The sequence below is a fragment of the Myotis yumanensis genome, unplaced genomic scaffold (genome assembly GCF_028538775.1).
Source record: "Myotis yumanensis isolate MYYU_CA2020_CCGP unplaced genomic scaffold, mMyoYum1.0.hap1 SCAF_1, whole genome shotgun sequence".
Taxonomy (NCBI): Eukaryota; Metazoa; Chordata; class Mammalia; order Chiroptera; family Vespertilionidae; genus Myotis; species Myotis yumanensis.
The window spans coordinates 163,601,109-163,711,900 of record NW_027223752.1 but is presented as its reverse complement, the minus strand read 5'-3'; the positions used below and the strand labels follow the sequence as shown (position 1 = coordinate 163,711,900).

Here is a 110,792-nt window from a genome sequence, read left to right as displayed (position 1 = left end):
AATCTGATGAACAGAATAACCTGGTGATTATAATAGAATCAGGGGCATAGAATGGGAGTGGACTGACTATTCTTGTGGGGGAAAGGGGTGTGGGGAATGCGGGAAGAGACTGGACAAAAATCGTGCACCTATGGATGAGGACAGTGGGGGGGGGTGGTAAGGGCAGAGTGGGGGTGGGAACCGGGTGGAGGGGAGCTATGGGGGGAAAAAGAGGAACAAATGTAATAATCTGAACAATAAAGATTTAATTAAAAAAATAAAAATAAAATCAAGGGCCTAATTCCATATCCTCATTTTATAGATGAGAAAATTGAAAATTGAGCTGAGAGAAGTTGACTTACCCAAGGCCACATGGCTCAATTAATACCAGAGAGTTTGAACAGAATTTGGGATGGGGGGCAGGGAGTAGTAGTCCTCACTATAAACCAGCTGTCAGTTGCCCAATCACACAGCCAGGGGTAGCCAGGTAGCCATCACAAGTTCTTGAGAGGTGGGGCATAGCAACCAATTCATGCTCTTTCAGAAGCTCTCAAAGTGCCCTTTCTTCTTCTTCTTTGTGTCACCAATTTAGATGGTTTCAAAAGTGAAGGAAGAGTAGGAACTTAAATGGCTGGTGCTGGGAATTTTAGAGCCATACCATTTCTACTATATGCAAATATCTTTTTCAATCAATAGAAAAAACTGGCTGCTAACATGTGAGCTGAGCCATTTTATTCACTCTTGGCCTTAATTACTTCATTATCCTGAACCTGCCTGATTTAAACTCTTCAGCTACTTGCCCCTAAGTTTCTAGGGCTGGCTCCAGTTTGTACTTTTTAAGAAGTGTTAAGAATTTGACCCTTGATATTTTAAAACTAATTTGACAGAAGACACAACTTACATAAAAAATTGGGCAGATGTTCACTAGAACCAAATTTTCTAAGTTTTCTATTGAGTGTAAAAAGGCTATGTCACAGGACTAATTGATAGATTCGTGGTTTGGATTCACCATTGTCTTTGGAAAAGACATGATATAACGACTTCTGGGCCCATTTTGAAGCTTTGAAATCACTGGTTCAGGTCCATCACAGAAAAAGCCCATGATCCATCAGTCACCAACCAAGTTCGAGCTGGGTCGATTACATGACAAAAATTAGATCTAAATAATTAGATCTAGAAATGGAAGCAAGCAGGGTGGGGTGGAGTTGAGGTCTGAAAGAACCAGAGAGTGTGGAGTGGCGTGGATAAATAAATAAATAAACAAATCTAGGATTTTTTTTGAAGACCTAAATGGGGTAAAATGAATTATTTTACAGGTGGCAGTTCTAGGGAAATGTTTACAAAACCTCTTCAACACCCAAACATACTATGGCCCCAGAATTTATCCATCAAGCAGTGATGAAGATCTCAAAAGTAAGAACTGTCTTCATCTTTGTGCAGTGCCCTGCAGGGGATTAATAGATGCTAGGTCAATAAAGTAAAAGTTTCCTAACTGAAGTATGACTAAATGTTCTGAGACAGAATAACCCATTGTCAGGCAAAGCTACAAAGGAGGTGATGTTTGGGAACACTCAGCTACTTGTCTTTGTGCATCCCATCTCCCCATTCTTTGTTGACAGTTCCAAGCATTGCCTCAAGTTCTACATACATCTGTCCCCCATTTTTACACACAAACAGTAATTGGCCAGAGGGTTTGGTTTGGGAAGGCACAATGTGACCTGGCAGTGAGGAGGACTATATGGAAAGCAATAAAAACCTATGCTGGAAGAGCAGATAAATAGTATGTACGGATCTGAGGCGCACTTCCTCTGTTGCATCAGGGCCCCTTTCCTGACCCATCTCCCTCACCCTACCCAGTAAGCTTCCTGCCAGAGATCTCCAAGATCACCACTTTCCATCCCGCCCGAATGACTCACTTCAGCCTACCAGGGAAGAGTCCTGCCAACTAACCTTGCTCTAGTTGCTCTAGTTATCTGTTGCTACATAACAAACCACCACTGTTCATTATCTCTGGGCCGACTGGGCTCAGCCAGGCAATTCTGTTTTATGTGCCATCAACTAGGGTCACTCACTTGGCTGCATTCAGTTAGTGGCTGGACGGAGCTGGAAAGTTTAAGAAGGCTCCACTCACTGGTCTGGTGCCTCAGCACTCCTCTATATGACCTCTCCACAGGGCTAGTTTGGACTTCCTCATAGTATGGTGGCCTTGGGGTAGTCAGACTGCTCACATGGTGACAGAAAAGAGAAACTGCCAGGCCCCTTACAGGTTAGTGTAGGAACTGGCATATATTGCTTCTGCTAAATTTTATTGAACCTGGAGGATTGAGGAATATTTTAGACATAATAGGACTTGAGTTGAAAAATGGGTGTGATTTAATAGAAATAGACATGGAGGGTTCTAAACAGGGGGATTGACACAGGCAAAGACAGGGATGTAAGTGACAATTTCAGAAAAAAAAGAGCAAGACAGTTGGAATGACAAACTATTTGTAGAGCAACATGAGAGATAAGGCAGAAGTCAGATTGTAAAGTATCATGCTTCTCTTATAACCCCCCGGGATTATTTATAATACTAGAGGCCCAGTGCATAAAAATTCGTGCACTGGGTAGGGGTGGGGGTGGGAGTTCCCTCAGCCCGGCCTGCCCCCTCTCAAGTCCAGGAGCCCTCAGGGGATGTCCTACTGATGGTGGGCCCCCATCACCCCACTCCACAGGGAGCAGGCCTTTGCTGCAGTCTGGCCTCCCTCTGCAGGAGGCAACCAGGCTGATCATGGGAAGGTGCTGCCCCCATCACCCCATTGCTGCTGCTGCTGCCAGCCTCTGCAGCTGCGAGGCCTGAGCTGCGAGCCTCGCAGCCACTGGGGCTCACAGCTGCCTGAGCCTACTGCTGCCTGAGCTCCGGACCTTGCAGCTGCCAGAACTCACAGCCGCTGGGGCCTTGCAGCTGCCTGAGCCCATGGCTGTCTGAGCCCCGAGCCTCACAGCCGTGGTGGCTTTGTCCGGATGGACAGCCAGAAGTCGTCCACTGTAATTAGCATATTACCCTTTTATTAGTATAGATTAGCTGTGGTTCCAGGAGGATTGCTCAGTATATGTTAAGCAAAAAATTTTTTTTTTCAAAAGGAGCCTTAAAGAGCAAAGGTTTTACAGGGACTGAATGGAATCAGCAGAACCAGAGGGTCTCTCTCTTCAAGTCCCTCCCTGGCTCTACCCAATACCCGCTTCTAGTAGATGTCAACACCATAAACTTAAATGACTCTAAGTTTCAGGGCGGTTTCATCACTTCTCTGGGCAAAGCTAAAGCACTAATTATAAAACAAGCGTGTCATCTTCAAAATCCCCTTTGAGATCAACACAATCCAAACGGCTCGAGTTGCTCCCGGGCGCAGTGGTCCAGGGTCACCTGGGTTGCAGTGGCTGACGGTGTCTGCAGCATGTTCCAGGAAGCTTCAGAAGCACCTCGGTGGCTACACGGCGGGGGAAGGGGGGGGGGGGGGCCTAAAACAAATTCCAGTCCTGTCTAATTAGAGCAGCTACACTCTTGAAGTGGGGGGTGAGATTTGGGTTGAAGAGTATCTTGGCTGCCCTAGCCAGTTTGATTCCAGTCAAGGGCATGTGTTTAGGTTGCAGGTTCAATCCCAAGCCCTAATCAGGGCATGTGCGGGAGACAACCAATCAGTGTCTCACTCAATCGATGTTTCTCTCTCTGTCTCTGTCTCTCCCCTTCCTTTCCACTCTCTCTGAAAAACAATGGAAAAAAATCCTTGGGTGAGGATTAACAAAACAAGAGTGTCCTAGCTACGAACATCTGAAAGTCTGCTATGCTTTCTGTTTTTAACAAATGTGGTTTTGGCTTTGTTTTTTTAAGAGTTCTAGCTCTACCTGTTTACCTGATGATAATGGAAATACCATGGGTTTTGGGGATGGCACCAAGCTCTGTTCTATGTGCTAGCAGTGGTTCTCAACCTGTGGGTCGCGACCCCTTTGGGGGTCGAATAACACTTTCACAGGGGTGGCCAGAAATCATCGGAAAACACATATATAATTACATATTATTTTTGTGATTAATCACTATGCTTTAATTATGTTCCATTTGTAACAATGAAATTGGGGGTCACCACAACATGAGGATCTGTATTAAAGGGTTGCAGCATTAGGAAGGTTGAGAACCACTGTGCTAGAGCATAGCTGTCTGGGCCCAATCGCTACAGAGCCTATTCCATCATCTGCTCCTCCAGGTTTGCTATGATGACTAAATGAAATAATGTCCACAAGTCCTAAGTGTGTCTACTATGTAGGAGGTACTTAATAAAAGCTATATTCATTTCCCAAGTGAGAACTATTTATATATTAGATGACCTAATACTGATGGCTGCCTATTCCTCTTCTTCCTTCTCCAGTGAGTCCCAACATTTTGTGTACTTATCTGCTTCCACACAGCCATGTGCATCAAAGGACACTGACCTCATCTCAAGCTTCAGGAAAGGAAACTCTGATTAGTTTACTAGTAAACCATCCTCTTTGCTAGTGATTGGTTTAGGAATGGGCAAGTGACCAACTTCTGATCACTGAGATGTGAGATCAGCTAGGGAGGCTTCTGGGAAAGGTTTCCTTACTCCTAAGACAGAGAAGACAGGCTTCCTTCTCTCTGAGATTGCTGCATCTGGAACTGCCCGGAACTGCTGCAGAAGGCTTGTTGCAGAGAAGCCAGCCTGGGGCAAAGCTGACAGGAAAGATGGCAGAGAGAGGCAAAGGACTTGGCTTCCTCCCAACAGCGCTGAGGTCACCGCCCTATAGCATGCCCTCCTTGTAGTCCAAGGTGAAATCAGAACATTTTCTGTTCAATGCCTGTTACGATTGTTGTTTGGGGTTACTCAGCCCCAAATGTCCTGATACTAAATTTAGTAACTAAGTGGAAATATTATAATAGACTCTATAATGAGGAACTGCTGAGCAGAGGAAGTAGGCCAGAGGGCAATAAGGCCCCTGCTGCTTTAGGTTAGGAAGCCAGTGCCACTTTGTTACGTAGTTATGAAATAACTGATTAAAAGGTTACCTGTTTTACCCTGGGAAGAGATTAGGAAAATGTAATATTAGTAAAATGATTACTTAAAAAAATCCAGAACCATTGAATTGGACATTTAAAAAGAGGGGGGAGGGGGGAATCCCAGGATGTTCATGTTCTGTTGGCCTTCAGTAAGGTCCTTTAAAAGATGAGCTTGTCAGTTCAGTTGGTTGAGCATTCTCCCGAGCACAGAAAGGTTGCTGATTCAATTCCCTGTCAGAGCATATACATGGGTTGAGGGTTTGATTCCCGGTCCAGGACATGTATGGAAGGCAATCAATTGATGTTTCCCAATCACTCTCTCTTTCTTTCTCTCTCTCTCTCTCTCTCTCTCTCTCTTTCTCTCTCTCTCCCTTCCTTTCTCTAAGCATGTCCCCAGGTAAGAAATAAAAACAAAAGATGAGCTTGGGGTGAAGGTAGAGAAGAAAATAAGGCTTTGCTGAGAGATCTTGTCTGCCTGCAGCCCAAGTCAGACTGGCATTGTAATTACAGCGAGAAACCCCTAACGGGTTTTAAGCAGTCTTCATTTCAAGACTGTGTGTCCTTTCACATAGAGAATGGAAAAGATAGACCAGACAAAAAGGGCAGAGCAACTGAAGAATGTTGCCATAGGCCAGGTGAAATGAGACCTGGTCTAAGAGGTAGGACAGATGAAAAAAAGTGGGTAGATTCAAGATATTTTATTTTTAAATGTATTTTATTGATTTTTCACAGAGAGGAAAGGAGAGGGATAGAGAGTTAGAAACATCGATGAGAGAAACATCGATTCAGCTGCCTCCTGCACACCCCCAACTGGGGATGTACCCACAACCAAAGTACATGCCCTTGGCCAGAATCAAACCTGGGACCCTTTAGTCCGCAGGCTGATGCTCTATCCACTGAGCCAAACCAGTTAGGGCAAGATATTTTAGAGATAAAGTCAAAAGAACTTGCTCAGTAGTAATGTTTTCTGAGATGGGGAAAGGAAAGGGGAGGAATTAGGGGTAAGAGAAGAAATCGAGAGCTGCATTTTGTATGTGTTAAGTTAGACACATCATAAGACAGCAAGTGGAGTAAGCAAGAAAAAAGTTAGATAGCTCCATATCTCTCCATCTATTCTACCTCATAGTCCAGGCCACTAAAAATATGAAATATATAAAACTATTGGTGGTGATGAATATGAGGGACAGCTACCACAGGCACTCTTGGAGAATCTATAAGCAGCAGCCCAGGGAGGAAGTGAGAATCCCCTCCAAATGCTCCAAAAGCCCTTGAAACCCAAGGTGACGGTGTTTGAAGAGCCCTCAGAAAGGGGTACCTGAGGTCTTACTCTGTCTGGGGCAGTGTCGGGGGCAACTCCTGGCCTACCTCAGCAATCAGCTTTCAGTCTGTGGGTACACACCACATTTCTAAAAGCCCAGAGGTCCGGGACTATGAGGAAGAACTGAAACCAAAAACAAGGCTTGAAGAAAAGCATTGAGCCACAAGTATACTTCTGTCCACATTAGTGTTTAGTAAACTGTGTTTGAATCTAACCATTTGCCTTCTCTGCTCCCACATCTAGGCAGCTATAGCAAAAAGTACATATCAACTAAAAGCATGGTTTTAATTTTAACTGGGTTGATACTGTCCAGCGACCCTATGTTGTCAGCTTCCTCTCATCTCTTCTACATATGTTCCAAACTTTCCATATTTTCTCTGTATGGTCTTATTTGTGACCTCACTATAAATAATTGGGTGGGAGCTATCTAAACTTCATCCTTACCCATTTATATGTGCATCTAACCGAGTTTCCTTTATATCTCATGTCACAAACCATCCCACCCCATCAACCAGCCAGCCTCTCACCTATTTCTTCCATCGTTCTTTACTTTGTTATTTTCCATTCAACATGTATGCCTACTCAAATTTCTTGCATTTTAAAAACAAATTCCCTTCCTCAACACCACATCATCCCCCATCAACTGTCTCACCTCTTCCCAGCCTTGCTTCATAAGAGGCACTTATGTGGCCAGTGTAGTTTCTTCACCTCCCAATCAAATTCTAAAGGTTTATCACATGGGCAAGTCAATAGTTGTAAAGGCACCACACCAAAAAGCAACCCACCTCTCCATCTCCCCTTCCCAAAAGGAAATCATTTAAAAAATCTTTTACCTGATTATTTTGGTACTTATTCTGTAGCTCTAAATAATAAGTTCCTTATGACTTACTTCCTGCTGTGGAAGCTGGAGACTGAACACTCCTCTTTTTATCACATGTTCCCACATTTCCTACCTCCAATACACATGCTGACATTATTAAGACTATGAGAACACCATTATATGCAACTAAGCTAGATAGTAAACTATGGTTACTTTCTCTCCCTTGCACAACCTGTTGCTTTAATTATTAAAGAATTAATTACTGCCTTGTTTCCCTGCCCCATTTGCTTAGTTTTCTATGTATTTCTTGATAACTCCAGCCTCAACACTGCCCATTATGTAAGAATCCTAACAATGTGCTCAGGAACACTTGGTATGCCCCTCCACATTCCCAGAGAATCCTCCTGGTCATTCCAGGTATGTGTATCCCTTTATTGTCATTCAATCCTCCAGCAGCTTCTTGGTAGATTAAATTTTTACATGTGAAAATGCCCTTATTCTATTGATTCTTTGGTTAGGTTTGGAATTCTAAGTTGGGAATCATTTCCCCGTGGTTTTGAAGCTACAGCTCCACAATGCTGCTACTGCACAACCCGAAGACAGTCTGAGTCTTGGACCTTTGTAGATGGCTTCCTTTCTTTCTGGGAGCTTGTAAGATCTTTGCCTCTAGTGTTGCTAAAATTTCACCACAACATACTCATTGTATCTCTATTTTTATCCACGATGCAGAGCATTTGAATCTGGAAACTCATACACTCAGTTCTGGATAATTTTCATGATTTAAAAAACAATTTTCCAGCTTCTGTTTTCTCTTCCTGAAACTCCTTTATTATTCAGATGTCAAATGTCTTTAATTGATTCTACCAGTTTTCTTTTTTCCAATCTTTGTTTTTTCTCTATTTTTTGGATATTTTCTCAACTTATCCTTCTATTGGATTTTTATTGCTTTCAATTTTGTCTCTAGATATGATTGATTTTCATGGGTGCACTATCTTCTCTTATTACCTAATTATATTTAACTTATTTAGATGATTCCTTCTCCTTGCATAGACTGGTTTTTTCCAAGTTGATTCTTCTATTTCTATTCTTCACCTTGGAGGTTCTATTAAGATGTTTGGCAATCCTTGGTTTACTGCTCTGATTTAAGAGTGAAGCACTAAAATCATGTTTGAAACTGAGCACTTGGATGGAGTTTGAAAATTGTAGGCTCTTTCCCTGGGTAATCTGGTTGGCCAATTTCCTTAGGAACCTTTAATGTTACTGTTAGTGTTTCTGCTAAAGCTGGCTATATTCCCTAGAGAAGGAACTGTCAATCTTCTATCAAGAGCTTACATGCATGTATGCACACACGGGTATATATATGTTCGTGTATGTATGTGTGTGTGTGTGTGTGTGTGTGTGTGCGCATACATATTCTTGTATATATAAAATTTATGTTAAACCTAATCCCCAAGGGGATGATATTAGAAGGTGAGTCTTCTGGGAAGTGATTAGATTATGGGATTGGTGCCCTTATAAAAAAGACCCTCAGAGCTTCCCAACGAGAAGTTGGCTGTCTGTGAAGCAGGAAGCAAACCGTTTACCAGACACCAAATCTACTGGCACCTTGAACTTGGACTTCCAGCCTCGAGAACTGTGAGAAACACATGTCTGTTGTTTATAAGCTGCCAAGTCTGTGGTATTCTGTTTTGGCAGCCTAAGCTGACTAAGACAGTAATCTTATTAGTATGGCCACTGTCCTCAGCTATGTCGAGCCTCTTAAATGAGATATTCCTCTATTTAATCCTCTTCAGAGATTAAACCTCCAATCTTCTGCTAGGGTTGAGGATGAGAAGTTGCCTACTGTGAAGTTGCATACACAGAATGAGGGAGGGGAGAACTGGAGGATTAAACACACTTTCTACCAATCTTCCTGGTTTTTTGCTTCACCTTTACACCCCACTTCCAGAAGAGGAATCTGGTGCCATAAATTTCCACATCTTTTCAGAATTCTTGGGCTTAAGATTCCATTTTCTCAAATGAGCTAATTCAGTTATTATTCATTTATCTACTTTCCAACCTCCAAAAAATTTGTGACTATCATCTCTTTTCTGCTTTCTTTGCCCTTATAGGTTTAGACCTTTCAAAACTCCTTTTGTTGTCATTTTAGTATGGTTTCAGGAAGCAACCAAAGTAAATACATATGTTTAGTTCATCAGACAACCTGAAGTCCTCCATTCACATTTTAGCCCACTACAGTCTGGCTTCTAGCCTCACTGAAACAGACTGGGCTAATGTTGCCACTGACCTTTAGAGTGTCAGTTAAAAGAACACCTATCTTACTTGGTCTCTCTATAGAACTGGATGCTGAAGACCACTTTTGCTTGAACTCTTTCCTCTCTTGAATTAGGTACCCTGCTACTATACACTTACTCTTGCCACATACACATCTTATTTTTTTAAATATTTGTATTGATTTCAGAGAGAAAGGGGGGGGGAGAGAGAGAGAGAGAATCAATGATGAGAGAGAATCGTTGATCAGCTGCCTCCCACACACCCACACCGGGGATCGAGCCCACAACCTGGGCATGTGCCCTGACCAGGAATAGAACCATGACCTCCTGGTACATAGGTTGACACCCAACCACTAAGCCATGCCAGCCAGGCCACATCTTATTTACCCGAGCTTTTCCTACAATTTCATACCTTTAGTGACTGAAATTTCATTTGCTAGTATTCTGTGATATTTTTAAAAACTGATATGCCAATATTTTAGATTGGTCTAATACCATCACGTCATTATTTTTTTAGAAATCTGTGAAAGGACAAACTAATAGATAGTCTACAATACACTATGGTATTTTAACACTTCTTTGCAAAAATATTTTTTATTTTATCACAAGTACCTTCTAAACAATGGAATATGACATAACAATATTTATTTTTATATGGGTAATTGCATCAGAATTTCTACATACATGACAAAAACCAAAGAAGATAAAGACAAACCAACAATGCTTTCTCTGAAACAAAAAACTAGAACTTACTATCAATGTATTACAGATTCTTACATTTGAAAAGATCTCCTCTAAGTTATCAAATAAGAGGAATCATTTTTTAAAAAATTATTGAACCAAAGCAAAATATCTGGAACTAGCTTCTAATGATTTTCTTTATTTTCTCCCAATTACTATGGCTACAAAACAACAACAAAAAACGTCTACAGAAAATCTTGTGCAAAAATACAGGGGTAGGCAAAAGTTGCTTTACAGTAGTGAGTACACGAAGCAGTGGTAATAAAGTTCTTATAATAAGCATAACCCATGTCTTTTTCCATATGAACAATTATAAACATACTTCTGCCCACCCCTGTATATTCACAACTAAATGAAATCATAGGAGCCTCTTAAAGACTATACTTAAAAATAATCTAATAGCCCTAACCGATTTGGCTCAATGGATAGAGCGTCGGTCTGCAGACTCAAGGGTCCCAGGTTCGATTCCGGTCAAGGGCATGTACCTTGGTTGCGGGCACATCCCCAGTAGGGGGTGTGTAGGAGGCAGCTGGTCAATGTTTCTCACTCTCTTTCCCTCTCCCTTCCTCTCTGTAAAAAATCAATAAAATATATTTTAAAAAATAAAAAATAATAATAATCTAATAGATTTTCATATTCATGTAGTCAATAACTTATATTTTTAGTAATGCTTTTATTCTTCTCATCTAATCATTTATATTAAAATGATAATGGACATTTAACACTTATTTTTAAAATATATATATTTTTTACTGGGTACTTAAAAATTGCTTTTTCTATTTGAAACACACCAAATATTTAGTTTTACTGATTTTTTAAAAATTCTTTAAAAAATGGGGCTACAAATGAAATACCAGTACTAATTCTTAAAAAATGAAATACCAGTACTAATTCCTAGATTCTACTGTTTTTCAAAGTAAGTACCAAAATACTAGCACTGGCTGACATTTTGTTCTTGTAGTGACATTATCGCACACATCCTTTGTGCCCTTCAGGTTGTTCCTTCTTCCCAGAATATTCTTTCCCTCTTTAATAGCTGGCTCACTAATTGTCCTATTATTAAACACAGTGAGAGTACCCCCCTTTGGGGCAGCCCTTGGCCCTAGACTTAGATAAAGACACCCCTTACATCCCCAGAGCACTTATGCAGCCCCCTCTCCAACACTTTTCACCTCAAACTACAATTACACCAACAGCAATCTCTGTGAGTCAGGGACTGCATTTTGATTCCATATACCCACTAACATGGCAACTGCCACACAACAGGTGCTAAGTGAAGTTCACTGAGTTAATGACTTGTCCTCCAATAAATAAGTTGCTTCCTCTCTGGTTGGCAAAACTAGATTTCCAGGAAACATGTTAATGAGCTCTCTCTTGCCACTCTTCCCCCAAACCACTCTTTTTTTGGTTAATCCTCATCCAATGATATTTTTCCTATTGATTTTTAGAGACAGTGGAAGGAAGGGGGAGGGGGAACAGAGAGAGAGAAACATTGATGTGAGAGACACATTAACTGGTTGCTCCTGTATGTGCCCCTACCATGCCGGGGAATAAACCCAAAACCCAGCCAGGTATGAGCCCTTGACCGGGAATCAAACCTATGACCCTTTGTTGCACAGGTTGATGCTCTAACCACTGAGAACACCGGTCAGGGCCCAAACCATTCTTCTGAACGACAATGAATACTGTAACCAATGTAAATTCACATAATTCCCTTTCCTTTGTTCTTCAAGTTATCCATAAGAATCAAATAAGGCTAAGCCTGAAATACCAGCCAAGTGGATGAGAGAGTCCTGTCCCTTTCTCATTAAATTTGTCTTTAGGTCCAATTCTGTGAATTTTCCTCCATATGCAAACAGTGACTTGTATTCACCCTTTCCAAGCACCCCTGGCCCAATCCAACAGCACCCTTGCTGTACTCACCAGCCTGCAACTAAGCTCCACTAGAGGCCTGGCGGAGGAGAAGTTAAAGGGAGACTGCAACAACTGAAGCTATGAGGTCTGCTCTTGGACTCCACTCGACTGGCTCAGACACTAGATGTGGTGAACTCTTTGGACAATGCTGTGCCAACGCCCTCACCTGCCATCTGCATCCCTGAAGTGCTGTATGGCAAAAATGTAGAAATAGCAGATCCATGTACATCTAAGCGATGTAAAATTTTCATTTGTTTTTTTCTCTAACAATAGCTTTATTAAAACCACCCAGACTCCCCAGGCTACGAACCAGGTACCAACTTTCCACCTCTACCTACTCCCATTCCCCTCCTGTGACCCCTCTGCTTCCCTCTCAAGCATTTTTTTTTTCCTTTTGGTTACAAATTACTAGATAATAGTAAGGTATTTTCTGGTGTTACTCAGTAATGCCTGTTTTTATTTTTACCTCTGACCCCCTTTACCCATTCCCTCTCAAATATTTCTCATCTTTTGTTCTACCTGTGAGAAACACAGGAAGTCTAGCTATTGTACCTTTGTGCTTGCCTTTTTCTGTATGATGTTGCTTCCCTGTTTAAATTGTGAACCCCGTGATGACAAAGACACACACTATGTCTTATACAAGTGTGAATCTCCCCAGCATGAAAATCTCATTTTTGAAGCAGCAATTATACCCTGGATATTAAGTTTCATACTCTACTTGGTGATTGTGTGAACAGTGACTGAGCTGTTAGAAAAAGTGGAAAAAAGAGAAAGTTCAAACAACAGGGCTGAAGGCAGGTGTCACCCATTGGTATGTCAGTTCTACAATGGCTGTTTAATTGAAACCTTGTAATAAAAGCTTAAATACATAAAATGTTGTGGTGGTTTTTTTTTTTTTTTTAATCAAAAGAACATCTCTCACATCCCCTGGGTGCATGGAGGAGGGGCAGTGGAAACTGATCACCTATAGGGAATGGAGAAATGGCAGGTCCAACTCTGGTTGGCTTCATCTTCCTCAAAAATACTCTGTGAGTGAATTCAGAGTCTCAGGTGAATGAGAACCCCACCCCACACTGGCTTTCTTCAAGTAATAGGAATCCACAGAAGGCAATCTGTACCATGAAGAATGCTCCTCTTGGCTTTCAGAAGACAAGGAAAAGCAGAGCTTCGTGTCTGGGCAGCACTATGTTCTCGACCGTGAGTGGCATGGAGTGCACCTGCTCGGGGGTGGCAGTCAAGAAGGCCAAAGGCCCAATGCGCTGTTCTGCACAGGAGTGGCAGAGGTAGCCACCCTTGTTTTCCTTTCTGTTGCTCTGCAATGAGAGATAAGAAACAGAGGGATGGGGAACAATCAAAGAAGAAGGATTATACCAAGAAGTGCTGAATTGCTCTCATGCTGCCTAAGGACTATGTATTATGATTCTGATATTTTCAGACTTGTGCAAACCTCTCAGGTAATACTTCCCACTGCACTGTCATCTAGGGTGGACTAGACTATATCAAATTCTCTTACAACAGAAACCCAAATTTATTAAGGCAAGAGATGAAGAGCCAAGAACAAGTTAACCAGATCCTCCAGGGAAGCAGTTCTCCTTGGCATGTCAGTCACTACCCAACCTCCCAGCCTATGCCACGCACACTGATTATGTCATTATCATCATTTTGACACAGGTAGATCTGGCATCTCTTGTGACTTATATATGAAAAGCCCCTGAGAAAGATTATACAAACTCCTCTTTTATCTCCCTCACCCACAGCCCTGAAAGCACACAGCTAACATGCAATAAAACACAAATGACTGAATTAAATTCTATAGAAAGCCAGAGCTGCAGCCAAGACCACATACATAAGTGATGGGGAGCTTCTTCATGGTAAGCACAGTGTCCATTGGGATGGTGTTGTTGCACTGCCCCACACAGCAGTGAACCACTCCTGTTTTTAAAACATTACTTGTCAGCTCTGTTTGCAAGAAATACTCCTAGAAAGAAAAGAATGGGAAAGAGAATTACAGCAATGCCTCTGCCACATTCTACTTGGAAACTCTAATAGCTAAGGCATTGGAAACATTCCAACTCCTAAAATCCTGCTGCTAGGCCTAAAACTGCCTAATGCTTCCCTCCTAGGCTGTAAGTTCTATGAGATCACCAGGCACCTTACATTGGTTACCCAAACTTCCTAGCACTAACTGCAATGCTTGGCATATAACGCGGGCACTATCCACACTAATAAGAGAAACATGCAAATTGGTGTCACTCTGCTACACCCACCAGCCAATCAGGATGAGTATGCAAATCAACCCAACAAAGATGGCGGTTAATTTGCACATGCAGGTGCAGAGTGAAGACTGAAGGCTCCAGTCCGAGTGAAGACTGAAAACTGAAGACTGAAGAGGCTTGGCTTCTCTGCTGCAGTCAGAGCAGAGAAGCCTCGAGGCTTGGCTTCTCCGCTGCGGCCGTGGCAAAGGCCTGGGTCCCAGGAGCCGGAGGAAAATCGGTGCCGGCAGCCAGGGAAAGGAAGGCCTATTGCATGAATCTCTTCATTCAACGGGCCTCTAGTAAATTAATATTTGTCAACTGAATGAAGAGGTAAATCAACTAATTAAGCCACCCACATTCTTTTCTTTTCGTTTCTTTTCTTTATTGATTAAGGTGTTACATATGTGTCTTTATCCCCCCATTGCCCCCTCACCCCTTAATCATGTTCTCACCCCCCTGTTGTCTGTGTCCCTTGGTTAGGCTTATATGCATGCATACAAGTCCTTTGGTTGATCTCTCCTCCTTACCCCCATCCTCCCCTATCTTCCCTCTGAGGGTCGACGGTCTGATCAATGCTTCTCTATCTCTGGATCTGTTTTTGTTCATCACTTTGTTGTCCATTATATTTCACAAACGAGTGAGATCATGTGATATTTATCTTTTACTGACTGGCTTATTTCACTTAGCATAATGCTCTCCAGTTCCATCCATGTTGTTGCAAATGGCAAGAATTCCTCTTTTTTACCACAGCATAGTATTCCATTGTGTAGATGTACCACTGTTTTTTTTTGTTTTTTTGTTTTTTTGAAATATATTTTATTGATTTTTTACAGAGAGGAAGGGAGAGGGATAGAGAGTTAGAAACATCGATGAGAGAGAAACATCGATCAGCCGCCTCCTGCACATCTCCCACTGGAGATGTGCCCACAACCCAGGTACATGCCCTTGACCGGAATCGAACCCGGGACCCTTCAGTCCGCAGGCCGACGCTCTATCCACTGAGCCAAACCGGTTTCGGCATGCTTTTTAATCCACTCATCTGCTGATGGGCACTTAGGCTGTTTCCAAATCTTAGCTATGGTGAATTGTGCTGCTATGAACATAGGGGTGCATGTATCCTTTCTGATTGGTGTTTCTAGTTTCATGGGATATATTCCTAGGAGTGGGACCACTGGGTCAAATGGGAGTTCCATTTTTAGTTTTCTGAGGAAATTCCATACTGTTCTCCACAGTGGCTGCACCAGTCTGCATTCCCACCAGCAGGGCCCGAGGGTTCCTTTTTCTCCACATCCTCACTAGCACTTGCCGTTTGTTGATGATAGCCATTTTGACAGGTGTGAGATGGTACTGCATTGTCGTTTGATTTGCATCTCTCGGATGATTAGTGACTTTGAGCGTGTTTTCATATGTCTCTTGGCCTTCCTCTGTCTTCTTTCGAAAAGTATCTATTTAGGTCCGTTGCCCATTTTTTTATTGTGTTATTTATCTTTCTTTTGTTAAGTTGTATGAGTTCCCTGTAAATGTTGGAGATTAAACCCTCATTGGTGATAACATTGGCAAATATGTTCTCCCATGCAGTGGGCTTTCTTGTTGTTTTGTTGATGATTTCTTTCGCTGTGCAGAAGCTTTTTATTTTGATGTAGTCCCATTTGTTTATTTTCTCTTTAGTTTCCATTGCCCTAGGAGTGGTATCGGTGAAGAAATTGCTTTGGCATATGTCTGAGATTTTGCTGCCTATGGATTCTCTATTATTTTTTTATGGTTTTCCGTCTTATGTTTAAGTCCTTTATCCATTTTGAGTTTATTTTTGTGTATGGTGTAAGTTGGTGGTCTAGTTTCATTTTTTTTTGCATGTATCTGTCCAATTTTCCCAACACCATTTATTTCAGAGACTGTCTTGACTCCATTGTATGTTCTTGCCTCCTTTGTCAAATATTAATTGAACATAGTGGTTTAGGACGATTTCTGGGTTTTCTATTCTATTCCATTAATCCATATGTCTGTTCTTGTGCCAGTACCAGGCAGTTTTAAGAACAGTGGCTTTGTAATACAGCTTGATTTCTGGTATTGAGATCCCACCTACTTTGCTCTTCTTTCTCAGGATTGCTGCAGCTATTCGGGGTCTTTTTTCATTCCAGATGAATTTTTTGGAGAATTCGTTCTAGGTCTGTGAAATATGCTATTGATATTTTAATGGGGATTGCATTGAATCTATAGATTGCTTTGGGTAATATGGACGTTTTAATGATGTTGATTCTACCAATCCATGAACACGGTATGTTCTTCCATCTGTTTATGTCTTCCTCTATCTCTTTTTTCAGTGTCCTGTAGTTTTCCGCGTACAGGTCTTTTACATCCTTAGTTAAGTTTAATTTTTTTGGTGCAGTGGTATATGGGATTGCTTTTTTAGTCTCTCTTTCTGAAAGTTCATTATTGGTGTATAGAAATGCCATAGATTTCTTGGCATTAATTTTGTATCCTGCTACATTGCCGAATTAATTTATTAAGTCTAATAATTTTTTGATGGAGTCTTTAGGGTTTTCTATGTATAGTATCATGTCATCTGCAAATAAGGACAGTTTTACTTCTTCTTTTCCAATTTTAATGCCTTTTATTTTTTCTTCTTATCTGATCGCAATGGCTAGTACTTCCAGTACTATGTCGAACAGGAGTGGTGAAAGTGGGCATCCCTATCTTGTTCCTGTTCTTAGGGGAAATGGTTTTAGTTTTTGCCCATTGAGTATGATGTTGGCTGTGGGTTTGTCATATATGGCTTTTATTATGTTGAGGTATGATCTTTCTACTCCCACCTTGCTGAGAGTTTTTATCAAGAAAAGGTGCTGGATTTTGTCAAATGCTTTTTCTGCATCAATTGATATGACTATGTGATTTTTATCTCTCAATTTGTTTATGTGATATATCATGTTTATAGATTTGTGGATATTGTACCATCCTTGCATCCCGGGATAAATCCTACTTGGTCATGGTGTAAAAATATGGAACGCTCCACGGAATTTGCGTGTCACCCTTGCACAGGGACCATGCTTATCTTCTCTGTATCGTTCCAATTTTAGTATACCTGCCGAAGCGAGTGCCACCCACATTCTTTAGTGACATCTTGGGTATCCAATACTTTCACAGATACAAAGACCATTAGCTGTGGAGAAACTCCATCACTCCAAAAAACTGTGAAGGGCTTACATCAAACTGTGTAATATACTGGCAGATGGACCACTGTAGCTGTTACAAAAACTATCACAGAGGAGAAAGCTTCGCTGGAACCCCTGGCCTTCAGAAATCTAAAGGCACATGATGCCACCACCTACACCTCTCCTCCTGAAATCATCCCAGGCTGCTTGTTTTTAAATGCCTTGCTTCCTTACTAGCAGTCAGATCCTTTGCTTTCCTGGGGTGACATTGTCATTATCCCCATTGCATAGATGAGGGTATGACAGATAAGAAATTAGGTCACTTGTGCAAAAGATCACAGAGCTAGATTGCAGCAGATGTGGGGCTTAAACTCGGTGTGCCCAAGTCCAGAGCCTGTGCTCTTAATCAGCAAGTAACAGAGTATTTGTCTCGCCGTCTCTGTGATAATGTCCAGATACAAAGCTAAATGACATGGAAGCACATGACTCAACAGCACTTCTGTCATGTAGAAAGTGCTCAACAATCACTGCTGAATGAATGAGCACACACATGCCATGACAACACAGCTCCGAAGCAAATGCCAGTTCTCCCCGTGCTACCTCCCTCCCAGGATTCAGTGTTTCAAAGACAACTAACTGCCCTTGAATGTCCGTCTGCTTTCCCCAATCGATTGTAAAGCACTTATTTCACCAGTTCATCATGGACCTTCTCTATCCCCTCCTCAGAGGTGCAGTCAGTGCCATTATGCCAGTTTCACAGATTAGGAAAGAGAAGTACAGAGTGTTCAGTAGCTTGCCCAAAGTCACAAAGTATCCAGGTGGAAAAACCGGGATGTTAACCAAGGTAGTCTCATCGGAGGCCTGTGGGATCAGGCCGTGCACAGCCTAAGAACGAGAGGGGCTGTTTCATCCATTCGACAAACAATGACCACCAACCATGTGCTAAGCACTGCACTAAGGATGTGCCTGTGAGATTTGGATTAAGATTCTAGGAGGCTAAGAAGCTGTCTTTGAGCAACTAGCATAACTCCATGTCACTTCATAATTTGGCAACACAGTGAGTCCCTTCACTTCTTCAAAACGTGAAATAAGCAAAGAAACAAAAAAGCTCCTAGTGATTAGCTAGATTTTCTAAGGGGGTCAGAGAAAAAGAGGCTGCCTGCCCTATTCATGATTACAGGGGAAACCAAATAGTTATCACTCTATGTGGTGGGAAACAATGGCTCACTTTTGCCCTAAAAATTTCACCATGCATGACCGTACTGTTCACAACATACTTTCACATGCTCAGTTATTACCGTCCATCCCTCCCCCATATATATATATATATATATATATATATATATATATATATGAATTTCCTATCTCTGTCTACTAAAATGTTGAACAATCTTAACCCCACTAAAAGGGAGATAATCTGATATCACTGCCTTCTGATATAAGGCAATACAAAGCAAAGTCTCTCCCTGACCCCCATACAGGATCCCTGCCAGAAAAGTGAAGCCTGAGCCTAATTAAGTCTCTATGGCCAAATTCCAGTTATAGAAAGTCCAGGGCAGGCAACAGTAGAATAGGCTATCCAACTACACAAAGCAATAAATCTAGAATGTGAAATATTATGTAGAAAAACTGACTCCATTTCTGCAAAAAACCCAGGAGCACTGAAAAGGAGGGAGAGGGTCTTGACTGCTCTAAATTAAGAAACGTCAAAGACCTAACAGCCAAATGTCTGGATCCTGATTTGAACAAACCAACTATAAAAGTAAAAAAACAAAACGGGAACAAATATAATATTTGTATTTGCATGTGGCCCGCCGGCCGTAGTTTGAGGACCCCTGCTCCAGTCCACGAAAGGTGGAAACAAGAGAGTGTGGGAGAAGACTGATTTGCAGGAGTAAAGAGTGAGTGCTGATACTTTTCTGCATCTTAGCCAGTGACAAGAGGCCAGGTACCTGAATGCACATTCTCCCCTGGCAGCAACAGTTGCCAGTTCAAAAGGAACCAGGGAGTGAGGGGGAGAAAGTTCAAACACAGAAAACATTCTTGCCATGTTTTTCCCTAAGAGTGTTACGCACTAATCGAATAAGGGAGAAATTAAGAAATGCATGAACACAGCTGATATTTTTAAAAGAATTTAGAAAAGAACCCACATGTTTGTTTCTTTGGTTAGGACACTTCCTGCACTAGCAATAGGCTTCTGTGCACTAGAAAAAGAGAAGCCCTTCTCTTCCAACCCAGGAAAGGTTGATCCCTATTCAAACCCAATATAATCCAATGTTGTTAAACTAACTTGTGCTACCAGTTCCGCTTACCCCAGCCAAAGTCAAAATGTTCTCCAATGATTTGGTCATGATGAGACACTTCTTGGCACGAGTGACTGCAACATACAGTAAATTCCATTCATCCTCAGAGAAAGACTCTAAAGAAAAGTAAAGGGAAATAATATATCAACTCAAATGCCTGCTTACAAGAATTTATATTTTCATCTAAATGTTAACTATCCTCATCCACCACCCCTAAAAAAGAAACACTCAAGATTTGCTGGCTATCTATACAAATAATAGCCTAGGGCCGTCACGACCTAAATGGCCAGACTGATGACCAGTCATCAGGAAGTGCATGGAGCACCTCTTCGTCCCTCCCCAGTGGCCCACAGGCTCCTATCACAGCAATGCTGGTGGCAGGTGGGCCGGACAGTGGAAGAGGGTGGGTGGGGCAAGGTAGGTGGGGCGGCTGCGGATCAGGCCCAGAGAAAGAGAGAAGAGGGGCCTGATCAGCAGCCATCACAGCTGCTGGCAAGGCCTGGAGAGATAGAGAAGCAGGGCCTGATGCGCAGCTGCTGTGGATCAGGCCCAAAGATAGGCCTGGCAAGAGAGATAGCTGTCAGTGGGGCTGTTCTGGATTTCCCAGAAGAACCAATGGCTGCCTAGGAGGTGGAGCTTTTGACACTGACTGGCATAGAAACTGACCAATCAGAGCCTACTCTGGGTGAACTGTAAAGGCAGAACCTAAGGTGGGGGCTGAGGAGGGGTTTTAAGGGCAATAGCTGTTTGGTAAGGCAGCAGTTCTCAACCTGTGGGTCGCGACCCCTTTGGCGGTCAAACAACCCTTTCACAGGGGTCGCCTAAGACCATCCTGCATATCAGATATTTATATTACGATTCATAACAGTAACAACATTACAGCTATGAAGTAGCAACGAAAATAATTTTATGGTTGGGTCACAACATGAGGAACTGTATCTGAAGGACCCGAAGGTTGAGAACTGGTGTAAGGTGTAAGAAAGCGGTTCCATTTTTTAATGACCGCTTTGGCAGTATAGTGCATATGCCTGGCTATCAGTCCAGATATAGGGATTATGTACTTTTGTCTGCCAAGAGCATCTCCTCCTGCTGAAAAAGGCTCCCCCCGCCCCATTTAAGCAATCCTATCCTATATAATCTATACTAATAAAAGGGCAATATGCTAATTAGACTGGTTCAACCGGCCATCTTCTGGACGTCCAACCTCCCTCCAGACAAAGCCAAGGTGGTGGGGACTGAGGCAGAGGCAGTTAGGGGCGATTAGGACAGCAGGGGAGGGCAGTTGAGGGTGAGATCAGGCCAGCAGGGGGTTAGGGGCAATCAGGCCAGCGGGAGAGGGCAGTTGGGGACAACCAGGATGGCAGGGAGGGCAGTTGGGGATGACCAGGCCAGCAGAGGAGGGCAGTTGGAGGAGAGATCAGGCCTGCAGGGGAGGGCCAATGGGGGCGAGATCAGGCCAGCAGAGGAGGGCCGTTGGGGATGACCAGTCTGGTAGAAGGCCGCTGGGGGCGACCAGGCTGGCGGGGGGGGGGGGGGGGGGTTAGGAGGGGGCAGTTGGGAGCAACTAGGCTGGCGGGGGGGGGGGGGGGGGGTGGCAGTTAGGGGCAACCAGGCTGGCAGGGGAGAGCAGTGAGGAGTGATCAGGCCAGCAGGGGAGCAGTTAGGGGCGATCCAGCAGTCAGGCAGAGGCAGTTAGGGGCAACCAGGCAGGCAGGCAGAGAGGTTAGGGGCGATCAGGTAGGCAGGCAGTTGAGTGGCTAGGAGCCAACGGTCCCAGATTGCGAGGGGGATGTCTGACTTCCAGTTTAGGCCCAATCCCACAGGGGTCCCCAATTGGAGAGGGTGCATGTTGGGCTGAGGGAACCCCCCCCCTTTGCATGAATTTCATGCACAGGGCCTCTAGTGTATATATATAATTTTCCTATAAACACCAACTCCAAAAATAAACAAAAACCTAACAGTCTAGTGGCACAAAATACTGAATTTTAGTTAGTGCTACTGCTGGTAAACTCTGGGAACCAGTTCACTGGTTATCAACACCTGTGATGTGGCCCAGTTCATATTTTCTGTTTGTTCTCTCAGTTTTTCTCACGATGACCCCATGGGACTGATAGGAAAGCTGAGACTTATGGAAGGTAAGGCATCTGGACAAATGGACCATGGCTAATCCAGTGTCCAGGAGTTTAACCCAAGTCTCTGAAACCCAAGTTCTTTCCTTTTCCTAACACTCTCTCTCTTACTTGGGCCAATGTGAAACTCTCTTATGTTGTTAAAGGACAACCAGAGAAGAAAAACATTACAAGTGTTTACTGTCTACCTTACTCCTCAGTTCTCTCATTTACAATACCTAGCACAATGGCAAAAACTAATAAAGAGCAGTTGACCTGTGAATATACTAAAACTCATTATTGTCTACTTTAAATGGATGGATGGTAGGGTTGTGAATCACATCTCAAAAAGCTATAGTATATGAATAAAAACTTTAAGACTAGGCGGTGCCTTTTTCTTCTTCTAGAAGAATCCTTCCAAGAAGCCACACCATCCAACAAGAAGCAAGGCATCCCAAGGAAGAATCCCAAGTCAACTATTAAAGAGGATCCTCAGTGTGACCAGCCTTACCAACTCTGAAGTGGGGCAGCTGTGCAAGGTTGTGCCTGGCGCAAGGCACTTTCACAAAATCATCCAAAACATGAACGGTATCAAATTCCAAGCCTTTGGCTTTGTGTACAGTACCCAAAATGTACTCTGGAATAAAAATAAACCATAGCATTAGAAGGGGGCTAGATATGAAGAGAAACAAGAAGGGAAGGGGGAAATATACTCTTCCTACTATACCCTTAAAACTCTAACTTTGGTCCACCAAGTGTGGCTCAATGGTTGAGTGTTGACCTATGAACCAGGAGGTCACAATTCAATTCCCGGGCAGGGCACATGCCTGTGTTTCAGGCTCAATCCCCATTGTGCGGTGTGCAGGAGGCAGCCAATCAATCATTCTCTCTCATTGTTTCTATCTCTCTCTCCCTCTCCCTTCCTGTCTGAAATCAATAAAAATATATTTTTTTTAAAAAAAAAGAAAAAAAGCAACCTCTAATTTTGCCTTCCTCTCTCTAAAATCAATAAAAACATTTTTTAAAACTCTAACTTTATTTTCCTGCCTGTGTGAAGTTTGTGAGAAAAGAGGGAAAGAGGAAAATACAGCAGAAAAAAAAAAAGAGAGCAAAAAAGAATAAAAAGATAAGGGGAAAAGCAGAAAATTCGTTGCAGGTAAGTCAGTGCATTTTAGAATCACATTGCAAAGTTCACAGTGACTCGCCCACCACCTATGTTTCACACACACAGGAACAGAGGCCCAGAGGAAGGATGAATGGCTTACCCAAGGTCATACAGCAGCAGCATTAGGACTAGAAAGTCCCATTCTACTGGCTTAGAGGCAGAACAGAAGCCAAAGGAACTCTAAGGAAGAATGGAAGGGAAAAAAACCAAGACGGTGGCATAGGTAAACACCGGAGATTGCTGCTTAGCACAACCACTTCAAGAATACAACTAAAAGACGGAATGGACATCATCCAGAACCACAGGAAGACTGGCTGAGTGGAAATTCTACAACTAGAAGGAAAGAGAAAAGCATACCGAGACTCAGAGGAGATGCGGCACGGAAGTAAAGTACAGAGGTATGGAGGCGCACGTGGAGAGGGCTGGTGGCTGAGGACACGGTTGTCTTTTTCAATCGGTAGGGAGTCTCAAGCTCTTAGCTCCAGTTCCGGGCGAGTCTTTGGGGACCCAGACTCATACGGGAGAAACTGGACTGTCTGGCATCGGTGGGAACTCGAGGGCAGCTTTCTCTCAGAGGTGCTTGCAGCATTTGCCGGACACTGAGAAGTGGGGCCTCTGAGGGCAGCCATAGCTGCTTGCTCCACCCTGTTGATCCCCTGGGATCCCGCCCTGCCCAAGCTGTGTGCCGGCTTTTGCATATGAAAGGCCTGGCCCTTTGCAATCTGAAAATTACCTAACAAATTGCAACTGGCCCAAGGCCCCAGGCAACCTGCACTGCTTCACACCTGGCTACTGCTGGATAGCCTCAGGCAAAGGCTAGATTAGCACCTCCTTAGAGATCCAGGAGCCAGTGTGCCCAGTGGTCAGAGTGGGACCATCCAGATTGCAGCTCCTCGGATCCATAAAGGACACATTCAGGGGGCAGGCTCAGTGAACACCAAAGCCCCACTGAAGCAAGTCTTGCCCCGGAGGGGTGTCTGCAGCACAGAAGTTCTCCCACTGCAGACACAGCTGATTCTCACAGCCAATTGGCCTGGAGGTCAATTCCTCCCAGTGATACCTACAACAATCAAGGCATAACTACAACAAGACTGTGCACAAAGCCCACAAGAGGGTGCACCAAGAGTGTCCACCTCAGATAATTGGGGAGGCTGAGCCACTGGGCCCTATAGGACATCTAGCACAGAAAGCCACTCTATCAACACAGGGAAGCAGCCAAAATGCGGACACAAAGAAACAGGACACAAATGACAGAAATGGAGGAAAGCAAACTACTGGATATAGAGTTCAAAACCACACTTTTAAGGTTTTTCAAGAACTTTCTAGAAACCGCCGACAAATTTAGTAAGACCCTCAAAAAGATGGGTGAGATCACCGATAAATGTAGTGAGATCCTCAAGAAATCTAGTGAGACCATCGAGGGTATGAAAAAGGACCAACTAGAAATTAAGCATACACTGACTGAAATAAAGGATATTATCCAGGGTTCCAACAGCAGACTAGAGGATCGCAAGAATCAAGTCAAAGATTTGAAATACGAAGAAGCAAAAAACACCCAACCAGAAAAGAAAAATGAAAAAAGAATCCAAAAATACGAAGATAGTGTAAGGAGCCTCTGGGACAGCTTTAAGCGTACCAACATCCGAATTATAGGGCTGCCAGAAGAAGAGAGAGAGCAAGATATTGAAAACCTATTTGAAGAAATAATGACAGAAAACTTCCCCTACCTGGTGAAAGAAATAGACTTACAAGTCCAGGAAGCCCAGAGAACCCCAAACAAAAGGAATCCAAAGAGGACCACACCAAGACACATCATAATTAAAATGCCAAGAGCAAAAGACAAAGAGAGAATCTTAAAAGTAGCAAGAGAAAGACAGTCAATTACCTACAAGGGAGTATCCATACGACTGTCAGCTGATTTCTCAACAGAAACCATGCAGGCCAGAAGGGAATGGCAAGAAATATTCAAAGTGATGAATACCAAGAACCTACAACCAAGACTACTTTATCCAGCAAAGCTATCATTCAGAAGTGAAGGTCAGATAAAGAGCTTCACAGATAAGGAAAAGCTAAAGGAGTTCATCACCACCAAACCAGTATTATATGAAATGCTGAAAGGTATCCTTTAAGAAGAGGAAGAAGAAGAAAAAGGTAAAGATACAAATTATGAACAACAAATACACCTCTATCAACAAGTGAATCTAAAAATCAAGTGAATAAATAATCTGGTGAACAGAATAAACTGGTGATTATAATAGAATCAGGGACATAGAAAGGGAGTGGACTAACTATTCTTGGGGGGGAAAGGGGTAGGGGGATGTGGGAAGAGACTAGACAAAAATCGTGCACCTATGGATGAGGACAATGGGAGGGTGGTGAGGGCAGAGGGCGGGGTGGGAACCAGGTGGAGGGGAGCTATGGAGGGAACAAAGAGAAACAACTATAATAATCTGAACAATAAAGATTTAATTATTTAAAAAAAAAAAAGGAAAAAAGAATGGAAGCTCTGTTTCCTTCTCTCAGGCAATGCCAGGAACACATCAAAGCAGCCCTTGGTCACACATGATACTCACACAGGCAAGAAGCATCGGAAGACCTGAGACACCTGAGAGTAGCATCTGTTCCTCCTACTGGTGGGAAGTGAAGAACTAAGTCTTTTCCTTACCTGCAAAGTCCAAGTCTTCTATGTGGCATTTTCCTATCCTTTCCACCAGTTCTGGAATCCTGATGTTATACTTTTCAACAACAGCAATCTTTGCTTCAAGCTCCTTATCCTCAGCTGCGGTCACATACCTCTTGAAGCCACTAAAGCCTTCTTTGTGCACCCATCTTCTAATAAACCTGTCTTTAATAAAGAGGTTTCCTAAGGAGAATACAGACACAGGTTAATGTGATACAGGCTGCACTGACATATAATGGCAGCAGCTACACATTCCTAACCAATAGCATAAGTGAATGGTCTTAAGGCTGGGAGATCCAGGTTCTAGTCCTGACTACATCACTAACCTAATGTGTATTCCTGGGCAAGTCAGTGAAATGACCTGTGCTTTAGCCTCTCCATCTCTAAACTGAGGGCCAAAAGCCCTACCCTTGAGATCCTTACCTACTTCACAGGGATATGAAATAGCACAGTAATGAAAAGAAAAGTGCCATAGAAATGTTAGCAATGATCATTTGGGGCACATGCAGAAGTTTCAATGGTAAAGTTGCCCAGGCAGACAGAAAAGTTGATGTGGGAAGACAGCCTAAGGGACCAACAATAGAAATAAATTTAGGACTCCTGAAAGAAGGATATGGAAAAAGTTATCAGTACCTCTGAAAACAGGAGGCCTAAGGGATCCCAGTCTTGATGGGAAAAGAGCAACACTAGTTCCACCCTTCTCCAGAATTTAAAAACTCTGACTCAGAATATGTCCATCCTTCTCCCATCCCTTGTCACTGCAGTGCTTCTGTCCACTGCACCATGGCCAGGAGGGTACTCACGTTTCTTCCGTTCTTCCTCTGGCTGAAGAAGGATCCAAATATCAATGATTCTGTCCAATCCAAATGATTTAATCCCCTAAAAAAGTTTTTTTTGGTGGGATTTTTGGGGTTTTTTGTTTTGTTTTTGTCTTAACAAAACAAAAGTAAACCAACTGTAGAGATGTGAGTATGAAATTAGATGGTTTCTCAGAAACAGATCTCAAATTGTACCCAAAGTATAAGAATAGTAAGCAGGAAACTTTATCAAGTGTAAAAGCCCGGGACTATAATGCAGCCTGAAAATTCAGGATTATCAAATGCTAAGTTTTAGATGCTACCTCAAATTCTTCCTGTTTTAAAAAAGGCAAGAACTAGCTGCACCTTTTCTTATAAAAAAAAAAAAAAAGAAAAATTTAAATTATCTACCTTTCAGGAATATAAAAAAAGGTTGCAAAGAATACTTGAATACAAAGTATGGGCTATGAATACTTACCATTATTTCTTTTGAGGAAAGAACTAGAGAATATCTATAGGTCCAGATTATTATGTTTTAAAAGGCTATCAGCTCCTGGAGGAGAGGGTCTGACTGTGTCACAGTTCAGACCAATTCTACTTAGAAGCATGTACTGAGCACTGGCTGGGGGGCCCAGCATTTGCACAGCATCAGGCCCCAGTACAGAAGAAATACGTGTCAAAGGCTCCACACTCCAAGGATTTATCATCATTTTGGGAAGGGACACATACACATTAACATAGAACAGAGACCAAAATAAGGCAGTATGAATCATAATTGGAAACCAGATGTGATCATGTGTAATGACACATGCCACAGGTGATGAGCAGATACAGAGAGGGGAAGAGAGCAACTTACTTTCTATCATGCCCAGCATAGATGGTACTCCCCAAGAACTACTGGTATTTTCTTATAATAAGAAAAATAGCTAAATTATGCTATATCCACTATATGAAATGTTGTAATGACATTATAGTAGCAACATGAAAGAAATGCTTATGTGTTGAGCTAAAACAGCATACTTTTGCATGTACACTATAATGACAATTATGTAAAAATACACATCTAGAAAGACAAAGACAAATAATTAGCAAAAATGAGAATTATATGGAATACTGAGATTAAGGTTGAATTTTTTCCTATAACTTAGTTATAAAATCTTTATAAATAAGAAAGAGAAGTGAGAACATCTTGGTGATTATGATTCACTCAATATTTACTGAGTGGCTACACATAGTAGGCCCTTGAAAATATTTTTTCATAAATAAATGAGCAAATTTATTTTAGTCACATAACTTTAGTCAAAGAGTTAAAAATGCCATATAAATGTCACTGAACCCTAACTTCCCCATGAAACAGGTAAAGAAAAGGCATTATTTTTATCTTAGAGAAGGAGAGAATGAGGCACACAGAAGTTGTGACTTGCCACAAGCCACACAAAGTTAGTGACAGAGCCAGAGCTAGAACTAGGTATTCACTTTCTATCCACTGGAGCCCACTAGCCTGTCCCAGCCGTGTTGTCACCTTACCGGTTCTTACACTAATGAACAACACACACGAAACATTCGCAGGTAGCCAGCAGCCTCATTTGCACAACCAAAGGTGAGAAGGGCATTTGTTTTTTTAAATAGTAGGAGATCCTCAGTTCTTTTTAGGATCTGACTGTACAGGAATACTTGGCTAGCCTAATCAGAATAGTCAGGGAGAAAGACTTCAGTCACAGTGCAGATGGTGAAAACTGTCAAAAACCCAAATGCTTGCTTGCATAATAATCCTAACTAAATTGAACATTTCCATTGGCTATGTTTGTCTGCAATGTTTCTGTGCATGAAGCAGTCAATAGAAATTTACTCTTACCCCAATCAAATGTATCCTTGCAGGTACTTCTCCATCAGTCACCCGTACAGCCTCATCAAACACATTGGCATTAGTCCGGGACAGCAGGGCCACCTGCCCCTTTGTATCACCTCTAATGCTACCTTTTGGGAGACGGCATAAACTTTACAGCAAATCCAAATAAAGAGGAAAACTGATTTTTGTAGCAAATAAAATAAAAATAACTGAAAACCTTACTCTGATGTCTTCCTCCAACCAAAGTCTTTTTCCTTACTCTCTTGCAGACATCCAAGATAGTAGCTCCTACATAAGCTATTTCCACACCAAATCGAAAACTCTGTTGGAAAACAGGAAAAAAAAAAAAGAGAGAGAGAGAGAGAGAGAGTTAGCAACTTCTCCCTGAAGTATGTTAGCACATTTCTATCATTATCAAGTCTTGGCCTTGCCAAAGTGATCATTCTGGCTCACCTTAACTGGAGAGCATATTTGGAAATTCCGTACTGTTAACCCACTTGTTAGTTAACAAACTGAATAGGAGCTTGACAAAGAAGCACTGACTTTATTTCAAGTTTTCAGAATAGCATTTTCTATCTTGAAACTTTAGTTGCCTTATTTTTTTCCTCTTGTCTCCAAATCCAAATCCTGATAATTCGTCCACCATATTTTCTATAATATATTTCTTACCACTGCTGCCAGATCAGCTTCAAAACTCAAACTTCATGCCTTACTTACTTGGTCTCTTTCCCTCCAGTTTCCACCCACTGCTGATGCCTCTCTATACCTCTGTCAGATCAATCTTCCCCAGAACAGTCCTCAAGCCATGCACTTGCTAAAAAAAAAAAAAAGGAAGAGCAGCCTGGCTGGTATGGCTCAGTAGTTGAGCGTCAACCCATGAATCAGGAGGTCACGGTTTGGTTTGATTCCAGGTCAGGGCACATGCCCGGGGTTGGGGGTTCAATCCCCAGTAGTGGTGTACAGGAAGCAGTTGATCAATGATTTTCTCTCATCATTGATGTTTCTATCTCTCTCTTCCTTTATCTCTCTGATATTAATAAAAATATATTTTAAGCAATTTTTTAGAAAAGGAAGAATAATACAGGAAGAACAGGTGATGCAGACATTTTAAAGATTCATCGCAGCCTAAACAGCCTATTTCCTTCTATTCCCAAAACCAATGGCAAATTTTTCTTTTAAGCAACCTTTACCCTTCTTTCAAAATCAAATCTAACAAGTATAAATTATACAAAAGATTAAGGGGGGGGGGGAAGGGAGAGTTTCTCTCCTTGCCTTAGAAACTTTCTCGAAAAAAAACCAAGATGGTGGCATAGGTAAACACCAGAGTTTGCTGCCTCGAACAACCACTTCAAAAATACAACTAAAAGATGGTACGGACATCATCCAGAACCACAGGAAGGCTGGCTGAGTGGAAGTTCTACAACTAGGAGGAAAGAGAAAAACATACTGAGACTCAGAGGAGGCGCAGTGCTGAAGTAAAATACTAAGGTGCGGAGTGCATGCGGAGTGGACTGGCAGCTGAGGGCGCGGTTGTCGTTTGCAATCGGGAGGGAGTCTCAGACTCTGAGCTCCAGTTCCAGGCAAGTCTCTAGGGACCCAGACTCATACGGGAGAAGCGGGACTGTCTGGCATCGCTCAGAACCCGAGGGCAGCTTTCTCTCCCTGGGGCTTGCAGCGATTACCTGGACACTGAGAAGCAGAGCCTCTGAGGGCAAGACTGAGAGCAGCCATAATTGCTAACCCCGCCCTGTTGATCCCGTGGGACCTGCCCCGCCCAAGCCCTGCAGGGAGACTTTTTCTGGATAGCCTCAGGCAAAGGCTAGATTAGCACCTCCCTAGGGATCCAGGAGCCAGGAAGCCCAGAGGTCAGAGTGGCACCATACAGTTTGCAGCTCCATGGAACCATAAAAGACACACTCAGGGGGCAGACTCAGTGAGCACCAAAGCCCCATAGAAGCAAGTCTAGCCCCAGAGGGGTGTCTCCAGCACAGAAGTTCTCCCACTGCAGACACAGCTGATTCTCACAGCTAATTGGCCTGGAGGTCAATTCCTCCCAGTGATAACTACAACAATCAAGGCTTAATTACAACAAGACTGTGCACAAAGCCCACAAGGGGGTGCACCCACAGTGTCTACCTCAGGGAATTGGGACACTTAGCACAGAAAGGCACTCTATCGACACAGCGAAGCATAAAAAATGCCAAGACAAAGAAACAGGACACAAACAACAAAATTGTAGGAAAGCAAACTGCAGGATATAGAGTTCAAAACCACACCCTTAAGGTCTTTAAAGAACTGTCTAGAAGCCGCCGATAAATGTAGTGAGATCTTCAAGAAGACTGGTGAAACCCTCGATGTTGTGATAAAGAACCAACTAGAAATTAAGCATACACTGACTGAAATAGAGAATATTATACAGACTCCCAACAGCAGACCAGAGGATTGCAAGAATCAAGTCAAAGATTTGAAATACGAAGAAGCAAAAAACACCCAACCGGAAAAGCAAAATGAAAAAAGAATCCAAAAATACGAAGATAGTGTAAGGAGCCTCTGGGACAGCTTCAAGCGTTCCAACATCAGAATTATAGGGGTGCCAGAAGAAGAGAGAGAGCAAGATATTGAAAACCTATTTGAAGAAATAATGACAGAAAACTTCCCCTACCTAGTGAAAGAAATAGACTTACAAGTCCAGGAAGCGCAGAGAACCCCAAACAAAAGGAATCCAAAGAGGACCACACCAAGACACATCATAATTAAAATGCCAAGAGCAAAAGACAAAGAGAGAATCCTAAAAGCAGCAAGAGAAAGAAAATCAGTTACCTACAAGGGAGTACCCATACGACTGTCAGCTGATTTCTCAACAGAAACTTTGCAGGCCAGAAGGGAGTGGCAAGAAATATTCAAAGTGATGAATACCAAGAACCTACAACCAAGACTACTTTATCCAGCAAAGCTATCATTCAGAAGTGAAGGTCAGATAAAGAGCTTCACAGATAAGGAAAAGCTAAAGGAGTTCATCACCACCAAACCAGTATTATATGAAATGCTGAAAGGTATCCTTTAAGAAGAGGAAGAAGAAGAAAAAGGTAAAGATACAAATTATGAACAACAAATACACCTCTATCAACAAGTGAATCTAAAAATCAAGTGAATAAATAATCTGATGAACAGTATGAACTGGTGATTGTAATAGAATCAGGGACATATAATGGGAATGGACTGACTATTCTTGGGGGGGAAAGGGATTTGGAGGGTGAGGGAAGAGATTGGACAATAATCGTGCACCTATGGATGAGGACAGTGGGTGGGGAGTGAGGGCAGTGGGTGGGGTGGGAACTGGGTGGAGGGGAGTTATGGTGGGAAAAAAGAGTAACTAATGTAATAATCTGAACAATAAAGATTTAATTTAAAAAAAAATAACTAGAGGACAGGTGCACAAATTCGTGCACGGGTGGGGTCCCTTGGACTGGCCAGCAATCCAGGCCAATCAGGGTCATCTCACCCAATCTCAATAAGGGCCAATCAGGGCTGGCCGGGGAGGGACCGCAGGAGGGCTCCAGGGAGTGTCCAGCCCTCTCGCTCAGTCCCCATTGGCCAGACCCCAGCAGCAAGCTAACCTACCAGTTGGAGCATCAGCCCTCTGGTGGTGAGTGCACGTCATAGTGACCAGTTGGACACTTAGGATATTATGCTTTTATTATATAAGATAGGGTCAACTGAATGCATGGCCTATGGGAAATTTCTGTACTACTATCTCAATTCTTCTGTAAATCTGAAAATGTCTATTAAAAAAAGTTACTCTGAGTTGACATTATCCTAAATCACCCTCGAATACAACAGGAACTCAAAAGAATAAAGTCACAGAGAAGGTTGCAGGATTCTATAACAGAACAAAACAGTTTGGATTATTCTTGAATAGTTGGCACATCTCATAGCCTCTAACTGGAAGTATTTCTTAAAAACAGTGGTTCTTGCACCTCTTTACCCGTTTAAAAATTGCTGAGGCTCTGAAGGAGTTTTTATTTATGAGTTGTATCTAACTATGTTACCACATTAGAAACTTTAATTCATTCAAAATAATAATAATAAACCCAATTGCATAATGACATAAAGAACATACTTTTAAAATATATTTTCTAAAACAAAAAACATTTAGCAGGAAGAAAAAGTGTCTATGTTTTACATTTTTGCAAATCTCTTTAATGCCAAGCTGAATAGAAGACAGCTGAATTCTCAGTTCTATCTACATTCTATCTGTGGTGACATGTTGTTTTGGTTGAAAAATAAAGAAAATTCAGCCTTACACACATGCATATTGAAAAGGGGAGGGGAATTTAGTAACCTTTTTGGACAATCAAGGACACCATGGGTTGTCATGCTCATAGTGGCAGACATCAAAATTTAGATTTCACTTGAAAACAAAGATTTTCCCCCGCTTTTATCACTTGCTCCTGGTCCCCCACTTGGCAACAAGTCATAGCTCATTTCATTCATTTTAGAGAAAATGCTAAAAACCCAAATCTGAATAATCAGAGTTGGTCGGTCAGGTGTTCTTTCAATAACAAATGGTACTATAAGAAAACAGCTGCCAGTGTAGCTCACAACTCAATCACAAAAGTGCTCTTCATTAGACAACCAACATACTTCAGTGGGCAGAAGTACTTCATTCATACCTCTCACTTCATCACATTAAAAAGATGTATGTCCTCAAGGGACAGCAGTTAATAAAATTAATCATTTTTTCTGTATCAAGTACATTTTTAAGAGAACTATTTTGTTTTGGGTTTTTAGGGGGGCGGGGAGGAGTTCTTGTTGCTTTTTGTTTTTAAACTCTGTAAGTGTACTGAAATATAGAATACAATGCCTGGTAGTACTGTTCAATGCCAACACCTCAGTCCATGAGAAGGCGCTAGCAGTTTCACCCACCATTGCTCTGCATCATCAGTTCAAATGTTAACATAATGAAAAAAGCAAATTACTATTATAAAAACCATTGGGTTTTGCAGATACCGGGAGAACCACAGCGAACCACTGCTTAGAAGCAAGGAGTGGCTACATACTGTGAGACTGACACAAAACCTGGCACAGGTCCTAGCACATAGTAACCACTGAAAAACAAGGATAGTGAACCACAACGCTTGTTTATGTGCTTCCGGAGCAAAGAGAGCTCTTACCTGTGTGAGATAGAAGACATGGGTGTGAGGGACTGTAAACAGAGCGTTGACTGCACCACGGAAGGTATAGATCTGCTGGTGAGGGTCCCCTACAAAGATCTTCCCACATGGCTGAGACAGAACTATATTCATGATAGCTGCAAACAATAAGAGGGAACGAAAGAATCTCAAAGAAAGCCAACCCACATCACAAAAAGAAACCACACTTCAGATAAAAAGGGATGAATGCTTTCATAAAACTGAGCCAGGGCGCACTGCACAACAGAGTTGTCTTGTCCTGTAGTACAGGCACACTCAGTCCAAAAAAACGATTTAATAACAGACAAAAGAGTTTCCAATCCTAGGAATGTAGATTACTTTCAGTCCTGAACACATTTTTGTATATAAAAAATCACACAGGCAAATATAAAATGAGGTAAATTATATTGTCTCACTAATATTATAACTTAAGGACTCAAAATAACCTACAAAGTCACACTACCTATTTTCTACTAGAGGCCCGGTACACGAATTCGTGCACAGGTGGGGTCCCTCAGGGTGGCCTGCGGATATCAGGCCCTAGCTCACGCCCCCAGCCTCGAAGCCCTGCCTGGAACCCTGCCTTGGCATGGCACCGCCCCCTCACCTGCTCCACCATCCCCACTGTGGGGTGATCGATGGGGGCCGGGTCCCCTGCTTGGCTCCCTCAGCGCCTGGGAGCTGAGCAGCTGCCCCGTCCCCCACCGCTGTCGCTGGTCACCATGTGCAGGGCAATTGGTCAGGGCTGGGGCCCCCCCACCTGGCTCCCTCAGTGCCTGGGAGCTGGGTGGCATCTCCGCCCCCCACCACCATGGCTGGTCACCATCTGCAGGGCAATTGGGCCCCTGCTCACACCCACCTTGGCCTGGCACCACCTGCTCACCTGTTCTATCATCCCGCCACAGTCCTGCTCTTATCGGGGCCCATCTGGGCTGGCAGCACCTTCACGGCCACCCACTGCCAGGACTGCATCACTGACACCCGCCACCTGGTGGTCAGCACACATCATAGCAAGCAGTCGAACTCTTGGTCTCCCAGTCAAACTCCGGGTCGAAGGACCGCCCAAGGGGACAATTTGCATATTAGGCTTTTATTATATAGGACTAGAGACCTGGTGCACGAAATTCGTGCACAGGGGGGGAGGGGGATGTCCCTCAGCCCAGCCTGCACTGTCTCCAATCTGGAATCCCTGTGGGGATCGGGCCTAAACGGGCAGTTGGACATCCCTCTCACAATCCAGGACTGCTGGCTCCCAACCGCCTGCCTGCCTGCCTGATTGCCCCTAACTGCTTCTGCCTGCCAGCCTGATCACCCCCTAACCACTCTCCTGCCAGCCTGATTGACGCCTAACTGCTCCCCTGCTGGCCCCGTCACCCCTAACTGCCCTCCTTTGCCAGCCTGATCGCCCCGAACTGCCCTCCCCTGCAGGCCCAGTCACCCCCAACTGTCCTCCCCTGCCAGCCCAGTCACCCCCAACTGCCCTCCCCTGCTGGCCTGGTCGCCCCTAACTGCCCTCCCCTGCTGGCCTAATCACCCACAACTGCTCTCCCCTGACAGCCATCTTTGACCACATGGGGCGGCCATCTTGTGTGTTGGAGTGATGGTCAATTTGCATACTACTCTTTTATTAGATAGGCCTAGTAGCCTGATGCACGAAATTCATGCACTGGGGTGGGGGATGGGGGAGGGACCCGTCAGTCTGGCCTTTACCCTCTCCAATCTGAGGCCCCTCAGGGTATGTCCAACTCCCTGTTTGTGCCCACACTTTTAAGAGATAACAGCTCCATTGTTGTTCCTTTCTTATGCTTAAAACCATTGGAATTAGTAGGTATTCAAAGTGTGTATACATTTTCGGGGGACACCCTGTATATCTCTAGTCAGCAGTGAAAGAAGCCAACAGCAGATTTGGAACCCCCAGACAGGGAACCTTGCTCATTCCCCACATGTCTCCCCACTTCACTTTCCACCTTCGTGGGCAGCAGGAGAATCAACATTTTCTCTCATTAATTCGGAAAAGCACGTCCTGTCACCCGTTGCCCGGCAGGAGTGCTTTAGGCCCCAAGCAAGCAAGGCTCAGTCAGGGCAGCCTTCACTCATGGGTGCTGGCACCCAAAGTGCACATTCCTCCTCTACAGTCGCCCCGACTATCCCACTGTTTCACTGAGAGGACGGAATTCCTCTCTGCCTCTGGGCTCTTGATCTTGAACGCTGACCGAAGGTACCTCAGAGAGGGCTTCGCACGCCCACCAGGTGTGTCTGTCTGCACCTGCTCCCGCCACAGCACTTGCATTAACCCCCCAGAGATGATCTCGTAGCTGCACTGGCCTCCGTGGGAACAGGGCATCACCACTCCGCCCTCTCACTGTCAGCTCACAGGCGCCCACTCTCAGCACCCAGAACACCCAGACACCTTCCAAAGGACGTGAGCGCATCAGAGGGGATGTGTGCACATCCTGTGGGGGTGTTAGACATGCTGGGTTGATGGAAGTGCGGTGGAGAGGCAGGGGGGAACTTGTGCACGCCTTGGTTTGCAACTGTTGCAGGCGCGGGAGGGTGACAGTGTGCTGGGGGATGTTCGCATGCCAGGGGGGATGTGCACACCGGAGGCCTCTGGCTTTGCAGATCCGCAAACCCCCATGGTGCGGCCAGGAGGACGTCAGTCTGGCCCACCACGGTGGCTGTCCCTGCGATCCTGCACCTTCTGGGCCAGGAGGCGGATCTTGCGCAGTCACTCCTGGGCGCTGATGGCTGCCTCCCCGCCGTGAAGGGTCACGGATCCGAATCCCAGGACCGTGCACAGCCTCAAGCGCTGCCCCCCACCTGGCAGGGTCACAGATCCGTGTCTTGGTCCCGTGGACAGCCTGAAGCACTGACCCCCACCCAGCAGGGTCACTGATTCGGGTCCGGACTGCAGACAGTCTCACGCACTGCCGCCCCACTCGCCAGGACATGGATCCAGGTCCCAGACCGTGGACAGCCTCAAGCACTGCCCCCCGCCTTGCAGGGTCACAGATCCTGGTCCCGGGACAACGGACAGCCTCAAGCACTGCCCTCCACCTGGCAGGGTCACAGATCCGTGTCTTGGTCCCGTGGACAGCCTCAAGCACTGACCCCCACCCGGCAGGGTCACAGATCCGGGTCCCGGACTGCGGACAGCCTCCCGCGGTGCCCCCCATCCGGCAGGGTCACAGATCTGGGTCCCGGACTGCAGACAGCCTCCCGCGGTGCCCCCCGTCTGGCAGGGTCACAGATCTGGGTCCCGGACTGCAGACAGCCTCCCGTGGTGCCCCCCGTCTGGCAGGGTCACAGATCCGGGTCCCAGACCACAGACAGCCTTGCCTGCTGCCGCCTGCCTTCAGTATGCAAATTAGCCGCCATCTTGTTGCTTCAGGGTGGGGGTCCCCACTGGGGTGCCTGGCCAGTCTGGGTGAGGGGCTGAGGGCTGTTTTCAGGCTGGCGGGCGACTGAAGCTCCAAACCTCTCCTTTTTTTCTTTTTTTTTTTATTCTGGCATTTATTTACCTTCTACATCTGTCACTGGAGCTGAGAGCGGCTTTCTCTCTGAGGCTCGGCTGCTGAAAGCAGGTTTCTGGCCTTTGTTTACCTTCTGTATTTGAAACAATGTTGCGGTCTTGCTGGCTGAAGCCTGGCTGACTAAAGCCGGTTTCTGGGGTTTTGTTTAGCTTCTATATTTGTTACAATGTTTCAAACTGCAAGCTCAGAGGCTGGCAGCGCAGGCGGGGAAGCTTGGATTCCCCCGTCACTGAAGCAAGGAAGCCTCCCTGTTCGCTTCAAGCTGCCTGGCTGCTGGCCGCCATCTTGGCTGGCAGTTAATTTGCATATCTCACTGATTAGCCAATGGGAAGGGTAGCAGCCGTACGGCTAATTACCATGTTTCTCTTTTATTAGATAGGATTAGCCACTTGAAAAGTATACAACACAAATTGTTTACTCTAAATTAACCATCTTTTCCCACTCAGCATGAGTCTAGGTCTCTATCATCTGATGACCTGTGCCTTTAGCAAAACATTTAGAGGAAAATTAATCTGCCTTGGGTAGGGGAAAGGACAACTGCTGAAATCCAAAATCAAATAATAAAGGCTTTCTGAATAACTAAATATCACTTGCTCCTCTTCTTTAGGACAAATGAGAATAATCAATTTATTTCACATACATGTCCTCTTATATAATCGTGACATTGTTTCTAAGTATTTGAGACTACTGATGTACAGAATAGTTTATTACCTGGGGTACAGTCCTGGGCCTCATCCACAAAGATGGCATCAAAAGAGGCAAGCAAAGGCTTGCTCAACTGCCAGAGTTTCAAGTAGCCTAAAAGAAGGGAGTAGCAACAGTCAGAATTCATAACTAAAGCAGTTACATTGAACAGCAAGATTTGGAAACTTGCATACCATCATGAGTCATTTGGTAAGCCTCTTCTTTGCATTCCCCCAGGTTCCGCATGTTGTCCCAAAGGCGGCTTGCTTCAAGAACACTGTTCTAGAAAACAAGTAATTGGTAACTCCTAAGACCCTGGAAAAGACAGCACCCTGAAATCACACTTTCATTTCCACATAAGGAGCAGAGATCAGAATAAAGGCACCATCCCAGCTCAGTGAGTGGCAGTCACTTCCCTAACCTCCTTCCAGCTCCACGACAGCCCAGTGACAGAACATTGCTGACAACACAAAATCTGGTGGACTAGAAAAGGCTAGATCATGTCTCTAGATTTATGACTAACAATCTTATATAATAAAAGCCTAGGTGGCATCACGCCCTCGCGTGACGTCATCACAAGATAGCCACCACAAGATGGCTGCATGCACAGTGGAGGCAGGGCCCGGTGGTCACTCTGCATGGTGAGGCCTGGGGGTCCCATGGCTCTACATGGCGCGGAGGAGGTCGGTCCCGGTGTCTCAGCCGCCTGGAGGCGGGTCCCAGCAAAGGAGGCAGGTCACGGCAGGGGAGGGCAGTTGTGGGTGATCAAGGCAGCTGGGGAGGGCAGTTGGGGGCCATAGGCCAGCAGGGGAGCAGTTAGGGGGTGATCAGGCTGGCAGGCAGAAGCAGTTAGGGGCAATCAGGCAGGCAGGCAGGTGAGCAGTTAGGAGCCAGCAGTCCTGGATTGTGAGAGGGATGTCTGACTGCCAATCGGGCCTAAACCAGCAGTCGGAGATCCCCCGAGGGGTCCCAGATTAGAGAGGGTGCGGGGGGGGGGGGGGGGGGTTGAGGGACACCCCCCCCACCCTGTGCACAAATTTTGTGCACCAGGCCTCTAGTTAATTCATAAAAAGAATGGCAAATGATTAAAAAAAAACATGTTAAAAATTAGAAAAGAGATTCCCAATCTTTAGATTCATCCAGCAGCCCCAGTGACAAACTCCTATAAATCCTGGGTCGGTGCCTTATTTTCTAAATTGGAAAACGAGTGCGAGAACTAAGTGAGATGTCCATGAGTATTCTTCACAAACAAAACTTTATAACTCCCAGCTATCACGATTAGCCTATAGTCTCACCCTCCACCATTACTTCCTGCCAGCAATTATGAAAAAATGAAAGACAAATATAACACTGTATCATGTCAACTCTTCTCATTTACCACCAGATCCCTAATACTAACAATATTTCAATACTCACCAGTTTTTCACTCTGTTCAACCATGACTCTCTGTCCGTGGCTGTCCTTACACCAAATAGGTACATGGTCAATAGTCAGCTCATCATCAGCTGAGGCAAAGAAGTTTTCTAAAGTCTTACACACTAGCTTGGCCCTTATGAATCCACCTTTCCCTTCAGGAAGGACAGAATTGACCATGAAGGGTGTTAACTTGAAGATATTCAATTTCTTCTTTAACTGGTACCTGTAATACATATCCCAAATGAACAATATTTGGCTTTACTGGCAATGCCAACAAAATGTGTCCCCCCACTCCCAATCCCCTTCTCCGAAATGACACCACAAGGTTACTCTCAGTATCACATATACATGAGGGGGAAAGCCAGAGAAGTTAAACCAGGTCCATGTATGATTTGAAATGGCTTCATTAGGCGTCCAGGAATTCACATATATTAACCTAGAAGATGAAGTAGCTCATGGCAGATACTACTACAGATGCAGACCAAACTCCAAGAGGCCCCTAAGCAGGGAAATTCAAAGTTCCTTGAAGCCTTCATATCCAAGGGAATGCTGATTCAGAAGCCTCAAGAGACCTGGGCCAACTGCATCTCAGCTTAGTCTTCTCCCTCTTGCCCAGTTCCAAGGAAACCCTAAAACTGACCAATCCTACTGCTAATATTCTGAACTCTAGACAAGTCATCCTGACTTTCTGTGCTTCAGTTCCAGAGAAATGAGAGCAATCCTTAGACATTACTTGTAAACAGTGGGGCAATCCTTAGACATTACTTGTAAACAGTGTATTTTTATCAGGTAAAAGTATAAATCACTACATCTATCTTTCTATTTCCTGTCTATAAATGGAGATAAAAGCATTCAATTTTCTTAGTGCCATTATGGTGTAAGTCCATATGTGATCATGATAATTGCAACATGAAAACAGTAATTAGACATAATAATAATGGTGACAACACAATACTCACTGCCGCCCAACCTGTCTATACGCCATGGAGTGAAAGGTTTTGCAGGTGACATTGCTGGGGAAGACTCTCTCGGCCTGCTTTGCGATGCTCTTGTTAAATGTTACATAAAGAAACTTGCTCCCAGACCACTTTTCAGCATACTTGACCAAGGTAGATGTCTTCCCAGTGCCTGGGGAAGCCAAAAGGAAAGGAAATGACCCTCTGTCCAGAAAAAAATGTTCCAAAGAATGCCTTAATCAAGTTTTATCCACATTTATCTCGCCTCTTGCTTAAGACTAAACAGTGACAAGTTTTCCAATACTGATAAAAATAAACAACGGGCCAAAACCGGTTTGGCTCAGTGGATAGAGCGTCAGCCTGCGGACTGAAAGGTCCCAGGTTCGATTCCGGTTAAGGGCATGTACCTCACTTGCGGGCACATCCCCAGTAGGAGATGTGCAGGAGGCAGCTGGTCGATGTTTCTCTCTCATCGATGTTTCTAACTCTCTATCTCTCTCCCTTCCTCTCTGTAAAAAATCAATAAAAAATATAAAAAAATAAAAAAATAAAAATAAAAATAAACAACGGTATAGTGAAAAGAACAGCAGATTCTAAGCCAGATTAACCTGTGTTGGAATCATGGCTCTGTTAGTTGAGTAGCGAAGTGCAAGCCACTTGGTCTCAATGAACTTCAGTGTGCTTCTCAGCCATGAATGAGTAACAGTAGAGTCAGGCAGGATAAAGATAATCAAAATAACAGCAGAATGCAATAAATGGTAACTATGGCTGGCCTAGGACTCATTAATGCTTCAATGGCAAGAGCATATAAATGAGATTCATTCTGAACTCTCTTGTCTGCCCTACCTCTCTACCAGTCATTCAATCATTCAGTTAGTCAACTGTCATTCATTTAAAAAGTATTTATTTGAGTAGAGTACCTACTATATGTTCATTTACAGTTATATGCTAAGTACTAGGAGTACATTAAAAAACATGAAGCAAGGTTCCTACAATATAATTTAGTTGGAAATAAAATACCAATAAAGTTGAAACAATTAGAACAAAACAAGAGTATAATGATAACACAGTAAAGTGAGAAAGAATATGGATTTGGAAACAAAATAAATCTCACCTGTCAAAAAAGAAAAGAAAAATAGTACCCCATTTCCAACCTTATAGGGCTATTTTGAAGATGAATGACACAGTGTAGTATTTATAAAGTGTGCATGTTGGCTATTCCTACTATATAATCAGGTACCAAACAGTTAATAAGTATAATTAGCTATAGGTAAGAGCTCAGAGATCATATGGGACTCAAATGACTAAAGAAGCCTCCATCAAGAAGAATCAGAAATGATGGGAGTCAATACAGCAAAGAATAAGGGGAGGGAGGGGGTGAAGGCAAGGAATAGGAAAAAGGCTGGTTTTTAGAAAGAGATCCAGCTTTTACTAGGTGTACCGGTTAGTAATGCGGATTTTTTTCAATAGACGAAGTTACACATATGTTGATATATATGCGATTTGATATGTATGCTATTTTGTTGTATTGACAACAAGCTTCAAAACTTCATATGTCAAATTTTCTAAAGGTGTTAACATCATAGATATTTTTACGCTAAAATGTCAAATTTTGTGCCAAAAAAGAGCATTTGCAGGAAGTTTTAATTCATTACTTTATTTTGAAGAAAAGTACTGCTGAAAGTTATCGTATACTTTGGGAAGCTTATGGTGAACACTAGTGGCCCGGTGCACAAAATTTGTGCATGGGGATGGGTTGTCCCTCAGCCCGGCCTGCACCCTCTCCAATCTGGGACATCCCTCTCACAATCCGGGACCACTGGCTCCTAACTGCTCACCTGCCTGCCTGCCTGATTGCCCCTAACCACTCTGCCTGCTGGCCTGCTAGCCCCCAACTGCCCCCCCCCTTGCTGGCCTGCTTGCCCCCAACTCTCTCCCCCCACCGGCCTGACCACCCCCAACTGCCCCCCACTGCAGGCCTGCTCACCCCCAACTGTCCCCCCCGAGAGCCTGCTCACCCCCAACTGCCCTCCCCTCATGGCCTGATTGCCCCTAACCGCCTCTGCCTCGGCCCCGCCACCATGGCTTTGTCCGGAAGGACGTCTGGAAGGTCTCCCAGTCTAATTAGCATACTACCCTCTTATTAGTATAGAACAGTGATGGCGAACCTATGACACGCGTGTCAGAGGTGACACGCGAACTCATTTTTTTGGTTGATTTTTCTTTGTTAAATGGCATTTAAATATATAAAATAAATATCAAAAATTTAAGTCTTTTTTTACTATGGTTGCAAATATCAAAAAATTTCTATATGTGACACGGCACCAGAGTTAAGTTAGGGTTTTTCAAAATGCTGACGTGCCAAGCTCAAAAGGTTCGCCATCACTGGTATAGAAGATAGAGGCCTGTTGCACGGGTGGGAGCAGGCTGGCCAAGCCCCCATTGGGGTGGGGGTCCCTGCTGCGGGGCATGGCCAGCATGGGTGAGGGGCTGAAGGCCATTTGCAGGCTGACCACACCCCCATCAAGGTGAGGGTCCCCACTGAGGGGCGTGGCTGGCCTGGGCGAGGGGCTGATGGATGTTTGCAAGCTGGCCACGCCCCCATCAGGGTGAGGGTCCCCACTGGGGAGCATGGCCAGTGTGAATGAGGGGCTGAGGGCCGTTTGCAGGCTGGCCACACCCCCATATCAGGGTGGGGGTTCCCTACTGGGGGGCGTGGCAAGCCTGGTGAGTGGCTGAGGGCCGTTTTCAGGCTGGCCACACCCCCTTCAGGGTGGGGGTCCCGGCTGGGGGGCATGGACAGTCTGAGCTAGGGGCTGAGGGTTGTTTGCAGGCTGGCGATGCCCCCATTGGGGTGAGGGCCCCAGCTGGGGGGCATGGCCGGCCTGGGCGAGGGGCTGAGGGCCATTTGGGGGTGGTTTGCAGGCTGCCCAACCCCCCAGCTTTGTCTGGAAGGTCTCCGGGTCTAATTAGCATATTACTCTTTTATTAGTATAGACTAGGGGCCCGGTGCACAAAAATTTGTGCACTGGGGAGGGGGTTCCCTCAGCCCAGCTTGCCCCCTATCACATACTGGGAGCTCTAGGGGATGTCCTACTACCTGCTCCCTGCTCCCCTTGGGGAGTGGGCCTAAGCCACAGTCTGGCCTCCCTTTGTGGGAGTCGACCGAGCTGATCAGGGGAAGGCACCAGCCCCATCACCCTGCTGCTGCAGCCACTGCCAGTCACCCCAGCCACCAAGGTGTTTTCATCAACATGGACTCCAGTCCCTTTACCATGAAAAAAATGACAACTTTCTTTAGGCATTTTCAAGAAGTGTCTTTCATAGGATATGACATTTCTTTCTTTCTCTATCCTCACCTGGGGATATGTTTCCATTGGTTTTTAGAGAATGTGGAAGAGAAAGGGAAAGACAGAGAGAAACATCAAAGTGAGAGGAACACTTTGATTGGTTGCCTCCTGCATGAGCCCTGACCTGGGCCGGAGCCAGGGAGGAACCTGCAACCTAGGTACATGCCCTTGGTCAGAATTGAACCCAGAATCTGCGTTGGGCAGGCTGAGGCATTATCCACTGAGCCAAACTGGCTAGGACAGGATATGATATTTCTTAACCCTCCAGCAGCAGACTTTCATTTTTTTCTCCAGGAGTGTGGTAAAAAAAAACCCTAGATCACTTTTTGGACTCTTATTACCCAAGTTACTAAGAATATTACCAGTGGCATACAGGGAGCTTAACCAATCAGCAGTCAGAAAAGGTGTTTCCTCTGTAGTTCACACCAATTGCTGGTTTGGCCCCTGCCCAGGCCTAACGCCTCTGGCCGAGGCATTAGGCCTGGGCCGGGGCACCCCCAGGTCCCCGCCACTGCAGCCATCAACGATTGCTGGCTGGCTCCACCCTGGTTTCCTGCCTCCGCCGCCACAACAATCGCTGGCTGGCTCCTCCCCGGCCCAAGCCTAAAGCCTCAGGCCGAGGTTTTAGGCCTGGGTCGGGGCACCCCCAGCTCGCCGCCGCCGCGGAAGATCGCTGACTGGCTCCTCCCCAGCTCCCGCCGCAGCCGATTGCTGGCTGGCTCCTCCCTGACCCAGGCCTAAAGCCTCAGGCCGAGGTTTTAGGCCTGGGCCGGGTCACCCCCAGCTCCCCGCTGCCGCTGCTGCCGCCATCTACGATCGCTGGCTGGCTCCTCCCCGGCCCAAGCCTAAAGCCTCTGGCCAAGGCATTAGGCCTGGACTAGGGACCCCCAGCTCCCTCCTCAGCTGATCGCTGGCTGGCTCCGCCCTGGTTCCCCACCTCTGCCGCCATCAACAATCGCTGGCTGGCTCCTCCCCGACCTAAGCCTAAAGCCTCTGGCCAAGGTTTTAGGCCTGGGCCAGGGCACTGCCAACTCCTCTCCGCCGCCGCCATCTATGATTGCTGGCTGGCTCCACCCTGGTTCCCCCCGGCATCGCCGCCATCAACCATCGCTGGCTGGCTCCTCCATTACCCAGGCCTAAAACCTCAGTCTGTGGCTTGGAGCCGAAATATGCAAATTAGCTGCCATCTTGGCTGACAGTTAATTTGCATATACTCACTGATTAGCCAATGAAAAGGGTAGCGGTCGTACGCTAATTACCATGTTTCTCTTTTATTAGTGTAGATTAGTGTAGATGCTCCATCTCAAGATATTTGTGAATGCTGGTTTAAACCCTTTAAAAGTGATGATTTTGATGTAAAAGACAAAGAACAGCCCTAATCGGTTTGGCTCAGTGGATAGAGCATCAGCCTGCGGACTCAAGGGTCCCAGGTTCGATTCTGGTCAAGGGCATGTACCTTGGTTGCGGGCACATCCCAGTAGGGGGTGTGCAAGAGGCAGCTGATCGATGTTTCTCTCTCATCGATGTTTCTAACTCTCTATCCCTCCCCCTTCCTCTCTGTAAGAAATCAATAAAATATATTTTAAAAAAATAAAAGACAAAGAACATCCAGGTCAACCAAAAAAGTTTGAAGACCAACAATTACAAATATTATTGGATGAAGATGTGTGTCAAACTCAAAAACAACTTGCAGAAAGATTAAACATTGCTCAGCAAAACAATTTCCGATCATTTACAAGCAATGGGAAAGATTTTAGAACAGTGTTTCTCAACCTTGGCTGCACACTAGAATCACCTGGGAATCTTTTTAAAATCCTGATTTCTGGGCCTCATCCTCTGGAAATTCTGTTTCTTTGTTATGGGGTGGGGCCACAACATTAGTAACAAAGAAACAGAATTTCCAGAGGATGAGGCCCAGAAATCAGGATTTTAAAAAGATTCCCAGGTGATTCTAATGTGCAGCCAAGGTTGAGAACCACTGTTTTAAAGGAAGGAAAATGGGTGCCACATCAACTGAACAAAAGACAAATGGAAAATCAAAAAGTCATCAGTAAAATGTTGCTTCAATGGTACAAAAGTCTTTTTTGCATCAAATTGTGAATGGCAATGAAAAGTGGATTTATTTTGAGAATCCCAAACGCACAAAGTCATGGGTTGATCCAGGTCAATCATCAACATTGACTGCAAGGTCAAATTGCTTTGGAAAGAAGACAATGCTCTGCGCTTGATGGGATCAGGAAGGTGTGGTGTATTATGAGCTTCTAAAACCGGGTGAAACCGTTAATACTGGTCACTACTGACAACAAATAATCACAATCTGAACCACTTTGATCGTAAAACGACCAGAATGGGCCAGAAGACACGGCAAATAATTTTGCTTCACGATGACGCACCATCACACACTTCAAAATCTGTTAAAGACACGTTAAAAGATCTTGCCTGGGAAATATTAACCCACCCACTGTATCCACCAGACCTTGCTCCTTCAGATTACCACTTGTTCCAATCGATGGCACATGCACTTTCTGAGCAGCACTTCAAAACGTACGAAGAAATGGAAAATTGGGTCTCTGAATGGTTTGCCTCAAAACAAGAAAATCCGTATTATTAACTGGTTAGTAGTACAGATTAATTATTAACTGGTTAATGATGCAGGTTAATTATTAACCAGCTAATAACACGGATTAACTAACTGTTAACCAATTAATAATATGGATTAATTATTAACCAGTTAATGATGAGGATTAACTATTAACCAGTTAAAATGCAGATTAATTATTAACTGGTTAATAATACAGAGTAACTATTAACCGGCTAATAATGCGGATTTTGTAGTCCAAACAAAACACGATAATTTTAAGAGAAACATCAAAAGTGCATTATTCAAAGTAATGTCCACCGCTAGCTACACATTTCCCCATCTTTCAGGTAATTTGTGGATACTGTCCCAATAGAAATTTTCTTGTTTTGAGGCAGACCATTCAGAGACCCAATTTTCCACTTCTTTGTATGTTTTGAAGTACTGCTCAGAAAGTGTGTGTGCCATCGATTGGAACAAGTGGTAATCTGAAGGAGCAATACAACAAAACAGCATACATATCAAATCGCATATATAGCAACATATGTGTAACTCCATCTATTGAAAAAAATCCGCATTATTAACCTTTACACCTAGTAATTCTATTTCTATCACTTATTTGTTTATTTAACCTAGGGCTAGTAATTTTAATTTCTCTGAGCTTCAAATCCTCATCTATAAAACAGAGATAACTAACTAACCTTACAGAATGCTGTTAGGATTATCACAGTGCCAGGCACATGACAGGCATTTAAGAAATGGCTATTGTTGTTTTTAGTAAGATATGTAGGCAGAAAAAAACCGGAAAGAAATTCCAGGTAGGAAAATAGCATGACCAAAGGTTCAGACAAAAGAATCACTAAGTACTTTAAGAAACTGTAAGGACAATGAGCTGACTGAGGCATGAGAAGAGTCGACAATATATTTAGGAATGTAGGTTAGAACCAAATGGTGGAAGGGCCTTCTAGACTTCACCCAACAGAAATCAGGAGCTACTGAAACTCTGAAAGGAGATTAATGTGACCTGCCAGTCCATAAGCAATCAGTGATTGAGCATATATGATGATAAATGACAGGTTGGATCAATCCCTTTGGTAATTACTCTGCAAACTAATTCCTATGAACTATTTGTCTCACCAGGAATGTAGATGCTCCCCGGTGTGGTAAGAGAAACCAAGATTTACTTGGCAACTGCTTTTTAGATTATTTCATTGAAGTAGTTCAATAACAAATCCAGGTAAAGATACTCTGGCAGGTAATAGGGATGGGGGATGCAGTGATAAGTCAAGAACCTGACTCTCTATTCCAGTATTGGTCAGCTCCCTTACCTGCAAATGCCATAATTTTTACCACCTGGAGAGGTTCCATCTTATGGTTCAGAATCAGCTGTTGTTCATGTGTAAGTTGGATGGTTGTTTTCCTGTTATAATCATTACAGAAGAGAAATTAGAAAAACACAATGGAATTGAAAAGACCAGGTGACAGACTATCAAAAACCAAACAGGCAAATCAGATGAACAAAATTTAACCAAAGAAAAGATCTCCCTTTTGGGGTGATAAAAATGTTCTAAAACTAGATTATGATATTGATTGCACACTCAGTAAAATTACTAAAAATCATTGAATTGTAAAATTAAAATGGGTGAATTTTATGTAAATTACACCTCAATAAAGTTGTTAAAACAAAACACCTCTCCTCCTTAAGTATGAGAAAGAGTCAAGAATGGAAAACCTCTCTCCCTCTCTCTCTCTTACTTATCTATATACATACCCTGGCCAAACCGATGTTTCCCCTTTAACTTCTGTGGCCTGAGTACAGGAATTCTCCTGAAGATACAGGCAATAGAAGATGTTGTAATGAATCCTAACAGGGAAAAAGCAGATTTAGAGAGTATCAAATTAAGTCATAATCTGTATCTTATTTTTCCTGGGTTGTATTTAGATTCTTTACCATTTCCAAAAAAAAAAAAAAAACTACCACCATTTTATGATAAGAAGGAAATAAAATAATTTAAATATACCTAGAGCTGACCAAAGCCCTCTTAGAGAGCACAGTTCTGGAAAAGACCCTGGCTCCAGAGTGCAATGGCAAAAGGACAGAGACCAGGGCATGCTGTTTGGGAAAAAGGCATTAGCTGTGACCATAGAGACAAATAATCACAAAAAACAGTATGAATCAGTTGAAAACAAATGTAAATTCCGCTCCTAGTGAGATTCTTGTTCAACATCAATGTAACGTAATCTTATCTTTGTGAGCCTCCGTTGCTCCCTGTGAGGTGATACTGGTTTAGAAGCATGAAGCACTTTCTATCTTTTAAGGTTCCAAAGGGAGGGTGCTACACGGGTAACAAGATATGATTACCAAGAACTAGAAAACAAAACATCCTCCAAGTCACCAATAAGAACCAAAGACAACACAGTGCACTCAACAGAGGCACTGGACATGGTTAAACATGTCCCATCACAAGTCACTCCAAATCTCTCTTATGTTCACATGAGCCAAACTCATCTCCTTCTATCACCAATTGCCCACCATTTAGTGCACTGCTCCCCATTCCTGGAGTGAGAACAGGTGATCTCCACGCATCAATCTTTTTGATGAAACAAATAACTTTTAATAATACCACATTTCAGTCTCTGGTCACATTAAGATTTCTTTTGTCCTGGATTCTTTAAGTATTTTTTAAGTATGGTATATATTTTTAAAAATAGTTTATTGAGTTTTAGAGAGAGACTAAATAACATTTAGACTAAATAACATTTCAGTCTCTGGTCACATTAAGATTATCGCCCAGGCCCTAGCTGGTTTGGCTCAGTGGATAGAGTGTCGGCCTGCGGACTGAAGGGTCCTGGGTTCCATTTCGGTCAAGAGCACATGCCTGGGTTGTGGGCTCGATCTCCAGTGGAGGGTGTGTAGGAGGCAGCCAACCAATGATTCTCTCTCATCATTGATGTTTCTAGCTCTCTCTCTCTCCCTCTCCCTTCCTCTCTAAAATCAATAAAAATAAAAATAAAAAAATATTATCTCCCATGACTGTATACTGTTAGAGCTTGGAGTTGAGAATAATGAACTCACAAGTGTATGTGAGGGGCAAGTTTTTCGCTTACACCACAAGGGTCTCTAGCCCAATGAATGGAATTTGATAGCAATCCTTGCTACAAGTGGAAAAATAAAAGATTACCTCCCAGGTAAAGCAGGAAAAAAATGATATAAACACAACATACATGTTTCCCATTCCTCATCTAGGTTCCCTTCTCCCTCATCTAGGTGCAGATAATTTGTAGGTTCATATTTGCATTTATGGTCATTATTCATCATTTGTGTATTTGTCTTGTCTGAATTATGTCATGAAGCTCCTTCTTCCACATCTCAATGCCATGGAGTGGGAACAACATAAGCGATATTTAATGAATGAATTGAAATGTATCTCAGAAACACAGCAAATACTCTGGCATTCCTGGAGACTAAATGTTCCATCCTTGAACTTTACCATGACTGACTGGGCCACAGTTCATCTAGTGTCGTCCCATGCTCCTCCTAAATCTCACTAATTCCAGAAAGAAATCCGAATATCCTCTCTAGAACGTCTGGTTCTCCTGGATCTTCTGCACTGTCACACTGCCTATCTCCATGCCAGGGCCTTCCAGGAGCTGCGCTTCATACCTTAAATTTCACTCTAACTCCTTACATGGTCTACACAACATTTTCCTTCATCTGGTCACTGCAGACTTCTCATAATCATATACCAGTTTCCCTCTTATTCACCACATACTTGTCACTAAACTTCTCTGTTCTTTGTATATACTAAATCCATTCCCATCTTTGGGCCCTTAAGTTATCTATTCCTTCTGCTAAAATGCTCTCCCCCCAAAAATGGCCAGCTCTTCCTGACACTCAGGTTTCAATTCAGATGTTACTTCCTCAGAGAAACTTTTTCTCACCCAATCTAAGGTAGTACTCCTCATTTCCCTTGCTAATCACTCTGTTTTTATTTCTTTGCACTACTAATCACTCAGTAAAATGTTCTTGTTTAACATATTTACTTATGCAGTATCTGTCTCTCCTCATTAGATAACAAAACTGAGCTGTGTGAGTTTTATGGCTTGCCTAGTGTGCAAGTGGCAGAGTTGTGACTTGTTGCACGTCTAGGACCTTTCACTCTATCGGAGTTTTCATTCTCCCTCCCACCACTTTACCGATTGCTGATGTTGATTCCCTTCTCCCTCATGGCATAGAGAAGCACAGCGATGCAGTATAAGGTCTCAGTGATGTCTGGCATTGTCACAGTGGAGCTTGGTCTTCTGAAGCAGAAGAGTAACTGCTGGATGTCATTCACACTACTGGAGAGGAGAACAATGGCTGCTACCAAAGCCCACACGTTGACACCCTAGAGGGAAATGGACCAGGAAGGGAAAAAAGACCCCAAAACACAGGTCACAATTAATAAAGATCACATCAGACAACCAGTGAAAAAACCCAAGGCTGGGGTTCAGGTGCCATCCACAGATTGTCTGAAATGAATGCAAACTTCCCAAATGATATCTGGAAAATAATGGCAACCTTTTTTTTTGCCCTGGATTCTTTCTTCTTCTTTTTTTTTAAAAAGTATGGTATATATTTTTTAAAATAGTTTATTGAGTTTTAGAGAGAGAGAGGAAGGGAAAGGAAGAGAGAGAACCAATGATGTGAGAGTGCAACACTGGCTGGCTGCCTCCTATACAATCCCTACCAGGAATGGAGCCAGCAACAGGGCATGTGCCCTTGACTAGCAATCAAACCAGCAACCTCTTCGTGCATAGGACAATGCCCAACCAATTGAGCCACACCAACCAAGGCTATATTCCTTTCTCCTAATCAAGTCTGGATTTGAGTGCTTAGTGCAACTAAATAACATGTATTAAGTATTTTACATAGACTCTAGCATTGAAATGATGCTCTCACCTCCTCACCCTTCTTCTCCGCATCAGTATGAGCTCTCAGATTCACAGATACTCAACAGAGTCACAACAGTATCACTATTGAATGGGTACCTACTTGGGAGGCACAAAAGATGGGAGATACAAAAGAAGACAGCATTCTTTAGGGGGGGAAGTCAAGACTGACAATTCTCTGGCATTAAGATATTAATTTACTACTCACTGTATGTTATCCTATCTAATAATAGAGAAACATGGTAATTAACCATAACTTCACTACCCTTCCCATTGGCTAATCAGCAAGATATGCAAATTAACTGCCAACCAAGATTGCGGCCGGCAGCCAGGCCCTTGAAGCGAACAGGAGGCTTGCTTGCTCCACTGACGGAGGAAGCCAGTGTTCCCCACCTGCCGCTGCTGGGCTCTGAGCTGCTCTCTAAGAAACATTGTTGCAAATATAGAAGCTAAACAATCCCCAGAAACCTGCTTTCAGTCAGCCGGGATCTCAGAGCTGGAGTAGCAACAAAGTTTCAAATACAGAAGGTAAACAAAGCCCAGAAACCTGCTTTCAGCAGCCGAGGTCTCAGAGCTGGAGCCGAGCCTCAGAGTTAAAGCCAGCTCTCAGCTCCAGTGATAGGCATAGAAGGTAAATAAATCCCAGAATAAAAAAAAAAAGTAAAAAAGGAGAGGTTGGGAGCTTCAGTCACCCGCCAGCCTGAAAATGGCCCTCAGCCCCTCACCCAGACTGGCCAGGCACCCCAGTGGGGACCCCCACCCTGAAGGGGGTGTGACCAGCTACAAACAGCCATCACCCCCTCACCGGGGCTAGCCAGGCACCCAAGCGGGACCCCTACCCTGATCCAGGACACCCTTCAGGGCAAACCAGCTGGCCCCCACCTGTGCACCAGGCCTCTATACTATATAGTAAAAGGGTAATATGCCTCCCAGCACTGGGATCAGCGGAGCTGCAAGGCCTCCCGAACCCGGGATCAGCGGAGCCGCGAGGCCTCCCAGCACCGGGATCAGCGGAGCCGTGAGGCCTCCCAGCACCAGGATCAGCGAAGCAGCGAGGCCTCCTAGCACTGGGATCAGCTAAGCAGCAAGGCCTCACTGCCCAGGTGTCAAGCAGAGCCACGAGGCCTCCCAGCACTGGGATCAGCGGAGCCCCGAGGCCTCCTGGCCCCTGGAGCAGCGTGACAGGGGGCAGCGCCCAAACCCCCTGACCGCCCTGCGGCTCTGTGTATGACAGGGGGCAGGGCCACAACCTCCCTATCCGCCCTGCTCTGTTCATGACAGGGGAAGGCGCCCCAACCCCCTGATCGGCCCTGCTCTGTGCCTGATAGGGGGGAGCTCCCCAACCCCCTGATCGGCCAGCTCTGTGTGTGACAGGGTGCGGCGCCCTAACCCCCCTATAGACCCTGCTCTGTGTGTGACGGGGTGGAGCCGCAACCTCCCCATCGGCCCTGCCCTGAGTGTGACAGGGTACGGAGCCCCAACCCCCCTGATGGGCCTTGCTCTGTGCGTGACAGGGGGCAGCGCCCCAACCCCCTGATCGGCCCTGCTCTGTGTGTGACAGGGGGTGGCGTTGCAACCTCCCCATCAACCCTGCCTTGAGTGTGACAGGGGGCAGCGCCCCAACCCCCCAATCAGCCCTACCCTGAGCATGACTGAGGGTTGCATGGCAACCTCCTGATCCGCCCTGCTTTGTGCATGACAGGGGGCAGCGCCCCAACCCCCTGATCGGCCCTGCTCTGTGCGTGACAGGGGGTGGCATCGCAACCTCCCCATTGACCCTGCCTTGAGTGTGACAGGGGGTGGCGCCCCAACCCCCCAATCAGCCCTACCCTGAGCGTGACTGAGGGTGGCATCGCAACCTCCTGATCTGCCCTGCTCTGTGCATGACAGTGGCCGGCGCCCCAACTCCCCAATTGGCCCTGCTCTGAGCCCGACCGGGAGCTGTGGGGCAGGCACCTAGGGATTGGGCCTGCCCTCTGCCACCCGGGAGCGGGCCTAAGCCAGCAGGTTGTTATCTCCCAAGGGGTCCCAGACTGTGAGAGGGCACAAGTGGGGCTGAGGGATAACCCCCCGCCAGTGCACAAAAATTTGTGCACCGGGCCTCTAGTTATTTAATAATGATTAAATATTAAGCTAAATAAATATGAAATAAATCATTGAAAATCTATTATTACAACACAGTATGCTCCACTTAGTAACATCTAAGAAAATGTTCACTAACATGGAAATAGTCAATAATGGGACATATATCTTTATCATTCTTAACTTTACTACAAGTCTCTCTGTTTAAAAAATGCATTCCAATAAAGGTACATTCCCTACACCTCTCACTATAACCATCCTGTGAAAGAAAACTCACTCCACCATCATCAACAATCACTTCACTGAAAACAGAAAGAGAAATGCACATGGATGGGTTTTCAGTCCTCTACTGGCTGCAGAATACAGGTTGAGGTTGCACCGAGCTTCCAAAATAAAATTTGAAAATCCATGATCTAAAAGCCACAAGTCAGAAAACTCAGGACTATTTCCAGCTTCTCATTAACTCATTATACATCTGTAACAAGAACCTGAATTTCTCTGGTCCTCATATAACCCACTTTGTTGATGGAATGGGCTGCCCTGTAAAGAAATCCTTATTAATCAAAGTGTTCAGAGGTTAGATGACCATCCTCTGTTAAGGATTCCTCAACGGAATGAAACATTAAACTGAATGTGTTTTTTAAATTTATTTATTTATTTATTTATTTATTTATTTAGAGAGAGGAAGGGAGAAGGGTAGAAAGAGAGAGAAGTATTGATGTGAGAGAAAAACATCAATCTGCTGCCTCCTGTACACCTTCTACTGGGAATCAAGCCCGCAATCTGGGCATGTGCCCTGACCAGGAATCGAACTGGCGACATATTGGTGCACAGAAAGACACTCAAGCAACTGAGCCACACCGGCCAGGGCTGAACTGAATGTTTTGGGTTTTTTTGTGTTTTTTTTAAATCTTGACAGGGTCTCTGATATCTTCTGAGAACAAATCTTGTAAATAAATTATTAAGCAATTCTGACTTATGCAATCACATACTTCATTATTCATCTCAGCAGCAGAATGGCAATGCTGGGACCAAGGCCATTCTCTAAATATGCACTAGAGGGGGGTTTTTGTGTGTGTGCATGTGTATGTGTGTTTTTTTGTTAATTCTCATCCAAGGATATTTTTCCCATTGATTTTTAGAGAGTGGAAGGAAGGCAGGTGAGAGAGAAAGAGAGAGACAGACAGACAGACAGACACATTGGTTGCCGCCCATATGCGCCCAGACCAGTGCAGGGAATGGGACCTGCAGCCCAGGTATGTGCCCTTGACGGGATTCAAACCCGAGACCCTTTGGTACAAGGGCCGATGCTCTAATCACTGATCCATGCTGGCCAGGGCTGAACTGAATACTTTTTAAAATTACTTCCAGATTTAAGAATCTACAACAATGTGGACTTTTACTTCTCTAATGGGACCAATGACAGGATTAAGGCTTCAAAATAGAGATTAAAGAAAGATTTTTAAAATAAATCTAAAATAACCTTCGACCAAACTTAATCACCAAGACACTTTTCTTCCAATAAGAAAAATGTGTCACTTTCCCCAAAAATTCCCCACAGCCTCTTCACTTACTGCAGCAGTGATGTAAAGGTCAGGGAGGTGTTGACGCACACAGGCCTCTGCCTCAGGAAGGAGGTGGTGATCCCTCAGACTCCACAGTGCCCTTTCAGGATCCATACTTGGGGAGCATTTAGTGGTGGCTGTATAGCTGTAAGACATTCACAGAGGAGTCCATGAGAAAGATGATCCTAAGTGATTATATATGCAAAAGGACTTCAGAAACTGTCTTCTTCAAAGGAGAAAAGCAACTCACCGGATGAGGTTCAGCACACAAAGATCCGACTCTTTCTCAATACCCTGGTTCAATAGGATGCCATCCACTTTGCTGACAGCTTGCTCTTCATTCATCAGGTATCGATGATACAGCTTTTTCCAAGGAATGAACTATATAGTTGAAAAAAATCCAAAATAACATGTAGGCAATGGCTATTAGAGAGATTAGGCCACAAACATATGGATTGCCTTCTACCAATTAAAAAGCAATTATCCCTGGTTGGTGTGGTTCAGTGATTGGGTGTTGATCCATGAAACAGGAAGTCATCAGTTCAATTGCAGGTCAGGGCACATACCTGGCTTGTGCCTCAATCCCCAGCAGGTGGCATATAGGAGGCAGCCAATCGATGTTGATGTTTCTCTCTCTCTTTCTCTCTCTTTCTCAAATCAATAAAAACATATTGTTTAAAAAGGTAATTATATTCCAAGGAGATGCAAGGCCATTGTTCACATTAGTGTTTGTCAGTCATTGTCATGATTTAATTTTATGGATATTGTAAGGTAAATTGCAAGGAATTTAATTTTATCAATAAATAATATTGTTATTGAAAAAAAAGGTAATTATAACTCACAACTCAAAAGCTGAGCAAATAGGGTACAAACATTACACACATTTTGGTTGGAAACTAGGAGAACTAGGTCTTGGTTTTGGTTGGAACACTAACTTAACATAGAATCTGGGAAAAGCTAGTACTTCAATTTCACTATCGAAATATCAGCACACAATGGCTCAGAGTTCCAATGATGATTAAAAAAAATGAAAGCTGTGTCTATACTAGTATCAGACAAGAGAGACACTAAGTCAGAAATTACATTATAAGAAGACTATATAATGACAAAAGGGTCAATTAACCAAGAAGATGTAACAATTATAAGTATATATGTATTAACAACAGAGCTCCTAAATCTAGGAAACAAACACCAACAGAATAGAAGGAAAAAATAAACAGCAATGTAATAGCAATAGAGGCTTCAATACTCCACCTTCAAGAATGGATAGCACGACCAGTCAGAAGAGCAATTAGGAAACAATCATTTCATTGAACCTAACAGACCTATACAGAACACTCCACCCAACAACAGTAGAATACAGTCTTCTCAAGTGAACATGGAACATTTTCCAAAAGTGATCACATGCTAGGGCACAAAACAGATCTTAACAAATTTTAAAGGATTGAAATTATAGAAAATATCTTTTTCAATTCCTGTGGAATGAAACGAGAAATCAGTAGCAGAAAAAGAAAAGAAAAGCCCCACATGAAAATTAAACAACACACTCTTAAAACAAGCAATGGGTCAAAAAAGAAATCATGAAGAAATTAAAAAATACCTTGAGACAAATGAAAACAAAACACAGCATACCAAAACAGATATGAAGAATCTTTACATACGGGTGTGAGTCGGGGTGTTAGAACAACACGTGTAAAGAAATATGCAGTATTTGGTTGGAATGCAACAAATCACGCGTTGTGGATAGAACACAAGGGTGTGTTGAGAAGTGAGCAATGAGGCTGGGATAATAAAGTGGGACAAACATGGAAAGCCTTACCTGCCTCCAGGGAATTTGGATATTATTCTGGAGGCAAATGGAAACTAAACACTATAATCAGAAGTATTATTGGAGAATCAAGATGGTGGCGTAGGTAAATGCTGGTATTCACTGCCCCCCAAAACCACATCAAAATTACAACTAAAATACAGAACAACCATCATTCAGAACCACCTGAAATCTAGTTGAATGGAAGTTTTACAACTAGAGAAATAAAGAAGAAATCACATTGAGACTAATAGTAGGGGCAGAGGTGCAGAATGAGCTGGTCTGACACCCACATGTGGCAATTTTTATTTGGGAGGGATATCTCAGCTGTGGAGGCCTCCTGGGAGGAGCAAGGGGTCCCAGCCCCACACCAGACCCCCAACCCAGGGTTCCAGTATTGGGAAGAGACATTCCATAACTTCAGACTATGAAAACCAGCAGGGATTATGGCTGAATGATATGGAGGCTGCCAGAGTCCCAGGCAGTTCCTCTTAAAAGGCCCAGGCACAGACTTATTCAGACTCACTCCCTCTGAGCTCTAGCACTGGGGCAGTGGCTTGGGGGGGACCCAGAGACATATGGAGAATTGGACTGTCTGGAATAGGGGCAAGAACTTGGGGGTTCCCACACAGGGGTGCTCACAGGGTTCATTGTTCAGAGTCCATTATTCCTATGCTAAGACCTCTGCCATTGCAGAGTTGACTGGCAACCATATTTGAGTCTCCATCAACCTGGCTCAAACTGTTTGCTCCACCCTGGTGATTTCCTGAGACCCTGCCCCACCCAATTTGTAGCCCCATCCAAGCTATTTGAAGTAGCTTTTCTATATGAATGGCTTGTCCTGTCTCAGGGTTCAGACTCTCCTAAAATTTCTCAAACAAGCAGCAGCTGGTGTCAGAGTGCCCCATACCTGTCAATAAGAGGTCCAAGACCCAGCACTACCAGCCTGCCTTGTTTCACTGCTTGGCCTCACCTGGGCGCTTCTAAGCCCGATACAAGTAGCAGCCATCTGCAGATTGCTCTGTAGCTCCTGACAGGTGGCCCCAGGCAGTGGTTGACTTTGCACCTCCCAGAAGGCCCCAGAGCCAGTGTTCCCAGTGGATAGCTTCAGACAACACCAGATTACAACTTTACACATCCACAAGCAACACACTCAAGGGGCAGATTCAGTAAGCACCAAAGCCCCACTAAAGCAAGTCCTACACCATAGGGGTGTCCCCTGCACAACAGTAGCTGCAGCTGGTCCTCACAGCCAGCCAATTGGCCTGGAGGTAAATTCCTCCCAGTGACACCAATAGCAATCAAAGCTCAACTACAATAAGACAGTGCACACAGCCCATACAGGGGTTCAATCTAAAGTGCCCAGCTCAGGTGACTAGGGAGGCTGAGCCACTGGGCCATACAGAACACCTACTACACAAACCACTCTACCAACTCCAGGAGGCACAGAAGCTCTACCTAATACATCAGCGGTTCTCAACCCGTGGGTTGGGACCCCTTTGGGTGTCGAATGACACTTTCACAGGGGTCGTCTAAGACCATCGGAAAACACATATATAATTACATATTATTTTTGTGATTAATCACTATGCTTTAATTATGTTCAATTTGTAACAATGAAAATACATCCTGTATATCAGATATTTACATTATGATTCATAACAGTAGCAAAATTACAGTTATGAAGTAGCAACGAAAATAATTTTATAGTTGAGGGTCACAGCAACATGAGGAACTGTAATAAAGGGTCGCGGCATTAGGAAGGTTGAGAACCACTGTAATACATAGAAACAAAAACATCAAAGTAGCCAAATGCAGAGACAAAGAAACATGTCACAAATGAAAGAACAAAAAATATCTAAAGAAAAAGAACTAAACTAAATGGAAGCAAACAAACTACTAGATACAGAGTTCAAAACAATCATTATAAGGATCCTCAAGGATCTTAATAAAAGTTCAAGGGACTTAGTGAAAATTTCAAGAACATTAGTGAGAACATCAAAGACATGAAAAAGGACCAATCCAAAATTAAGCATGCTCTAACTGAAATAAAGAAATATTTACAGGGATTCAACAGTAGAGCAGAGGATGCCAAGAATCAAATCAGTGATCTGATGAGGAAGCAAAAAACTCCCAATCAGAAGAGCAAAAGAAAAAAGAATAAAAAAATATGAAGATAATGTAAGGAGTCTCTGGGACAACTTCAAGCATACCAACATTTGCATTATGGGGGTGCCAGAGAAGAGAAAGATATTGAAAACTTATTTGAAGAAATAATAACAGAAAACTTCCCTTACCTGATGAAAGAAATAGACCTAGTGAAATAAATAGACTCTGAGGAAACAGAGTCCCAAACAAGAGTAACCCAAAGAATCCCATACGAAAACACATCATAATTAAAATGGCAAAGGTTAAAGACAAAGAGAGGATCTTAAACTCAGCAACTGAAAAGCAGTTACTTACCTACAGGGGAGCACCCATATGTCTGTCAGCTGATTTCTCAACAGAAACTTTGCAGGCCAGAAGAGAGTGGCAAGAAATATTCAAAGTAATGAATAACAAGGACCTACAACCAAGATTAATCTACCCAGTAAAGCTATCATTCAGAATTGAAGGACAGATAAAGAGCTTCACAGATAAGAAAAAGCTAAAGGAGTTCATCACCACTAAACCAGTATTACATGAAATGTTCAAGGGTCTTCTTTAAGAAGAAGGAAAAATATGTATATATGAACAATAAAATGGAAATAAATATATATCTATCAACAATGGAATCTAAAAATCAAAATAAATGAACAAGAAATCTAATAAACAAAATCAACTGATGAATAAAATAGAACCAGAGACATGGCAACATGGTACAGACTGATAAATCTCAGAAGGAAGAGGGGAGAAAGGATGGGAAGAGCTTAATCAAAGAACTTATATGCATATATGCATTACCTATGGACACAGACAATAGGGTGGTGAAGGCCTGGGGCAGGGTGGGAACAATGTGGAAGTGGGGCAATGGGAGGAAAAAGGAGAGACATCTGTAATACTCTCAACAATAAAGATTGAAAAAAAAAAAGTATGTATTAGGGAAGCTAATCTTTTTATTTTTAGAGAAAACATCAGAGAACTCCAAGTGTTTTACATACCAGTGGATCACTAATTATCTCCCTCCAATGATGGCACACCAAGCACAGATTCCAATAGAGATCTTCCACAGGGAGGAAAGCAAAAATGTGCCTTAGGACTTCGCTGGGAAGGCTGCAGATATGGCTCTGGGGTTCCTGGCAGGGCAAGGTTCCAAGAAGTCCATAGTAAGAGTCAGGAATGGGATCATGATCCATGTTCTCCACTTCTTGGCTGGGTTCTTCAGTCTCTGCAGAGAGCCATGACAAAAAGCCCTCTGCTTCCAGTCTAGCTTCCCTGGCCTTTGTGCAGGACAGGGGCAAATAACGCTGTGGGGGTTTTTTAGAAACCCCATGCCAGTGACTGGTCCCCGTAGCTTGATTCCTCTCATCCTCAAAGGACCGAGAGCGCTTCCTTACCAGTAGAGCAGAGCCTGACGAGCCCAGTCTTGCTTCTCCATCATCTTCCTGAGAGAGGGCACAATTGCTTTCTGTAACAAACATCATTTCACCCTCTGAGTCCTTAGAGCTGTCCTGGCCCACAGAATTGCTTTTAGCCATGTCATTGGTACACCGCCTCTGGCCAGCTGGGAAGAAGTCAGTGATGTACCTTTGACATCCTTGACCTGCACAGAGAACCCAAAAAGAGTAACAAGAAATTAATAATGACTGCTGATCCGTTGTTAACCCAAATGATACAAACTAATTTCAATTAAGAGACAAGAATATAGTTATTGGCTAAATGATTATATAAAGAGCTTAAACAGCCCCCCCGCCCCTCAAAAAACAACAACACATTTACATTTGGCTCCATCATATAGTTAGATACACATATGGAATGACAGAAACCAGTCTTCAGATAGTGTGAGGACCACATTATACTTTGTAATATATACAAACTGAACATATGAATGGATAAAGCAAACAACTGTCCACATTCACTCACACATCCACCTATAAAAATTCATACCTCCTAGCTTGCTCTTACAATAAAAAAAAAAAGCTAAGTTTGCTTAAGTAGAAAGAAAAATGCTTCAGGTTATCAGGATTCAGTAAAACCCACTCTCCCATGTGACAGAGTTAAAACCGTTTTATTTTCATTTCTTCCTGTGCAGCTGACACGTTAATTTATTTTAAAATAAAAAGAAAGGACTTGGAATTCTCTTCAGATTATTAGAGTGGTATCTAATCTAATTTATACATTTATTCATAAACACCTATGATTCTAAGACAAAAATAAAATGAAAAATGATATAGTGTAGGGAGTGGCTATAGAGTTAAGCCCCGGACTGACCTGTGGCAGGGCCACAAACAAGTCCCAGTTTGGAGGGCAGAGCCCTCCTAGCATGGTTAAGCTTGACCTTATAGACTTCCCTTGCTCCTTCCTAAGTAGCTAATGGGCTGTGGGATGTGCAGCAAGTGCTACCAAAACAAGGTGAAACTCACAAAAACATTGTAAACATGTTGACCACTTCTCGTTTTGCTTTGTGTGCTCTGACTGTAAAATAAAGCTTTGGCTTGCAGGCTGGATCACTGTTTCCTTATCCAGGCACAGTGATTCCCCCTAGCCCCAGCTGTATTCTCTTGTCTGTCTTCTTTAATCCTTCACCGCCCCTCCTCAGGTTCACCCTTGGCTGTGCTGGCGTGGCACAATATAGTCCCTGACCTCACAGACTTTTCAGGCACTAAGGGGAATCAAAAGGTGATTTCATACATCATTACTGCACTTTAAACTCTTATAAATTATTGTAAAATGCCAATGAACAACTTATCAATATACAACAAAATACATGGTTCTTTTCAGAAATGACTATAGCCAGAATTTTTACTTTGGAAATAAGAGAGTGGAACAAAACTAAGTTTAGCCTTGCCTGGCCTGCATGGCTCAGTGGTTGAGCGTTGACCTATTAACCAGGAGGTCACAGTTCAATTCCCAATCAGGGCACATACCTGGGTTGTGTGTTCGATCCCCAGTGTGGGGCATGCAGAAGGCAGCTGATCAATGATTCTCTCTCATCATTTATGTTTTTATGTCTCTCTCCCTTCCTCTCTAATATCAATAAAAATGTGTTTAAAATATATTTTTAAAAATCATTTTAGAATGTTTTTATAACATTCTGAAAAAAATGGAAAAAAAATCCTAGGTTTGGCCTTTAAAAGAATTTAATTTTTTTTTTCTATGTTAGGAAAATAAACCTATAACTGTTTCTGGGGTAATGTGATAAAAACCCAAATTTGAAGTTAACAGGCCTGGGTTAAATCTTGATATCTTCTAATTGTGAGAATTCAATCACAGCAATATCTATTAAGAGTCTACTACATGCTCAGTGCTAGGACTCCCCACTGAAACATACACATGCTGACAGTCTTAATCAAAAAGAATTCACAATAGAGAAGTTGACTTATCTACACAAAACAGACAAAATATAACCAGTTAGTTTAAAACTGCCTCATAAATTGGTTATGGCAGCTCCAGAAGTGAGAAAAACACAATATTTAAAGACAACTGGGTAAGATTTAAGTTGGATGATGAAATTATATATCAAAGGGAAATAAGGCAATCTAGATCATACATCTATTATTAAAAGATGGTTGGTAATATTTTATTTAAAATCTTTTTTCCTCAAAATATTAATGTTTATTGAATGTAATATTATATATAAAATCATTTTTCTTGAAATATTAAGTTTATTGCAGGTAACATATTTAAAATCATTTTTCTTGAAATATTAATGTTTATTTCACATAACATATTTAAAATCATTTTTCTTGAAATATTAATGTTTATTGCATATAACATATTTAAAAGTTTTTCTTGAAAAAATTTTTAAAAGTTGGAATTCATTTGGCATATAGGGAAATGATACAGAACTTGCATGTAATAAATAATAAATATCAGGTGATGGCAAGTTTGAGCTTGGGTCCATAATAGTAACAGGGGGACATTTTGCTGTCTGTTCTTGAGTGGCAGTGACATGACAGGAAATGGTACTCAAGAATATTATCTTGATGTATGTTCTACCTGGTTTGAAAGAAATAAAATCTAAAGGCAAGGAAGTGTTACTGCAGCAGTCCAGGTCTGAGGTAACCAAGGACACAGTCTACCACGAAATCACTGAATGAGGGAACATTTTGGAGAAAAATAATGATACAATGGACCTACTGGCAATTGAACAAAGGAGATTACTGCAGAGTCTAGAAATCAAAATGGTTCTAGATTAGAATAGTGGTGATATTGGTATGTGTTTTCTACCATGTTATAATTAAGCAAGCTAATGGAATTCATTCAGTCATGTTTTCCTGGGGCCTTTGCCGACCACTTACAATAGGAAGAAATTTTCATAGAAAATGCACAAATAATGAAAAAAGTGTCAAAATGTTGCAACAGGACTACAAAATCACTACAATAATACTTACAAATACTGGGAGACATTCAAAAGCCACACACACTACAGATTCTAAATGCAAGATACATTTTTGGAAGACATACCCCTAGTCCCTCTTTTTGTTCTGGATCTAGGATAGAGACCATGGTTCGGGTCTCTGTTTGTCCATCTTTGACTGAAGGCCTGGGTCACAGCCAAGTGACTTCGAGACAAATGTTGGCAGTCGATGGCTGTAAGATGCTTCCGCTTAAACCGTCTCACTGTATTACACCAATTGGCAAAAGAAATGGGACACTTGTTAGTTACTATCAATTCTACAAGCTAGCCAGAAAATTATTCTTAATTTTCAGGAATACAGTGACTGTGGACCACTTAGCCAACCCTCTTCTTCTTCTCTACCTTCACATCAACTTTTAGTCATTTCATAGTTTCTTAGCATTTCTTCCTCAAAATTTAAGAAAAAAATTCAAAAATAAGATCCTAAAAATTTTTTTTTTAACTTATACTTTCTAGAAGCCCTGATCATAAAATACTCTTTCAAAAGGAAGTTGCCAGTAGTGAATAAATTGAGATCTGGCATCTTTTACTTGACTTTAGAGCCAGGCACTTATGCTCCCATAAAAATCATGAGTTGGCTATAACTTTTCAAAAATAAACTCATCCATCATCCCCTGTACAATATATACCAGCTTCTCCAAGTCTCAGAAGCAGAAGACAATGACAAACAAAACAGTCACTGCAAATTCCTAGAGAAGACTATACTGTCAGCCTCTTAGCCCCCAGATCTCAGCATTGGGCACAGGATAGGAGCGAGGTTCCCAAATATAAGAGAACCAAGTCCGCTTTTAGAAAGATCTCAAAGGAGGAAATCTCATATTCTCCGTTAGCAACACATTATAGCAATTGTACCTAGAATTTTGTCTCAAGTCTTTAGTTGTGCACCCAAATCTACAATACACCGCTAAATTCAGCTTTTGGAAAGGTACAAAATAGAGGCTGTCAGCAGATTTGAATAGAACAGCTCATACACATACAGTGCACCTTGGATTTTTTTCTGTAAAAAGTACGGAATGGCTTTATCCTATCCTTCCCCAGTGCATTAAAAATACAGAAGCATTGAAAATAACCAACTAGGTAGTTATGTCTTAATCATATGGCTAAGAGTCAAAGAAGGTAAGAAAATATTACATCTTTTCCTCTGCTGTACCCTCTGCATGTAGCATGGTGCCACACACACAGTACATGGTCAATAAATACTGAAAGAACAAAGGAGGATGAGAACACAGCAAAGTCAGAGTGGTAAGGCTGGGTGGGCAGTAGAGGAACCTAAGCCCTAGATCACTAGGAATTTGCTTTCATGTGGAACTTGGCAAGAAAAGACCACATGCCCTAGTTAGTTTGGTTCAGTGGATAGAGTGTCCACCTATGGACTGAAGGGTCCTCAGGTTCGGTTCCGGGCCAAGGGCACATGCCCGGGTTGCAGGCTTGATTCCCAGTAGGGAGTGTACAGGAGGTATCCAATCAATGATTCTATCTCATCATTGATGTTTCTATCTCTCTCTCCCTCTCACTTCCTCTCTGAAATCAATAAAAAAAAATAAGACCACATGGAAGAACTCTTAGGTGTAGCATACCAGACAAGAAAACACCAAAAATACCCAAAAGAAACTGTTTTATAAAAGTAGATAATATGGACAAAGGTAGAGTTTTATTTATGGATTTATTTTGTAAAATTCAACTGAATCTTAAATGCTTGTTGAGAGATTAAATGAAATCTAACAAAGGCACTGGAGCAAAAGAAAGAGGTAAGGGGAGGGAATGGAAGAACACCGTATTCTGCTTCCAGAGTTCTGGTATATTCCAATATTCCAGTATTCTGGCAAGAAGCCATCATAGAAGGGGCTAAGTTAACTTCTGTGGGGAAGGGCACCTAAACTGAGCAACCTGGCTTCTGGGTACTAATACAGCTGCCTATATTGTTCATTTGGAATGGTGTCACCTGAGCCATGACTGCAAACCTGGGATGCAGAGCTAACACTTTTATTGTATTTATATGTCAAAAATTACTTTTCTGATTTTAGCTAAAGGTTAAAAAAATTAGATTGTAGTTAACCTGCCTCTCAGGTCTGAGAGAGGAGGTGCTGTGATTCACTGAACTGGAAGCCAGAAGCCCTTCATTGAACATTTCACTACAGGGCTGCATGGTATATTCAGATTTGGAGTCAGAAGACCTCTTCCACTTGGTAAGTGTATTAATCACTAAAAGCCTTGATTCCTTCATCATTAAAAATGGGGATTATAATAACCTGCCACACTGAATTTGCAGAATAGTTAAATGTGGTTCAAATGAAACAAAATAGATGAAAGTACTTGTGACACCCACATTGAAGCTGATAAGACCTACCAACTGAAATGTCAAAAGAATTACATATCAACCACACCATTCTGAGTATCTCTTAAAAGGTGCATAAGGTATATTTTAATAGCATTAACACTCTTGCAAAATTATATTTTTAAAACTATAGCAAAATTCTAACCACCCCTTTATTTTTATTAATAACTAGAGGCCCAGTGCACAAATTCAAGGATGGGTGGGGTCCGGCTGGCCCGGCCCAATTCAGGGAGGATTGGGGCTGGGCCTGTGGGGAGGAGAAGATGCAGGGAGGTTGGCTGGCCGGGCCGCCTCGATCGGGGCCGATCAGAGCTGGGTCAGCTGGAGGGAGGGACCACAGGTGATTGGCCAGGGGACCCCAACCCCAATGGGGGGGCTGATTGGGGGCAGGGCTGGCTGTGGGGAGGGGCTATGGGCAGTGGGCTGGCTGGCCCCGCCCCTCAATGGGGTTGGGGGAGCTGATCAGGGGTCAGCGGCTGGGGTTGGGGTTGTGGGAGGTTGGCCAGCCAGCCCCACCCTCTGGGGGGACAATCAGGGGTAGGGCAGGTTGGGGGAAGGGGTTGTGGGCCAATCGGGGTGGTGGGAGCCCATTGGGGGCAGTGCCAGCCAGAGGTAGGGACTGAAGGAGGTTGGCCAGCTGGCCCTGCCCCCTATTGGGGTGGGGAGGGCAATCAGGGGTGGGGCCGGTTGGGGAGGGGCTGTGGGAGGTTGGCCAGTTCAGTGGCCACAGTGGGCATCATAGTGACCAGCTGTTCTGGTCATTACAGAGTTCTGGTCACTGGCTTTTTATATATATAGACTAGTGGCCCGATGCACGAAATTTGTGCACATCAAAAGGGACTTAATTAGAGGAAATATTTTAATATTGCTATTTGCCCTTTCTCTATAATAGAAGTGTCAGAGATGAAAGAAAATTAGTAAAATGTATATGAAAATCTTCCTCCTGTCAGAGTCTAGGGCGCGCCACGGGAACCAGAGTCAAGTCCCCACCCACTCACATGCACCTCGAAATCATGTGAGACCCAGACCTGGCTGGCCCCATCCCCATTGGGCTAGATCCAGACCCAGCTGGCCCCACCCCCGTCAAGCCCCGCAGGCAGAGGGCGCGGCCTGAGGTGCCCTGTCAAGCCCCGCTGGGCAGGGGCGTGGCTTCAGGTCCCATGGCCCAGCGCCAGGGCGGGAGTGCAGCCTGAGGTCCCCTGTCAAGCCCTGTTGGGCGGGGGGGCACAGCTTGAGGTCCCCAAGTCTGGCCCCTGTCTGAAGTCCCCTGTCAAGCCCCACCAGGCTGGGGGCGCTACCTCAGGTCCCCTGCCCTGGCCCAGCACCATGCAGCCTCAGGTCCCTGCTGATTGCTTAAGTCTCATAATGGGAACCTGGCCTCCGCTGTGGGCACAGCCATCTTGTGTTACAGAATCCCTGCCTCTGCTGTGGGCACAGCCATTTGACCATTATGGAGTGTTGGTCAATTTGCATATCCCTCTTTATTAGATAAGCTAGATGCTTTTAAATCAACAGTGCAAATATAACTTTATCAAAATAAAGATGCTCAAGTGCTACCTCTCTTTCCCCCCCGAGTCCCTCAAAGCCGATGGTATTTCTCCCTCCTTTACACAGCAAGTGCACTTTGCACTTCTCTTACAGGGCACTTATTGTTAGAAGCTGCTCGAGATTCTTCAAGGAGCACAGTCAAAGAGTGCTCCATGATAAACGTGCACTGGTAAGAAAGGCATGGAGATCAGAATCACTCGTGGACTTTCAAACTCTGGAAGGCCCCAAAGACACTTAACTGAGTCTCCTCCAAACCTAAGTATTTGAACCCCTCCTGAAGACACTACCACAGTGACTACAAAAATGTGTCATATCCCGGCGGGGCTGGCTCCCGGCTCCTGAGGGCTTGCACCTGGAAGGCTCCTGGCGCCTGGGCCCCGAGGCCGTGCCAAGCAGCTAGAACAAGAGGCCCTGTGGTGTGCAGGGAGCTCTGCTGATGGGATGACTGCACAGCTCTGCTGGTTGCCCTACAGCCCTGCCAAGCTCTGTTCCCTTAAACTCTCTGCAGACGTCCTGTGCTGGAACCAAAGAGTTCCCACCTGAAGAAGATGAGCACAGCTATGAGCGATCCCCTTCTCCCACAAGGCCACCATTGCTCCCCAAACCAAGGGGCCAGCCAAAATCATGCTTTCATGGAAGGCCCAAGGACTACCTGCTAAATCTTCGAAAACTAAAAACAATTCAAGCAACAGCGGCCTCCTGATCACCACACGCTCTGCCTGGGGAACAGTTGCTGCGTCTGAAGCCTCCCTCCACCAGCCAGAAGAGCCACCACAACTGTGAACAGCACCCATCAGAGGCCCTGCTATCAACAGAGGAGCCGCTGCTACCACAACCGCCCAAGGAGCAACCACAGACCGAGGAGCCACTGCCACCCAGGGAGCAGCCACTGCCACCCAGGGTCCAGCCACTGAACGATTCAACAACTAGTAATGTCAGTGAGATCAAACATGGGTAGACAAAGAAACCCCCAAAGGAAAGAAAAGGAGGACTCGCCAGAAAAGCAGCTAAGTGAGACAGAGATATGCAACATGACGGAAAAAGAATTCAGAATAAGGTTCCTAGAGTACATGCACCGGATGTTCAAGAAGCAAGAAGAAACAGATGAAAAACTCAACTACGTATGCAAGAAGCTAGAAGAAACAGATGAAAAAATCAACAACTTAAGTAAGTCCCAAGAAGAAATGAAGAGCAACTTAGCTGCAATAAAAAACACCATTGAAAGTATCAATAGTAGACTGGGAGAAGCGGAGGACCGAATCAGTGAATTAGAAGACAAGGAAGCAAAACACACTCAAACTGTACTGCAAATGGAGAAAAAAATTAAAAGACAGGAGGAGAGCCTAAGGGAACTTTGGGACAACATGAAACGAAGCAACATACGAATAATAGGGGTGCCAGAACAACAGAAAGATGAACATGGATTAGAAAACCTATTCGAAGAAATAATATCAGAAAACTTCCCTGAGGTGGGGAAGAAAAAAGTCACACAAGCCCAGAGAGTCCCAAACAAGGTGAACCCGAAAAGACCCACACCAAGACACATCATAATTACCATGGCAAATGCTCAGGATAAAGAGAGAATCTTACAGGCTGCAAGAGAGAGACGGAAAGTAACATACAAGGGATCTCCCATTAGATTATCAAATGATTTCTCAACAGAAACACATCAGGCCAGAAAAGAATGGACGGAAATCTACAAAGTGATGCAAAGCAAAGGACTGAATCCAAGAATACTCTATCCAGCAAGGCTATCATTCAAAATTGAAGGGGAAATAAGAAGCTTCACAGACAAAAAAGGGCTAAGGGAGTTTATCACCACCAAGCCAGCCATGCAAGAAATGCTAAAGGGACTGGTGTAAAAGAAGAAATATCAAGCTCAGAAAGAAAACAGCCACACACACACACAAAAAAGAAATGGCTACAAACAAGTACCTTTCAATAATAACTTTAAATGTAAATGGACTAAATGCTCCAAATAAAAGACATCGAGTGGCTGAATGGATAAAAAAACATGACCCATACATCTGCTGTCTACAAGAGACCCACCTCATTGGAAAGGACTCACACAGACTGAAAGTGAAGGGATGGAAAAATATCTTTCACGCAAATGGAAAGGAAAAGAAAGCTGGGGTAGCAATACTTATATCTGACAAAATACATCTCAAAGTGAAGGCCATAACCAGAGATAAGGAAGGCCACTTCATAATACTAAAGGGATCAATACAACAAGAAGATATAACCCTGGTAAACATATATGCACCCAATGCAGGAGCACCCACATACATAAGAAAACTTCTGGAAGATATCAGGGGAGATATCGACAATAACACAATCATAGTAGGGGACTTTAATACACCATTGACATCACTGGATAAATCCGCTAGACAAACAATCAGCAAAGAAACAGCAATCCTAAATGACTCACTAGATCAGATGGACTTAATTGACATCTTCAGAACACTACACCCCACAGCTGCGGAATATACATTCCTCTCAGGTGCTCATGGGACATATTCAAAAATAGACCACATATTGGGCCACAAGCAAAGTCTCCACAAATTCAAGAAGATTGAGATCATAAAAAGCATCTTCTCAGACCACGATGGCATAATGTTAGAAATAAACTACAATAAAAACAACCCAAAATACTCAAACACTTGGAAGCTGAATAGCATGTTATTAAATATTGATTGGGTTACCGATGACATCAAAGAAGAAATTAAAAACATCCTGGACACTAATGACAATGAAAACACAACAATCCAAAACCTCTGGGACACAATGAAAGCAGTCTTGAGAGGGAAGTTTATAGCTCTACAGGCCTATCTCAAAAAACAAGAAAAAATGGTAGTTAATCATCTAACTCTACAACTCAAAGAATTAGAAAGAGAGCAACAAGAAAACCCCAGAGTGAGCAGAAGGAAGGAGATAATAAAGATTAGAGCAGAAATCAATGACATAGAGACCAAAAAAACAATACAGAAAATCAATGAAACCAAGAGCTGGTTCTTTGAAAGGATAAACAAGATTGACAAACCCCTCGCCAGGCTCACCAAGAAGCAAAGAGAAAGGTCCCAAATAAACCAAATCAGAAATGAGAGAGGCGAAATAACAACAGACCCCACAGAAATACAAATGATTGTTAAACAATACTACGGGCAACTCTACTCCAACAAACTAGACAACCTGGAGGAAATGGACAAATTCCTAGAAAAATACAACATTCCAAAACTCAATCAGGAAGAATCTAAAAACCTCAATAGGCCAATAACTATGGAAGAAATTGAAGCAGTCATCAGAAAGCTTCCAGCAAACAAAAGCCCAGGGCCAGACGGCTTCACAGGGGAGTTCTACCAAACATTCAAGGAAGAACTAAAACCTACCCTCCTCAGACTACTACAAAAAATTCAAGAGGAAGGAACACTTCCAAGCTCATTCTATGAAGCCAGCATCACACTAATACCAAAACCAGGTAAAGACATCACAATGAAAGAGAATTACAGGCCAATATCCCTCATGAACATAGATGCCAAAATCCTCAACAAAATCTTAGCAAATCGGATCCAGCAGTACATCAGAAGGATCATACACCATGACCAAGTAGGATTTATCCCAGAGATGCAAGGATGGTACAACATCCGTAAATCAATAAATGTGATACATCACATAAACAAATTGAAAGAAAAAAACCACATGGTCATATCAATTGATGCAGAAAAAGCATTCGACAAAATCCAACACCCATTTTTGATAAAAACTCTCAGAAAGGTGGGAATAGAAGGATCATACCTCAACATAATAAAAGCCATATATGACAGGCCCACAGCCAACATCATACTCAATGGACAAAAACTAACACCATTTCCCCTAAGAACAGGAACAAGACAGGGATGCCCACTCTCACCACTCCTGTTCAACATAGTACTGGAAGTATTAGCCTTTGCAATTAGGCAAGAAGAAGAAATAAAAGGCATCCAAATTGGAAAAGAGGAAGTAAAACTGTCCTTATTTGCAGATGACATGATATTATACATACAAAACCCTAGAGACTCCATCAAAAAGCTACTAGACTTAATACATGAATTTGGCAATGTAGCAGGATACAAAATTAACCCCAAGAAATCTGAGGCATTTCTATACACCAAGAGTGAACTTTCAGAAAGAGAGATTAGAAAAACAATCCCATTTACCATCGCACCAAAAAAATTAAGATACCTAGGAATAAACTTAACTAAAGAGGTTAAAGACCTCTACTCAGAAAACTACAGGACGTTGAAAAAAGAGATAGAGGAAGACATAATCAGATGGAAGAACATACCATGTTCTTGGATTGGTAGAATCAACATCATTAAAATGTCCATACTACCCAAAGCAATCTATACATTCAACGCACTTCCCATTAAAATACCAATGCCCTTCTTCAAAGATCTAGAACGAACTCTCCAAAAATTCATCTGGAATAAAAAAAGACCCCGAATAGCTGCAGCGATCCTGAGAAAGAACAAAGTAGGTGGGATCTCAATGCCAGATATCAAACTGTATTACAAAGCCACTGTTCTCAAAACTGCCTGGTACTGGCACAAGAACAGACATATAGACCAGTGGAATAGAATAGAGAGTCCAGAAATTAGCCCGAACCAATATGCTCAATTAATTTTTGACAAAGGAGGCAAGAACATACAATGGAGCCAAGATAGTCTCTTCAATAAATGGTGTTGGGAAAATTGGACAGACATATGCAAGAAAATGAAACTAGACCACCAACTTACACCATACACAAGAATAAACTCAAAATGGATAAAGGACTTAAATGTACGACAGGAAACCATAAAAATTCTAGAAGAATACAAAGGCAACAAAATCTCAGACTTATGCCAAAACAATTTCTTCACTGATACAGCTCCTAGGGCAGTTGAAACTAAAGAGAAACTGAACAAATGGGACTACATCAAAATAAAAAGCTTCTGCACAGCAAAAGAAACCATCAACAAAACAACAAGAAAACCCACCTCGTGGGAAAACATATTTGCCAACGTCATATCTGATAAGGGCCTAATCTCCAAAATTTATAGGGAACTCATACAACTTAACAAAAAGAAGATAAACAATCCAATCAAAAAATGGGCAAAGGATCTAAATAGACACCTTTCAAAAGAGGACATTCAGAAAGCCAAGAGACATATGAAAACATGCTCAAAGTCACTAATCATCCGAGAGATGCAAATCAAAACAACAATGAGGTACCATCTCACACCTGTCAGAATGGCCACCATCAACAAATCAACAAACGAGAAGTGCTGGAGAGGATGTGGAGAAAAAGGAACACTTGTGCACTGCTGGTGGGAATGCAGACTGGTGCAGCCACTATGGAAGGCAGTATGGAGGTTCCTCAAAAAATTGGAAATGGAACTCCCATTTGACCCTGTGATCCCACTACTAGGAATATATCCCAAGAAACCAGAAACACCAATCAGAAAGGATATATGTAACCAGATGTTCATAGCAGCACAATTCACCATAGCTAAGATCTGGAAACAGCCTAAGTGCCCATCAGTAGATGAATGGATTAGAAAACTGTGGTACATCTACACGATGGAATACTATGCTGCTGTTAAAAAGAAGGAACTCCTACCATTTGCAACATCATGGATGGAACTGGAGAGCATTATGCTAAGTGAAACAACCCAGTCAATGAAGGAAAAATACCACATGATCTCACTCATTCATGGATAATAAAGACCATTACAAACTTTTGAACAATAATAGATACAGAGGCAGAGCTGCCTCAAACTGATTGTCAAACTGCAGTGGGAAGGCCAGAGAGAGTTGGGGGGCAGGAGGGAGGGGAGTAAGAGTTCAACCGAAGGACTTGTATGCATGCATATAAGCATAACTAATGGACATAAGACACTGGGGGGTAAGGGAGGGTAGGGGTTTGTCAAGGGCGGGGGGGAAAAAAGGACACTTATGTAATACCCTTTGTAATACAGTAAGCGAAAAAAAAATAAAATAAAATAAAATAAAATGCATAAAGACGTGTAGGTGGATGGAAGGCCTACAATGTAGATTCCCAAAGTGGGCGCTACCGCCCCCTGGTGGGCGCTGCAGCGATCCAGGGGGCGCGGTGATGGCCACAGGTGCATTTGTTTTAACTTTTTTTGTATTACCTTTCTATTCTGAGTTCAATAAATAGTTTCATAATTTCAAAAAAAAAAAAAAAAAATGTGTCATATCCCTCAGGGGTTAGAACAAAATAAAAACAACTGAGAATGTATGAAAATCATTTTGCCAAACATAATTTTACCCATTCCCACACTTTTTCTGCAATGGCTTTCTTACGTGTGTCATCTCTCTGATCACTCACTCCCATAGTCCCTTTTCTAGAGGCCCCAGCTCAGATAGTTGGTTCTGGGTCTTTGCTATATGATTTCAAAGTGATGATTACCTGGAGATTGGCCCAGGTAATGGGTAAGCATCATCGATCTCTTCTTCACCAAGATGGTGATCTGTCCCATCCTCTACCAGTCAGGCCTACTGATGCGATTAGACTTTGATCAGTCTCCCTTGAACTAGTTTCTACTAAACCTTTACTAGACTACAAGCCCTTAAAAGACAAGGAACATGTCTCACAGCACTTAGCACACTTCTTGGCAAATAACAGATATTCAAATACTTGTTGAATGACAAGTGGCTGATTCCTCAATTCCGTTTTAATCTGCCTGGCTTCATTTTTTAATCTTCTTTATTGCCAAACAATTTATAAAACAAGTCACAAAAAGTAAAATAGAGTGCTTTGACTTTTGTGGCAAAGACTGAAGTTCCTTTTCTTCCTCAGCACACAGCTAGTCTACACTTCCCTGTCCTGCTTGCAGGTGGATGCTGCCTTATCTGAGCTCTACCCCAGTGAATGTGAGTAAAAGGGATGTGTGCCTCTTCCAGGCCTGGCCCACAGAAAACTCTCATGCTTGTTCCTCCATTCTTTGCTCTCCTTCCAGTGAACAGAGGAAGTAGATTCCCCAGGGCATCCTTTGAAGACACACTTTGAAAAAGGAAGAGCCTCCAGCAGCCGGGGTCCTTGGATTATAGCTTTAGAGTGCCATTCCTTCCCCACAACTCACTCACTCTCTCTTTTTCTCGTTCACCAGCTATCTTGATATACCTTAGATCAGTGGTTCTCAACCTTGGCTGCTCTTTAGAATCACCTGGGAATCTTTTTAAAATCCTGATTTCTGGGCCTCATCCTCCAGAAATTCTGTTTCTTTGTTACTAATGTTGTGGCCCCACCCCATAACAAAGAAACAGAATTTCCAGAGGATGAGGCCCAGAAATCAGGATTTTAAAAAGATTCCCAGGTGATTCTAATGTGCAGCCAAGTTTGAGAACCACTGCCTTAGATGGTTATGTGATTGAGAAATGAACTTATTGTTAGGCCATTACATGTTTGCACCTGTTACTATAGTCAAGCTTACCCTAATCATTCCAAGATCATTTGTAATTGATACCAAATAACTTCCTTTCTTCCCCTACTCCCTATCATTACTAATCACAAATATACCAAAAAGTCCTCTTAACATTTACAGGTTGTAAATCCTAAGTGAACAAAATGAAGATAGTAAGTACCTACAATTCCTAAAGGAAAAAAAAAATTTTTTTTTTTAAATCAAGGTAACTCTAGTACAAGGACCTGACTGGAGAGACTACCCATAACAAGAACCACAAAGAGCAGTTTTGCTAATCTAGGTAATTTGCTGAGTTCCTAGCCTCATCTTATTAGTTCCCTACAAGCCTCCCAGTTTTTCCTGAAGGACTCTGTGAAGATCAACAAGTAGACCAGTGGTTCTCAACCTTTGTTTGGCTATGTCCCACCTAAGCATCTCTAAAATCCTGATGACCACCCCGCCCCCTGTGACATATAACTCTTATTACTCAAAAAGTGAACTCCTATTCATGTGGAGGAAGCCTAAAAGGTCATTAACTTGGTCTAAACAAGCTTCCAAAGAACATGGCATCTATGAAAGAGAAAAATAAAAGAACGAAAGGGCAGTTGAAGTACTGTGGAAGAAATCACTACGAAATTGTTTAAAAAATAATATGAAATGATATGAAAAAATAGCAAATAAAGTTTCAAAACATATAAGAGAACTGAAATGCATAAATACGTCACAATATATATTTATATATTGTATATGAGGCCCCTAGAACCATAAAAAATGAAAAAATTTCACTGTTAATAACTCATTCTCGATTGCCCCCCTTAAAAATCAAATTGTCCCCCTGTGGGACGTGTGCCTCACATTGGGAACCACTGAAGTAGACACTTTCCCTCTTATGTTTCCTGTGGAGACATCAGAGGTTCACTGCAATGTAGCTCATTATTACAAGGATTCAGGGACTTCACAGGTCAGGATGCCACCTGTGAGATCTAAGAGCCCAATTTAAACACAGTTAACAGTGTTGTTCCTCAACTCCAGGATAGTAGAAAATATTCATTCCAGCCAGGAAGCACTCTGCCATAATAAAACCATCCCATATGTCTCTGAGAAACTTGTCGTAATTATTCACATAACTATGTGTCTAATATATGTCATATATAAATTATTATTACTAGAGTAGACTTTATTCTTGCAGTATTAACAACTGATTGTGTAAATGTGTCTTGATATGTCTTCTAGCCCTGGACTGAAAGCTCCATAGTCAGGTGGGAGGGAAGAAGGAACTCACTCAGCCCCTTTTGCACAGTGCTCCATAAATAACTGTCGTATAAATGAAGAACTGCACAGCTACAGCACTTTCCTCTGAAGGAGTGGAGGTTATCTTTGAAACCCTATACTACTTTATAGCTCCTAAATGCTTCTTAGCTTTTAAAGTTCTTTCGCATACTCTCATTTGATCTTCACACAATCTTATGATTGTGCCATGATTAAACTGGGGTTCAGAGAAGACTTGCTTAAAGTCACAAAACAGCTTCTAGGTGATGGAATGTAGGTCTTCTGACTCCCCAAGTCGAGTGTTCTTTATGCTATAACATTCTCCCTTCCATTTCCATGTTCAGAAATATTTGAAGCAGTTTCTAAAAACATCAGGTTTAATTTCTATATCACTATTGTTTAATCATTGTGCAATGTCATAACAAAAGATTTAGTAACAAGCAAGTATACGGATAACGGATAACGTAACTACGGGGAAAAAATCATTAAATACTGTAGACTCAAAATGGAAACACTTTAAAATATTTTGTTCCATTAGTTCTAAAAGAAACAAATGCAGAAAGAAAACATGATAGAGCTAGCTTTTCCCAAGTACTTGCTCTTGATCCAATGCCAGGTCCTTCCCAGCATCACAGCCTACTTCTCTACAAACCCAAAAGGTCTAGGCTCCAGGCTCCATCATCCTTAGGTCCTCTCACAACCTGAAAACAACTGCTCCTCTCTTGGAGACATGTTCACCTAATATTGCAAACTAGGATGGAAGGAGCTTTTTTTCTATGTATGTTTCTCACAAGAAAATGAAGGAATAATTTTAAAAAGAAGCCCAGCCAGTGTGGCTCAATGGTTGAGTGTCGACCCAAGAACCAGGAGGTCACAGTTCAATTCCCAGTGAGGGAACATCAATGATTCTCTCTTATCATTGATGTATCTATCTCTCTCTCCCTCTCCCTTCCTCTCTCTGAAATCAATAAAAAAATTTTTTTAAAAGGAAAAACAAGAAATGATCATTTTTTTTACAGAGTAGAACATATTTTTATGTATTTGAATAGCTTTTTCTACTCCCAATTCATTTCACAACCACTTTTAAGTATCCACTATGTCTAAAATTCATTATAAACACGAGTGCTTCCTCTCTTGGCATATCTGGTGTCAAATGTTATTTTAGACACTGAAAATACAAAATGAGTAAGACAGCCTGCCCATAAGGCAGCTACAAAACAAACATAAATTACTATACATACGGCAATGGAAATTCCACACCAATGCACACAGGAAGTGCTATGACAGAAAGAAAAGCTAACAGGAAAGTTGAAAAGCCTTTATGAAGAGCTCAGCCTCAAAAGATGAACAGGACTCAGTATGGCAAAACAAACAAAATGTGCAAAAACACAGAGACATGGCACAGCACTGGTGTGAAGGGAAGTCAGGTTTCGTCATAACAAGAGGTTCACAAATGGGAAACAGAGCTGAAAAAGAAATTTGGAGGCACAGATTATAAATGTCCTTAAATACATATAACACTAAGGAAATTGAATGTTAACAGATAGGCAATTCAGAGAATCATCTAGCTCTTAAGCAGGGTCAATGCACAATCAAATTTGCATGTTTAGAACAGTAACCTGGAGGCAGGGTAGTCATGAAGATTGTCTAGAAAACAAGGCAGAACCTGAAGCAAGAGTTGGTAAAGTCTTGAGAGCAGTGGCAGAAATAGGAAGCAGGAGGCCCTGGTTGGTCAAGGACACATACCTGGGTTTGGGCAGCAACCAATTGATGTTTCTCTCTCCCCCTCCCTCCCTTCTACTCCCTCTAAAAATCAATGGGAAAAATATCCTCAGGTGATAATTAACCAGAAGGAAAGAAGGGAGGGAGGGAGGGAAAGTGAAGATCAACAAGTCTTTTCTAACAAGACTGGATGAAAAAGATAAAAAAAGAACAAAGAGCCGAAACCGGTTTGGCTCAGTGGATAGAGCCTCGGCCTGGGGACTGAAAGGTCCCAGGTTCGATTCCGGTCAAGGGCATGTACCTGGGTTGCGGGCACATCCCCAGTAGGAGATGTGCAGGAGGCAGCTGATCGATGTTTCTCTCTCATTGATGTTTCTAACTCTCTATCTCTCTCCCTTCCTCTCTGTAAAAAATCAATAAAATGTATTAAAAAAAAACAAAACAAAAAACAAAGAAAACTGAAATTTCCAGTACAAATATCATTAACTACATTAAGGAGTCAAGGAGAAATAGTGCTTTTCTTTTCATCACTTTTTCCTGGAGTGAGGGGGAGGATGAAAGGTTTCAGTTTTGAAAATAGTTTTGTTTTGTTTTAAAGTTATCTGTGGAATGCCAGGTAAAGCTCCAGGAGGCACTTTGAAATATGAGACTGGTCCTCAAAAGACATGTGACTGACAGTTGAGATAAGATTTGAGGTGCTTTAGTGAGATGCTTTTAGAAGTAGATGACTCCATAGCCAGAAGGTCAAGGACAGAACCAAATTCAATCTTCAAATAAAATCAGCCCAGGAAGGATAGAGGAATCTAATAACCAGAGAAAAGATAATGGCAACAAATGGGAAATTAGAGCTCTAAGTCCAATACCAACGTTTGGTGTTCACACACTCACAAATGACAAAACATGTCAAATGTTCACGACATCAATGACCACTGGTGAATGCTACATAACCATGAAATACAACACAGGAGAAAGGAAAGCAGACATCGAGGAGCAAATCATAATGCCAACATGACCACATGCGAAATGAGACAGTAAAAGCCAGACCACAAACTCCAAAAGATGCACCAAAAAAAAATGGGCAACCTAACTGGAAAATCAGCAAGATCCCAGTTAGCTTCCTGTACACCAAGCTTTTAACCCAGAAAATCACAGGAGCTGTGGACAGATTCACATACATTATCATCTAGTTATCTAAAGGCGGAATACAGATCAGAATAAGTTTATAAAAAGGACAAAAGAGACAGAGTTGCAGTGGACACCAGTTAAGTAACCAATCGTCTGGATTTAGAAGAGTTTGTCCCATTGTGCAACGAATGAGTTCTAATTTTGTTTTTTTTTAAAAATCAGGGAAACTGGAAGCATAAGGCAAGAGAAGGTAAGGTGACTTGTAATAAGGATGGGAGGGAGCATTAGTAGCAAAAAGTGCAAAACTTCCATTTGTGTTGACTCCAACAGCAGCATGTTGTTGCTTGGCATGTTCTAAAACTTCATGCATTGCAAACCACTTTCATGCCTTCCTGTTTTTTGAAGTGGCAAGACACAATGGAACAAAAACTTCGGCAAAGTTGATATTGGACCTAGTTCTGTCTCCAGTGACTGTTCATAATTGCTCAGGAAATTAACAAATTCAGTGTGTTCACTGGTAAAATTGGTTTGTTTTCATAGGCCCATACCAAAGGTCTTTTTTTTTTTTTCATTTTATCTCCCTAATTTATTTTAGCACAGGGCTAGGCACTAGCAGACACACACCAGGTGCTACCATCCTTCCTTCCATGGGACTTCATTATCTATAGGAAGTGGCAAAATCACTAACTTTAGGCCTCAGTTTCTCCACCTCTAATGAATGATGCCTTACAGGGTTGTTTGCGGATTCCATAATTAAAGTGCTTTGTATAAAGCGCAATATATATGTAAAGCATAATTGTTTCTAGGTCTGGCAAACAGTAGCAACTCCCATTTTATATCTAGAGGAACTGAGAACCAAGAGGTTTAAATGACTAGGACCTAGTAAGATCGGGGAAAGAACTCAACACCTACTCAAATCCCTTCCATCACCCCATGTACCTTGCTCAGATATCAAGGTATCTTCTACAAGCTCAAGGTCTTCCCACATCACCTATGTTTTTCTTAATATTCAAATAGGGGGGAAGGAAGCTACAAATGAAAGAGGCAAAAGAACACAATAAAATGACTCGCCCAAGGTCAAAAAACCAGAGTAGAAAAGGAACGCTTGCTGGCCGGCAGCCGAGGCCACGTCCCCCATGACTCCCACAACACGGAGAAACGACGAGCTCCCCACTTCCCGGGCTCACGGACACTGTGTAGGGGCGCCCTCCGCTTCCAGCGTGCCAGCCCGCCGCGCCCCTGCAGCTCACCCACCGTGGACAGCCCGGGCCCGAGGTCCCCACGCTCCCCGCACACCCCCACCCCCCCGGCCCGAGATCCCGGACCCTCGCTCAGGACCCCGAAAGGCTAAGTGTTCACAGCGAGGGGCCCCGCCTAAGCTCCCAGCCACGTCCGCGGCCTCACGCACTATGGCGCTCCGGACCGGGGCTCCAGCCACCGCCGTCGCCTCCGGGCCCGGGCCGCCCGGCCTCCCAGTCCCGACGTCCACAGGGTAGCGCTGGCCGGAGCAGGCCTTGGACTTCCTCTGACAGCTCCGCGCCGCCGCAGCCCGGGTAGAGCCCGCCTCCGGGGCTGACGGACTTCCCCCACGGCCAATCGGAACGCGCGCGCGGAGGGGGCGCGGCCACGGCTGGAGGCCCCGCCCCTCCCGCACTTCCGCTAGGGTGAAAAGACCAGTGGAAACTTTCCCAGAGTTCCTCCGAGCTCTCGGGGCGGGAGGGACGGCAGCGGCGGGGCGGAGGTTGGCCACAGTCTGCTCGAGTGGCGGGGGGGTCGCGATGAGGGAGGCCCCACTCCGGCTCCTTTACCGGTGTCTCGTGGGCGCTGAGCTGCCACTGGGGCCCGTCACCAGTGCAGGCACCGCGCTGACTCCTCCCCTGGCAGCGGTTCGGAGCTGGGCGCCCCGGCGTGGAGTGAACACAGACTCCAGCGGGTTCGACGGCAACTACTAATGTTTTGCCCAAATTGAAACCAGTGCGGTCGGCAGCAGCACGTCTTCGAACACGGCTATGCCCGCACCCAGAGCGCGCGTTCGGGAGGCGAGTTGTTTGCAGGGACACTAACCACCCGGCGTAGGGAAGCGCGGCTCTGCCCCTGGCGCGCGGTCCGGAGAGGGTAGCGCAGCGCAGGGCAGGGCTGGGGACTCGGGCCCCTCGCGTGTCCCCGGTGGCCATGACGGCGTCCCGGGACACCAGGCGGCTCTACAGGCTGGTGCAAGAAGGTCGACTGTGCGCCCTGCGGGAGGAACTGCAGGGAGCGGGGGCCGCCAGCTGCCCCGGGCCGGCGGGGGACACCCTGCTGCACTGCGCCGCCCGCCACGGGCATCGGGACATCCTGACCTATCTGGCCGAGGCCTGGGACATGGACATCGAGGCTGCCAACCGAGACTACAAGCGGCCCCTACACGAAGCTGCCTCCATGGGTCACCGGGACTGTGTGCGGTACCTGCTGGGCCGAGGAGCTGTGGTCGACTGCCTGAAGAAGGCTGACTGGTAGGTGGCAGGAGTTCCAGAAAGACACCCCTTAACCTCTTTTCCCCAGAATCATATATTCCCATGTACTTTTTCTGACTCTGCACTGTAGAGTCTACAGCATAGCTTCTCAACCTTCCCCGTTAGAGCACATTGTTCCAAACCTTGGGTGTCAACTGTTTGGTCCAGACAGTTGCTTCCCTTTATAAAGCAGAGAACAGTACAGAATATGATCAAACAGAATAATATCAATGAATTCCCCATATAACATGAGCCCCAGGATACGAAGTTCTTCTGGGGATATCTGGTAAATGATTACTTCACCAATGGCATTGGTTTAACTTTTTAAATTTTGAAATAGCTATAGCTTCACAGAAGGTTACAAAGAAATGTTCAGGGAAGTCCCATGTGCCTAGGCTCCCCCAGCGTTAACAGGTTACACAACAGTAACAGAACTAAGAAATTGACATTGCTACAGTCAATAAACTTATTCACATTGTACCTACACTTCTATGTATGTGATGCTCTCTGTATGTGATTTTATCATGTGTAGTTTTGCATAACCACCTCCACAGTCAACATACTCACCTTTACCATCACACAAACCACTTGCATTTTGTTAGACCAACACTGTTTTCAGTACTCGCTTAGAGGTTATGAATGTAGCAAAATTCATAACATAATGAAGTTCTTGCCTACAAGTAATTCCTGATATGATATATAAACACAGAAGACAGCCATGTATAGTCAAGTACATTTTGCCCACCAGGAGGGGAGTAGGCCTGGTTGTGTTTTGAGGGTTGCACCTTGGCTGTGACTAAGCACAAGACTGCTTTTCTCGTGCTGCTGGAAAGTTGACCTAAAGACAGTTCCAAGAGGCATAGACCTCATATTCTCCTCAAAGCAATACTTCAGATAAGGAAACAGCCAAAAACAAAACAAAACACTAAAAAGATGAGGTTCATTTGATTATGTATTTGGTAAGTGTATAATCACAGTGAGACATTTTTGCCCATTCTCTCTCTCTCTCTCTCTTTTCTTTCTGAAATACCTTACCTGCTTTTCCAATAATCCTGCCTTGCTCAAGATTCATTCCTTTCATGAGGTTCTTGAAAATTCCAGCCTTCATTTATCTGGTTGTTTTCCTGTTAATTTCTCATTCACTGTTGTTACTACACTAGAGGCCCAGTACATGAAAATTCGTCCCTCAGCCGGCCTGCCCCCTCTCACAGTCCGGGAGCCCTCAGGGGTTGTCCTACTGACGCAGCCGTGGGCAAACTACGGCCCGTTTGAAATGAATAAAACTAAAAAAAAAAGAGCGTACCCTTTTATGTAATGACTAGAGGCCCGGTGCACAAAAATTTGTGCACTGGGGGGGGGGGGTGTCCCCTAGCCCGGCCTGTGCCCTCTCACAGTCTGGGACCCCTCGGGAGGAAACGACCTGCTGGCTTAGGCCTGCTCCTGGGTGGCAGAGGGCAGGCCCAATCCCTAAGTGCAGCCCCTGGTCAGGCTCAGAGCAGGGCCGATTGAGAAGTTGGGGCACCACCCCGTCATGCACAGAGCAGGGCGGATCGGGAGGTTGCAATGCCACCCTCAGTCACTTTCAGGGTAGACTGATTGGGGGGTTGGGGCACCGCCCCCTGTTACACTCAAGGCAGGGTCGATGGGGAGGTTGCGGCGCCACCCCCTGTCACGCACAGAGCAGGGCCGATCATGGGGTTGGGGCGCTGCCCCCTGTCACTCACAGAGCAGGGCCAATCAGGGGGTTGGGGCGCTGCTCCCTGTCACTCACAGAGCAGGGCCGATCAGGGGGTTGGGGCGCTTCCCCCTGTCACTCACAGAGCAGGGCCCATCAGGGGGGTTGGGGCGCTGCCCCCTGTCACTCACAGAGTAGGGCCGATAGGGGAGCTGGGGCACCGCCCCCTGTCACACACAGAGCAGGGCGGATCAGGGGGTTGGGGCGCTGCACCCTGTCACACTCAGGGCAGGGCCAATGGGGAGGTTATGGCTCTACCCTGTCACACAGAGAGCAAGGCCCGTGGAGGGGGGTTGGGGCGCCACCCTCTATCACCCACAGAGCAGGGCCGATCAGGGGGTTGGGGCACCGCACCCTGTCACACACAGAGCAGGGCCGATCAGGGGGTTGGTGCGCCGCACCCTGTCAAACACAGAGCCGCAGGGCAATCGGGGGATTGGGGAGCTCCCCCTATCAGGCACAGAGCAGGGCACGTGGGGCGGGGGCGGTGTTGGGGCGCTGCACCCTGTCACACACAGAGCAGGGCCGATCAGGGGGTTGGTGCGCTGCACCCTGTCAAACACAGAGCCGTAGGGCAATCAGGGGACTGGGGAGCTCCCCCCTGTCAGGCACAGAGCAAGGCTGATCAGGGGGTTTGGGCGCTGCCCCCTGTCACGCTGATCCCGGTGCTGGGAGGCATATTACCCTTTAACTATATAGGATAGAGGCCTGGGGGCCAGCTGGTTTGCCCTGAAGGGTGTCCTGGATCAGGGTGAGGGTCCCCACTGGGGTTCCTGGCCAGTCTGGGTGAGGGGCTGAGGGCTGTTTTCCCACTGGCAGTTGACTAAAAGCTCCCAACCGCTCCTTGTTTTCTTTTTTTTTATTTTTTATTCTGGGCCAGCTTTAGCTCTGAGGCCTCGCTGCTGAAAACATGGATACAATGTTGCAGTCCAGGGCTGACTGAAAGCCTGTTTTGTTTAGCTTCTTATTTGCAACATAGTAATAGTTGCTTAGAGTTGCAGTTGAGAGGCCGGCAAGTCAGGCGGGGAACATTGGAGTCTGCAGTCACTGGAGCAAGCAAGCCTCATGTTCGCTTCAGTGCATGGCTGCCGGCCGCCATCTTGGCTGACAGTTAATTTGCATAAGGATACGCTGATTAGCCAATGGGAAGGGTAGCGGTCGTACGCCAATTACCATGTTTCTCTTTTATTAGTGTAGATGTTTACTTTGAATTTATATTAGTTCACACAAACACTCCATCCGTGCTTTTGTTCCGGCCCTCCGGTCCAGTTTAAGAACCCATTGTGGTCCTCAAGTCAAAAAGTTTGCCCACCCCTGTACTGATGGCTTAGGTCCGCTCCCCATGGGGAGCCGCAGTCTGGCCTCCCTCTGTGGGAGGCGACCAGGCTGATCAGGGAAAAGTGCCACCCACATCACCCCACTGCTGCTGCCACTGCCAGCCATGATGGCTGCGAGGCCTGAGCCCACAGCTGCCGTGAGCCCACGGCTGCCATGAGCCCTGGGCCTCACAGCCACCAGGGCTCACAGTTGCTGTGATATAGGGAGTGGCTCTAGAGTTAAACCTCGGATTGACCTGTGGCAGAGCCACAAACAAGTTCCAGCTCAGAGGGCAGAGCCCTCTTAGCATAATTAAGCATAACCTTATAGTGCTCCCTAGATCCTTCCTAGGTAGCTAATAGGCTGTGGGAAGTGCCGCAAGTGCTGCCAAAATAAGTGAAACTCACAAGAACATTGTAACTATGGTGACCATTACCTTGTTTTTCTCTGACTATAAAATAAAACCTCAGCTTGCTGGCTGGATCCTTCTCTGTGGCCTCATCCAGGCACAGGAGATCCACCGAACCCCAGCTATATTCTCTTTGTCTTTTCTTTAATCCTTCACCACCCCCCTCAGGCTCACCGAACCCTTGGTTGTGCTGGCACGGCACACCTTGAGCCCTGGCCTCGCAGCTGCCTGAGCCCCGGCCGGGTCTTGCAGCCACTGTGGCTTTGTCCAGATGGACGTCTGGAAGCCGTCCACCCTAATTAGCATATTACCCTTTTATTAGTATAGCTTACCCCTCCCCCCCCAAAAAAATGTAGTGTTGGTAATTAACTAATATAGCAATCTTTTAAGATAGATGAGATTTAGAGATCACTCAAGTATAGTGAGCTCCCACAATGTGTCAGACACAGGTTCTAACCCTGGCAATGAGGAGGTAAACAAGACCTGCTGTTGCTTTTCAGAAATCAGAGCTTCTTCGTTTTGCAGACACACACACACAAAAAAAAAACTCATGGAAGTGAAATGGCTTACCCCAAATTATTCATATGACAGGAGAGGAAGACCAGAGCCATCTCTCTTGATATAGATATAATGTAGTTCACTCTCCTATAGTTGTGGACACAAGTTAGTACAGAGACTTATTATAATCATACTGTTTCATTTGCTTCGCCAATGTATGTTTGTTATAGCTAGGTACAGTGTCAAATGCTCTTTTAAAATTCTTTCAGCATAATATAATTAACTAGAGGCTCGGTGCACAAATTCGTGCGTGGGTGGGGTCCAGTGGGCCCACCCCAATCGGGGCAATCGGCCGCGGGGGAGGGACCCCTGGTCAAACTCCCAGTTGAGGGAACAGTTTACATGTTACCCTTTTATTATATAAGATAGGATAAGTGGTTTCTGACTAAAGTAAGTGGGGTAAGTTCAGCAGAGTACCTTTTATGCAATATTCTTCAGGACAAACTTTATGATTTGGACTAATTCTGTCCCAATTCAGTGCCATACTAGAAACTATCTCAGAAGCAGCTTTGCCTTCTTAGTATCCCCCTTTTGTAGGCATGCCTACATCACAATCATTTTCCTCTTATTTCACCCAGAGTCCTCAGGGAAGGCAAAGTAGTGGGAAGTTTTCCTGCTTCCCAAATCCCTGAGTCCTCTAGGTTTTCCATCTCTACCAAGGATGTGTGTTTTTTAAAGTCCTGGTTGTACCCTTATAATGTCTCAACTACCCTTCCATCTGACAGCTTGTCCTCTTTGGCCTTAGGACTCCTCTGATGATGGCTTGCACAAGGAAGAATCTCGAGGTGATCCAGGACCTTGTAGAACATGGTGCAGATCCGCTTCTGAAGAACAAAGATGGCTGGAACAGTTTCCATATTGCCAGCCGAGAAGGGGACCCTCCAATCCTCCAGTACTTGCTCACCGTTTGCCCAGATGCCTGGAAGACAGAGAGCAAAATTAGCAGAACTCCTCTGCACACGGCAGGTATGGCCCGGAGCTCTGCCTCCCCCGGCACTGAGGAGTGGCCAAGTTGGAGGGTTTTGGAAAATAGAGGTTGGTGAATAAGAGCAGCTTTTGGATATTTTGGCATACACTTAGTTTCTAAAACTAATGTCACTTGGTACTTAACATGCACTTCTTTCTTCTATTAGTTCACTTTTCATAAATATCAGTCTTAGTCTTCCCAGCTAGTTAGATGGTATGCTGGTTTTTTCCTCACTAAATCTTTGACCTTGGGCAAGGAGCTTAGTCTCTTGAGCTAGTTTCAACAGCAAGATAATGATGACAATGATGCCCATATCACAAGGTTATTCCAGGGTTTAAGGAGCCGAATGTAGGTAAACCCCTTAGCACAGTGTGAGGCTGTTGCTATTTTTATGATCATTTTCACATTTTTTTATTATTAAAGACAGGAGGAAAAGAGACAGGGTTTTTGATTATTTGTTTTTAATATATATATTTTATTGATTTCTGAGAAGGGAGAGAGAGAGAGAGAAACATCAGTGATGAGAGAGAATCATTGATCAGCTGCCTCCTGCATGCCCCCTATTGGGGGGATTGAGCCCTCAGCCTGGGCATGTGCCATGACCAAGAATCAAACTGTGACCTCCTGATTTGTCGATGCTCAACCACTAAGCCACACCAGCTGGGCAAGATACAGTTTTTAAATGTCCTCAGCAATATCTACCACAGCACTATCTATTTAAGTAAACATAGGTACTTATAATTAAACTAGAGGCCCGGTGCACAAAAATTTGTGCACTCGAGGGGCGGGGGGAGGGGGGCCCCCCAGCCCGGCCTGTGCCCTCTCGCAGTCTGGGACCCCTCGGGAGATAACGACCTGCTGGCTTAGGCCTGCTCCCGGGTGGCAGAGGGCAGGCCCAATCCCTAAGTGCAGCCCCTGGTCAGGCTCAGAGCAGGGCCGATTGGGGAGTTGGGGCGCCGCCCCGTCATGCACAGAGCAGGGCGGATCGGGAGGTTGCGATGCCACCCTCAGTCACACTCAGGGTAGGGCCGATTGGGGATTGGGGCACCGCCCCCTGTCACACTCAAGGCAGGGTCGATGGGGAGGTTGCGGCGCCACCCCCTGTCACGCACAGAGCAGGGCCGATCAGGCGGTTGGGGTGCTGCCCCCTGTCACACACAGAGCAGGGCCAATCAGGGGGTTGGGGCGCTGCCCCCTGTCACGCACAGAGCAGGGCCGATCAGGGAGTTGAGGAGCTCCCCCCTGTCACTCACAGAGTAGGGCCGATAGGGGAGTTGGGGCACCGCCCCCTGTCACACACAGAGCAGGGTGGATCAGGGGGTTGGGGCGCTGCACCCTGTCACACTCAGGGCAGGGCCAATGGGGAGGTTATGGCTCTACCCTGTCACACAGAGCAAGGCCCGTGGAGGGGGTTGGGGTGCCACCCTCTATCAGCCACAGAGCAGGGCCGATCAGGGGGTTGGGGCGCTACCACTGTCACACTCGGGGCAGGGCCAATGGAGATGTTATGGCTCTACCCTGTCACACACAGAGTAGGGCCCGTGGCGGGGGGAGGGGAGGTTGGGGCGCCGCACCCTGTCACACACAGAGCAGGGCCGATCAGGGGGTTGGTGTGCTGCACCCTGTCAAACACAGAGCCGCAGGGCAATCAGGGGATTGGGGCACTCCCCCCTCTCAGGCACAGAACAGGGCTGATCAGGGGGTTGGGGTGCCTTCCCCTGTCATGAACAGAGCAGGGCGGATAGGGAGGTTGTGGCCCCGCCCCCGTCACACACAGAGCCGCAGGGCGATCAGGGGGTTTGGGCGCTGCCCCCTGTCATGCTGATCCCGGTGCCGGGAGCCTCACTGCTCCGCTGATCTGGGTGCTGGGAAGCATATTACCCTTTTACTATATAGAATAGAAGCCTGGTGCACGGATGGGGGCCGGCTGGTTTGCCCTAAAGGGTGTTCTGGATCAGGGTGGGGGGTCCCCACTGAGGTGCCTGGCCAGTCTGGGTGAGGGTCTGAGGGCTATTTTCCAGAAGCGAGTGACTGAAGCTTCCATCTGCTCCTTGTTTTCTTTTTTTTTTTTTTATTCTGGGCCAGCTTTAGCTCTGAGGCCTCGCTGCTGAAAACATCGATACAAAGTTTCGGTCCGCTGGCTTTCAGTCCAGCTGGTTTCTGGTGTTTTGTTTACCTTCTTATTTGCAACATAGTACATAGTTGCTTAGAGTTGCAACTGAGAGGCCGGCAAGTGAGGCAGGAACGTTGGAGTCCGCAGCAAGCAAGCCTCATGCTCGCTTCAGTGCCTGGCTGCCTGCCGCCATCTTGGCTGACAGTTAATTTGCATATACTCACTGATTAGCCAATGAAAAGGGTAGCGGTCGTACGCTAATTACCATGTTTCTCTTTTATTATTGTAGATACCTGAGTGTATTTGACTTATGTAGTGATAATGTCAAATATAAATTTAGGGCATTTTTAATGTTTTGAGTAATTAGTCTTAATTCTGAATTATCTATTTATAGATTATTTTAAATTTGTAAAAAGCAAAGCTGCTGTGGTGTAAGATGAAATGGATATTAATGAACGAGTCCAGATCAAGAAATCTAGAAAATAATCTTTACCTTCTAGAGAATTCATAGAATTAGAATACAGGGTTTTTAATTTCTCTAAAAATCAATACCTGTGACATGACATAGTTTAGGAAATATGCATACAATTGTTCTAGCCACAGTGGGCACGTAAGGACCAAGGAGTCCTTTTGCAAGAGTGAAGAAAACGTTTCTCTGCTCACAAATTGTTTGACTAGGTCCCCTACTTTTCTGGAGAAATAGTACCCAGTCATTTACACAAAGTAGTGGTGCACAGATAGTCAAAAAGCTTTATTATTGACCATAGTTATTTTTAGTAGTAGAATTAAATTCCTGGTTATTTTGTCATGAATTACTCTTAAAATGTTTTTACATTTCCTGGGCAAAAACTGCCTGGCTCAACTCAAAAGGTAAGTTTAGGATTGAAAATTTGCCATAAAAGTGTTCATAAAGACAAGATAATCAGTTTTGGCTATGGACCTATTCAGTAAAAACATCATTCTTTACCAGTTATCCAGCTAGATTTTTATTAATGTACCTACTTTAATTGCCCCTTCCTGTAAGTCATAGCTAAAAAAGATGGGACAGAGACCAGTGCCAGGAGGAAAAAAGCATTTTATATGTGCACCTAAAAACTCTAATTCTCAACTCTCTTCTCCCAGCAATGCATGGCTGTTTAGAGGCAGTAAAGGTGCTTCTTCAGAGGTAAGAACAAAACAGATTGAGGAACATATTTGCTAATTATGACAGTTAATGTCGATGCTACTTAAAGTGCTCAAGCAAATTGTTCAAGAGCAACTAAAGTACCAAAAGAGAAAAAAACAAAAGGACATAGCAGATAATTTAAAGAACATAAAACAAAAATGGCTAACAAATTTGAGAGAAAGTCATTTATTTGTTCATTCAACAAGCATTCATCTATTTATTCAGTGCCTATTTGAATTGTACCAGATGCAGGGGTTACAATAGAAATGAGACAATGTGTTTTCCCTCTTATGGAACTCACAGACACTGCACTAGTTGTATGAATCTGGTGGCCATTACGAGGAATTGCAGGATCCCTGCAGAAGCATATGACAAGAAGACCCAACTTGGCCTAGGAGTGAGGAATCTCAGCCCCAGTGTTATTTAAACTATGACCTGAAGGAAGCTGAGAGTGGGAGGCAGGGGGGCATTCCAGTCAGAGGAAGCAGTACTCAGGGATGCTCATCCTGGGAAAACCATAATGCATGTAAGAAACTGAAAGAAGTCGGGGAAGGTCAATGGGGAAAAAAAGGGAGACATATGTACTACTATTTGTAATACTTGAAACAATAAAATAAAATTAAAGAAAGAAACCTAAAGAAGCTCAGTATGTGCTGAAGCATATAGTGAGGGGGAGAATGGTGCGGCGGGGTGAGGCAGGAGAGGAAGGGCAGGTTTCAGTCAGGTGGGACATTATAGGCTATGGGAAGGATTTTAGGTTTTATTTTAAGCATATAAGATGCCATTGAAGGGATTTAAGCAGAGTGAGTAGAATAAGAAGTTTGCATTTTTCAAAGATCCTCTAGTTGCAAAATAGCGAATGGAGTGGAGGAGGAGCAAAATTGGGTGCTTTGAAAGCTGTTGGGAGGCTATTGTAGTTAAATGGGAAAGAGATTATAGCTGGACTAAGAAGCTAAATGTAGGGATGAAGGAAAAGATTTGAAGATACTTCAGTAGAATCAGTAGAACTAGGCCAGTGGTTCTCAACCTTGGCTGCACATTAGAATCACCTGGGAATCTTTTTAAAATCCTGATTTCTGGGCCTCATCCTCTGGAAATTCTGTTTCTTTGTTATGGGGTGGGGCCACAACATTAGTAACAAAGAAACAGAATTTCTGCAGGATGAGGCCCAGAAATCAGGATTTTAAAAAGATTCCCAGGTGATTCTAATGTGCAGCCAAGGTTGAGAACCACTGATCTAGGGCCTATTAGGCAAATGATTCAATAAAAGAACTGGGAGAGAAGGAAAAGTCAAGGATGACTTTCAGGTTTCTCACTTAAGCAGCTGGTGCTGGTGCCATTTACTGAGGTAAAGAGCAGTGGAGGGGGAGCAGGTTTTGTGTGAAAAGATGACAGGTTCACTTTTGGACATGTTGAGTGCATGTGTCTGTGAGACATCCAAGCAAAGATGTCAAGGGAGCAGTTAGAGACACAGATATGAAGCCCAAAAAACAGGTATGGGCTGAGATACAAATATGGGCTTCATCAACAAAGAGATGATGATTGAATTTTTAAGAGTGGAAGAGATTACCTAAGTAGACTGTGCATAGTAAGAATAGAGGAGGGCTTAATGCAGTGCCCTGAAAGCATCGCTTATGTAGGGCTTGCCTACTACAAATTGGAGCATACTTGGTTGTCAGCAAATTTATAGATATTCATTCATTGGACAAACATTTTTGGAAGCACCTCCTATCTGTTAGGTGCTGGGTGGTAAGCAAAACAAATGCAGTCCTTTCCCTAACAACCTGTAGACTGGTGTGGAAGACAAGTATAGGCAATCAAGTAAATAGCATAAAATTATAAATTGTAATACAGGTATCTCTGTTTTCTGAAAGTTTGTATTATCCCACTTCGCCCATATATAAGACCTACATTAGTACATTTTTTCACTAATCAAAAGAATCCGAAGAGGATTTTCACTTTTATAAGAAAAGCTGTTACTGTAGCAATGCAGGTCTTTCATAAAAGTGAAATGGCACGTGTAATGCAAACTTTCAGAAAGGTGAAGATACTCATTGCTTTATGTCATTTTGGCTTACAAAAAGTTTTGTAGGAATGCTCTACTTTCAGCTAGTGGGAGAAACCTGTAATGCTAAGAGGAAAAGTACACAATGGCATGTGGAAGCAAAGGTGCTGTTGATACAGGAGAGAAGACAGGCCTGTGTGAAGTCACAGAGCTGTGATTTGAAGAATGCATTGGAGTTTGCCAAGTGAATAATGGAGAAATAATTTCTAAGCAGAGGGCGTCAGCAAGTGCAAAGGCAGCAAAGAGCTGGGCAAATGAAAGACCAGGAAAAAGGCAGGATCATGAAGAAGGTAGGAAAAGAAGATGATCAGATTGGTGGGAGGTGTGACTGAGAAGACAGGACAGGAAGTTGAGGGTAGAAACGGAAAAAGGGGAGGTGTGATGGAGAAGAAGATAGGACAGAAGAAGGTAGGACCAAGTAGGGCAGGTAAGATAGGATGGTGAAGAAGGTAGGACTGAGAAGATAGGACAGGTTGGACCATGAAGAAGATGGAACATAAGAAGATAGGATAGGTGGGAGGTGAAACTAAGAAGATGATAGGGCAGGTAGGACCAGGAAAAAAGCAGGACCTAGAAGAAAGAACAACCATAAGGAAGGTAGGTTACAGTAAGCACAGAGCGGTGGGTATGTGGGCAAGAGAAAGCTGGAGAGGCAATTTTGTGGGACAGTATCTTGACCACTAGAGGTCATGCGGAAGTTCCAAATTTTGTGCTTTGTTTTTGGGACATACTAGTTAAAGGTTTATAACAGGAGCAGCCATACCAAATTGCATGGTGAAAAGATTATTCTGGTAGCTGTGAGAATGAATTAGCAAAGCAGAAGCCAAGGTGAGAAAAACAGGAAGCTATTGTCTATTGATTTGGTCCTAAGGGGTAAAAGCGAAAGAGAAAGATACAATTAAAATATTTTGAATACAGAATTGAGAGGTAATAGATTGGGTTTGAGAGCTAAGGGGTGACATCAGGGCTCCTGGCATGAGAAGTTGGAGAAATTGTAGTCCATAATATGGAATGACAGAAGTTTAGAGGAAGAACAGATTCGCTGGGGGAAACCGACATACTGTTGAAGAGCTAAGTTCTAATATTGAGATGAGGAAAAGAGGGAGAGTGCTGCAGATTTTCACAGAACATTTGTAGGGTATGTCATCTACTGCAAGTGGTCAAGAGTCAACTGTCCATTGGGTTTGAAGCAGTGATTCTTCTCAGTTCTGTTATTTTGGGTTTGGGCTCTAGGTGTCAGTATCAACCAGACTGCAGAGACAAATGTGGCCTCACACCCTTTATGGATGCAATTCAATGTGGGCACATCAACATAGCCAGGCTGCTCCTCGAAAAACATAAGGTACAGCAATGATTTGGTATTTTCTATGAGTTTTAGTCATAGGATAAAAAGAGATCATGGTTATTCAGATCCTGGGTTCAAATTCCAGCACTGCCATGGGTCCCCCCCGTAACCTCTTTAAGCATCAGTATTTCCATCTGTAAAATCGTGACAAATTTTAATTCTTCAGAGGGTTATTCTAAGGATTAAATATAATTAGCAAAATAAGATGTTTTTTTAATTGATTTTAGCGAAAGAGAGAGAGAAACATTGTTCCACTTATTTATGTATTCACTAGAGGCCCAGTGCACGAAATTCGTGCATGGGTAGTCCCTAGCCGCTGCCAGCTACTGGCCGGTGCCTTCCTTCATTCTATGCCGCTCCCTGGTGGTCAGTGCACATCATAGCGATCAATTGAACTCCCAGTCGGTTGAATTCCCCAGGGGACACTTTGCACATTAGGCTTTTATATATATAGATTGGTTGATTCTTGTATGTGCCCTGGGGTTCAAACCCAAAACCTAGGCATATCAGGATGATGCTCTAACCAACTGAGCAACCCCTCCATGGCAGCAAAGTAACAGTAGCTGTTTTATAGTAATAACAACAAACCCCACTGAGTGCACTTTTGGCACACTTTAAAGCAGTGGTTCTCAATCTGTGGGTCGCGACCCCTTTAGGGGTCGAACGACCCTTTTCACCTAAGACCATCCTGCATATCAGATATTTACATTACGATTCATTAACAGTAGCAACATTACAGTTATGAAGTAGCAACGAAAATAATTTTATGGTTGGTTCACAACATGAGGAACTGCATTTAAAGGGCCAGAAGGTTGAGAACCACTGCTTTAGAGCATTGAATCTTAACCTTTTTGTTTGTTTGTTTATAGAGTCCTTTAAGAATCTGACAAAAGCTCAACAATAAAGATTAAAATAATAATAATCACCATAAAAATAAATAAATAATCTGACAAAAGCTATATAACATAGGCCCAGAAAAATGTATATAGGCAACAAATTTTAGCTAAAATGTCAGAAGGTCCATGGACCCAGCTTTCTCTGCTGCTTATTTTTGTTCCTGTCTCTCCCGAACCTACTAGGCTTGCATTTGTGCTGAGGATTCCCTGGGAGCCCAGGCTATACACAGGGCAGCAGTCACTGGGCAGAATGAAGCCATCCGATTCTTGGTATCTGAACTTGGCATTGATGCAGACGTGAAAGCAACATCAACCCACCTTACAGCACTTCATTATGCAGCTAAGGTTTGTTTCTTTTCATAAAGTTGTCCCTGCTTCCTTAGGCTTGCCTTACTTTACTGAGAAATAGCTCCACTGTCCTATTGCTTTGGTTCCATCTCTGGAAGAAAAAAATTGCTCATGATATGCTCCTAAAATGTTAAAGGGAAGCCCTGCATCCCTTTAAATAGAAACCTACCTTTATTTGTTGCTAGGCAAAAACTGAAAACACCCTTTATTCCATTCAATGCCTGGATTTTATGTTTCATCCTGCCCTTTTTTCATCTTCAAGAATGATGTTTTTGAAGCTGTAAAAATCCATTATATTAAATTCCTAGCCCTCTCTCCTAATGGTAGATTTCAGAAGAGTTAAAATTTATTAATTGAGGGAAGGGAATTGCATTTACCAGCCTCTCTAATGTATAAAATATTTTAAGACGTGCAAAAATTTTTCACTACAGCCCGGCTTGTGTTGTTCAGTGGTTGAGCATTGATCCATGAACCAAGAGATCCCTGGTTCAATTCCTGTCTAGGGCACATGCCCGGGTTGCAGGCTCGATCCCCAGTGGGAGGGTGCAGGAGGCAGCCAATCGATGTTTCTCTCTCATCAATGTTTCCATCTCTCTATCCCTCTCTCTTCTTCTCTCTCTAAAAAATCAGTTTTAAAAACATTTTTAAAAAAGAAGAATTCTCACTTAATAAAAATCTTATTTTAAAAAGTTTTCCTCCTGTTTTAAATACTAGGAGTATTTGCTTATTATCTTTAACATGATTGGCTACTTGCCTTTACTTGTTTTTCTAGCAACAAGACTGTTTTCTGATGACTTACACACTCTTATTTTTTTAGCAATTTTTTAAAAATAAATCTTTATTGTTGACAGTATTACATATGTCCCCTATGTTCCCCCATTGAACCCCTCTAGTCCATCCCCTCACCCTGACCTACACACTCTTGCCTGCATTCTCCTATGAGAAAGTGGTTAGATAAATGGCGGTGTGCTAAGAGGGGGGGGAAGGGAGGCTAGAGGGTCCACCCATAGGAAAATTGAACCTACAACCTTGACTTCAGTCTCACCACATACTAGTGAACTAACTGGCTAGATAGAAAGTGTATAAATTGCCTCATGAATGATAATGCCAGCTATGATGAGAGTCCCATCCAGGAGAGGTGACCATCTTTTCTAATTTATCTCTGCCCTAAAGATTTTAGCAAAGAGTGTGTGTACTTGGGAGAATTTGGAATTGTGTGTTCTGTACGCTCATTACACTGAAGGAAACCCAACTGTATTAGTTGGTAATTTGGCCTCCAAAGTTGACCATCTATTTTCTAATAACTGAATATCACCAAAATCTATCTTTAATGATTTATAGTGGAGTTTGAGAGTGATGTGATGATTTTTCCTTTAGATACGAAAATATAGTTTTAGCAGTTGAGTATTTTAGAAAAATGACCTAATATATAGATTCATGTTTATGTTTAAAGGTGCTTGTCACAGTGATAATGAGTTTATTTCACTCCTCAGGAAGGACATGTGAGTACAGTTCAGATGCTCATTTCCTTGGGTGCTGACATCAACTCTAAAGATGAAAGAAATCGATCAGGTACAGTTTCTTTGTGCCTTGGAAATTATTATTCAATGGAATATAAACAATACATGCACTTTTTTATTGTTGTTAATCCTCACCCAAGGATATTTTCTTCATTGATTTTCAGACAGAGTGGGAGAAAGGGGGAGAGATAGAGAGAGAAATCGATTGGTTGCCTGCCCTGACCCGGGCCAGGATCAGGCCTGCAATCGAGGTACATGCCCTTGACCAGAATTGAACCTGAGGCCCTTCAGTCTTCAGGCTGACACTCTATCCACTGAGCCAAACTGACTAGGGCTACATGGACTTTTAAAAACATTGGTTTTGCCAAAACCGGTTTGGCTCAGTGGATAGAGCGTCGGCCTGCGGACTGAAAGGTCCCAGGTTCGATTCCGGTCAAGGGCATGTACGTTGGTTGTGGGCACATCCCCAGTAGGAGATGTGCAGGAGGCAGCTTATCAATGTTTCTCTCTCATCGATGTTTCTAACTCTCTATCTCTCTCCCTTCCTCTCTGTAAAAAATCAATAAAACATATATTAAAAAAAAAAACATTGGTTTTAATGTTATTCCTCTACTAGCTCAGCAACTTTTCCTTAAAATTACATCTCAAAAAAAAAAATTACATCTCCAAATAGAACTGTTGCTGTTCTCATGGCAATGATGATGACTACTATCCATTATTACTGCTGTTATTATGTTTTTATCATTTTAAACTACAACAGTATATGTGACATAAAAACACTTTATATTGTCATGATGCCACCAGCTATTCAGGTAGTTTATAGATGCTTCATAGGTCATCTCTCTTTTAAGTGTATTTAAAAACTACAATCATTACAGTTTTCTCAATTTAGAGCTCAGAAGGATATGTTCAGAGCTAATTCTTTAAACTCATACTTTCGAATAAACTCAGTAATATTCTCTGTGTCAATGGCCATCCTTCAGGAGTTTAGTGGAGGCTTCATGATGCTTCAAAGACTCATAGGTAACTATGAGGCCACAGAGGATGGTCCCCAAATCCAGGGACACAGACATTCTTCTGAAGACCAGAGCAGGAGCCAGGGTTTTTTCAGCGCTAATTTTTAACCAGAACAGGAAGATCTGTTAGCTCTATTTGTTTTTGTCATATCATTCTCATTCATAGTGATACTTTTACCCAGAGAGTTCACAAAACTTTGAAAATTTTTTCTGTACCAGTTAAAGTCTCCTATTTCTCATAAACTTGCTTTGTTGCTTTAGTCAAATCTCTTAAATCCTCTCCAGTTGGTCTTGTTATTTTTATCCCAATCAGCTTAACAGAAAACATGTTTTAATCTAGTATGGGCAAAGTCACACAGATGGATTGTGGAAATATAAAATCTATACAGTTAAAAGAATCAATATTTTCATTAGGAGCAGCCTACTGTATTGCTTTGAGGATCATGCACTAAGTTTGTGTGACTTCTCTCTCTGCCTAGCCCTACACCTGGCCTGCGCGGGTCAGCACCTGGCCTGCATCAAGTTTCTTCTACGGTCTGGGCTGAGGGACTCCCCAGACATCATGGGCACCCTGGCTCAACAGCTTACATGGAACACAGACATCCTTCAGTGCTTCGGCCACGGCATGACGGCATGAGGGTGTTTCTAAAAGACAGTAAAACTCATGGTAACTTAAATCCTGCTGCTTAAGTCATTACCAGGTTCAGTGAAGTCTGCGGATAGTTGCTGTCCTCTTCCCTCCCTCCCTCCCCTGCACTCCACCGCAGCTGAGAGTCCCAGAGGATGTGGACGCTGGCTTCCTATATGGAGGGATGGACACACTAAAAATCTCTTCTTACCTGCATTTCATTTTGTGGCCTTAAAATGGATTTAGATGATGTTTGTGAGGTCAGCATCTGGAGTCCTTAGAAAGCATGTAACATGCAGGAATATAATATAGTATACATGCTTTTATATATATATATATATATATATATATATATATATATATTTGTACATATATATGAAATGTTTTATAGTAAACATATGATAAGGCAGTAATAATATTAAAAATATAGCATATTACTGTTCACTTGAGCCATAAATGTCTTGTTTACTTTCTTTCATGGGCATTTTCTTAGTTGTTACATGGTTTAATTTGGTTTTGTAGCTGGAGAGAATTGCTTATAATCTATTTTATTTACACAGACATTTTCAAGGAATTTATGAAAATGTTTCTATATTCTAAGCACTGCTAGTTAAGCTATGTTATGGTCTTGAGGTTTTGTGGGTTTTTTTTATTAGAGAAGTTCTGTATTGACTCTCTTTAGGTAATCAATACACCTAAAAAATGAACCTAGGATAATTTCAAAACTTTTCTATTACCTCAGTTGAGGAAAGGGGTTTGTTGTTAAAGCCTACAGGTCACATTTCCTGTTGCATGCCATCTGCCATCATGACCTGTGATTGTGAAGGAATGAACACTTGTTGTACCTTTTAAGAAATTTGTAGCAATTTAAACATGTTGAAGATAGGATGAGTGCTCAGGCATTTGGATTCTCTTCCTTTTATTTATTTTTTGTATCATTTTCTCTGAATTGAAGAGGATAGTAATTAGTCTAAGACAATCTGTTGAAAGATCAAATGCATCCATCACAAGCAAGACCTGATCTCCTTGTTTAGTGTAGTCCCATGAAAGCTTGTCACACATCTAGCTATTCTCAGCAGTGTACGGGGCTGGGTGAATAGTCAGAAATTCCAGTTCTTCTTTATTATTCCCAGATGGAACTGACTGAGTCCTCTACCCAACAATCAGATAAACATACTTGATTATATAATCTTCTCTTGTGACCTCTATATTACATACTGCATCTGCACTGATTCAAGCTGCAGTTACATTTCCTGTGGCTTCAGAGACGTCTGTGTGTCTGCCCTTTGGGTCTGAAGATGGCCTGTTAATGTGCAGGCGGGATGGGAGATCAGCCTGGTGCTGGCCATCTCATCTCTTCAGCACACATGTGAAGCAGCTTTTTTTTTTTTTTTTTTTTTAATTGATTTTTTACAGAGAGGAAGGGAGAGGAATAGAGAGTTAGAAACATCGATGAGAGAGAAACATCAATAAGCTGCCTCCTGCACACCTCCTACTGGGGATGTGCCTGCAACCCAGGTCCATGCCCTTGACCGGAATCGAACCTGGGATCTTTCAGTCCGCTGGCCGACGCTCTATCCACTGAGCCAAACCGACTAGGGCTGTGAAGCAGCTTTTTATTTGCAATGACTACATGTGAGACCGGTTCACATCTGTGGCTTTGCTTCTAATGTACCCCCTTATACTAGCTCACCACCCAGCTGCAATGAGGGAATATCTGGTTACACGTTTGGTCCCATGAGTTTCAGAGATGGCAGGAATGATGATAATGTCAATTGTGACAAAGATGGTAGTGATGATATAATAACAGTCTTACTGTATTAAAAATGCTAGTAACAATAATAATAATTAGTATTATTCCCTACTTTTAGTTATAGGTACCTTTCTCACTTCTTTGGGTCTTTACTTAAAAGTCACCTCAGCCCTAGCTGGTGTGGCTCAGTGGATAGAGTGTCGGCCTGCGGACTGAAGGATCTCAGGTTTAATTCCGGTCAGGGGCATATGCCTGGGTTGCGGGCTTCGGTCCACCGTAGGGGTAGTGCAGGAGGCAGCCGATCAGTGATTCTCTCTCATCATTGATGTTTCTAGCTCGCTCTCTCTCTCCCTCACCCTTCCTCTCTGAAATCAATAAAAATATATTTTTTAAAAAAGTCACCTCAGTGAAGCCCTCCCAGGCCACCCAATCTAAAATTTTGTTCTCTCCTTCAGCATTTTATATCTCCTTTCCTCAGTTTCTTTTTTTCTCCTTTGCATTTATCACTATCAAGTATACCATACATTTTGAGTTATTTTGTTTCTTGTCTATCTCCTCGCTAGAATGTCAGCTCCTTGGGCAAAGTTTTTGTCTCTTGTCTATTTACTAAATCTACGGGCCCAGAGCAGAGCCTGGTGCATAATAAGGTCTGAAATTATTATATGCTCAACAAGTGAATGGTAACAATTCACATTTCTTGGACACTTACTATATCCTAGATACTGTGCTGAGCACCTTACTTAGATGGTTTCATTTCATCCCTTGTCCTTGCATGATACAGCCGCTCCTAATTATTATTCCACCCCAAGCATCCTTTCTCACACCAACTTCTTTAAAGAAGCTACCCTCGGTTTCATCAACTCATAGGCACTGCTCAACCTGCTGCAGTCCACCTTCCTATCTGCTACTCTATGCAAGTTTTTCTCAGTTAGGTTACCGGTGACTTTCCAGTTGCCAAATTAAGTAATATAGTTTTAGCCCTCATATTACTGATCCATTCAGTTTATCCATCACTCCCACCTTCTGGAAACTTGTTCTTTCACCTGTGATAGCACTCTCCTGGGATTTTCTTTCTGACTTTTCCTTTATGGTCTCCATCAGGAATGCCTCTTTTTGGGCCTGTCCTGCAAATGCTAGTGTGCCCACTTCTGTCTCCAACTCAGTCTTGTCTTTATTCTGCATATGCTTCCAGAACTAATGCCTCTTTTAGGGCCTGTAAATGCTAGTGTGCCCATTTCTAGCTCTAACTCACTGTTGTCCTTATTCTGCCTGTGCTCCCAGAACCATCTCATCCATTCTCCTCATTTCGCCTGCACCCAAATATTGGTGACACTCCATTCTCTAACCTTTATTTTCCACTGCCTGCTATATATTATTTTTGCATAGACATTCTAAAGCTAACCCACACTTTATTCAAAGCCTGGGTTTCCACCCTAACCGGTTTGGCTCAGTGGATAGAGCGTCGGCCTGCAGACTGAAGGGTCCCAGGTTCGATTCTGATCAAGGGCATGTACCTTGGTTGCGGGCACATCCCCAATAGGAAGTGTGCAAAAGGCAGCTGATGGATGTTTCTCTCTCATCGATATTTCTAACTTTCTATCCCTCTCTGTAAAAAATCAATAAAATATATTTAAAAAACAAACAAACCTGGGTTTCCCCTTAACCTGCTTAGATGTGTGCCTGTATTTGCTGCCTAACTTGATGACACTGCAGATCACCCAGTCACCCAAGTGGGAAACCAGGAATCTGACTCTTACTCCAGCAGAAAGCCCCGCTTCGTCTATTCTGCTCCTGCCCTATTAAGACTCCCCGGTTCAAGCCCTCAGACTTGTCCAAATCACTATTACAGTAGCCTCCTAACTGTCCCTCCTGCTGCAGTCTTGTTCTCTTCAAATCCGTCCTCCACACAGCCCTGAGCTCCCACTCACATGACCAAGGGCATTGACTGCTGCGGGTGGTTCACCCAGTCTCACCAGGATTCGGTGCCTTAACCAAGAGTCACTTCCTCAGAGATTTTGACTGGTCCTGAAAGAGCACCTGATCCACTGTGACTGTCTGTTCCTGAGATTGATCAGGCAGAGGTCTTGGGAAGAGATACAAATTGGTAAGAATTATAAACATTTGAAAATAGCTAGGACCTGACACATATTAATTAACAAAAAAAGTATATAATAAAGTATTTGCATGACAAAAATAGAAAAGGGATTACAGAATGGAAAAGAAATTATGAAACTCAGACCAAAAAAAGGTATGTGAAGGGAGCTCAGGTAGTGAGATAGGGTTCAGGCACTAAATTCAATGTAACCATGGCATTGCTAGAATTCACCAGCAGGTGGCAGACCAGAGAAATGTCCTTTTATTCTCCCAGGTGTGTTTTGTGTTGTTTTAAACAAGAAGTTTATTTAAACAACTAGAGGCCTGGTGCACAAAAATTTGTGCACTCGGCGGGGAGAGGGGGTCCCTCAGCCCATCCTGTGCCCTCTCACAGTCTGGGACCCCTCAGGAGATAATGACCTGCTGGCTTAGGCCTGCTCCCGGATGGCAGAGGGCAGGCCCAATTCCTAGGTGCAGCCCCTGGTCGGGCTCAGGGCAGGGCCGATTGGGGAGTTGGGACGCTGCCCCCTGTCATGCACAGAGCAGGGCGGATTGGGAGGTTGCGATGCCACCCCTAGTCACGCTCAGGGTAGGGCCGATGGGGGGCACTGCCCCGTCACACTCAAGGCAGGGTCGATAGGGAAGTTGCGGCGCCACCCCGTCATGCACAGAGCAGGGCCGATCGGGGTTGGGGCGTTGCCCCCTGTCATGCACAGAGCAGGGCCCATCAGGGGGTTGAGGAGCTCCCTCCTGTCACGTACAGAGCAGGGCCGATCAGGGGGTTGAAGAGCTCCCCCCCCCGTCACTCACAGAGTACACAGAGTAGGGCCAATAGGGGAGTTGGGGCACCGCCCCCTGTCACACACAGAGCAGGGTGGATCAGGGGGTTGGGGCTCCATACCCTGTCACAGAGCAGGGTTGATCAGGGGGTTGAGGAGCTCCCCCCTGTCACGCACAGAGCAGGGCCCATCAGGGGGTTGGGGAGCTCCCCCCTGTCACGCATAGAGCAGGGCCCATCAGGGGGTTGAGGAGCTCTCCCCTGTCACTCACAGAGTAGGGCCGATAGGGGAGTTGGGGCGCCGCCCTCTATCACCCACAGAGCAGGGCCGATCAGGGGATTGGGGCGCTGCACCCTGTCACACACAGAGCAGGGCTGATCAGGGGGTTAGGGCGCTGCACCCTGTCACACACAGAGCAGGGCCAATCAGGGGCTTAGGGCGCTACACCCTGTCACACACAGAGCAGGGCCGATCAGGGGGTTGGGGCGCCGCACCCTGTCACACACAGAGCCGCAGGGCGATCAGGGGGTTGGGGAGCTCCCCCCTATCAGCACAGAGCAGGGCTGATCAGGGGGTTGGGGCGCCTTCCCCTGTCACGAACAGAGCAGGGCGGATAGGGAGGTTGTGGCCCTGCCTCCTGTCACACACACAGCCGCAGGGTGATCAGGGGGTTTGGGCGCTGCCCCCTGTCACGCTGATCCCGGTGCCGGGAGGCATATTACCCTTTTACTATATAGGATAGAAGCATGGTGGACAGGTGGGGGCTGGCTGGTTTGCCCTGAAGGGTGTCCTGGATCAGGGTGTGGGTCCCCACTGGGGTGCCTGGCCAGTCTGGCTGAGGGGCTGAGGGCCATTTTCAGGCTGGCGGGTGACTGAAGCTCCCAACCGCTCCTTTTTTTTTCTTTTTTTTATTCTGGGCCAGCTTTAGCTCTGAGGCCTCGGCTGCTGAAAGCAGGATTCTGGCCTTTGTTTACCTTCTGTATTTGATACAGTGTTGCGGTCCGGCTGGCTGAAGCCCGGCTGACTAATGCAGGTTTCTGGGGTTTTGTTTAGCTTCTATATTTGCAACATAGTTGCTTAGAGTTGCAGCTGAGAGGCCAGCAAGTCAGGCAGGGAATGTTGGAATCCGCCATCACTGGAGCAAGCAAGCCTCCCTGTTCGCTTCAGTGCATGGCTGCCGGCCGCCATCTTGGCTGGCAGTTAATTTGCATATCGCCCTGATTAGCCAATGGGAAGGGTAGCGGTTGTACGGCTAATTACCATGTTTCTCTTTTATTAGATAGGATAAGTCAGTTGACTTGAAGGGAAAACTATCTAGGATTCACTTTTTTAGAGTAATTTATCCCTACTTAAAGACAGATTGCCCTACATGTAACAGCTACGTACAAAAAAGTTATAAAATTGTCCTTGGTTTTACAATGACAAATGAAAAACATTAAAATTCTCCAAAAAAGGTATGCAAGAATTTTTATGTAGTCCTTATTTTGTTAAACAGAGCAAAATAACTTACTGGAACATAAAGATAAGAGCTGAATAAGCATCCCACTAATGGAGAAAGGGGATGTTTTCACAGAACCAGCATTTTTTCCCCATCCCATCTCCATTTTATATAGATCAAAACACACCATTGGCCATTTAGTTATAAAAAAATGCAAATGCTTGTGCACATACATCAGTTACTTTATGTACAATAAAGGAATGGGGAAGGGGGAAAATGAAATAATAGAGAAAACTATACTGTAGTAGTCAGATGTGTTGAACCCAATCGCAGTTTTCTAACTGAGAATGTCTTTTTGGTCTTTAGATTTCTTAAAATTGCTTTCCTGAGCCAGCAAGGGGGTCAAGAGACCATTAGAGTGATGTGGTTTTTTTTATTAAGAAAAAACAAAGTATAAGTGAGGGCTGGCCTCTGACCTTAGCTGAACAGGAAGGATTTGCCTGTTGTGCGTGACAAAGGTCTATCATAAAGCTTTTACAACATTCCTGACAAGGAAATTCACTATATAATGTGGAGAGGCCTAGGCATTCCTGAGAAAAACACTGGGGAATAATTATATTATTGGCCACCCAGGTTCTGCCACTGCGCCTTATCTGGCCTGTATCAGCTAATCTATTGTTGCTTCTTCCTAGGCTTGCAAAGAGTGCATACTCAAGGCCTAGAGGCATACCCAGGGCACTTGAAATAAGAGAAACAAAGGTTGCAGTGCTAATTGTCCCTCATGCAGAGTTTTACTGCCCCAGAGACCTTCAGGGAGTGGAGGAGAAGTCCCAGAGCTTGGCTATCAGTGTAGACCAAGTATGTCAAATTCAAAGGCTAACACGGCCAAATGAATAAGGTTTAAGTTTATGTAGGCCGCAAAAAAAAACAAAAGCTTCAATTTTCATAGAAACGTTGGTTTATTTCAATAGACACGCTGAATACAAAGGGCTGAAATAAACGAGTCATCGTTAACATAAAACAATAGAACATTTTAATAAAAATTAATATTTTTCTTGAACGTTAATTTACCAGACACTGAATAACTGCACAAATTAATAAGCGTAACGCAAATAAACCTATTTTTCTTGTTCTCTGAAGCAAAATATTTCCTGTTGCGCACACCAAACAAGTCAATCCAAGACTAATGATGTGGCAATCGGCTGCTAACATGTTTGCTGCTAGTATTAGTGGAGAGAAATGGTGCACCTGCACGTAAGGTGCGTAAGGGAAATGAATGCAACACGATTATAGTAATCAGTCATTAGTGAATGTTGTAGTTTGTTATTAATTATGTATAGCAAGATATTGTAAAAATTAAGTTACAAAATTTTTATTAAAATGTTTCTTACATGCTGTTATATTGGCTGGACTGCAAAAATATTTGTTGTGGGCTGCATGCAGCCCGCGGGCCACGAGTTTGACCTGCTTGGTGTAGACTGGGGACCAGCACTGTCTGCCACCAGGAATACGGGTTCCTCTTCAAACAAGCCATTAGTAGAACCCAGTTCATATCCAGAAAGCTTGCTGTAAGAGACCCTGGGAAATGTGATAATTTGAAGGCTTCTGCAATGTATGAAATCGCATAAAAAGGAGGTTGGAATGGATCTTGAGTGCCATGCCCACCCACCAGACTTGGTATGTCCAAAATCTACCATGTATAAAATATAAAATTATTGATTCCTCCACACCTTCACAAAAGCTGTGCATTACCACTCTTCATGTCTACAGACTTGATATAATATCTCATTGATTTAGTTTTGTATTTCTTTAATTACGAATCAGCTTGAAAATCTTTAGATTTGCTTGTTAGCCGTTTTTATTTTTTTCCTATATTTATCTGTATTCGTTAGCCACTACCCCCAAAACTCAGTGGCTTAAAGCAACAGCTGTTAATTATTTCTCAGAGCCTACAGACCAGCTGGGTAGTTTTTCTGGTCCTAGCCAAGCTCTGCCAGTAGCTAGGCTCACTCATGCGTCTGCAGTCAGCTTGTGGATCACTGGAGCTGGCTGGCTTGGGATGGAGTTCGCTGTGCCTCCCCTCTGTGGTCTCTTCCTCTGTTAGGCTGACCTAGGCTTGTTTTCATGAATGTGGCAGGGGAACGAGAAAGACTCCGGAGCTTTTTTTATCTTTGCTCTGTTTGGGCAGATACTGCCCTCCCACTGGCCAAAGTGCAGCGTCAGTGTGGCAGGGCACCAACCAGTGCCTGGATACAAAGAGGCCATAGGTTGGGATCTTTTATGAAATCCTCTTGCGTTTTTTTTTAATTTATCCTTATTGTTGATTGCATTATATTTTGACTGATAATTTGTTGATTTGTAAAAGTCCTTTTTCTATTGAGTTAATTATCTCTACACAAAATTGAGATAGTAACTATAAAATTGTTGGTATACATTTAGAAGTGAAAAGAAAACCAGACTATCGCATTGCAGAGACAACCTATATATCTTCTTTTTTTCTAAAAAGCCTCTTGTATAGGTATGGGCATTACACAAGGCTAACAACTAAAAGGCTTGGAGTGGGAAGACACAGACAACATGGATGGTATAGGTTACTGTAATAACTCAGCTATCAAGAATTTTAGAGTTTATTTTCATCTGGCGGCTTATTTTCCATGTTTTGCTCAAAATTCACAACTAAGATTCAGGTATACGTAAAAGACACAGGAAGAAAACCCACCTTGCGGATAATCCTGCCCCTGGGAAAATCGCTCTTGGTCTCTCACATCCTTCCCACGCTTAGCTAACTCAATTTTATCATTTAACATTAGACGAACAAAAATTGCTCAGTAAGAAAGGTCTGCAAGTAAAGAAAAATACTCCAGAAAATAATTGTTCCTTCTCAGAGCTTCCATAGCACTCTATTCACACTTCCTTGGTAGCCTACATTAGTTAGGATATAAATTCTGCTCCTATAGCTAAGGCCTAAAATAGCAGTGGCATAAACATGAGTTTATTCTCTCCACGTAAGAGCCTGGGCAAAACCAACCTGGTGTGAGTCAGGTCAGTGAGCCAGGCTCCTGGTGGTCCTGCCATCTTGAGCACAGGGCCCTCTTCTGTGGGGCCAGGATTGCTCATGGTCAGTAAAAGGGACAAGGGTGGGTCATGCCCCCTTTTTTTAAGAAGGCAAGTACATCATTTCCATTCAAGTCCCCTTGGCCAAAGCTTAACAATCCTAGAAGAGAAGCAAAGTTGGGAGGCAGTTAGGGTCCTGCTACATTCCCTTAGCAGAGACACACACTCCTTAATCTCAGGTGTAAAGTTCTAGAGAGCAGAGAGTAGCCACTTACTAACGCTTCTGAAGTTGTGAGGAACCCGAGGCCACCTGTGAAGATGGTGTCAGAAGGAGGAACAGTCTGCAGCTACGTAGAGCCTGATGGGGTTCCCCGCACTACTGCTACCAGCCTTGTGACCCAAAGTGGCTTACTTCAACTCCCTGCTGTTGGGTTCCTGCAAAGGAGCAACGATGGCACTTCCTTCCCGGGCTTATTGTGAGGACGAGATGGGCTAGTGCAAGGGTGGGGAATGTCCAGTCCACGGGCCGTATAAGGCCCAAGAAATCATTTGGTCTGGCCATGCCAGGGCATTAGTAAGTTAATTAAATGTTTGACCAAATACAGCAGTTTTTAAGTTGATTTTGTATGACCCACAAATGATGTTATAAAAGGTTCCCCACCCCTGAGCTAGTGCTTGCGATGCCTGGCACTAGTGAATGTTAGCCATTGTGTCATTAATAACAGTATAACAACCAGCACAGACTCCTTGTCAAAGGTGAATGAAAACATCACCATTAACAGCAGCAAGATTGAGAGGAAGGGCTGACGTCAGAGTAGTTATGGAGGCACCATATGTATTTCTTTCTCCTTCCTTCCTCGGGCACCTCCATTTCCTTTATCAAAAAGAACACTTGATCTCAATCTTTCTTCATGCCAAGAAGTTAATGAATTAAAAATACAAATTTTACCAATCCCTGAGATCAGGTTATTTAAACCAAGTAAACAGAGGTCTCAAGATGTAAAGAAAGACTTTTTAAAATTGATTTTAGAGAGAGAGAGAAACATCAATTTGTTGTTCCACTTATTTATGCATTCATGGTTGCTTCTTGTATGTGCCCTAACCAGAGATCCAACCTGCAACCTTGGTGTATCCAACAACGCTCTAACCAACTGAGCTACCCGGACAGGGCTGTAAAGAAAAATTTTAAAAAATGGGCCTTCACTCAAACCTTCGTAATTTAGAAGTTTGCTGTCCTTTTCATGACTATTTTATTAGTTTTATTTCCTTTCTACATCTCAAATAGGTCTACTTTTCTCCATGTCCACTGCTACTATACAAGTTCTAGCCCAGTGATGGTGAACCTTTCGAGCTCGGCGTGTCAGCATTTTGAAAAACCCTAACTTAACTCTGGTGCCGTGTCACATATAGAAATTTTTTGATATTTGCAACCATAGTAAAACAAAGACTTAAATTTTTGATATTTATTTTATATATTTAAATGCCATTTAACAAAGAAAAATCAACCAAAAAAATGAGTTCGCGTGTCACCTCTGACACGCGTGTCATAGGTTCGCCATCACTGTTCTAGCCAGTATCCTCTTGTTCCAGGTGCTGTGATTACGTAATTCTGACCCCAGAGTTTAAGAGGGTGAAACAGCACTTCATCACACTCATGGATTCTGTGGGTCAGGGATTGAGACCAGGCATGATGGGTGACTCATATTTGCCCCACGGTGCTCTTGTTTGGAGCCTGAGTTTTTCACATGGGCTCCTCCCCAGGGTCTCTCCATAATGTGAGCTTTCACAGGGTGGAGACTGGTTCCCAGGATGAGCATTTGAGAATTTGGGGGGTGGGGAGGCCACAAGGCGGCAGGCGGAAGCTGGTCACCTTTCTTACCTCGCTGAGAGCCAAGCACTTTCACTTCCCCACATTCCATCTTTTCAGGGCTGGCCAACCATCTTCTTTTTTTTTTCCCATCACCATTTATCCCCTCTGTGCCCTCTTGCACCTCTACCCACCCTTCCTCTCACCCCCTCCAAGCAATCACTACACTGTTGTCCATGTCCACGAATGCTGGCCAATAATCTTAAACCAAACAATCTGATTTTAAGGGGAAGGAAGTAGACTCCGCCTCATCACAGGGAGTGGCCAAGTTCTAGAACAGCAGGTGGGACCAGAAATGCTGAACACTTTTCAAACCTAGACTTGGCCACTCTCTTGCCTGAATTCCTATAATGACCTCTAAGTGGTCTTGCTACTTCCACTTTTGTACTTCCCTTCATGTAAATCTCATGTAGCGGCCTGAAAAAGCCTGTGACTGATTAGCTCGTGTCCCTCCCTGGCTCATAATCCTTCACTTGGAATAAAGCCCAGTTTAGGACTGCCTGCGAGTCTGCACAGCCCAGCTTGCCTCCTGAGCGTCAGTGTAGGGAGCCCCTCTCTCTAGGTCATGCTTCATGTCACAGACCTTCTTTCAGTTCCTCAAACAGACCAACTTTTCTTCTACCTCTGTCTTCCTGGAAACTTATCTCCCTGCCTTTTCATGTGGTTTAGCCCTGTTTATACTGGTCCCTGAATGTCACTCCCTCAAAGAAGCCTTCCCTGGGCCCAGTCTAAATGCAGGCCCTTCTCTCTTAGCACTTTGTTAATATTCCTTCATGTAACTGTTCATGATTTCTTGAATAATGGTTGTCTTTCCCATAAAACTATATTCCATAAGATTGGGGTTCATGTCTGTTTGTGCTTGGCATAATGAAGGCCCTCTGAAAATATCTGTTGAATGAATTAATGGTCTAGGCGAGGAGCACTGCAAAAAAGCATGTCTCTACCCTCAAGAATCTGGTCTAGGTTTGGACACCGAGCAGGAGTTGGCAGCAGTGGCTGTGGTAGGACAGAGGAAAGGTAAGATAGGGCAGGCTAGGTGAGCAGGCAGACTGGCTGACCAGACAGCCAGTCAACAACGAACTAATCTAGCAGTCTACCACTTACACATTTAATAACTGCCAAACAAGTTAACCTGGGCCTCACCACCAGCAACTCAGGTTCGGCAGGTCCCGCCCGCCTGCCACAGCCGTGATGGCACCCTTGGGAGGAGCACTGGTGTCCTTTTTCTTCCATCCTTGGGATTTGAAAATGGCTGCACACTCAGCATTGGAAGTTGTGTTAAAAAGCATCACCAGCCCTAACTGGTTTGGCTCAGTGGATAGAGTGTTGGCCTGAGGACTGAAGGGTCCCAGGTTTGATTCCGGTCAAGGGCATGTACCTTGGTTGTGGGCACATACCCGGTAGGGAGTGTGCAGGAGGCAACTGATCGATGTTTCTGTCTCATCAATGTTTCTAACTCTCTATCCCTCTCCCTTCCTCTCTGTAAAAAAAATCAATAAAATATTTTTTTTTTAAAGCATCACCAAGCCCTGGCTGGTGTTTCTCAGTGGTTAGAGCATCGGCCCACACACCAGAGGGTCATGGGTTTGATTCCCGATCAAGGGTATGTACCTAGATTCTATCCCTGGTCAGTCCAGTTGAGGTGCATTCAGGAGGCAACCGATGGACGTGTCTCTCACATTGATGTTTTTCTCTCCTTTCCTCTCTCTCTAGAAATCATAAAAACATATACTGAAGTGAGGATTAACAACTACAACAAAAAAACCTTAAGCAGACTTTATATGCAAGTCCAGACAGTGGCTGTGAGGGATATGTCCAAGCTGTGGCTAGACGTCCGGAGGGTGGTGCCAAGCAACTAAGAGCTTAAGCAGCATCTGGGTAAGGGTAACAGCCAGGCACAGGCCAGCCTGTAGAGGCCCTGGCCAGGGAAGTGATCAGAGGACAAGGCCTGCCCATAATCCAGAGAGGCTTGCCCAGGGAAGACTGCGTGGGGGGTATGCTGTGAGAACCCTACTGAGGGGCAGGATGTTACTCAGGTCAAAACCTGCTCCAAGGTGAATGAACCATAGCTCTTCCAATGGCTTAAGAGGTGGCGGTGGAGGTCGTGGAGGTCCTGGGAGAGGGGCCCTAGGGCCTGGAGCTATGGGTCGCGGTAGAATTGGTGGTGGAAATTGGAGTATGATAGGTCAGGGAAGAGAGGGCTTTGGAGGCAGAGGCCAAGGTCCTGGATGAGGAAGAGGTGCCTTTGCTGCTCACCCTGTACTAACCATGGAGTAGCTGGACAGCCAGTTGGATGCAAATATGTCAAAAACAAAAGGACACCTGGGTGCCAAGTTAGATGCCTACATGGCACAAACAAAAGCTAGGGATTGAGGCCTGCCTGCCCTCCTGGGAGAGACTCTTGTTATCACATCTGTAAATAACCTGAGATAACAGATGAGAAGAAACCTACCTTATTGATGCTGGGAGTACCTATCACAATGGACTGTGGACTTACCTGCCACCAGTTTATGCATTAGTGTGTTCCTTTTACTTTTTCAATACTGTATTGTATGAAACCCTTTTTTTCCTCTGCCTTGAGTTTTGTTTTGTTTTGTTGTTTTGGGTTTTTTTTTTTCTCTCCCAGACTTCTTTTTGAACATGAACATGTCGGTTCTCTTTCCATCTCTGCCTCCCCTCACCTGTCGTGTCGTATATGCTTTGATATTCTCACATTTCCTCTGTTTATCTCTGTACCTCC

General features: G+C 43.9%; 2 protein-coding genes, 2 non-coding genes and 1 pseudogene across 6 annotated transcripts; 3 read left to right on the top strand and 2 right to left on the bottom strand.

Moving 5' to 3' along the window:
* Positions 1–12,904: 12,904 nt before the first annotated feature.
* Positions 12,905–80,009, bottom strand: FBH1 (F-box DNA helicase 1). Of its 3 annotated transcripts, XM_070391428.1 has the most exons (21): positions 79,902–80,009; positions 63,100–63,255; positions 59,634–60,235; positions 54,937–55,067; positions 54,696–54,831; positions 50,305–50,495; positions 47,879–47,971; positions 47,436–47,527; positions 40,183–40,351; positions 39,224–39,446; positions 38,002–38,089; positions 37,835–37,921; positions 33,573–33,709; positions 28,621–28,720; positions 28,405–28,526; positions 26,556–26,631; positions 25,738–25,935; positions 22,419–22,544; positions 19,809–19,915; positions 13,939–14,070; positions 12,905–13,405 (listed from the first exon to the last, which is right to left on the bottom strand). In XM_070391428.1, coding segments are annotated over exons 1-21 (3,138 nt in total). In that variant the 5' UTR covers positions 79,903–80,009; the 3' UTR covers positions 12,905–13,234. The 3 variants fall into 3 exon arrangements, with proteins under 3 accessions (XP_070247529.1, XP_070247530.1, XP_070247537.1); XM_070391429.1 differs by lacking the exon at positions 63,100–63,255 and having other exon boundaries at positions 79,902–79,999; XM_070391436.1 differs by lacking the exons at positions 63,100–63,255; positions 79,902–80,009 and having other exon boundaries at positions 59,634–59,860; positions 60,030–60,092.
* Positions 17,338–17,440, bottom strand: LOC139000008 (U6 spliceosomal RNA). The gene has a single exon (XR_011469504.1). It is a non-coding gene; the product is annotated as a U6 spliceosomal RNA (small nuclear RNA).
* LOC139000636 (small nucleolar RNA SNORA62/SNORA6 family) lies at positions 49,141–49,271 on the top strand. The gene has a single exon (XR_011469649.1). It is a non-coding gene; the product is annotated as a small nucleolar RNA SNORA62/SNORA6 family (small nucleolar RNA).
* Positions 80,010–80,217: 208 nt separating the features above from the next.
* On the top strand, positions 80,218–100,752 carry ANKRD16 (ankyrin repeat domain 16). The gene is made up of 7 exons (XM_070391421.1): positions 80,218–80,985; positions 85,750–85,970; positions 89,207–89,249; positions 92,548–92,656; positions 93,739–93,900; positions 95,397–95,475; positions 96,919–100,752. The coding sequence occupies exons 1-7, from the start codon at positions 80,666–80,668 to the stop codon at positions 97,074–97,076; spliced, it is 1,092 nt and encodes a 363-aa protein (XP_070247522.1). The 5' UTR covers positions 80,218–80,665; the 3' UTR covers positions 97,077–100,752.
* A 5,751-nt stretch (positions 100,753–106,503) lies between these two features.
* On the top strand, positions 106,504–110,425 carry LOC139021127 (chromatin target of PRMT1 protein pseudogene; annotated as a pseudogene).
* Positions 110,426–110,792: the final 367 nt, after the last annotated feature.

Coding starts and splice junctions, on each gene's coding strand:
- ANKRD16 (XM_070391421.1), top strand. CDS start 80,666: ATGACGGCGTCCCGGGACACCAGGCGGCTCTACAGGCTGGTGCAAGAA. Junction 85,971..89,206: donor AACTCCTCTGCACACGGCAG/GTATGGCCCGGA, acceptor CTCTTCTCCCAG/CAATGCATGGCTGTTTAGAG. Junction 95,476..96,918: donor AGATGAAAGAAATCGATCAG/GTACAGTTTCTT, acceptor CTCTCTGCCTAG/CCCTACACCTGGCCTGCGCG.
- FBH1 (XM_070391428.1), bottom strand. Junction 40,352..47,435: donor AAAAATTATGGCATTTGCAG/GTAAGGGAGCTG, acceptor TGGCTTCCCCAG/GCACTGGGAAGACATCTACC. Junction 37,922..38,001: donor TTACCAAATGACTCATGATG/GTATGCAAGTTT, acceptor CCCTTCTTTTAG/GCTACTTGAAACTCTGGCAG.